Source organism: Opisthocomus hoazin, chromosome 5, assembly GCF_030867145.1.
Source record: "Opisthocomus hoazin isolate bOpiHoa1 chromosome 5, bOpiHoa1.hap1, whole genome shotgun sequence".
NCBI classification, from domain to species: domain Eukaryota; kingdom Metazoa; phylum Chordata; class Aves; order Opisthocomiformes; family Opisthocomidae; genus Opisthocomus; species Opisthocomus hoazin.
Window position 1 is genome coordinate 38,365,274 of NC_134418.1, and position 144,179 is coordinate 38,509,452.

Below are 144,179 nucleotides of genomic sequence, written 5' to 3' on the forward strand. Positions count from 1 at the left end.
CAATTTAACATTAATTTAGATACTCAGGATATACTAGTAATTAGAAATTTAAGTAATTATAAATGGAAAGAGGTAAGGCTTAGGAGAACCTCCTATGCTTGATTTGGAGGGAAAAACAATTAAAATAGTTATTAACTGCTTTAAGGACATGTTAATGAAGGAGGACATATTCCACAAAGTTTTCTTCCTTGGCTACAGTTTGAGTGTTTCAATTGTGCTTCAATTTCAATAATATATTTTGAACAATGTGAAAGAACAGGGTCTTTTTCATAATGTTATTCACAGACCTACATAAAAGTCATGTTCCTCTTGCTCCTGAGGTAGTTTTATTGTCTATGTATCATGGTAGCTGAGTCGTCATTTTTAAGGGAAAACTCATAACCCTTTTGTAACTCTACCTTGACACTTAATTAGACTTGTCTGGTCTGATAAGGTTGCAGCAGTAATTATGTTTGCATATCCTTTTTCACATGAAATATTTAGTTATTAGCCGTAGTCAGCTACTTTGGCCTTATGAGAAGATGGAGCCAGCTACCGATTCTAACAGCTATTTCAAATGTCTAATTACCTAATGCATATCTAAGTCAAACCTATATGTGGACATTGGTAAACATTCTTAGACATTTTGAGAAATGTCTTCTGAAATAATTTAGAAATCTAGTCAATTTGTAGATATCTGCCATTGTGCAAATGTAAGCTTGACTCATTCTAATTACAGTTTGCATTTGTCTGTAACTGGATCTTGCCCAATGCTAAATGACAGATTACACAGAATGGATTTACCATAAATACTGAATACTACACATTTCATCAAGTACTGTGCTTCATACAGCATGGAATTATTTCCACGGATCATAGTATGGAACTGTTGACCACAGTGAGTATCTTTAAATTGTATAATCAATATTGATTAAACATAGCAACAGTGACACTAGCTACTCCATGTCAATTAGCCAATTTTTTTGACATCGTAAATTGCCTATGTGTTTCTGGCTTGTTATTTTCACTTGCTTTTTAATGATGTCACAATTCTAGAAATGCTTTTTCTAGAGCAATGTACTTTTGGTCATATTACTGCAACCACTGTTAGTTAAATCTATGAGATGGTGCTCCCAGTTTGCTGTGGTCAGAAGACTGAAACTAGATTTTAAAATATTTTATATACCTTGTCCACTCTTCATGGTTGAAATGATTACTTAGCACAGTATTGTCAAGGGGCAATTGAATTCTTAACATGTGAGTTGTTGTGTACTGTATTTTACTGTATTTTTGTGCATTCTTAGCACACTGGCTCCCCCTGCACGTCTGGGATTCAGATGCAAAATATTTAGAAGAGTCAATGTACATGATTGCATCCTTCCTGGTTGGCATTGCCAAATACTCAGAAGTCAGTTTATTACTTTTTTGAAAGGAAACTGCCATGGAGCTCACCACAGCATCAGCCATTCCTTGCCTGAGTATACAGATAAATGACTTGATTGCATGCAGAGATGACTTAAGTCAAACAATAGATCTGAATGACTCAAGGAAATCTTAATCAATGTTTCTGACATGCATCTCCATTTTGTATTTCGAGAGAACATAACATCTTTATTGATCTTCAGGTTTGTTTAGTGTTCTTTACGTTAACGTGCAAGTAAAAGAAGTAGCATACAGGGTGTAAACTCTACAGTGTATTCATGTAACATATTTTGTACTGTAGCCCTGTTTCTGGTTGCACTTTTAGCTGTGTTTGCTAACAAACAGAAGAACCAGGATGGGTGTTTCTAGGTCTTCATTCTACTAGTTAGCAACTTTCTGCAGCGAGAGGAAGAAAACCTGTGTTTGGAATGGGATGTGTGGTGTGCCCTGAGCACAGAGTTTTAAGAGAGTTGGCACCCAGCCATCTTGATTTATGTAGTATCAGCTGTTAGACAAATTTATGTGATACAGAGACAAACATTAATCATGGTTTAAGTGGATTGATTTACCTATATGAGGCAGAGAAAGAACATCTTCTTCCATGCAACACAGGTATCTTAGTATTCCAGATGTGCTGTGAAGAACTGACTTTCTCTTTTTAGGAAACTAGTGAAAGATACCTTAAAAGACAAGCGTATCGTCTATAGTACAGATTCAAATCTAAAGCTCCAGTAACTCAGTAAATAAAGGGTTAATATAACCATTGTTTGCTAGCAACTTCTGAGCAGCAGTGCTGTGCAAAGGGGAGAGCCAGAATGCAAACTTACTTTGTCATTAATTTCTTCATATTAGAAGGTTTATTCTTTGAACATGTCTGGCTTATGAGACATAGAATCATTAGAGACGTTTTTAAAATTCAGTGTTCTGAGAAGCTCTAAAACTAAAATAATGAACTAAAAAATGAAATTTCACGATAGAAAGTTAGAGCCTGATAAAACATTATTTTCAAAGTTTTCAAAAATGCTATTATTTGTTTTTCATTTTCTCACATTTATTTGTACCTTCTTACATTATTTTTATAAATAAATTCTGATTGGCCTGTTTCTGCATAGTTCATATGGATTTTAAGATTTTTTTAAAGCTGACCTTTAAGTGATCTGTCTTGTTTTAGTTATGATATTCTTTAAATAAAAATTTTAATACAAATGCTTGTATTTTATTATTATTATTTATTTTTATTATTATTTATTTATTATTATTTATTATTAATACTTATTTTGCAGCCTGCTGTAGGTGACCCTGCTTCGGCAGGAGGGTTGGACTAGATGACCCACAGAGGTCCCTTCCAACCCCTACCATTCTGTGATTCTGTGATTCTGTGATATTTGTTAAAAGTAACCACAAATCTGAGCAGACTTAACTAAGCCAGATTTGGATTTTTTGTTAATACTCATAGAAACAAGATATATGTTAAAAAAACCAAACAAATCACCTAGCAAAAAAACAGATGCTTGAAACTTGTAAGGCTGAAACACAACTGCAATCAAACAGAGACTGTAGGTTCATAATTTCTATAGACAAAACTAGTGGTTGGCTGACAAAGATGAAACATTATATATGACTTTTCTGTAATCTAGGATGGTTTCAGAAAACAGAAACATAAACTTGTTTGTATTGCTCTTTGTTTACTCACTACCTGCTAACTTGAATTCCTCTTCATTTTTAAACTCTATCTTCCAGCAAAGTTTTTCTAAAAAACAAAATCATACTCTTGTTAGTGCTTATGTCAATTGAGACATGAAAAGTATGCAAAGATTTTTTGACTAAAAAGTAAACAAATGATATGCTTTTTTGTCATAATATTCCTCAAATATTTGAGAAACTGAGAAGAACAATTTCACATGGCTTAATTTTGTAGACAACATTCAAAAGAGAGGCTGCAAGTTCTCAGGTCTTTCAAACACTTTTGAAATCCTGGAGTGATTCCTAAACACTTTAGAAAATACACAATATAAATTTAGCAGAAGAGCCAGGGTAAAACAAAGTATGAGCCAAAAACTCCCTTAAAGTTTATAATCTGGAAATTTGGATGGCATCTAAAGATGTTTAAGAGCACATCATTAGAGCAGTGCAAACAGAGGGCTTGAGTGGTGAGTTAGTTGGATCAAATCAAATGACCTTACTGAAGCTTCTTTGGTGCAAAAACACTAAGATCCTCTTTTAACTGTATTACTGTAAGCATGTGCCAGCTTGATGCAAAAGCAAGTAGCACATAAATCTAGGTAAGCTAGTGCTGTTTAGTTCTTCAGTTTCCAAATCCTCTATTAATATTTGTATCCTGCATCCACAGGACTTCTCTGAATAGTACATATTAAATGAGGATTATTTAAGGTTTGAAAACTGCAAGAAATTGCTAAGAGATATTTTACATTGGCAAAAAATGGTCATCAACATTAAAGAATATCTCAAAACTAGTCAATTAACAAGTCAATAGGAAAAATCAGTTTTCTAAAGCAAAAACTTAAAAAGTTCCACCCTCCCTGCCCCAGCTATTTCTTTTCATTTGTTCATCAAAAGAACGGTTGACTATACAATAATTCATACCAAATATATTTTTTCTCAGTAATGAAATGTCTTTTAGTGGAAAATAATTTTTAAAATTTGAAGCAGATCTTGGATTTAGAGATATGTTTTTGAATTATGTTAGTATTACCTGACTTTAAACATTGTTTAGCTGTTGATGCAGGAGCCCAAACTAGGCCTTCAGAGAGCTGGCTATGCATTGAGGTGGTGCATAAGGCTACTGACATGCATAGCAGCTTTGGGGAGCAGGAAGGATCTGGAGGAGAGTAGGCTGACTGTGGCCAGAGCAGCCTTTGTCCTGACATGACGGGTAAAGAAGTTGTGGGTAGGCAGCTCTGGCTGTTGCACCAAAGTGGTCTGGAGGAGGGAAAGTTGTAATGCAGGCATTAAGAGTAGTCATGGCAGCTGGAACATAATCTAAAATAGTCAGAGTAGATCAAAGCGTCCTTGAAAAGTTTACCTGCATTCCATAAAAGGTTTCTTACTTATACATATCACAGAGTTAGAAGGCTGATTATCTGCTTTATTTTTTATTTAGGTTTTAGTTGCCTTCCTACATACAATGTTGAGAAAAAAAGTATATATTAACTGAATACAACTGGTAAATGGGGGACACAGAGACCTCTCGTGTCCTGTTTCTGGTGTGCTCCATCTTCGCTTGTGAAAAAGGATATCCATTAAAAAGGAGAGGTGACAGTTGTATTTGCTGTTACAGATAGCTAGATAGATGCTTAGTAATAAAGAATGATAAACAGCTGCAGCACTGTGTGAAATTACTTCCTGCTCACCCAGACCAGCAGACAATGAAGAGGCATAGATGAAGTCCTCTTCAGCTGCAGATGTCATACAGGTCTGAGGAACAGAGCTGCAGTAGTTTAAAATAACTGCCCCCACTGTGCATTATTTCTAGAACCATACAATTTCTGGGAAGAATAGCACTGACCCAGATTTCTGAATAATGATGTAAGACACTTTAGTTATACAGTTTGCAATTTTAATTACGAAACTGGTTTTCTTATTTGGATTGTATGTTTCATTAAAGTAGGAAATGGTCAGTTAATACAAGTGTCTCAAGAAGCTTGAGCCTAGAGCTAGTTCTTAACAAAGCAGTATCTTTTAATTATAACAGACAAGGGATCTACATTTTTCCCTAAGATTAGCTGTAAACATTAGATTTTGGGAAAGTTTTAAAATGAATTTCGATATTTATTTGGACTCATGTGACGATGCACACACTCATATAAATATGTCATCTGGCCATATGACTATACTGCGGCAAAGGAAGTTCACTCAGGTAGGCAGAGCAGTTTCCTATTTTGCTTTCACAGCAATTTAACTCCACAGGCTAAAATTTAAATAAATGGATGTGAGCCACCTGGGTAGCCAGGTGTAGTATCTACTAAGTGGCAATGAAGCTGCTTGATTTGAAGTAAGAGGAGCAAAAGGCAAAAGAAAAGCAAAGAACAAAATTTGAAGGCACAGTAGAACAGTTTCTAGTTACTCCTGTGTTTTCTTGACGCTTGTTCCTTCAGGATAGCTGAAGCAATTCAGTTTCATTGTTTCCCAAGTATCTCATGAATATTTCAGTTCCAAATGGTTGAATGTTGTTTTTATTAGTCCATTTAGATTGCAGCACAAATATATTTTCCTGCATGTGGCTGAGATTTGGAATTAGGGAATATTTGTGGCATGAGGCAATAAACAAAAAGAAATGCGTAGTGTACTGTTCAATACAGTTGTAACAATTGAGTGCTTTTTACAGTTTGCGCTCTCAGTGCTTCACAGACCTGAGGCTTGACCTAGCATACCTTTTATTTTATATTTTAATATTAGTTTCTTGCCAATAGCACTGCCTACTTCCCTCACCCTGAAAAGTCATCAGACTGTGAGAGAAAGACAATCCTTACACTCCATTTCTTTTTACTTTCCAGTGCAGTTTTCTTGTTTCCTTTGTCAGCTGTCCTCAATGTACCAGTGGACATCCTTGAAAAGAGCAGTTCTGCTGACCCATCAGCAAGAAACATTTGTAAAGCATGTTCCTCATGTATGAGTTTCATTACTTTTTTTATAATTGATAGTGTACGCAACAGTGGGGTAGTTCTCTGTGGACAGATCGGCACACAGATCAGATCCCTATCCCAAAGAGACAACAACTCTTACTGAACTCTATGATAATGCACTTCAGGAGAACTAATTTTGGCCTCTTCAAAGGACCTGCTTAGAGGAATCCCATGGGTTAGGGCTCTAGAAGGTATGGGGGTCCAAGAGAGCTGGTCGCTATTTAAGCATCACTTCCTCCATGCTCAGGATTGGTGCATCCTTATGAGTAAGAAATCAAGCAAAGGAGGCAGGAGACCTGCATGGATGATCAAGGAGTTTGTAGCAAATCTCAAACGGAAGAGAAAGATCTATGGAATGTGGAAAGAGGGACAGGCCACTTGGAAGGAATACAGGAACTTTGTCAAAGCACACAGAGAAGCAACAAGGAAAGCCAAGGCCCACCTGGAATTAAACCTGGCAAGGGATGTCAAAGACAACAAGAAGGGCTTCTTCAAGTACGTCATTAGTGGACAGAAGACTAGGGAAAATGTGGGGCGGCTGCTGAACAAGGTGGATGCCCTGCTGACGGAGCATACAGAGAAGGTGGAGTTATTGAATACCTTCTTCGCCTCAGTCTTCACTGCTAAGGCTTGCCCTCAGGCATCCCAGTCCCTGGATATAAGAGAGGAAACCTGGAGAAAGGAAGACCTTCCCATGGTTGAGCAGGATATGTGAGAGATCATTTAAGCAAACTGGACACCCACAAATCCATGGCCCCCGATGGAATGCACCCACAAGTGCTGAGGGAGATGGCAGGTGTCATTGCTGAGTCACTCTCCATCATCTTCGAAAGGTCCTGAGAACAGAAGTGTCTGAGGACTGGAGCAAAGCCAGTGTCACTCCAGTCTTCAAAAAGGGCAAGAAGGAGGATTCAGGGAGCTACAGGACGGTCAGCCTCACCTCTGTCCCTGGAAAGGTAATGGAGAAATTCATTCTGGATGTCATCTCTAAGCAAGGGAAGGAAGAGAAAGTTATCAGGAATAGTCAACATGGATTCACCAAGGGCAAGTCATGCTTGACCAGTCTGATAGCCTTCTGTGATGGCATGACTGGCTGGGTAGATGAGGGGAGAGCAGTGAATGTTGTCTACCTTGATGTCAGCAATGCTTTTGACACTGTCTCTCATAACATCCTCATAGGGAAGCTCAGGAAGTGCAGGCTAGATGAGTGGTCGGTGAGGTGGATTGAGAACTGGGTGAATGGCAGAGCTCAGTGGGTTGTGCAGAGTCTAGTTGGAGGACTGTAGCTAGTGGTATTCCCTTGGGGTCAGTACTCGGCCCAGTCTTGTTCAACGTATTCATCAATGATGTGGATGAAGGGGCGGAGCGTACCCTCAGCAAGTTTGCTGATGACACCAAACTGGGGGGAGTGGCAGATACACTGGAAGGCTGTGCTGCCATTCATCAAGACCTGGACAGGTTGGAGAGTTGAGCACAGAGGAACCTGATGAAGTTAAACAAGGGCAAGTGCAGGGTCCTTCAGCTGGGGAGGAATAACCCCATGCACCAGTACAGGCTCGGGGCTGACTTGCTGGAGAGCAGCTCTGCGGAGAGGGACCTGGATGTGCTGGTGGATGACAAGTTAACTTTGAGTGTGGTCTGGTTACCAAGAAAGCCAGTGGTATCCTGGGATGCATTAAGAAGAATGTGGCCAGCAGCTCCAAAGAGGTTCTCCTCCTCCTCTACTCTGCCCTAGTGAGGATGCATCTGGAGTACTGCATCCAGTTCTGAGCTCCCCAGTTCAAGAAAGACGAGGAACTACTGGAGAGGGTCCAGTGGAGGGCTACGAAGATGATAAGCGGACTGGAGCATCTCTCCTATGAGGAAAGACTGAGGGAGCTGGGCTTGTTCAGCCTGAAGAAGAGAAGGCTGAGAGGGGATCTTATAAATGTTTACAAATATCTTAAGGGTGGGTGTCAGGAGGATGGGGCCAAACTCTTTTCAGTGGTGACCAACGACAGGACAAGGGGCAATGGGCACAAACTGAAGCATGGGAAGTTGCAGCTGAACATGAGGAAGAACTTCTTCCCTGTGAGGGTGACGGAGCACTGGAACAGGTTTCCCAGGGAGGCTGTGGAATCTCCTCTAGAGATATTCAAAACCCGCCTGGATGCAGTCCTATGCAACTTGCTCTGGGTGATCCTCCTTTGGCAGGGGGGTTGGACTAGAAGATCTCCAGAGGTCCCTCCCAACCCCTATCATTCTGTGATTCTGTGTGATTATGTAGCCTGAATTGCTAACACAACAGTTCAAAAATGAAAAGAGGGAGATCTATTATGTATCTGATACAGAATGGTCAATTTATCCATGCATAGTTTTCTTTTTTCCCCCCCTTTTTTTTTTAATTTTATATATAATTATTATCCTTCCTTATTTGTTTAGTTAGTGAGGTTTTGTTCTTTTGTAACGAAGGCAGATAAAAGTCCTCAGACTTTCCCTCTGGCCAGGTTACCTGAGATGCACGGCAACATGTAGGCAAATATCAGCGTGTGATTTCCAAAGAAGTCTATCTTAAAATATTTTACATTGTTAATGAGAGGCAGGATAGCACAAGGAACAAAATCCCTTATATGATGCAGTCTGCCAGAATTTAGCCTGGAGCAGTTTGTTAGGTACTGGCATCTGGTCTAAATAATGAGGTTATAGAAATGAGGAGAAGATTCCTAAGGATGGGTTTTTAGCAGTGGAGATGTCAGGTAATGACAAGGCCCAGAGGCCAGAAATTGATAGGTACTATTCCAGCATCCAGAGGTATCTGTGTTGCTTCTGGAGTTTCTTCTGGGTCAATAGAGTGTAATTAGGTTGTTGATGGATCACCTAGTTTGCTGTGTTGACCTTGATCCCCTTTGGGGTTTGTATCTGATTCCAAGAAATTAGAACTCCTTTGTCTGGGACTAGGATAAGATATTTTGTGAGTGTCCCATGAGATTTATGCACGGCATTCTTCTGCAGTAAACAATCTTCACGCTTCCTCCTAATCTTTTTTTCAGCACAATATAGTAGCCCTAGGGACCCATCATACTTATCCACCAAGCAGCATCTGTTGGAAAATCAGAACTAAAATTCACAGCATCTCTGTCACCAAGGCAAGAAATCATTCAGGTTTTAATATGTGCGTGCATGAGCTAATTCTTTAGGAAAAGGGCCTTGAGCCATAGATGTAAAAAAGAACATCAATGGAATATTGTTACTGGCAATCAAATCTGATGTCTCTGAAGGGTGTCCAGGCATGTGCATTGGAAAGCACACTATTCTTTCCTCATTTCCTTTACTCTCACAAGCAGCAGTCTGCTGGTTTTCAGATAATTAAGGACTGCATGATGAAGGCAACAGGCATATTATTTGATAGAAAGGCTGAGATGAAGGTGCCAGCTAAATCTGGAAGATTCTGTAATTTGATGTGACTGCTGTCAGGAACACAAACTTGCTGAAATTAGATCTACTGGCTACCACCAGAGTAGGTGGTGAAGTGAAAAATGTACATGCAGAGCATAGGTGGGTTTCCTGAAGTCACTGATTGTAGATTTTCATACATCACTCCAGGGCTAAGAAGTACAATATTAACTTTGTGGGTACCAAAGCTGACAATTTGCATTTGATGAAATTCTAAAGCTTCAATGGCTTTGTCTCTTTTGGATTCTGACTGCCAAAACAAAAACTAAACCTTACACCTTTCAAAAAGCTTGGCTGTTTGCATCCTTTATTGATCTGTCAGAGCTGTAAGCAGAGCATACCTAACTGATAGCTAACCAGAGATCAAAAGAATATGATTTTGAAGGATATTTGTAATCACTTATAATGTTTTATGCACCTAATCATTCCCAGAGATGTAGAGAGAAAATACCTGATGAGGTGGGATGTCTAATAATCACTTGTGAGCAAAAAGACCTACCCCGTTCCCACCCCATTCTCCTCCCCTTCTCTTGTGTACTCACACCCGAAAGTAGTGGAATGAGGCTGGAGGCCTTTTTGACCCAGTCCCCACCTCTTCTTGGCTGGACCACTGTCTTTTTGAGCATGTTCTGAAGGATGATGCAGTTTCTCAAAAGCGAGGGCAGTACCACTGAGCTCATGGGGTGTACCTTTGCCATAACTCTACGTCGGAAATCTGCATTGTAGGGCTACGTCCACTTAAAAATCTTGAGAGGATGATAATTATGTCCACACTATAATTTACTCCTGTCATCGTAGAACAAGAATAATTTCTGATGATAAAAAAACAACTAATGGAAGGAAAAAAGGAAAAAATAAACAACAAAGCAAAAAGCTAATGACCATAGAAAACCTGAAAGAAAAGTTTTCTAAGCATTTTAATGAGGTAAATAGCTATTATCCCTGAAGACCAAGCTTGATAGTCCATTAAACTCTGTATTTTTTTTAATTGTTCTTGTTAGGTATTCCACTGAGGCAGATGAATTCAAACATGGCCACAGGCGTAAGAAGACTTGAAATGCAAGTCCATTAAACCAACAAACAGCTTGCCAGATGGAGCCAATGGAAGCAACCCTTTTCCTGACAACTGTAAATGCTGCACAGTGATTACAATAATGAGACTGAACTGCTGCAGTGGCTGTAGCAGAGTTCTGTGTTTCCATTTGAAGATCATTCCTATGTTTGTTGCAACACATGCCTCTATCACTGTCTGAAGACCTTTATATTGAAAAAAAAAATCAAAAGTGGATAACCTGGGTTATGAAGTTTAAATAGGCCAGTAGTAAATATCACAAACTAAGGTATTTTACGTAATGTCCATATCTTTGCTTCTGCATTTGTGGAGTTTTAATACGTGTAAAATTTGTGACAATGAAATGTGTGTCTTGGTGAAGTATTATTTTATGAAGTATCCAGGCAGAGCTGATGAAATCACAAACCTAAAATTTCATTTAATTTTTTTCATTCATTCATTCTTTAGAAGTAGGCTACAATTTTTCACAGGGGATCTCTTTATCTTTTCTGTTTCATTGTTGGTAGTGAACTCTGAGTAGAGGTAGCTGAAATTTTACGTAAGGAAATTTTCCTCTTGAAAACCTATTTTCATTAAATTTAGCCAAGAAATGTAAGTTCTGTCTAAAAAGTGCACTTATCAGTCGGAAATTTAAGTATCTTCAATGAAAGTGTCATAATATCATGTTGGTTTGAGGAGTATGAAAATAAGGCAACATCTTTTAATGTAAGAACAATACTTTTTTATGTTGCTCAAATATTTGTACATGTTTTTTCTCTAAAGCAGTTGTATTTTAATTGCTCTTACTGCAAGTATAGCTATGAAGTGCTTTTTTGCCTGATTTTTATTTTTGAGGCAAGATTGTTTCAATAGAATTGCATTGCATTCTTGGATACTTTTCACTCAGTGTGATTTCATTAGAACTGATAAATCAATGAAAATGAGTAAACAACTTCTACTGATCCTATTTTGACCTGTTCAACTCTGAAATGTAAAATGTATGGATCACAAATCCCATATCCACTATATAGTGAAAAATCAGTAAAAAATAAAACTAATGGATGACATCCAAAACTGAAAAATATGTAGATAACCTCCTAAACTCAGATGATAAATATTCCTGACAAGTTCAGTATGACTTGTGAAGGTTAGCAAAAAGTATTATGCCTTATTCGAACAGACAAGCAAGAAACCTTGCACTGTCTTGTAAAATGAATAACATAATAAATTACAGAATAGCAAATGAATGGTTAATGACTGAGAAAATTTGACTGACAAATACATGGAGCATGAGTAAGAGAGAAATGAATCTTAAAAGCATTGTATTAAGCTAGGTAAAAGCATAAGGAAAGAGTCACTGGTACACTTCTCTGCAACATATTTGGTCTCAAGAACCTCCTTTGAAATGCAGAAGTTTCTGTTACTGGTCTGTTTTCAGTTTGGCTCCCAGGGAGGTATTGATCAGTCTTTCCAAACACATCATCAACGTTCATGGATAAACCTGTTGGAATAGCAAAAATGTAAGGATGAAACCCCATCTTCGCTGAACAAAATGCCCTCTATTTTCAGTAGTATCCAGAATTTTCCTGTGTGATGTGCAGGTGTGCAAGTAAATTAGCATTTTTATTTCAGAATTTAAAAAATCCAAAGATATGAATACAAGAAGGGTCTTGTATGTGCCATTTTGTAGATTCAGGCAGATGGAGCTCTATTTAAGAGAAAGTTCTTTAAGAGACTGCTTGAGATCTCAGCATTTCCAATAGCGTTTAATTCTATTTCCTTTAAATACGAAGAACACTTTCATCATTCCACGCTTTTAAGTGTTACTCATAGATGTGTACACAGGTTGCCTTTCACTGAAGAAATGAGGCAACCTGTATTCAGCTTCTTAAGTCTACAGTTGGTAGAAAAGGGAAGTAAAAAAGAAACTAAAGAAAAGAATTAAAAGCAAGCAGCTCTTTGGGGGTCCTGATTGCACCAATGAGCCTTAATGGGCTCCCTGATCAGTCTCACCTGGGACCCCCTCGCAAACCTAGCTGAGACCCTACCTGGGTCCCTGTGCTGGTTTTGGCTGGCATAGAATTAGTTTGCTTCATAGTATCTACTGTGGGGATAAGTTTTGGATTTGTGCTGAAAATAGTGTTGATAATATAGGGATGTTTTTGTTACTGCTGAGCAGGTCTTACACAGAGTCAGGGCTTTATCTGCCTCTCACACCGCCCCACCAGCGAGTAGGCGGGGAGTGCACAAAGAGTTGGGAAGGGGGCACAGCCAGGACAGCTGAACCCAACTGATCAAAGGGATACTCCCTACCGTATGATGTCATGCTCCGCAATATAAAGCTGGGGGAAGAAGAAGGAAGGGGGAGATGTTGAGAGTGATGGTGTTTATCTTCCTAAGTAACTGTTATGCATGATGGACCCCTGCTTTCCTGGAGATGGCTGAACACCTGCCTGCTGATGGGAAGTGGTGAATGAATTCCTCATCTTGCTTTGCTTGCATGCGTGGCTTTTGCTTTCCCTATTAAACTGTCTTTATCTCAACCCACAAGTCTTCTCACTTGTACCCTTCTGATTCTCTCCCCCATCCCACTGTGAGGGAGTGAGTGAATGGCTGTCTGGTGCTCACTTGCCAGCTGGGACTACAACACAAGAGCCATGTTGTAACTGTGCCTGTCTCTAGCCCTCTCTACCAGGTGGACTGTGAACTCTGCAGTGTGGGCAGCTGCCTCCAGGTCCAGCTCCTTGCAAGTACATTGTAGCCTGTCTCTGGCCGTGTTTTCTGGATGGACTTTGGACCCAAGGTGTAGCCCTGTCTCTGGCCCTGCTGCCAGCTGCTCCTGACAGGACTCTTTCTGGACCCTGGTCTTGGTTCACTGCCATGTCTGGGGCTGTTGATGGACCCTCTTACCAGCACTATGGTCTGCCTGCCGTGTTCAGACCCTGTGGGATAGAGCGCTTTTGGTGAGGGCACAGCTGGTGCAGGGGTTCCCCCCCAGCTCTTGGATCCGCATCCTTAAGGGAGCAGCTGGCTCTCACTGTGCCCGGGAAGCATTGCTTGTCAGCACAGTCCTCCGTGATGAGTTCACTCTCTCACAGCCAAAACTTTCAGGCCCACCAGCTTTCCCTTTGATCTCCTCCTTTAACTGAACACATCTATCAAGTTTACAAATTTGACACACAGCTATCAGATTTGTAAGCTTGAAAGAAAAAGAAATAGCTCCTTTATGAAACCAAGGATGAAAACCAGAACATTCTGTCATACTGGGCTTATTGTAAATACAATAATAGACCCATTGCAGAACAGAGGAAAACAAAAATATATGCCATTTTCTAAAGTTAATTTTGTACACAAATATTCTTTAAGTTGCAATATTACCAAAGTCATGAAAAGCATGGACTTCAGTGGAGCCATAATTTCCCTCCAAATTATTACATTTCAGATGTCTGTATTAAAGGGACCATGCACTGCTCTGATATCAGTAGGGAAGTTTCTACATGACCTGTTACTGTGCTCCCAGGTAGGTGTCATTTCTTCTATATTTATTAGTTACATTGGTGAGATACCCAGAGATCTTCAAGCTAATCAAGACTTCATGCTATATAGTTATAGTAAATCATAGTTTCCACTCCAGTGAGTTTAGAAACAAACTGTTAAGACAGAGCAGCTGAGGAGACAGAAGATGAAGGTATTTGTAATAATGGAGTGATTTAGTTTTGATAAGCTAGCTTTTCTAGATGAATTATTTTGTTTCTTTTCTACTGGAAGAATTTTCAAGGTGGTGCAGCAGATGAAGAATTTAAAGTTAATTTGGAGGGGAATAATCATATGGTTCTGAGGACTTTATTAAAGGTTCTCCCATGTAGAAGGACCAGACTAGGAGCAAACATAAGGATGCTAACAAGAAAAGACTTCCTGAGGCTGGTAAGATTTATAGAAAATATTGAAAAGTAAAAAGAAAGCTGCTAATTAATTTATGTGAGGGCTGTACAAGTAAAGAAGAATGTGAAGGGTGTTGGATGTAGTGAGATAAAGTGGCATTGCTTTGGTGGCAAAATGAAAATCCACAAAAAAAATGATGAATCATGAAATTATCCAAATAGCAGCATATAAAAAGATTTGGAAAGACTCCAAAAGCATCACTGAAGATTGCATTTGTACAAGGCAAAAATGGTGGCTGGAAGAATACTGTGTGATGATTATATTGAGTCAAGAGAAGTGACAAGTTATTGATAGGTAAACTGTTCGGATGAAAACAGAGGGCTAACTCAAAGATGAAGCTCAGACTGTGAATTTTAAAGACGGGAGACATGACACTGTGTCTGTATAGAAAAATGAGAAAGGAAGGTTTTGGGAAGAGGAAAAAAATGAGCTTGTTCTTGGCTATGTTGCATTGCAATTAATGAATGTCCAAACGAGGTATAAGAAAGACTGGTATTTGAAAGGTAGGAAGCGTGTTTGTGAGGAGGGAGGCCAGAAAGATCCAATTTTAGAAGGTTTGGGCCTGAGGATGACAGAGAATTTAGAGAAATTACCTGAACAAAATAGCTCTCCTTTGGTTAATAACACTGAGACAGCCACAGAACTAGTCTTCTTTTGCTTGAAGAGAAAGGCAGGTAGCATCTGACACCTCTGCCACTGTTGATGAGTAGACCATGCTTTTTCAAAGATGCTAGCGTACAGTCTCTTGTTAGTAGAAATTTTGTGTATGTTGTCAAAATTTGTGTGTGACTCTGCTGTCTCTTGATACCCATTTCATTCAGCATACTGAACATCTCTATTTTACAAGAAGTGTATTTTTTTCTCTGTGGTTCTGCCAAGTTCAATTATTCTGGTGTGCAAAGTTGTATCATGCCAGCACATCACCTTAATGCATATGCACACACAGACACAAACATATAGAAAGAGAGAATGTCATATACATTTTTAAAAACATCGAAACCAACCCCCAAACTAGCTGCAGAACTTTGAAAATCCAGAATATATGACTTCATTGTGGTTTTTACTTCACAGTATTTGTGAAGTTGTTACAGAGACTCACAGGTTACAAAAGCAAAAAAATGCACCGGTTCTGTTATAAAACCAGTGGAAGCCCACTCCTGTTAATTGCTGTGACTCCATTAAACTCAATATAATTATCCTCACTGATTTGTCAGCCAAATAATTTTAAGCAGGTGTCTGACAGAATTGTAGAGAACAATATAAACCACATTTGGTTGATTCAGTTATTTTTGTAAGAACACCATTTGGTAGGACACAAAGAAAAAGGTAAGATCCTAACAGATCCAGGGTCATTACTCAGGAGAGTGCTTAAAAGCTCTCATTTTTTATCACTTTGATATTTTCTAGATTACTGCATTCAAGTTTACTCTGATTTGGTTCTGCGCTATGCATTGTCTAGGCATGTGGGAAGGGAGAAGAAAACACATGCTGCTCTTTAGAATTCTAAATTGCTTAACAAGGATATATTAAATATAATAATTTAACTAAGATTGCTGAGTCTGCAATAGCAACATGTGATGAATGGCAAATCAAAAAGCAGTGTTCTGTCTGAAAGGGAGGGAAGATCCGCTTCAGACAGGCAGTTGTATTGATCAGGTGCAGGAGTCTTAACTGGCAATGACAATGCTAGAGCAATTCACTCTCTGTTCTTTCGTTGTAGGGGTTGCAACTGCCTTTTATCCCTTCGTGTTACATCCTTGCATCTTTAGTGTATATGGGTTGTTTTACATATGTTACTGTCCTTGCCCTAATGGTAGGGTCTCAACACATTATCACAGGAAGTAAAGCACAGGGTCAACTAATGTAGAAGTACCCCAGACTTTTGTAGTTGAGTTCAGGGGTGTGAAAGGGTTACTACCTGTTAATTCAGTACTGCAGTAACGTTAAGGTGGTACTTCCAAATACAAGTTTCCTGGAAAGCTTTGTGGTGGTGTTGAAAATGGGTCAGGCTGATGCTATGTCAGCCCTTGAAGGTTGCTAGCTGAGATGATTCCCTGTTCTATAGGTATTGATTGGTAGTGGTTGATCAATGAAGAGGGAATATTAGTTTATGTGAACATACTCAAGCCAGTGTATCCCACTACCAAATGCTCAGGTTAAAATTCACAGCTGACTTTTGAGCAGCTGTAAGCTGTTGTTCCACTCGTAATTTTTTGACAGTCATCAAATCTTTGATTGATGCTAGGTACTCGGTGCTTTTTTTGCTTGTTTGTTTACTCACTTAAAGGCATAAGGGTATAACTTTGAGGTAGAAATATTCTCAAGGTAAATTTCTCTTAATTAAGAGAAAGAAAACAAGTATTCATATCAAAATAAAAATGAAATTGCTCAGTTGGGATACTTCACTTTGTCGGGTAACTAGGTGTTTAAAACATACTAAATCTAATAATCCAGATATCACAACAAATGCATACTTGCCTCTGTTGCTAGCAGAAGTTTGCTTACATGTGCTTTCCATTGAAGAAAAGTTTAGAGAATTCTACTAATTATCGGTACATAATTAATAATATTTAGTTACAAGTATAACATGATTACAAAAGGGGAATGATTAATCCAAAGATGAAGCCCATAACTATTTAATGACTTTCAGCTTATTCAACAGAAAAAGAAATGAAACAACCCAAAGTCCAGACCTGAGAACATGGCTATTACCAATGATTACTCAGTATCGCTAAAATTTAAAGAGGCATATGCTGTAAATACAAAGCTTATGAGACAGGAAGTACTGACTGAAAACTACTTCGGTCTGTCATTAAAATAAGCAAAATGTACACTATTAAAAACAATGAAGATTGCAAAAGACTTAGGGAAAGTAGTTAATGTTGAATATTTACTGCATAATCAGTAAATTGTACCAGTATGTTAGCAGAGTATATTTCCAGATATAAATTTTGGAAGTGCCTAATTTGGGTTTATGGAAAATGTGATCTTCAGTTAATCAGTTGTTTGTTAAACTGTGATTCACTCCTTCCCTAACTGTCGAGAGCTAGACTTTGCACTGTAAATTAAAACTTTTAATGTAGTTTTTTATCCGCAAACTATTTAGTTCACAGATCAGTTATTATGGTTGTGCTTGGTATCTTGAGAAATGTCTCTATGCTTTCTAAGTTACAGATACAATTCTACTAGACCTACAGTATGTGGTACTTACTTCAGAGAGATCCCTTCATTGACTTAGCAAGCATTAGCAGATCTGTATTCCATAATAGATACAGTGATATAATGTGAAGGATGGGAAAGGAAAGAGAGATTTTTCTGAGTAACATAAAATTTCTGTACAATGTAGAATGTTTCTGTTTGTATTGTGGTGTATGGAACAAATGATGCAGTGACATTACACTTACCTATAGCAGAGGCGAGAGGGAAGGTCCAATAATTGTATTCTTTATGTATTTCTTTACAACTTTATATATATGATCTATATAAAATATATTTTTATTATATGTATCATGACTATATCAATATGAATAAAATACATTATTATAGTATTAATTGTACTATAGTACTATAAAAACAATATTTATATAATGTTATATATATCTCATACAAGAAATATATATTATATATCTATATAGATACATATCAGTCAAGTCTGTCTATACAACAGAGTACATTACAGAATATGATAACACTATTTTGCCCCACAGAATACACACAGGAGTTGCCTATAACTGCATATAAAACAACTGCATTTATAGTTTAGATCTCTGTGGCTCTTAGATGGGTAATGGTTGGATGACCAAGATTCCTACTAGAAATTGTCTGACACTGTTTAACCAATTCAGCATAGAAACCAGAGAGCCATGCACCTGTGTAGATGGTTTCAGTCCTTCTCTGCAGATAAAGCAACATTTACCTAAAACGGACATGCCAGAAGTGCCTAATGATTAAGCCACAGCTGTTCATATTCTACCTTATTTTTTTGGCTAATTGACTAAAGAGTTGTTGATAATTCTTTATACATAGACTTTATACTTTAATAGATAACTATGTTTTACTTCTAAACCTATACCATTAATTGATGACAAACTAGGCCATGATCTAAAGTTTTCAGAACAGGCTTGGGAATGATAGAAATCATGTCATTTGCAGTGAAATGGAGATAATGAAATAAAGCATCTATAAACTTAATTTATCTATGTACACTTTAAAAGACCCATTAGTTACATTCTCTATATTCTGTACATATCGGGTATGAAATTCTGGGCCAACACATTTTCCTTTGTTTTGGATAGCGTATGGGCAGAACTTGCTGTTGTAACCGTATTGATGGGGTACAAGATCATTAACACAGGAAAAACGAAAAGATACCTTAAAGAATTTTTCAAGGACTTCAGTTCATGCACAGAGCATTAATTTTAAGAAAATGTCCGGTGCATACCAATGTAAAAAATAATAATCTATACTTATGCTTTATATCTCTTGCTTACTTTGGAACCAACAAATTAGAAGTGTGTATCCAGGGATGACACAGAAAGAGAAAGCAGTTTCACAAGACCACAGGGAAAGTAAGTCCTTGAATTATTGCTGACTTCTTATTGAGCTTCTACACTTTTCATCTATGAATTATGTTGGATATCCAATTTAATGTGAAGTTTAGACTTTTTAGAAAACAACTGTTTCTGTCTGAATTTGCCTTTGTAAAAGTACTCTGTGCTCTTAGATTGTTCATTTTTAAATCCTGGCCTCATATATAATTGAAAAGGGTCTTCCTCTGGTACATGGTCAGAATAAGAAAGAAAAGGGAAAAAACCTAAAACATACTGTAAAAGTTGTGGGGTTTTTTGTCTGTAAAGTTTGCAATAATCTCTTTCAACTAAAAAGGAAGAACCTTACTGCTCTTTCTCTATTGTGTGCATTCCAACTGAAACCTAAATCAGTCACTAACTGAATTATACAACATGTAATCCTTTTAAATTTAATACTTATGACGTTCTCTTATTTTCTATTTTCACATACTGTAGTCTATGACAACTCCATAAAGCTGTGATTAATCCTCTACATATGGTTTACACAGAGTTTTTGTTTTAGTCTTTATTAAAATTGATATTTATTCTACAGTACAATAAAACAATATGAAGATTTATTTTAAATTAGTGGTGCCTTAGGCCAATTTAATCGACCCAGTAATAACATTTAAATTGACCCAGAAAATCTGATCTACATGCAGCAATGCTGTGTTCTGCAATGGAATTACCATTACATTTTACACAGTAGCAGCAAAGATGATGATATTAGGAAACTGACCATTAAATAGAGCCCTTCTGCAATGGACTGGAAATAGATTTTATTGGTCATAATAAAAATTACATGTATAATGTTTGATAGCTGAATAAGTGAAATGGCCATTAAACTTTTCCAATGCTGTATACTGGCTTCATCAGTACAAAGAACTTCCTTTCATCAATGTCATGGTCATGCATGGCATGGTCTATAAAATTCCTAATTTCTGGAGAGAAACTGTTTCTGTCAGACTCATTTTGTGTTGTTCTCCATGTCTCATATCACTGAAGTAAAAAGAATTAGCCACAGAGCTGATTAGTTGGTAACATTTTTAAAATCTAGAATTTCAGAGTTCTGAGAATCATTTTGCTGTTAGCAGATGTCCTTTACAGGTCATAAAAAAAATTCTTAATTTTTTGGGGGGGAAGAAAATATATATGAATACGTATACATATACTCAATATAAAATGTAAATTATATTAACATACCTATACATCATGCATATATTATATAAAATATGTAAATGTAAAGAGCTGTGATTGCAAAATATTTCATCTTTCTTCCTCTTTTCCTAATTCTGAAAAATACAGTGATCATGAAATTAAAATTCAAAATAACCCTTTTCTTCCTCTCCCTCCTGTTCCTTCCTGCCCTATCATAATGTTTCAAAGAAATTAACTTTTCTAAAGTGAAATAATAGGAAGGCTTTGTTGTTTTTAAAAGTAGACAGTAGATTCACAAAAGATGAAAATTATTATTTTTATTGTACCTTTAAATAGCTTTGCCTATGGTATTTAATTGCTTAGTTTTAAGAAGGAAAGAATTCATAAAGCAGATGATTGAGAAGAAATAAGGGAAACCCTTTTTGCTGAAAAAATGTGACTTATTCTGTATTAATTGATAGTAATGCTTTTATTATTTATCTGCTTTTATTTAGTATGACTGTAATGGTGGCTGAGATAGATATTCTTGAGACTAATCTTATTCCAAAAAACATGTAGTAACATGTTCTTATACATATAATACATTGCAAAAGTGTAATTGATTGGAGGTAGGGATGCTAACGGACAGCGTAGTTCTGAAATGTGAAGCGTGATCAAGATTAATGTAGTGACCAGCACTGTAGGTTAAAAGACATTAGTGACATTGCTGCAGACTAAGCCACATTTTCTACTGAAGGAATAATTAACTACTGTATACTGTATACCAAAGCATCAACTTTGCTACTTGGGATGTGTAGACAAATCCATGTGCCCAGGAGGACCAGTTTTAATTCATCCAGGCTGTATCCATGTATGGAAAGCTTCAGGCAGAAGAAAAAGCACACTCCTGAAAGGATAAGAGGTCTGCTCAAGTGCTGCTCAATTAATACATTACAGTAAGAATTTATTTTTTTATCTCATAAACTTTGTTGTGTTTTCCAGCTCTATACATGCTTAGAACATCAATTTCAGTAGTTTCATTATTCTACTGGAGCTGGTGTGCATGTTATACCTTATCCAAATCTATTTTGCCAGGAAAGAATAACAACTGCAATTTTTCATTTTTACCTGTCCTGATCCGATATTGGGGAAAAATGTCCCGATCCGATATCGGGGAGGTTTTGATGCGATCCCAGGAGACGAGATTAAGATGCAAACGCAGTCAGATGCCGTGCAACCTTGTAAAATTTATTTCGGTGAACCGGGAATCGGAGGTTGGACGGGGACGGCAGCGGGGGGAGGAGACGAGAAAAAAAAAGAAAGGAGTAAAGTCGGAAAAACCCCAGTGGGCGAGGAAAAGAAGTGGGGGGGGATGGATTGGTTACCACCACCATGGATTCGACGATGTCCAACGATGTCCGGGCGGCTCAGTCTCTGTGTAGGCATGGAGGCCCCGGCGAGGGCAGAGCCAAGCAGCGAGGCAGTGAGGAGGAGCGCAAGAGGGAGAGAGAAGCATGTGGTGCCCTTTTATGGGGGCATTTGCGCATGCGCAGAGCGTGTCCGCGTACGTGCAGTTCCTGCCATGCGTGCTGCCTGCTTAGACAAGTCTGTTCTTGCCAGTCCACGTGCTAGTCTGTGCGCAAGCGCTTTCCTGCAGGTCCTTGTGATGTTTTTTCAGAGGCCAGGAAGAGATGACAATGGCAATGTCGAGACAAAGCCAGTTTGTAGCGGTCTTCTACATTACCCCAATACAGTAATTTTTTCCATGTTTCTTCTTGAAACTACTCCAATCCAGGTTCAGGCAAATGAAGACAGCAATACATCACTCAGTTCTTTATTGACAAAGTGTACTCAAAATCTTAACTATTGTTGAGTTCTCACTTGTGCAGAGGACTTCACAGCATTTCATTGCTTTAGGGCTGTTTTAATACTCACAGGACCTTCTCTAGTTCTTTTTTATCTATCAAACTCTTCATAGCTATGAAATTGTTTGTTTTGGATGCTTTTCTGTGAGAAGCAGCACAGAAATCCTGTCTGCTAACCATCTACTGCAACACACTGGAAAAAGTAAAGATAAATTAAGTTTTGAAGCCTGTGTTTCTATGTGGGTAACAAGCAGCTCTTTTCCATGACTTTTTGAAGCTATAGTCACAATGTCAGGCCAATGTCAGTCACAACATTGCTTCTACTTGTCTCTAGAAGTGTACTATTAAACTAGGTTTTTGTGAACCAGTAATATGTGAATACTGGTAGCCCAGAACAGTGTGTGAAGCTGTATCTGAAAGCTGCAGAGTTTAGTTAAGACACAGTCACCCTTCAGCTGGACAAGGAGTGAAAGAAGACAAGAACTTCTGTACCATGCTCTTGGGTAGATCTAGGGTACCACAGAGTGTACTTTAAAGGCTGACTTAAATGCACATCCCTTCCTGTCCAGTGAGTGGTACTGACAAAGCTTTCCTCCAGTTTATCCTCCCTAGAATCCCCACACAGCCATACAGCTCTATATTGCCTTTTATTGAATAATTCTTGTTCATGTGCTGTACTCCATGGTGTATTAGTGGAAACTGCAGTAGCTGGAGGATAAGATGTGGCTTTGTGACGTGTGAGCTCTGGGAAGGCTGTGAATGCCAGTGGTCTGTCCACAGGTTCAAATCTGTCTCTGTACATAGAAAAAAATAATTTCTTTGAACTATCATTCTTCAGATTATGATTGCTACAAGTAACTCCCTTATGTTGACGATTGCTATTCATATGAATATTGAATTTTGTACTTCCAGATATCTTTAAGATGCATTTTCTCCATATGATCTGAAGTGTTCATTCTCCTTTGAAAGTTTTGTCTGTGCACTTTAATTGCTCTCTCACACCAGTTCCTATATTTTGACCCAAAGCAAGGCAGTTTTACTTCATTGACTGGTAGTTATCCAGTGTATGAGAATGAGCAGGCCTTAGCTCTGAGAGCAGGAGACTCTTTCCAATCCTGTCTCTGCCAATCTTTATCCACGATTTCAAGCAAGTTCTGCAACTCCTCAATAGAAGAATTTCTCCATCTGTAAAATCACAGAAACTGGATACCTGATGACCTAATAAGAGTGTTCTGAGAATTTGATAATATTTTTACAGTGCTCTGAAATTGGCTGACTTCAGAATATATTTCCAGATAAGACTATAAATTATTCCCACAAGAAAAAAATGACTCAAAAATAATTTTAATCAGCAGTATTATATACTGGGAACCTCAGAGTACTTGGGAGGTAAAACTACAGTAATATCCCTCAAAAATACACTTGGACCTCTTCAAGTTTTTTCTGGACCTAATTCCACTTCATTTAGAGCAAGTATATTGATTCTAAGAACACCAATCCCATATTTGAATTGCTGAAAATTCACAATGAACTTCTAACAGTAAGTTCAGCTGGGGAACTAGGACCAGAATTGCAGCAGACTCAAGATTTCTGGCTTTCCAGAGGAGTTCAACCGAAAAAAACCCTGTATTTTTGGTAGCAATGTTCATCTTGCCCAGCTTCTGATAAAAACGTTGGCAAAGGTAACTTTGGTTCTTACATCTACATCTTCTACTGTTTTCAAGGACAGACTTTGTCTTTTTTTGAATTTTTTAATTTGAACTCAGCATTTGCCCAGCAAGATGACTTTGAAACCAAACCTGATCGATCAGCATAATGCTCTGTTTAGTGGAGTTCTTGCTTTCTTTGTCACTACAGATGTCAAACAAGTTGCAGATCCTTTGCCAGAATAAATGGTTCCCACTTTGTCCTGTTCTTCCACAACTGGAAATTTCCTTATAAAATTAGAATGCTAACTTTGCTAAGTGCTGGTCGGTTCTTATGAGGCAATATGTCACCACTAACTTTAAGTGTTTATGTTTTTCATTATGGGTTGTTTTGTAATACCAGTCTACTACTGTTAGAAGCGTTTTACTAAATTCAGATGGGTCACTTTGGAGCAACAGACATACTGTCTCCATTGCTTGGTGTCCTCAGATGCTCAGCTTATTCACTCCAGGTTTTCTAAAGAGTGCTTCTGAAACTCTTCAAAAGCCTTAATACACTCACATTCAGAAAATTTTGGGTTTGTTTTCGGTTTTTCTTCTATATTTTTTCCCCACACTGGAAAAAAAAAGTCTCAGCAGTTGTTAAAAGATCCAGAAACTGAAGCAAATGTGTCCTTTCTCCACAGATATTCTTTGTTAAGGTTAGATATAATCTCAAATTAGTTTTAATGAACTCATCTGATAAAATCATGCTTTTTTCATTAAAGTTATGCCATGGTTGTGTATATAGAAGGTGGAACTAAAGGAAAGACAGAACATGACTGATACCATTTCAGTGATATCCGCTTTCAATGTTTCTATCCATTAAGTTTTTTAAGTTATTCTAATTTTGTTCAACTTCAAGGATTTTAATTAGTAGAGCATATTATAATTTCACAGCTTTGTGATTTAGCCTGGCCGGCAACAAAGAACCACGTGGCTGCTCTATTGCCCCTCCCCCCACGGGGGTGGGGAGGAGAATGGGAAGAAAAAGGCAAAACTCATGGCCCAGATAAGGACAGTTCAACAGAACAGCAAAGGAAGTGAACAGTATCAACAATAATACTGATAAGAAGGGAATACACAGAGCAGCTCTCTCACCGCCCGAGCCCAGCGCATTCCCAAGCCGCCATTCATCACCCTCCTGCCAGCTCCCCAACTCAGAAATGAGCATGACGTCCCAAGGTATCAAACACCCTGTTTGTTTGGCCAGTTTGGGTCAGCAGTCCGGGCTGTGTTCCCTCCTGGCTTCTTGTGAAAATTAACCCTACCCCAGCCAAACCCAGGGCACAAAGATATTTTATAATGTTGTTGGTAGATAAAATTGTCTAAAGTAGTCATAAGAGTTTCTGTGACTTGTCATGTAGGACTCCACACAGCCACCTTTTCCTCTGACGTTTTCCCACAATGCAACAGGACCCATTAGTGAACATGGCATACTACTCATTTGCTGGTAGTTTATTCTACAGTGGAGCCTCTTCAGCATTCCTGTCACCACCTCCTCTGGTGATATTCCGAAATATTTGCCTTCTGGCCAGTCTATGATTACCTCCAGAATTCCTGGGCAACTGGGGTTTCCCATTCGGGCGCACTGGGTGATCAGCGCGACCCACTTACTCCACGTAGCATCAGTGAACATCTCTTTGAACACCCAGCCCAGGACTGGCAGTCGTGGTGCTAGGAGGAGCTGTGCTTCAGTGCCAACCACTTCTGAAGCAGTTCAAACTCCTTCATATGCTGCCAGAATCTCTTTTTCAGCGGGACCCAGATCCTTTGTATCCCCTAGTCCAGAACCCCAGGGGTTGACCTCGAGTCTCCCCTGGTGCTTTCTCCCAGAGACTCCAGGTTTGGCCATTCTCCCCGGCTGTGGTGTAGAACACATTTTCAGCATCTTGCCCTGACCGTACTGGCCCAAGGGCTACTGCATGAACGATCTCCAGTTCAATTTGTTCAAATGCCTGTTGTTGCTCTGGGCCCCATCCAAAATATTTCTTCTCCTGGGTCACTTGGTAGAGGGGTCTTACAATTGGACTGTAATTTGGGATGTGCATCCTCCAAACACCCACAACACCTAAGAAGGCCTGTGCTTCCTTTTTGCTGGTTGGTGGAGACATAGCTATTATTTTGTTGATCGCATCCATTGGGATCTGATAACACCCATCCTGCCATTTTATTCCTAGAAACTGGATCTCCTGTGCAGGTCTCTTGACCTAACTTCATGTAATGGTGAATCATAGAATCATAGAATGGTAAGGGTTGGAAAGAACTTTAAAGATCATCTTATTCCAAACCCCCTGCCATGAGCAGGGACTTCTTCCATTAGACTTGGTTGCTCAGAGCTCCATCCAACGTGGCCTTGAGCACTTCCAGGGAGGAGGCATCCACAGCTTCTCTGGGCAACCTGTTCCAGTGTTTCACCACCCTCACAGTGAAGAATTTCTTCCTAAGATCTAATCTAAATCTGCCCTCTTTTAATTTAGAGCCATTCCCCCTTGTCCTATCACTACACACCCGTGTGAAAAGTCCCTCTCCATCCTTCCTGTAGGCCCCCTCCAGGTACTGGAAAGCTGCTATAAGGTCCTTCCCAGAGCCTTCTCTTCCCCGGGCTGAACAGCCCCAACTCCCTCAGCCTGTTCTCATAGGAGAGGTACTCCAGCCCTCTGATTTCATGGCCCTCCTCTGGACCCGCTCCAACACATCCATGTCCTTCTTATGTTGGGGGAGGATCTGAACTATTTTCTCCCCTTACTCAAAAACTTCCTCCGCGGTGTCACCCCATACAATGATGTCATCGATGTACTGCAGATGTTCTGGAGCTTCACCCTTTTCCAGTGTAGTCTGGATTAGTCCATGGCAAATGGTGCGACTCTGTTTCCACCCCTGGGGCAGTTGATTCCAGGTGTACTGGATGCCCTTCCAGGTGAAAGCAAACTGTGGCCTGCACTCTGCTGTCAAAGGGATGGAGAAGAATGCATTAGCGATGTCACTTGTAGCATACCACTTGGCTGCCTTTGACTCCAGCTGATATTGAAGTTCTAGCATGTCTGGCATGGCGGCACTCAGCGGTGGTCTGACTTCATTCAGGCCATGATAGTCTATTGTCAGTCTCCCCTCTGCAGTAGATTTTCTCACTGGCCATATGGGACTACTAATGGTGAGTGAGGTTTGCTGACCACTCCTTGACTCTCCAGTTGACGGATCAGCTTATGGATAGCAATCAGAGAGTGTCAGCTGGTGTGATATTGCTGCTGGTGCACCATTGTGGTCGTGATTGGCACCTGTTGTTCTTCAACTCTCAGCAACCCTACAACGGAAGGATCCTCTGAGAGACCAGGCAAAATGGACAGCTGTTTAATTTCCTCTCTCTCCACAGCAGCTATGCCAAAAGCCCACCGATACCCTTTTGGGTCCTTGAAATACCCTCTCCTAAGATAGTCTGTACCAAGGATGTGTGGAGCCTAGGGGCCTGTCACAATGGGGTGCTTCTGCCACCCCTTCCCAATTAGGCTCACTTCAGCCTCCAATACAGTCAGCTCTTGGGACCCCCCTGTCACACCAGAAAAGCAAATGGACTCTGACCCTTTGAAGTCTGATGGCATTAAAGTACACTGTGCACCAGTGTCCACTGGAGCTTTATACTCTTGTGGATCTGACATGCCAGGCCATCGAATCCACACCGTCCAATAAATGCGGTTGTCCCTTTCCTCCACCTGGCTGGAGGCAGGGCCCCTCTAATCCTGGTCAGAGAATTTGCTGCTCACTTGCTGTAAAAATGACTTAGAGGTCCCTTCAAGAGGATCAGAAGCAAGATCGAACTGTCTGCCTTGTTTGGAGAACTGCCTGCTGGAAACTGGAGCAACGCTTTGCCTGGAAGAATCCCCTTTTGTGAGTGTTTTACCTTGAACTCTCACACTTGTGCTTCTAGGGTTGAGATGTGTTTTCCATCCCACTTCTCATGTCCTCCCCGTAGTCACACAGGTAAAATCACAGCGTGCCCCGTGGTGTGTACCCTCTATATCCCCTCTCTTGAGCAGAGAAACACTCACCCCTAATAGCTGAGACACTGGCCTGTACAGGTAGGGGACAGGATCTATTCTCTTTGATTTGCTGGACCTCCTGGGACAGTTTCTCCAGAGCCGAGATGAGGGAGGAAGAGAGACTTTCCTTGTATTGCCGGAGTTGTCAAGCCACTTCATCCACCGCTTGTGCTTCATCACCTTTCCAGTCTATTATTGCCACTGAGTTAGCATGTCATAGAATCATATCCAGGTGACAATGTACTTGCAGGAGGGCGACTGAAATGTTTCTGCATATCCCGCAGCTCACTCAGGGACAGGGATCAGATGACTATCTCTAACTCCGCCTCCTGTCCTGCTCTCCTGATGTCCTGTGTTCATCGTCGTCCCTTGTGGGGCAAACTGATTTCTTTGGTTATTAGTTTTCAGTGTAGGGGCCACTGATACCGTGTCATGGTTTAAAAGCAGGGCGTCAATAAACTAAGTGACAGATGCTCTTTGTTAACCCCATCCCAGCCAAACCCAGGGCACAAATATAGTTTATAATTTGATTAGCAGATAGAATTATGTAAAGTAGTCATAAGAAACACCGATGTGGTAGGTTTATCCCTTAAGGGTGCTCCCACATCACACAAACATGTATACTTTAGAAGAGTCTTTCCCATTCCTGTTTTTTCTGGACTCACTGCAGTCTGCTAGCTAATTAGAAGCTTCCCTGCAGTTCTTCTACTGCTCATCAAGAAGTTACTCCTCTCCTCACTTCGCATGTTTTTCGTTCAGATCTTTAGTTCCTGTTTGCTTATTATCATTGATGAGCTTGTTGCCTGACTAACAGATAAGTGCGGTTGCAAATCACATCTCTTCCGTAGTTTGTTCTTTTGGAATACCAGCCCCTTAACTTGAAGAGGAATTAAAGAGAGTTTCCTAATTGAAACAAACCATTCCAGCAACACCATTCATCTGCACAAGATCCTGTAGGGAAAGCACCAGAGACTCCAAAGCACAGGGCATGTATATAACACTCTGTTCTGGTTTGGCTGCAGCCGGCAACAAAAGCGCCACACGGCCGCCCCTCCCCCCGCTGGCGTGCGGAGGAGAATGGAAAGAAACAGGCAGAAACTGGTGGGTCGGGATAAGGGCAGTTTAACAGAACAGCAAACAGAGGGAACAGGAACAACAACGATACAGAAAAGGGGAATACACAAAACAAACCCGCAGAACAGAGCCCGCAGAACAGAACACAACTGCTCTCTCTCCCAGACCGCACCACCGCTCTGCCCTCCTGAGCTGCGAGTTACCGCTGCCCAGCTCCCCCCCACCGGAACCCAGCATGATGGCACATGGTATGGAATACCCGGCTCTGTTTGGCCAGGTGGGGTCAGCCCCCACCCCCCGGCTGTGCCCCTTCCTGGATTCCGGTGAAAATTAACCCTGTCCTGGCCAAACCCAGGACACACTCATCTTAGTCACAGATAGTGTTTTCGGAACTTCATGGATCTAAAACTAACATTTACCTGGATTGTGTATTTTTGTGTTGAGCTTATTTAGGGCCTTGACTGATTTGGGACACAGAAGATTAACTTTATCACTACCAGTGAGACCTACAAATCATTTCTTTAGCCAAGCCAAATAATCAGTGAGACAGATACCTTTCTCTTAAACTTGGGAAACTCAGGTCATTGTAATCCTATTCTCTGCTCTGTTGTCGACATCCAAACCCTGCTCTGGAGAAACCTGGCTGTCCTATATTGCATTTTAAAGTTTTAACAGTAACATTGTAGCTGTGCTGGTTTAAGCATAGATAAGTTAGAGCTTGTAGGGAGAACTGATGTCTTTCATTGTGCCAGGTGATACAGCTGAGAAAAAAAAAGTCCTACAGGGATTTTTAATCCCTCGCTGTAACAGCAGAAGAGAGAATACTAAAGAATGACAAAAATAAAATGAGCTTTTCTTATTCTGGGAAGGGGGAGAGGAGGGTGAAAGGTCTTTTATTCCCTGTTGTGGAATGGGATTTTACAGAGGCTAAACAGTTGGCTTTCCTGACCACTAATAATTTTGAATGGATGATTTTGAGCAACTCGCCTATCAGCTATGCCCAGAGAATCCACCTGAAAAGAACCACTTTGCAGAAAATCTAAAGAAGTGTATCCTCATTCAGACAGGTAAAACTCCTCAGTGCATAGGACTGTTGTGTATATTTTTTTTTGGGGGGGGGGGGGGGGGGGGGGCTGGGGGTGGGGGGAAGAAGACCTGAAGAGTGAGAAGGGGGAGATAAAGAGTACTAGGTCTTTTTTGGAAGTGAAGAAATAGAAATTTCATCTCAAGTTCGGGATACCTGGCAAGTTAAGTCTACTTCTCTGATTTATTAATATTCTGAAGTGTGTAGCAGGAGATTTGCAGAAATTTATGTCAGTCTCCTCTCAAATAATCAAACATGCTTTTAGTGGTCAATAATTTCTTTTTCTATGACCTTTTTTTAAATCCTTCCCCTGGTATGTTTTTTTTTTCTCCAAAAGAGTTTCAGGACTTATATTCAAAATTTTCTCTAAAAATACACCTAAAGAAAATGGTGAATCACGTGCTTGGAAACAATACCTGAGATAGGGTAGCAAAGATTCCCATTCTCCCCCTGGCCTGAATATATTACAAAGCCAGTTAGGTACTTAAGAAATGTAGAGTTACACTGAATCTGTTTGACTTTCCAGATCTTTTAGCTGAATTTCTCTGCAATATATAATTATAATTCTTAGATTCTGGGTACTGTGTAGGTTTGGTGTCACAGTATCAAAATTCCTTTTGAAGTACAAAGGGTTATTTGTAAAGCCTCAGTGATGAAGCACGTTATCAAAGCATATGGAGTGACAAAACTAAGAGAAATTTAAATTTTACTTTTCCTACAGAAAGGAAGCAAACTGCCAAGAGAAATAGAAAACAAACATAACTGCCTTCAGTATATTCTGTACAAGAATAATATAAAAGGTCTGATACTTTGATATGTCTTTCTTGTGATCTATGCCTTGATCTCAAATAATAGATCAATCTACTAAAGGTAACAGATGCCCTAAATTTACATATCTGACTGAATATTCATGTGACATGCATTTAAAAGGCATTCAGTTCCAAAAGCTTCTGTACGTTTCTCTGTACGTGCTACCTAGTACTTTGCATTTCTGTGAATGTTTCTGAATTAAGCAGATAACACCTACTTCCAGCTTTCTAATTTGTCATAGTAGGAGCTGTAGGAAAAGCTAAAAAGAAAAAATCCCCAGCTACCCACATGGCCTGAAGCTATTATATAAAGCTTCCAAATCTAAACACTCTGCTAAGATCAATCCTTTAAAAGAACAAAGAATTAGGTAATTCTTTTTTTTATTATTATTTTATAGAATCTTAGCTGTTTCAGTGTCACCCATTCTATAGACTTTTACAAATTTTCTCTGAAGCTATTTAAAACAAGGCCAGAGTATCAAAGGCAAGCTGCCACAGTTCAAACTCAGTAAAGCTAGTATTGCAGAATGAAGATGAAATCAGGGAGTCATGTCTTAGAACACAGGCTACCGATATACACCACTGTTAACAGGAATTTGTAAAAATTTTATATTTTCATAGAGTTTAAGGTCAGAATGGATTATTTCATCTAATCCGACCTCTTTATATCACAGGCCTTTATGGCTCACACTACATGAAGCCCAGAGATCTTAATTAGACTAAAGCACTCTGTTCCTTAGGACACTAAGCCGAGACAGCAGAGCCCACAGAGATTTTGGTGTCATCAAGACATCTGTCTTGGCAGGAAATTGGTTAAGTGAGATATACATAGATGAGTTCAGCAGGAAAGTAAAGCCTGCAGAGGAAAAGCTAAACCTCGGAGTTATGTTTCACTTTGAACACATTTCTTCAGAGAATTTTCTTGCTGACACCAAAACTGGTAGTTTGGTTATACGTGGATTAAGCAAAATCCCCTGATTGATTGTCCAAATAATCTGTCAGTGATCTGCCAGGTTCACATGTCCTCCATCTGACCACTGCCCTCCATGTGTTTGGCATGTGGGTAAGGAACTCCTCACCTTAGGAGACCGGAATTTCTTTTTGCATGATTAAGTATAGCCAAATAGACTGTAAGCATGTGAGAAGGTCAGATCAGGTACAATAATTGAAAAAAACTCACTGCAGTAGTTCATCTTTTTAAATAACCAGCTTCCAGCTTTGGCTAATTTATCATTCTTCAGGCAGAACAGGTCCTCCATTCCACCCAGGTAAAATCTAGCATCTATATGTAAAAGTTTCACTCAAGAAGATGACAGTCTTAAACTGTGATACAGAGAACTGATAACAATTGTTGTCTTCAGTATAGGCATATGAAAGACAGACTGGCAAGTCCAGGGCTGGAAAGGATGAACAGTAGGGCTCATCAGTTCACAAATTCTAAGGCCACAGCCAGCCCACCCTTTGCGGTAGATCTAAAGATTTTTTTTTTTTTTTTAGCAACTCCAAATGATAGCCAGCTCTCAAAAAACTCCTCGCCAGGTTGACTGTGAGAATGGCAAGCCAAAGAAGCCACAAACTGAAGCAAACACGGTTCAGTTCCAGCAGCTGGGGGTTGCAGGTCCCTAGTGGCACAGTGAGCAGGAGGCATCAAGGACTGGAAGGAGAATGATGGGGGTGCTAGGGCTGATTGCTAGCCCTCAAAATATATGAGAATGTTGTGAATTTCCTTGTAGGCTCAATATGTGTTGGTTTCCCTCTTAGCTGAGAAACTGTGTCTTCTTCCTTGTCTAATTTCAAACGCTTGTTTTGTGTTCATAAACAGCTTTATAACCAGACATCTTTATCTGTGTATGTGTGTGCCCTCTGTCATCTATTAGCTTTGTTTTCAGTACATTGAATAATCTGAGGTTCTGTAACTGTTGTATCACAAACCATAAACTCTAGGAATAGCTAGGCGATCTTCCTTCAAACCTTTTCTAATATTTTTGCAACCTGAAAATGTGGAGGAGAAAAATGTACTCTTTAAGATGGTCTTTCTAAGACTGTCTATTAAAGTATTCTTCCTCTGTTTCTTTTTTTTTTTTTTTTTTGGCCTTTATAAGCAGGAACAGAGGCATTTTCCTTTTTTCACCTGTGCTGAACAGCGATTTATGGAAACTTCTGAATACCCTGCCTTCTGTTCACTCTGCAGTTTTTGAAGTATTAGGTGTCATCTGCATTTTTCTGGATTTTCTTAGATTACAGCCATTTCACTAGGTGATTCTGATTGCTAGAGAATGACAAGAAAGACCATATCAAAGGTCTCTCTAGGTCTTTAACCTGTGTCTGGGCCAAAATCAATACCTTATGCTAAGAAATGAGTATAAACAGGCCAATAGCAATATTTTTCTGGAATAATATGCACATTTTCAGCAATTTGGAGCTTAGAGAGCTAAAGATACCATTTCTACATCTGCGTTTCTTGGCTTTTTCTTCCCTGAATTTGCCTAGCAATATTTTTTGACCTATATAAATTCACCACCCACAAAAAACTTGTGTTAAGAACTTGTCTTACTTAACTACAAGTTTTGTTAAGAACCACTTCATTTTTTTTTGTGAATTTTCTGCTTGCTAGTTTCATTTTATACCTCTAATTCTTTACCTGAAAGACATAGTCAGTGGTTGATCTCTCTTCACCTTCCTTTTTCCTCTCTATTTTATACACCTCAGCTACATTTGAGTCATCTGGTTAACTCATTATAACTTTATCTTCTAGTATTTTATTATATACTAGTAGTTCCACTAATTTATAGAGGATATTCATCAGGCTGATCTGTCTGTAATTCTCTAGGGTGATCTCTTTTGTAAGTTGGGTATGTTAGGATGGCGTTGGCAGACCAAGGCTGTCTTCTGAATGTTTTTAATTTTCCAGGATTTGTTAAAAAGTATCATTAGTGGTTTATCAGTCTCCTAAGCTACTTCACTTAAGACTCTTGGCTAAAGATTTTCGAGCTGTTGGTTTGAAAATACTTTCTTTTAGCAGCAACAAGATCCTCCTTTCCTTTTCTTCAGTATCACCATGATGGATATTTCCTTTTTTGCTATTCCAGCTGTAAAAGAAAAGTATCTGCTGGACATACTCCTCTTTCAGAAATTCTACCAACTGCATCAAACAGTTTATCTATACAAGCCTTTTTCTATTTCTGTTGCTACAAAACTGCTTTTCAGGGAAAAGATTCAGAGCAGTTTATGAAAATCAGATGCTTTCAGTACAAAGATCTACAGTTCAGGCATCTGAATTCCCAAGTCACCTTTACAAATGTGGATTAGGAAATAGACTGACTAAAATTTTGTTTCTCAGGAACAGGAAGCACAGGATTTTAATTAGAATAGAAATTGTCTGGTTCTTTTATTCTCATGTAGAATCAGAAACTTCTTTTTTTCCTATATTCTTCAAAATTTTTCTGTAGTGTAAGTGACCTGCTGTTAGGGAACTACTAGCTGAGAATTTATTCTCAAGTACAGATTAAATTACAGCTAAAGAGACGGAGAGAAACAAGTATTTTGTGCTAAAGAAGTGTCGTAGAAATATACTAGTTCTCTTCCGTCTCCTAAAACATACACATACAGACAAGTTTTTGAACACCTGATATAATTGCACTACATTCTACTATAAGAAAAAAACAAAAACCCTTCATCCATCCACAAGATTCCTTAATTGGCTTAGGAGTCCTGAATGAAGTGATTCATCTTGCACAGCTGTTTGTAGCAATGCATGACAAATATGTTTACAATTGACAGAGATAGATGACACTATAATTGACAGTTTACTTTTCTTCTATGTATTTTTTTAAGCTAGAAGATCAATCGGACATCTCCAAAGTTTGGAAGGAAAAAATAGATCTGTTTCTACTTCCAATTATTTTTATTCTGCATGGCATGCTGAAACCTCTCACAGCTAAGACCAGATTGTCCAGTTTTAATATGGTTCACTCTCTTTCATCAAAATGACTTCTATTACATTTTGTCAAAACAAATGACACTGATAAGGTGATTGAAGGCACATATCTCAGCTTATTGCTGGCCTGGAAGAATGAATGTAGAAAAACACCCAAGTAACTTATTTATCTCAAATTAATCATATGAAAAAATAGAGAACTCTTCTGTGGGCAAACAAGTATTGCATTTTCATGGAAATCTTTCAAAAATGGTAGCAGTACTGGTAATTCCAGAAAAAAAACAGGCAGTCACCCCCAGCATTGCAGTTACTGGTCTTCTAGGCAACAGTCTCAAATCACTGGATGGCAGTCTGTCTATGCAGGATAGAAAAGTGCTGAGCTTAATTATGTATAGGGCATGCGATGGTAGGATAGTGGTGTGCAAACACACGTGAACTCAGGAAGTAAGAGGTAAAACCTCCTGCAGCAGCAGCTGCTTGTATTTCCTTCATGTTATCCTAGTGTTCTCTGAAATGTCTTCACTTTACTTGTTCTCCATAATCAGTTAATTACATGTAGTCTGACAGTATACTACTAGTCCCTAATTATCTAATTGTAACGAACATGTATGCCCCTGGTCCAACACCGATCAGTAAAATGAAGCTGAAAAGCAGAGTTAATGATTTCACCTCTCCAGAAAGAGGATGAAGAACATCTGATTTTCTTCTAAGCATGGCCTTTTTATACTTTTGAGGAAGAAAGATACATGTGATGAAGAGTCTGTGTGGTGGAAGTAAATAATTTTGTAGACATAAATAGTGATTGTGTCTCTGCTTCCATGGAATTCCTGTGTTTGTGTGTTTGTGTGTGTATGGATGTGCACATGGGCGTGCACGGGTAGGGAAGAGACATGAGCTGGAGAGGTTAATGGTAGGTGGGGGATGCATTGGGGGTTGTGTATTTAAGTCTGCAGGGTCCTGACAGGAATTGACAAAAGTATAGAAGGGAGAAGGTGATTGATGAGGAAAGCTAACATGAGCAGAGAAGAGACTGAAATAAAGCTGTACAGGAAAAGAGAGAAGTGAATTAGATGGAAAAATGTGGCAAGATCAATACCAGAGTAATATAAATTTGAGGAGGAAACAGAAAGATTTAAAGATACAGTGAAACAAAATGTAACAAAGCAAAAATTCAAGAAAAAGAGGAAAAATTCCCAACACATGCAGAGACCTGAGAGTTAAAAAAATGGCTGCTTGATGAAAGCTTGAGGCAAATATGTTTTCTCTATTTTAAAATGTTAACCAGTAACAAATTAGTTAGACGGAGATAAGAAGTTTCATTTCATAGCTTGCCTATGGCAGCAAAGAGCCCAAGATTTAAATTATGAAGGAACACAGTTTAGCAGAAATTGGTGTTCAGGAAGGGCTATGTTTTGTTGTATTGTGAATGAATGCAATTGTCATGATAGAAAGAAATATTTTTTTCTGTGCTGGAAGATTGCACATCAGTAGACACCTTTGGTACCACTGGTCTTTGATTTCATCTGCGGGATCTCATGTTATATCAAGACATGCCTTTCTGGGATGTGTTATTGTAAAGCAGAAAGCTGGGAGAAGCTGCAGTGGTTATGACTGACTGATGAAGGCCAGACTAGAAAGATGATTTCTTTTTTTTTTTTAATGCTTCTGGTATAATTTGTTATTCTTCACCAAGACTGTCCTGGCCGCTTTCCATCTTTAGATTATAAAGATAAGGACACCCTTGCAGACACAGAACTAACTTTAAGGGTCATAAGGTTTTAACACTTCTGAACCAGTCATGGAGGCCCACTATCTTGTCAATTTGAAGTCATTCTTCCCAGCTACAAATCATTGCATGCATAAGGTGGGACAACATTTCAAATTATTATGGAATGCAACTTTCTTTCAAATCAGTATTTTTCTGTGAGGGGGTGGGAGTTACAGATATGCATCTGTACAAATGTGGAAAAACATAAGGGCTATAAGATATCTTTAAAAAAAGCAACAGAAAAAGCTAAGGGACAGGTACAGGGTCACTATTCCTTGACATTCGGGGAGGGGAATACAACTTTACTTTGATAAACACTCTTCCAGGCTGTCAGCCGTCTGCATATTCAATACCAGCAGAAAGCAAATTCAAATCTGGTATAGTCCAATGCAATTTTATTCTTACTTTCAGAGTTACTCCCTTCAACAGCTGTGCTTTTGATCTAATAGGAAAGAATGCATCAATTAACTGGAACAGATACTGTCCTTTGCTTTAGCCTCACCTGTTTTTTTTATGCTCACTTATTTCCTTAGACTTTTTAACAAGGCAAGTGCACACTCCTTTTCTGTTCCCATTCCCTATTTATTTATTTTCAATGGAAGCAGATGCACATGTGAAACACAGCTTTGGGTAATATGCTTCCATGTGCCAAATTACAGTGATCTCTCCAGTGCTTTGTACAACACTCCATCAGTGCAGAAATGGTTGATTGCTACATGTTGTCTTACCAACCACCAGAGTAACTATTACAGTAATGCATATTGCTACCTTAGTGTTGTTTGGAACGGATTTTATATCCAAGTATTTTTCACCCAGTAGCAAAGTAAGCTGTATAGCTGTAAACTGTAGCCCTGAATCAATACTGTATCTAGCAACAAAGTGCAAAAAAACAGAAGAAAATGCAGGCTATACACTGACAAATGGCAATGAATGTGTTGAACATAAAGAAAAAGAATAAATTAGCACTCCTCTCTTTCTCTGCCTCAGTGTCCCAGAAAACTGTATACAGATGATAGCATTACATACTACCAATTTGTAGCAGCTGCTTCTCTATGTTTTCTGTCAGTAGAGCTAGTCCAATTTTGTGCGCTTTTTTCATTTCTCTTTTTACAGATCCAAAACCCAACAGTACACTCTTTATTAACATTTCCGTGAAATGTCTACACCTTTAAGAAAAATTATAGTAATTCCAAATTTATAATTCATATATAAAAAAAAGCGCAGTATAGTACGGCAATATAAAATTGCCTTTTCTTATTAAGCTATTTAGGTGTCAGTGCAATTGTTATCATAGGACTACAATCATTACAAATCATGGTTGATATGCAAAAGGATGTTATAAATGGGAATATAGTTATGTGATTTTCTTCATTTTCAGACTAGAGATATTAAAACATGCATTAAAATAGTTCCTCAGTTTCAGCTCTTTTTAAAGCAATAATCTTTAGCAGAAATTCTTTGGAGGCTTGGAGATTTAAGTTTGGCTGGCTCAGTGGACACCGGTATGTTCTAAGGTTTACATGTGTGGTTAAAAACCTTCTGTGGTTGAAACCTCACGTTTCAAAAAATTTAGCTGAGAGCTTTGACAAAATCTGGGAAATTTTCACCTTTCCTCTCTTAGGCTCATAAGCAAAATCAGAAAGAGATGAATTTTCATGCCAAAAAGCTGTGTTTCAGATATATGGAAATAATATTAAATCATAGTCTAACTGTTTGCTTTAGCTTTTGTTTGGTATAAGACTGAGACTGATTTCTGTTGGACATCACTAGAGTATTTAATTACTGTATTTTTAAGGATCATGACATTGGTATGCTTTGATGTTTGCTAGCCAAAATAAAACGGTCATTAACAAAAGGCCAGGTTAAGGAAAAGCGCATAGAAATCTTTGCTTATAATGCATGAAAATAAACAACTCAGTTACTATGATTTATCCAGGTTTATGTGCAAGCTGTATAAGCAGATCCTATTTAATCTCTACTCAAATTAATATGGCACAGATTAGTCTGTTTCCTACCAGTGGTCGCAGGTGGCTCTCACAGTACAGAACTTTAAGAATGTACTATTTTTTGCACAATACCATATTTCAAGTGTTACCTGCAAGATTTCATTTATTTAATTCTTCTTAATCTCTTTTCCCTTTGTCTTTCCCCCACTACTGGTGTGTCTAAACTATGTAGGAAAGAAGCTTGGAATTTACAAGTAGAAGACCAGGAGAGTAGAAGTCAAAGATAAAGGAACGATAGGAGCCCTGGCATCCCTTGCTATAGAAGGGAAAGAAAAAATGGAGAAACAAAAAAGGGCTTTTTGAAGCTGTGCTTTTATTTACATTTTGGTTAGACAGTAGCAGAAATATGATTCTTGTCATCATTAACCTTAGTTACTGTAAATTCTACTCCTTGGAGGCTGTCCTTGTTAAAGCAGGAAGTTCATTCAAAGGCTTGAGACATATAATGCTGATTGGACTCAGTACTGACATGTGATTTTTAAGGTGCTTTTAACCACAATGGTAGAAAATCAGGCAACATTTAGAACTCAAACTTCAAGTCTTGGTTTGATTGTACCTTGGCTTATTAAGTGGTCAGATAACAATGATAGTCTAGGACTGCCACTGTCAAATATATCATCAGCAGCAGTGTATTTATGCTGGAACTTGTTCCTGTGATATGAATATAAACCCTCCTTTCCTAAAAGATATGTATGCACATAACTAATCCTCACCAAACTTTTTTTTTTTTTTAAACATATTTTCTGGCTGGTGCTGTATTTATTCCTTTTCTTTCTGTATTCATTTTCATGTTCATATCAATGCTTCTGTTTTCATTTCTTGAGTATTTAGATCATTGAGCTTTATTTTTACTGTTTCTAAATTTGCATTTGTAATCAGGCTCAACTGACCAAATTCTTCCAAAATTCAGGAGAACCTGTGAAAATCTCTTCTTGATTTTACACAGCAAAGTTTTATACCAGAGTGGATTCTGCGTGTTAGTACACGTTTTAAATATATAATGCACGCCACCTGTTAACAAGCCAGTAGTAATATACATCTTCTGCATCATAGTGCTATGTTTCTTTCCCAAACCCACTAAAAATAAGACAACACGAAAAAATCATATTCATTCCATTCCAACAAATGTGCTTCCTAAAATGCAAAGCAATGTTATTAAACTTCACAATCTCCTTCCAAGCCTGACCTCCATGAACATTATCTGGTAGGACTATTCAGCTTTCTCTCTTCCTGATGCCAAAATATAGAGCAAACTAATAATTAAAACTCATTAGTACATTTAATGTCATTGTTGGAAATGGAAACTAACACATGGACAGGAAAATGTTAGTCTTCCTCCGCAATGGATGTGCTAGCTTACCTTTTTGCTTCCTTCACATGTAAGGAATGCAGATTTAGACAGTTAGATAGAATTCCTTTCTCATGTGTTGTTGAAGCTTGAAATAAAAACATTTCTTAATTTGGAATTTTAGCTCAAGTTTATTTTAAATCCATTTTTTCTCTTAATACGGGCAGTCATAATTTTAGTGGAATAAGCACATACATTTTCTAAGGTATTCATCTTCATCATCTACATAATGCTCTGTAAAATATATATTTAAAATAGTTGCTCAATAGCCAAGAAAAATGATCAAATGTCTCCGTGCTTCTCTCTGCATTGAAGAAAACTTTTTGTGTAAGTCGAAATGTCAAAACAAAATTTCAGATGCTACAATGGGGCAGGAGGGAGCAACAGTCAAAATTCTGGATATGTTAAAGCATTGGCAATGAATTTCAGTAACTGTAGAGCTAGAATTGCATTGTGTACTTTAAACAGAGATATAACGTAATTGTGTAATTGCCTTTGGTGTATCCTCTTTACTCAAAACAAGAAGCAGCTTAACATTATGTAATTAATCAACCAAGGAGTTGTGTGTGATATCTTCATTTACTGTTATTGTGTTTTTTCAGTATAAAATAGTATAAATACAGAGAAGGAAATTCAGGAGCTAGTATGTTCAAGGAGGAGTGGGGTGTTTCAGAATGTGCTGTTTGGAATTTAGGTATCCTGTGCTGGGAAGAGTAGAAAGGCTTGCATGAGCATTTTAGATGATTATGAGAGAGTCATTTTCCATACTTTTATTCCTATTAGAGCCCTGATGTTAGATGACTTGCATAAATGCTAGCGAGTCCCTTCACATCATTGTGGAGTACTCTCATTCCATAAAGTGTTTGGGGAACAGAATCTGACAGATACCCCCGAAACATGAGAAGCCTGAAAAATAACCCAGACTTAAACAACAACCACAGAGTGCAGAAATAGTGCCCACCTCAGAGCAGAATTGTGTCAATCCTGCTTTATCTCATTCTTAAAACATTGAATCAGCGCTTAAATGGTTCCTCAAATACTTGGTCTTCAACAGGTTGGTTATGTATGTATTAGATCAATCTTTTTATTAGATGTGTTCTGCATGCTGGAGTCAGGCTTGGGGGAATGTGTATGAGCAGAGATTAGTGTAGGAATGATAAAACAGACATTTACCGTTGCTGCTGCTAGAATTTCCACAGTTTCCCAGTAAGAGACTGCAATTCTGCACAGGATTGTTTCCTCACGCACAGTGCACAGCAGGATCACAATTCTGGTTATAGCGATGGGAAATGGTACAGAAAGAGACTGCCAAAGAGGAAGTCCCCTTCTGCACTGAAGCAGCCTGATGTGTAATATTTCATCTATTTAGAGTCATCCCTGTGGTCAGTACTAATGACATTAGCTCCCAGGAGATCATTATCTCAAGATTGCAACCCATCATGGATTGTTTTCAGTGACCTGAGTGCTGTTGGAAAACATTATTTTTGTAACACCTGCTACATCCCTGTCTCCTGTTGGAAATTTAGCTCCTCTTTTGGCCTGATGCTTTGCTACATTTTCCGCAGTCTGTTCTCCTCTGTTACAAAGCCAGTTTGGTCTCCTGTGTTACAGCTGTACGGGGCTACTGCTCCTATCAGCATAGTCTTTCTCGTCCTTTCTATATCAGTATTATCTGATGTGGTGTCTTCTTTGCTGCTAACATATAAATTACATTGTTGATTCTTTATGTTTTTTTTGCACTCTGAATTGAGTTATAGCTTTTACAAGCATGTGATCTGGCTCGGAGAGAAGACTCTGACAACTTGTCATTCCTGGAATTTGTGACTGTCTTGTCTTGTATTAATTATAAGACCCACTCTTTCAGCGTTCAGAAAGAGTATGAACTACTGTGTTAACATCCTCTACTAATACTTCTTCACTACACCTGTCAATATTTTGCCAGAGTCACTTGCTTTTAGCTACTTCCCCTTTCCACCTAACTTTTTTCATTTCTGCTCTTTCCTCTATGTTTCTTTGTCATTGCTATGGAAACTCCCTATTTACATTTTGTTCTGTTGGGCAAGTTGTTCTATTTATTTTAAAACACAGCTGAGATGAAAATTGCCATTTTTAAAAAAGAATTTTAAACCCAGGATGTTTCTATTTTCTATGTATCCCATATACTTACAACAAAGTCACAGGGCTGTATTTGCTTAAGGTTTGTATTAGGCTTCCTATCCTCCTGGAGGCTTTCCCAATACTTTATCAAAATAATACTCTTTATGTTTTCATAATGGGAAAGATATTTCAAATTTATTAAATTATTAATATTGTGTTAAGATGGGATATGCTTTCTTTCACAGCTTCATTCAAGCTATTCTCAATTTTCTTAATCCATATTTTTCAAGGATTAGTTATTCTTCTCCACTGAGGTGAGTTACTTTTCTTATATTTCATATAAAAATGTGGAAAATGATATTGTTAGATGCTATTCTTTTTGTCCAAAAGTCTATGTAAAGAGGGCCCCATTTTAAAGACTTTCAGGCTTCTGAAATGTAAGAAGAAACAGAATTTTAAAAAGAGAAAACATCTAAAGGCTAATTTTTGTCTGTCTGAATCTTAAAGCAAAAAGCAGCCTTAAGAAAAGCATCTTAGATGAACAGTGCACCTTAAATTGCAAATTGAGAACTCATGTTACAAAGTCTTTTCGTTTTCAGAACTGTATGCAGAAATTACTGTGAAATTTTACATAGGTTTCCCTTTTTCAGGGCTTTTTGAAGTTCCCCTTTAACTGACTGCTTTGCATCCTGATTGAGGTTCAGCACATTTATATCCAAAGGAAATCACATCACGGCTAAAAGTAAATGACATTGCTTCAGAAGACTACTGCTTCTTACAGAAATAATTTTTCCAATCTCCTTTTGATCTTCAGAAAAAAACCCTAATATTATTCTTTAAACCAGAAAACCCTTTAAGCTTTCAGCCATTGCTATAGCCTATAAAAACAGCTCTTTTTAATAAAATAATTACCTTTTCTGTTAATGTATTCATTGAAAACTGTATACACAGAGTCTCAATGTTACCTATAAGTGGTAGCTTGAACAAGGATAGGTTAATTATTGCTTCTGAGTACTTTAAATAAAGTTACTGTTTTTCAGTGATGCTGGAGTGGAGAGGTATGAGCTACTTGACCCAGCTATTGAGAGCAATGATGTATAACTCTATTCTGAATCTGCCTGAGAAACCAGAGATTTGGTTCTCTCAAAAAATAATTTGCTAGCAAGCTACAGTTAATGGTTGGGAAGAAGGGATTTGGGTGGGATAATTTCTCTTGGTTTGTCTTTTTCTTTTTTCCCACAGAGAATATTAGGCTGATTTTCATGGCAAATTGGAGTTCTGGCCTGCGAAGAGGGGTCAGGCAGTATATGTGGTCATGTGGGGTTTTTTTCTCTTGATGATCTAATTGGCAGAATCTATCACACAGTAATCCTCAAAAGGATCTCATTTTCGTCTATAAAATTTTCACAATAGCTATTTACTACTGTGAATTGAATTAAGGGCCAGTGGCTAGAAACTTTATTGTGTCCATAGAATTTTCACCGAGGCAAGTCAATACGAGATGATTTGTTTTCTCATTTCTAAGAAAATGCAAAATCCATCTTTGAGCCCAAGCTTTCCCACAAATGCTTTTAGACAGTAACTTCACCAGACTTTTAAATAAAATGATACAACCTATGAAACCTCCTTCTTGCCAGACAGCAAAGAAGACGATATATCTTTCTTATATTATTCCTTGGAGAAGGCAGTTAGATACTCTGGTGATGAGCATCCATCTAAACACAAAGATAAGTTGTTAGGGCCAGCTGAGGTTGGCATAAGGTATTTTAAGCTGGTTTCTCATTTGAGAAGCTGTATTTCAGTTGGATGATCTGATTCAGTTGAACTGAAGGGGAAAAAAAAATAAAACAAATATTTTCTTTGAAGAATAGGCCCCTGCATCCACCTACCTCTAGAACACAGTGCCCCAAGTTCATTTGTTACCTTCAGTAGTTATCTTTGAAAACTGCCTTTTATACAGAGCTACAGGTATTTGCCCTGAGATGAGTATCTCCCACTTGCACAGTGGGAAGTTTGGGATTCGTCAGAAGAAGTTATCTTTTGTGGACAGGAGTCTGTCTGTCCTTTACTACATACTATACCATCTATGAACAGGAAATGTCTTATTGTTTAAAGTAACTCCTAAAGACTTTTTTTTTCTGATACAGTTATTTTATTTTTTCAATGCAAACATTTTTTAGCAACATCTGTACAGGGTCTTTGGTGAATATGGATTTTTTTGCCAATGGCAATCCTATTTATTGTAGTGCATCTCATCTCTTTGAGTCCATCTTTCATGTTTTTACATGAGTGAAATAAAAGCATGAAAACAACGTTGCATTTTCTTACTTGAGACTTAGCCACTACCGTGTTGCTTCTCCTGCTATTCCCCAGGTGAAATTCCTTCTGATTTTACACAGATAGCAAAATCCCTTGCCACTAAATCTCACTCTATACATTGTCTCCTTATTTGAATACATTCTGTGGTCCTTCTTGAGCATTTAGTGTATACAGTTCATAGTGCATTGATTAAAAAAAAAAACCACTGCAATATTTTATATATCCTGTAAAATTTTATTTTAAATGGGTGGACAAAAAGAGGGTATTTTCCTTGTCATTTTACCACCAGCCTCATTGTTGCTAGCAGTCTAAGAAAGTGTATAATAGATAGAAGTCATAATGATATAAAATGTCATATTTATGAATGCCATTGTGGCTCTTCAGGTTTATTGATCATTGAGAGTTTCCTAGATCTTCATATTGTTGCATTTGGTTGTGCTTTCTGAGAAACTGCAAGTTTGGAAAAACAGTGGTATATTTTAAAATAACAACTAAAAGTAATATTAAGCAACTAAAAATGCACAAGAAACCATACATGAGAATATAATTAAATACAGTGTAGGCTGGAACATCAGTGGCATTGCACTATAAAAGAGAATTCCCTGTAACGCCTTATGGAGTAAAGCAGATAGCCTTCCACCATTGCCTTTGCTCAATGATATTAACATTGAAGGAGGCTGCAAAATAGCTCATTAGCTACAGCCAGATATTTTCTGCTCCAGACCACTGCCAGAAAGTGGCAGGTATTGCCTGGAACAAGAATTATATACACAGATCTCTGACCTGCAAAATGCATATGCTTGTAATATCCTACTCTATACAATGCTCCTCTCCCTGACAGTAGTTTCTGCCTATCCCTTCATGAGCTGATGGAATACTGGGGGGTTAGGGGAAATCTATTTCCTTTTAAGGGTACAATTAATCAAAGATTTTTTTTAACATGCCTATATATTTTATGGCAAAATAATAGAATATATAATAGGCTAAAACAGCACTTTAATATCATTTTCTTTACAACCACCAATACTACTTTACTGGAGTTAAATGCTTGATCTGAAACACTAGCACAGGTAAATTTTGAGTTTAGATCTGAAATTTGGCTTTCCCTTGCTATGGTCTAAATCTTACTTCTCAGAGGCCAGATCTTTAGAAGAATTTGATTTTGAATCTGTTTTCCAGCACTGATTCCCTTGGATTTTTAGAAATAAAATTCTACACAGATCTGTCCTTGAAAAGGAAAAAAATAATTAGTTTTAATATAGAAAATAATCAGATATTTATTAAGAGAATATTTGCTTTACATATTTTAGATAAAATACTGCTGTTCAGAGCAGCCAGTTAGAATGAAAGATATGCTATATGTATCTCCTTGGCATTTTTCAATACCCTTTAAATATCAGTGTCTGACCAAACTCTTTGGCTTTCTTGAAAATACTGAATGACAGGGATTCAGCTGCATGAGTTTAGCCTCTTCAGCTTTGTAACTACCCTTCCAGTAATTGTAGGTTGCTATTAGATTGTCCTTTAGCTGCCCCTTCACCTGACTAAACAAGCCCATCTGCCTCAACCTTAATTGTTTCAGTAGCCGTCTACTGGACACTGTCAGGCTTCTCCACATACCGAAAGGTGGACTCAAAGGGGAGCTGTCTTCCAGACATGGCACCACCACCACTGAGCAGAGGTGATAACAGCTCTTCTTGATCTGTTTTCCACACTCCTACAAATGCAGCCCAGTCTGTCTTACTTGCAATGAGAGTTGGCTCGTGTCCATTCCTGCATCCACTGTAACTGCCAGGTCTTTTTCAGGAAGGTCGGGATTCATTTTTCCAGCGTGTACCAATGTGTTGGGTGAATCTGCAGAACTTTCTGCTGCTGCTTACTGAACCTCAGGAGAATTTTGTTGGCCCAGCACTCAAATTTTTCAAGGTCTTTGTATCAAGACTCTACCACTTGTCATGTTAGCCAGTTCCCCAGTATAATGCCATCTTCAAAGTAGCTGAAGATGCAGCCTGTACCGTCATAGAGCTTGGTGATGAAAGTATTGACAAATGCGGATCCCATGTTTAAGCATTGGTGTATTAGCGGCTGCCAGCACATGCTAAGCGATTTATCCAGTTGTCCAGCCAGTTCACACTCCACTAACAGTCTGCCTGGCCAGCCCAGACATCCATGCTTTACAAATGAGAGTGCTGTGGGAGATGGGTGGAATACCTTCACTGTACACAGTACATAATTTACTATTTTAAAGCAGTATGATTAGGAAAAAAATTTGCAGCTAAGTAAACAAAAATGCTGTAGAAAGAAGCGGAGGCTAAAGAGGGATACAGGGACAGCGGAGACATTATTTGATAACCGCTACCACTGAGAATGTACTAGGTGTTTTTTATGTGTGTCTTGCCCAAGGTAGGAAGGCAATGAGTGTTTTCTTGCTCTGCTATGATATTTCAGTGGGATTTGCCAATATTTTCTGACTGAGTTGGATGGAGAATTTGCAGAGCAGAACTGAGGCTGTGTGGAACCTGACTTGCTTGTTTTCCATGTGTCTTCTCTTAGTCCCCTTTCTATGTCATCGGGATATTTAGTTGTTTTAGTGGTCTAGATAGCCTATAGGACACCACTGTAAGAAACTTGTCAGAGGAACTGGTACAGAACGTATATTAACTACTGAAAAGGCCAGACAGAAAACTCCTTTAAGCCCCTCAAAGATATGAATAGATGATGCAATTGTGTCTGTGTAGTAGTAAAGAGTTTTATGCAATCTAGCCAAATGGGTTTAGTGTATTAACCTCACTACAATAGATCTACCTGAGACAATTTAGCATGTGAAAGAATGTGTCTGCAGCAGAGAACAGTAACAAACTTCTCCAATTGATAATGCAACAGAGAAAAGGTACTATCTTTCTGGCCAGCTGCCAAGAGTTCACCGTCTGATCCATAAGCAGAGGATGATGTAGAAATTCCCTATGCATTAACAAACATCACCCAGTCCAATTTAGAAAGGCTGTCAACAAAAGAGGCTGTCAACAGAAGAGACCCTGACATTTGGCAACCTTTAGGAGGAAGATTTTGCTAGTTCATTCTGAATTCTCTTTCAAATCCATCCTGTTTTTCAAAAATGTAAACTGAAACAAAAAATACCCAAGTCATGGACCCCATGATCTTGTGCCCTTTGATCTTTTTGTAGGCTCCTTGCTTGAGATTTGAATGCTGTGACTCTTTCACGACCTTTTCTGTCACAATCTGCAAGCTGGGCGAGAGCTCAGGTGGTAGGAATAACATCTCCTCCTGCCACGGTGTTCTTCATCACCCCTCTTAGAGGAATATTGTATAAAACTGAAAATAAAAATAGCATCTTTCACACAGCAGCCTTTCATTGTCACCGGTGATGTTGCGAGTGTCCTGTATATCACAGGGTAGAATGCATGGTTGTTGCCTGTTTTATGATAAGAAAAATGGATATGTATATGTATAATTTCAGTTGATGATGGTACAAAAAATGGACAGGATATGAAGAACATAGATTCCTGTTTTTTTTGGCATTTGAATATTTAATTTCACCTGTTTTGTAGAAAAACATATTTCTGTGTCTTATTCAAATTCAACAACTTTCTTCAGAATATTGGCGTAATCTTCAATAATTGATATTGAGACTATATCATCTAATATTTTGATTTGTTACAAAATGTAAGAAATGTCAACTGAGAAATGCTTAACCATATTTTTCTTGAATGATTTGAAATGGAAAATAGACTTTAAACAAAAGGTATATATTTTAAACAGAGTTGCATTTAAAATAGCAAATACCCATTTGATTACTTAAAATTTCATTAGTCCATCTTGTCCAAATTAGTTTTAGAATAATTTCCATTCTATATGTGCATTTATTAATGGAAATGTTAGGGCAACAGTAATTTCATTAAGCATATTTATTTTTTAATAAATCATTAGTCCATTGGAATTTAAAAACTTAATCTTTTACAGAGGATTGCAAATAGTCAGTGCCTGTATTTATATGCTAATGACTCTAAGGGAAGAAAGCAGAATTAACATATAATGCTTAATTAAGAGAAAAAAATTGCAATAATCCTGTAACTTGGAAGTGAAGCACAAACCATTTCTGGTGCATAATAAAGGTTTTAATTATGTACTTGCAATGTAGCGATTCTTAAATAAGGGCTCTGGCACTAGCAATAACATAGAAGAAAAAAGTCCCCATGAAAACTATTGAAATAAACTAATCCTGTTCAGTTATAATTTTTGAAAGCTCATTCCTTATGGTATGTATTGTGCGTTTACATCGAGTAGAAGTTTTTGTAATTAAGTATTATATGTGAGAGTATTTAATTCTGCAAGGTGCCTGCCATTCTACTGCCTTTAAAAAAGACTGTATCAATCCTCTGGAATCAACAAGGTTTTTATTCTGGGTTCTAGGGAGGCAGGATTAGATTTAAGGTGTTCTCCTCTATAATTATATACGTCATTGTTCCTGCTTGCACTATTTCAGTGGTCCAGAACAACACTGGTGCTTCAAGCTGTTACTGTGGTTTCTCTGAGAGCAAATGGTCTTTGCAGGGCATTTACCAAGCAACTGCGCTTTGAGATTAAAAATAAAGGCACTTCAGCCCTTCACTCACCAGTTGTTAACTGGTGGCTGATTCAACACAAAATTATATCTATTCTAATTCAGGTGGAAATTAATCTCAGAAAAACTGAAGAAGTCTACTATTTCTTTGCAGAAATTTTAAGTATGTGATTGCTCTGCTTCCTGCTTTCAGATTTAAAAGACCTAACCAGAACAAGCTTATTCTTCTGAAGTAACAAATCTTCTTTGTGGGACTGCTGATTTTTTCTTTTGACAGAGAAACTCCAGAGCCTCACCTGAGGTTTATTTTCAGTAAGTTTATTTCACAAAAGAGTGTTTTCCCACCTCTGTCGAAAAATTCAGTATATGATACAAAGAAATAAAGAAATGCCATATGGTCTGCACACATCTGTTTCTTTCACTCTTTGAACTATGCTATTCATAAAAAAGCCTGACTACTGAGTTATCCTGAGGAGCACTCTAAATATTGCACAAATACATTGCTGTCAGGATTAAGAAAAAGTTAAAAAAAAATAAACTGCCAGGCTCTGCACATTCAGGACTGATATCTGATACTAGAAAACAATTTAAAGGAAAGCAAAGAAATAGCTGACTCAGTGCGTGTGTCCAACTTTTGCTCCATTAATTCTGTAATTGAACTTGAAGATAATTTCACATGTAGAGATATCTATGGTGAACTGCAGCTTTCTGCTGGTTGTCAGCACTCAATGTTGTGAAACATTTCTTCATGTTTTTCTGCATCCAGTCCACTGCTATTGTATTTGTGTCCGGGTGTTAGTATGCCTTTTGAAAGCAGTCAGCAATCTTAATCAGTGCTTTTACTACAAGTTATGCATAAATTTGCTGTACTTGTTGAGAGTAAAATCTACCCTCAAAGGACACCACCTTCGAAACCCTATTTTAAAAATGCAAGTGGGATACCAGCTGAGGGATATGAAACATACTACTCATATGTCCTATCCGAAAGTAAAACGTTAAAGCTACATCTTACCTGTAAAATGTCCAAGAAAATAACAGGACAACCCAACTTTGTGAAGTTTGTGAATGGTGGGGCTTTTTGTGCAAGTAAATAATGTCATTGGTAGTAAGGCAGCTACAATACACAGTTCTTACTTTATTTGGAAAATACTGCATTTGTCAATGTTTTCTCCAGACTGTCCTCCCATTCTTCCCTTCCCCCACAGTTGTTTCCCATACACTACACTTGTGGAAGATTTTCCTCTGAGGTTACCTACCCCTGGTGCTTCTGATTTGCTGCCTATGTTAACTTCTTTCCCCTGTTTGTCTTATGCACTAATGTGAATTGCAACTTTTGTGTCAGGCGGCCTTCAACTATGTAAGCCTCTAAATGAAAACAATGGAAATTATTTCAATGTTTGTTGTATTCATTTTAATATTTCATATTTCTTCTTTTTTAGTGATTCTTTTACAGGGTCAAATTCAAAGAGTTTCTGAAGGCCTTCAGTTGTCATCAGGTCAAATTAAGTATCTAAATATTGCCTGAACTGCATAATGATTATAAGGTACATTTGAAAATTATTCCACAAATTCTTTCAATATAATTGTCAAGAAGACTCTTTTCTACACTTCAATATTTTAGTAAATGTACTTTAAAGAAACATAAGATTAACTGTATAACTAACTGCAGAGTTTACAAGAAGCAGCTAATAAGAGAGATTAGAGCTGCAGCATTTGAACAGGGAGGTGGGCTGTGAAAACAAGTACTGAAGGATTCTGATAGTTATGTTCATAGAGAGAAAACTTAAAAAGCAACCAAAGGATGGAGAGAACGTTCTTAGTTGCTTGATTCATATGTGGGATATACTAAAAGTGAGTAATTACTCTAGGAAATATTTGAAGTAATCAGTATTTGGACATAAATGTAAATTAAGGTTTGCTTTTGGTAGAAGTCCCATGCAGCTACCTCCCGTTCAGATTCCCCATACAGATAGGAAGTTCCCTGCATTCAGGGCAGTAACACCAGCTTTACAGTGAAGTGCTGATTAAGCTTCAAAATGTAATAATATAGCTGCAATCCTTTAAAGGCTGATTTTTCTATATGAATAATAGCATTTACAGTTATACCAACTGTGATGAAAATTATGAAGCTAATGAATCCTTGGGGTTCAGGACACATACTGAGTACTAATTGAGATCAATAATGAATTTTGCCAAAAGCTATAACATTGAGAATTGAACTACTTTCTGTATAAGGGATTTACGCCTTTTGCTCTAGGAGCCAAACCAAAAGTAGCTGTTAGTGGAGATTAGATGGAGATTGCTTGTTTAGATGGTATGTTTGCCTTAAAAAAAATCACAGAGAGAAGATATTTCTGTATTAAACTAAACAACCAAGACCTTTAAGAAGGTTATACAAGAGAAATTAACATCTTTCTTGTGTCTTTATCAAATAATTAAAAAGTAGAACTAATGGTATGAATCCTAAAAGTACCTAAAGGTTTAACTCTTTAAGATCTCAGTAATTTCTGGACAGGGCTTGATGTCCTCTGCTCCTGACGTTGTTACAAGTTAAGTGATTTCAGTCAGTGATGCAGTCTGACGAAATGTTGATATCTGCAGTTAAAGTAGCCACTCTGTCATCTCTTTAAATGTAGTCCAGTAAAAGCAATTTTTCCCACTTTGTAGTAGGTAGCCAGAGGCTTTGAACTGACCTAACAGCACTGGCTCCCAGGGCTGTTTGGCCTTGCCATGGCCATATCTGGGATTAGCTGGGATAACAGTTGCTGAAGGTGCAAGTGACCATTCATTGCCCCTCCTGCTATCACTGGCTCTGGGGATGGCCTGGCACCCCTTGGTGGTGCCTTCATAAGAAGCAACAGTCCTTTGTGTCCACTGGTTGGGGGAAACTCTCTTGCAACTTGCAGGCTTTAACTGGGCACTGCTAAGAAGGAAGCAAACTGTGACAAGGAAAACACATACAAATAACCCTAAGTGACCCCAACACATACAAGGAAGAACCCCCTACCAGGGACATTAGAATCCTCCCAACAAAGATCTCGGGATGCTTTGTCACCTTCCCTCACTCTTCTCGAGGAAGTCTGAAACTATCAACATTAGGATGTAGAGGAGTACTGGGAAGGGGATACACTAGAAATGTTTTGCATGACAATATAAACTGTATTATCAGTTAGGCTTTCTTAAATTAATTAGATAGTTTTGGATTTTAAAATCAAATTTAAAGCATTAACTGGGCAAATAATAAATTCTTCACTCCACATGCACGCTCTTTTCCCTTTTTCTCATAACAAGATTATGAGTGTAGCAATAATCTACAGTGAGAAAGAGGTCCTTTCTGCAGGCTTATTCTGGAGAGTGATCTCATCCAGCAGATCAGATAAATTCACCATGAAAGTGCCTTTTTAATTGTTATTATTGACCAGAAAAGGAGGCTTATTAAGCCTCCACACTGGTTAATAATTCTTGCTGTTTAAAATATACCTTATTTCTAATTTGCATTTCTTGAGCTTTAACTTTCAGTCAAGGCATATAGTTATATCTTAGCCTGCTATGTGGAAAAGCCCTCTGGTGTAAGATATCCTCGTTCCATGTCTGTACTTATAGATTCCTTAAGGTTGACTTTGATGAGCTAAATAGATTGAACCTCTTAAATCTCTTTCTGTAAGGCAGATTTTCCAGTCTTTATATCATTCTTGCAGTTTGTTACTCTCTCAAATTTTGTAACATTCTCTTAAGTGTGTGGAGAATAGATTTGGATATATTATTTCAGCAAAGATCTCAAATAATACCATCGCTTTTTTCCAGATATCCACCTGTTAAACACTGCTAAAGACCATATTAACTTTTCCAGCTAGACAACCTTCTAAGAAGTCAGTCTGAAATGGATATTTAGAAAGACTTCTACTCTTTTTTCTAGAAAAGTACTAGAGAATAGTACTGTAAGCATAAGCATGACCTATAATATTCATTTCAGAAGTATGACATGAAGGTCAGATAAATTTTAAATGTATGGTGCTTAATGAGTTCTGCAATACAATGGCAGTTCACTGTCTTACTGAAGTAATAATATAAATTACTTCTAAAACCATTTTGTTTTTTTTAAAAAGATATTTACCATAGTGTCTTTAATTGGAAAACCTTAGCAATAGTTCATGCTTTCCAAAAACGGGTGGCACAGATATGACTGGCAGAAGAAAGGTTGTTGCTCAGGCTGTTGTTTGGATGGGACCATTATGTAGTATCTGGTTATTGTTTGCTGTATAAATCTGCACAGCCTATTTCAAGCATAATCAGGACATCTTATGCATAGAATGAAAATCCTACTCATCTCTACAGAATTTATCCTTTACAGAATTTGTAAATGAGCCTTTTAGCCCAGTTTTCTTTTTGGTATAAAATTTTGCATATTCAGGCTCATTTGGGAGAGTTGCAAGTTCAACCTACACAAACTATCGTAGTGCCACACGACTTAGTGGTTTACTTTATACTAGCTAGTTCTGCTACGAGTGGAGAAGAAAATGTCCTTGATCCGCTAGCAAATCACTCCCAGTCTCTCCTTAAGTGGTACTGAAGCAGACATTTATGAGTTCTATGAACATGACAGAGTATGTCTTCTCGTATACATTATGTTCAGTTTTGCCATGTGTCCTGGGTTCGGCCAGGACAGGGGTAATTTTCACCAGAATCCAGGAAGGGGCACAGCCGGCTGGGCTGACCCAACCCCAACCTGTCCAAACAGAGCCGGGTATTCCATACCATGTGCCATCATACTGGGTTCCGGGGGGGTAGCGCGGCGGCAACTTTCTCGTGGTTCAGGAGTTGGTGGTGGCGGTCGTGGAGGGCGGCTCTGTGGGTTGTGCGGTTTGTGTCGGGTTTTCTCCTTATCTGTATCGTTGTTGTTCCTGTTCCCTCTGTTCGCTGTCCTGTTAAACTACCCTTATCCCGACCCACCAGTTTCTGCCTGTTTCTTTCCATTCTCCTCCGCACCCTGGTGGGGGGAGGGGCGGCCGCGTGGTGCTTTTGTTGCTGGCTGCAGCCAAAACCAGAACACCATGGAATAACTCAGAAACGACTACTTGCAAATGTCAAATCTGAGTTGTATTGAGTCTTAACAATGAAGTCTAGTGTGAAAAAAAAGCCTTATTGTTTTTAAAATGCATTTATAGATTTGTCTTACAACACTCGAGGATTTTAATGTGTTTGATGTTTTCTTGTATTTATTAAGAACACCTTAGTGAAAAGTCTCTGATTAAAAGAATGCCTCAATTAGACTGAGTGGATTCCAGCAAACTAGCTTAGGTAAAGGGTGATTTAACTTTAACTTCAGTCTAACTACTGCTAAAGTTGACAGCTGAATTAAGGATGTCTGACTCAGCAGCAGTTCTTTTAAGGTCAGATGGGTCCGGAGTGACTTGGTCCAGGAGGCACAAAACTGAGTAGCTCCAGATCAAACAAGTTATAAGCTCCACTGGGTAAGACGCAGACATGATAGCTCAGGTTCAAGTGACTTATGTACTATTAGAGATTAGGAAGGAAACAGCTCAAATATTTTCTTTGAACCTTTTTTTTATAGAAGAGAAATGGAAAGTGAGCATTTAAAAGTACAAAATATTTTCTGTCCAAAGTATGATCAAATGCTCAGAAGTCATCTGTCTGAAAATTAAAGTTTCTCTAATACTAAACAGTCTTCATCAATTTAAAAATCACAATATTGACTTTGATATGCCATATCTACTGTTCTTAGTAATTATGCCCACAAGCATTCTAAAATTAAGCAAAACCAAAATTAAAGTAACCTGTACAACTCTAGCTTTTTCATATGCCTTATGAAATATGCACATGTTTTTACAAAGCATGCTCATCCCTCAGTTGTGCAGTGTGAAGGAGGGAACTGAGGAGCTCAGTACTACCGACACGTCAGCAGAAGGAACAGAAAGCATTCTTTCTGTTTGGTAACTCCTGGTATTGTCCACATAAGTTAAAATGGTGGGCTATGGCCCTAGTACAGAATTTGTAATGCAGAAGAAGTCCAGCAGTGCCCTGATGAGCATGTGGGAAATCATCTTGAAATACTATGAAGTCTTGCAGAGCATGTGCAAGGTGTGGATGTCCCACTGGTTTAGACAGTGCCTGAGTGTGCATAGACTTCCATGACTACAGAAAAAGATGTATTTTCCTGTTTCTGTAAAGGTTAATTTATTTCTTAATTTCACACTGCTACTGCATAGTGATGGACTGCAAATAAAAAGAAAAAGTGGGGGCTGAATTCTTTGAGTTATATAGTGAACAATAGGCTCCTTGTATTCTAGTATTAGTGAACATATTTTGCAGTAGGAGCTCTGCCTGGGGTTTCACGATGGGTACAGTAGGGCAGCATGCTGTGCAGCCTGCCCTAGTTGTCCGGAAATCCTCTCCCAGGGACTGTTCATGTAGAAGCAACCTTGTCAACAGCAAAGCTGGCCTCAAATAGGTAAGAGTTCTTACTAAAATTTATTAAACATCCCTTACACCTTCTAAAACCATTTGAAAGCCCTGCATTTTTTGCAAGGAATACTTCGTTTCTTGCATAAGCATCATACAACATGAATATTTTGCTGAAGGCATGACAGTATTGACTTTAGAAAATTCAACAACATATATCAATTTTTGAGAGATATTTTGACCAATTTTCCCAGCTCTTTAGAGTAGCTAATGTAGTGATAGATGTCCTAGTTTTTCATTCAAATTTAATTTTTGGACAACTTTTCTGTTGAGCTGTGTAAATATTCATGAAGAGGTTCTTATGTACCTACAGTTGACTTAACTGGGCAATGAATCAGTTGCTACTAAAACATACACAGAAAGGGAACCACAAAAGAAGGATACAGAGGAAAAAAAAAAGGCCAACCTTTTTTTTACAAATACTATTTTGGTGGGGAAGAATTTTGGGCTGAAAGAATCTCTCATGGGAATGGTAATATAACAATTACAGGATGTTAACATTTATGTAGAAGACAGCATATTTAAAAATCAGCCATAGTATTCATGAGTGTGTTTGAAGATTACTGTGCTTTCAGCCTGAAAATGGTCTCTCACATGAGGCCCTTTACTAAGTTCTTTCCTCCACATGTTTCTCCCATCTTGCATATTCTTAGTACTGTTACACGTCTTTATTGTCTGAGCCTAAAATTAGCAAAAGGGTCCAGAGCAAAGAGGCAACAATGCCTTAAAGTCATTAAGGAAAGCTAATGTGAAGTACATCTATTATGTTCACTTGTGCTTCTGTGTTCAGGAAGGTATCCCTATTGTCTTAATCACTCTTTTTTTTCTTGTTTCTTCTATTTTGCCACAGCTTTTTTTTTTTCCTTTTCCCATCTGAACAAGAGCTGTGCATATAACCAAAGATACCATTTTCATTAAGGATTTTAAGGAGTGCCCTAAATTACTGAGTTGTTTGTTGTTGTGGTGGTAAAGTCAGATACAATAACAGGATTAGTTTTTTGGACTTTCAAACTTTGAACAAATGCAAGCCAAACTTAGCTCAAATTACCTTAAACAGGATGTCTTGTGAAGTTCTGATAAAGTGGCTGGGAAAGAAGAGTCAATTTCATTTCTTTGTTTGTGCCAATTGCTAAAATTTAGAGGATCTGAAATTTATCATGTCTTCCAGTTTGACCAAGCTTTGATTTTAAGACCTGAAGCTCTAGAGCCGTGAGATACCTAAAAGGTATAGTTTCATCTCCTATTTAAAGTCCCTTCTTTTCTATACATTGCCAGTCCTTCTCCCCTAAAACCGTATATGTTGTTGCTAACAACTTTTGAGGTTATTGCCTTCCAGCTACATGGTTGAATCTAGCAGGACCCGAATGACAACCAAAGTCCAGATTTTTTTTTTAATGTAAATATTTTTGCTATTAAACATAGCTTTTCATGTACTATATCAGTCTCCCTAGTTAGCGCTCTGCCCCTGTGGATTTGTCAGTCATTGCCAAGCTAAATCTATGCCAGGGTTAGTGGTCATACATCTACTAATTTAGCAATTGCATTAAGAATTCCAGGCATTTTAAGAAAGTGTTTGTCAGAGTTCTTTTCCCTTTCCTAGATAAAAAACTTTGTCACAGCTCAGCAATCACAGAGGCACTGCTCTGCCTGCCTGCTTGATTTGTTTTCTATTTATAAATAGATTTATCCCTGCAAAGAGATTCATTTAGGAGGGAGATCAGCTCTAACCAATAGCAGGAACTGAACAGATTGGAGAAACAAATCTTTGGAGGGAGGCTGAAATAAATCAAATTAAATGTGTAGCTTTCATTTGTTTTTCATTATTCCAAAGTAAGATAGCATTCTGGATATTTTTAAAAAGCAGAAGATAGTGGAATCACAATTCTCCATGCATCCACAGTCAGACTCACTCTGATGAACTTTCAGCATCTTTACTCCCTGACTATTGACTTACTGTTACTCATGCTTTCATAATTTGTTATGCCAAAATATTCACGTGAGCCTAACAGTTCACATAACTGGTATCGTAAGAATGAAAGGATGCTCAGCAAGAATAGTCATGCTTTGGGTCTTATTTTGAGTATTCTCCTTTGATCAGCAGATCTTTTAGAACTTGAGTTTGGGAGGACATATCATCCCATGGGTGAGATTTCAGCCGATGCTGTTTGTAGCAGAAGTACCTGCATCTAATTTCTGATTCTCATCTACCATCTCTCTCTAATATTTTTTTTCGTTCAGAGAAGGAGATAACATATCTATCTGTCTAGCGATACTAGTACATATCTGACCTTTGTGTCTTCTGGTAAACGTTTCGAATTTAAATTACTTGGCTGGTGGAATGTTTCAACCTTTCCTCATGTGGGCTGATCTGTGTGAGGCCCATTCAAAGCAATACATGGTTACAGCCTAGCAGAAGAGCTAATTGTTTTTATATGAACCATCACTTAAACCATCAGGCCCAGTGCCAACTAATTTCCAAAGTTCTGTTCATTATGTAACAGTAATAAATAGCATCCTACTCAATAATGTATAAGGTAAATCTATCAAAACAAAATAGAACTCTTTTTTGTGTGCTTTCTAGAAACAGATAAATCAACCTCTTTTATTCAAATTTTATGGCTACGCTCATGGAAGAACCACAGGAGCTAAGTATATATCAGATAGAACTTAGAACACAAATTCAATTTCTTTACAATAAGGTGTTCATAATCTCTAGTAAAAGAATGTTCTTATATTTTTGACATTTGTGACACTTTTAGCCTCATGTCTATCTCTCCCATAATGCCTCCTGGCACAGAATACAGCAAATGTTTAAATAAAATTGGCTTCATAGTCTCTATGTGTGTGTGTGTGCGTATGAAGCGTGTATTTATATATTTATGTGCATATAAATGGAAAAAAAATAATCAAAATCTTTCTGAAGCTTTAATAGCTTTCTGTGTTAATACACTGAGAAACTCTCCAGGTGAGGATTATGTCCCTTTTTATGTATTGTATCAGTTTGAGTAGAGTATCAGCTTTCAGTAAGAGAAAGAACTATGCAAGTGAAGAAAAAGGTGTGCGTAATAATTTTTCTGAAAAGAATGAGAAAATGGAATTGGCTATACTGGATCATATCATTCATTGTTAAAGTCTGGTGGCTTTCTCTGACAGAGCCAATAGTTGATGACTCAAAAGATGTGAAAATCCTAGCAACATGTACTAATATGTGAATACATATGGCCATACATGTATAAATCCAAGCAAAGGAAGACACCTTTTCCATGATCTCTTTAGTGATGTGTGAAATGCCATAGCATAATTACCCTTCTTTGTAGGCCACAGAAAGCTATAAATCATAGTGTTCTGGGTTTTGTTTTTTTTTAACTGGAAGTTTAGATGCTATGGACTTGTTCAAGCTATCACTGTAACCAGTACTGTCATAACACTTAGATCTACCCATGATGTTAATTTAAAAAGAAAATTTTAAATTATTTTGTCCTCACTAGAGAGGACCAAGCCTGTTCTTTCTCTCCTCCAGACTAAAGCTTAGTGAGAAAGTTCTTCTCAGGTATATCCTGTAATCAGTTAAATGATTTGCCAAAAAAATATGCTTTAGCTGTTTGTCTGAGGCTGGTCATTTGTCCTGTCATTAATCATCAAGAAACTTGACTTCTGGAGTTACTTTAATATATACACCATATATTCAAATACAGATTCGGAATCCTCTGATGGGATCCTGAAATGTTTGAGGAAGGTGATGCAGTGTAGATTATTAAAATTTTTTAAAATAAGGTTAATATAGCTTAAGATTGTGTATAAGGAACTCTCCTGGAAAGTAAATGGGAAGTCATTGCCAGTAATATCTTTGAAATTTTCTGAATTCAGCGCCACTTTAGTAATCAGACATGGGGTTTCCCCAGATATTACAACTAAATCAGAAACAGTTAAGGAAATGTAAGTAGAATTCTAAGAAAAAAATCCTGCAGAATGTAACGCTTAAATGCATTGGGTTTGTTCCAGACTATCTGCCTTTCCCTGTGGCTGATCTTCTTCACAAGTAAAACAAGAGATTATTAAGCATTGGCAAATTTCATCCTTAATTTTTATCTTTTGCCTATAGAGAAATCTCGTGAATCACCTCCTTTCCTAAGAAGCCTACGAAGATTAATTAGTTAGAGAATGAAACTATGATGAATAGTTGACTCCAGTTTTTTAAGGACATCTGAAGATATTAACATGAATCATCATAGCATTCCAAATATTCTTGCAGAAATAACAGCTTGTCTCATAATTTCAGTGAGTTTGCTTATTCATCTAACAAATTCATAGTCTGAAATTTTGGTAAAGTCCAGCTGGGTGTCTCTCTCTCTTTTTTTTTTTTTTAATTGGGTTACAGGTGTTTCTCTGCAACAAAATAAAAATTAAATAATTTGGTAACATACTTGAGGGAAAATAATTCTGATATTGTTTGCAAATTAAAGGTCTCAGTCCAGCAACACTTATTCAGTTCATTTGCTTTAATTCCGTGTGATTAGTTGGGTTTTCTGGCTCAGATGGTTGCTGGATCTTCTTTGACCTGAGACAAGCACAGACAAATATGCATTTGTCAGTAATGTAATTTAAAACACTAATGCTAGCTGTATGTTGAAAATTGAGCACCTAACTTAAGTCTAGCCTTGAGGCCTTAGTAATCTGTAAAATCAAGCTTTACGTGAATAGAAGTTACAGGGCCAGCCTCTGAAACAAAATTAATTATTTTTAGACAACATAACTACAAAATAATAAAGGAATAACTTAAAAGCAAGAGACACCCCACCTTTGTGTCTAATAGACCTTAAATGTTAAACTGGTCAACATTATTCAAGGGTCACATGTGGGATTATTAAACAGCAATCACTTGCTTCCAAACATGCTGCATGCTCCAAGTTTGGCTCGAGGAGGCTGTACTTCGATACAGAATACATTTAATATTTTCCCCACAGAAAGTAAGGAGGGGAAAAAAGTTTACAGAACCTGGAAGGATCTATTACATTTCTATGGTAGCCATTTTTAGCTAAGCGAGGAAGTTTGGAAGTCTTGGGGTTGCCTAAAGGATGTCTGGAGGCAGAAGTGCTGCTATTCCTCATCATGTGGTTCAGCGGCATGCTGCTTACTCAGGGTGGAACACTGAGTCCTAGTGCTTCCTGGCCTCCCTCAGAGCAAGAAAGGTGAGTTTGGTCTCCCAAGTCACAAGAGTGGCTATGCCCAACTTCTAATGTTGTCTGTGTGTCTGTAAAAATATATATATATAGAAATATATATTCCCCTGTAACATGAAGTGTTTCAGAAATTCCAAAATAAGCATTTTTCAGTTTTTTCCCCAACTTTTTTTTCTTTGCAAAAGTAATTTGATTGTAATTTTGCAGGAAGTTTTGCCCCTAAAAACAATAACTTTCAGTGAAGCATCCTTGACTGTTTCCTTTGCCTGTAAACATGAGCGGTTATATGTAAAATACTTTAAATTTATGGCAGCTTTTTGAACTTCAGCTTCAGATACTCCCAAATCACCAGTGACTTATGAAAAATTTAAACTTTAGAGGCATATACAGAAAGCAAGAGGATATGTAACTGAATAAGCATGCTTTTTGTACAGCAAGGTTTTTATTCAGGTCTTTTGTAAGAGAGGCATCAAGTAGTACTTCAAAACTTAGAAGAGAGGAGGAAAGTGGATTGGTAACATAAAAAACTGCCATGCACAACATAATGTTATTGAAAAATTAACCTTCTTTGAAATTTTTGTTTTCTATTGTCTTATTTGGACAAGAATAATTTGTTTTAGTTTTCTAAACAGCAAGGTTTCCTGGTGTTGCACATGCACTGCAGTTATGAAAACTGCTTTTAAAATTTTATTTTTGTATTTAGTAATCAAAATGATACTATATAATGATGTATTATGTTAAATACCACTCTTTGCTAATTTCTTAATCTATTTCTACCTGTATATACAGCTGAATTTATGACTCATATAGTTTTTAGCAAAGTGAAAATTAATGCCTGTTGGATTTAGGTGGCTAGTTTGCCCTGATAAATGAGAGCCCCTTTCTTTGAAAGGGTCAACAGCAGATGGCTACTTAGACACAGGACTGTTTAGCAGTGCTGGCACTGAAGTCAGATAATGCAGGATTAGACAATGCTATCACAATGCAACTATGAAATACTGGTTTTGTAGACAGTGGTAGAATTAAAAGGAATAGATCTTTAGGAAAAATGCATTTGGGTTTTTTTTTTTTTTTACATGTGAGACTATGCTCATTCACCATACCTGGGAGTGTGGCCAACACATTCCATTAACAAAAACTAGTGAAAAGCTGCAGTGCCACATTTCTCATGATATGTGCAAATAAAACAAAAATTTTACTTTGCTTGACGAATTTGAGAGGACAAGGACGATCTAATCCTGTCCGGACATATGAGGTGTACTATTTCATAGAAACTAAATTGATTTTAAAAGTAAGAAAGGCTTTCATTGTAATATTTACTGTTTAAGTTACAGCTGCAACAGAATTTATGTGATTTAAACACTAGATTCCACCTGGGAATTGAAATCTTTAAAGTCAATGTAACTCCGAGTCACAGCTAATCTGACAGCCCCATGGTGGGTTACCCAACACAGTGCTGGCACTGGAACCATACTGAGTGTTTTTGCTAGCCCCATATAGCATAAAATACGTAGAGGTTATCTCACTGACCTCTTTCTCCCGATATATGAGTTTTCTTACGCGTTCTGGTAGGACATGTATAATCTGGCAGTCCAAAAAACAGCATGTCAGACAAGATGGACCACACACCTGATTTAGTGCAGTAATTCCTATGTTCCTACAGTTAGTTGCTATGGGAAATAATAGTTATAATGTAATCCAATACAATTACTGGCAGGAGACAATCCAAGAATTGGAATTTTAGAGTTTTGTTTAAAATAAAAAGCATGAGTTAAAAGCCACATTGATTATTTTAATCCAGTCTCCCCCAGCAATATGGTTAAGCAGTATGACTCCTCTTTGCCTATAGTTTGCCTGGCAGGAGAGGAACAAAGACATTGATCTGCTATAAACTAAATATACTGGAGAATACTTTGAACTAACCATTTGAATAGGAAATGGAAGGATGCTTTAAAATAACATTTGCTGCCATGCTTCATGATATCACCATAGTAACCAAGAGTTCAGGCTGAATGCTGTGCTTTTGTGCTTGTATTTTCACACAGAAAAGAGACATTAGCTAGTGGTCTTCGAATAAGAAAACTGATCATTAATTTTGCACTTTGTAAAGTCCCATTAACCAGAGCATATATGCAAAATTATATGCATCAAACAAAGAAAGCAGCAATTTTAAATTAAAGAAAATCATGATTGAATGCACATAAAAATGGTTTATTCAAATCCATGTTTTCAAAAATAATAATATCACACAGCCTTTAAAAGACTAACTAAAAAAAAAAACTGGCTAGATAGCTCAGAGGCCTTGATTGGGATGTTGAAGCACAAGTCTATTTATGTGCTTTCAAGTACAGCTCAGGTTGGTGGTGAAAGGAAGTTGTTTCAAGATCATGATCTAGTTGCACTGGTAACATGTACTTGTGATCTTCAGGAAGCTGCACATATTTAGGTACTACGACATTTATCTCTAATGGCAATGAATTGGCTGCTTCAGTAGTGGTAGAAATAAACTATGCAACCAAGAGACCTTGAACAAGTCTTCTCAGATGGGCCAATCTGAACACGTGTGTGTGCCATGGTTTCTATTTTACATCTCTGGCCTCACAATAAAGCCTCCTGTTAACTAATCTCAATAATGTTTCATGTTCTAAACCCCATTAAACATGTAAAACACAACCTGCTTACAATTTTAATTCACCTATTCACACTGCTTTAAGTAATTAATTTTGGCACTAAAACTGACAATAAACTTAAATGGTAACAACTCCTGTAAATTAAATTAGGATAGTATTTTTGCCCATGCTGTGCAGGTCCAGAGAACTACACTGTGAGAGAACTAAGGCCTTTGATCATGTTTCACTCATTGTGAAAACAATATTATATAAAAAGCTCCCACAGACTTGCTTCTGCCTTAGATATGGAACTCAATGCCACTGGATATGTGGCACAGCAGTGTTTCTTCAGAAAAAAAGAAAGGGTGAACTCAGTGGATCCATAGGTTGCTCCTCAGTGGAGAAGAAAGTGAACAATATGGAATGGCTGTTCTGACTGAGTCTTAAGCAACAAAAAAGTAAATAACTGTCCCTACTTCAGAGAGAATTCTGTCTTTCCCAAGCAAAGAGAAATTCCATCACAATAATCCAGTTTGTTGATGCATAAAGGTAGAGGGATTAGAAACACTATACCAGTCATAAGACTGTAACGGTCTCTGCGATAATCACTTAACTCCTGGAGCTGATACAGAGCAGCAGCAGCTTAAATACTGACAGAGAAAGGGTCATCCTGTCACAGCTGAAGTACTGAAGTTCTTGATTTGTACATACAAAAGTAGTTTTAAAAGTTTACTCAACATCCCTGTGCCTTTCTTTTTTTTTTAGTATATGGTTTCATTAAATCCATGAGGGATGATTATCACTTGGTCAAAACAAAGCTTTTAATACTGAAATGCATGAAATTGCATTCTTAGCACCTATATTGCTTGATTTGATATCTGACATGACACAGGCTGAAAAATATTAGATAGGATACAGCTAGTATATGTAGCAAAATGTTGCCATTAGTGTAACAGACTGTAGTAACTCTAATAGATTAGCAGAAAAAAATATAATAGCAAATGGGTAATAATAGTCAACAACTTTGAACAACTAACTGCTTTAGGTTAAAATGTTTGGAAATATTACCATTTGTAGTACGGTTGAGTATGAAGTGCAGCCACATATACATCCCTTTAGGACTCTCTAATAGTACAACGATGCACCATGGAATAGTAATGAAAAATTTATGTAATTTCAAAAAAGATATGGATAATATTCATTCATTATTTGTCAAACTTTTCTGGTTATTAAAGAAGTGGGTTAACTGTAAGTGCTTGTTTCAAACCAGATTTCACACTGGAAATAAGAAAAGACATTTGCCTTCCAGGTACTTACCGATTCCATTACATATGATGGATTTTTTGTATTATAGAGATTCTTAGAAGATGAAAAACACTGATTGCTTCTCTTCTTTAATATAGCAATAGTTCATGTCTTGAAACTAGTTTTATTGTCAAAGTGAATAATATTTTAATATGTTTAGAGATGGCCTCATTCTTCTTGATGGAAAAATGAAATGACTTTTGACATTAGGGTGTTTTGTTATCTGTTCCTTGAGTAGCATCAATATCACATAATTTTGATGGTGTGCTTCAGGTGTGATTTCTGGAAACAAAATGCAAGAGGAAAAATGTCCTTAATGCATTCCCTTTTGGGGTCCTACTCTGTAAATAGTGATTGTATGTTAGAGGAAAAGCATTTGGGTTTCCTATAAAGCAAATACTAAACTAAATCAAAGGTCAATATGAGAATACTTTTAAAAACAGCATGTTAATTTATTCTTTAGCACTGAAAAGTTTAGTACATTATCATACAACAATACGTTTGATTTCTAAGCCCCACCCCACTGGACAATAATAGTATCTGAGGGAAATTCCTGAATGGGAATGAGTTTCTGCCCATTTTAAAGGTAAATCACTTATAGTTTGATTTATGTTCCATGTAAGTGGCTGGTAAGTTTGCTGAATATTTTAATTACGGTAAATCAGCTTAATATTTAGTGCTTTATTTAAGCCACAGACATAAATACAACATTTTTTCCAGCAATTTTTCTTCTTTTTTTCTTAGCATTATCACTGGGCTAACCAGTCTGATCACTTTCAGTGTAATTATTACAGTCTTTGCTTTCCCTGTTTTTTCATCATGACATTTAAGATCGAAAAAATGTTTAGAAGACATTCTTAGTCTGGGAGCATTTCACTGATTACAGGATTAACGTCAGTGAATACTTTATGTGTCCTGTGCTCATATACAACACTGCAGAACTGTTCACAGTGCTTTTGTTTTCTGTTTTTTCTTTATTTTATATGCTGTCAAGACTATTCATTGCTTTATTGCTGTTCATAATATACATATACTGGATATAACTGCTTTCACTGTAAAATATAAAATAATCATACTAATAAATTAGTTGTTGGTCCACTTTTACAGACCTGGCATTTTAGGCCCAAAAGGAAAATTACCTTGAACTCCATCTGCTTCTATTCTTTTTGAACTAAGTAAGAAAAAAGAATTTGAGCTCTGCAAAAGTATAAAATACTCGGGGATAAATCTCCACCTATTACTTGCAAAGGGAAATTATCAGGTGGAATTTAAAAGGGGAAAATTAAGAAGCTCACTTTCATAGCATCATAGAATGGTTTGGATTGGAAGGGACATTAGAGATCACCTAGTTCCAAACCCCCTGCCATGGGCAGGGACACCTTCCACTAAACCAGATTGCTCAAAGCCCCATTTAACCTGTACCTGGTTTCAATTTCATGAACACAGAGATTTTAGGAGAGATATTGTGGTGTTAGCTGTTGTGATTTTTTTTGAGAAAATGTCTGTGTATTTCCAGGTTTTCAGATGGAATATTGTTGTTAATGTAAAAGAGTGACTATCTGAACAAAGAAAAAAATATTTGCTCTAAAAAAATATGCTTGAGTATCTACTATAAAGAGCTAGGTAGCATTACTTCTGCCCAATAAAGTAACTGTTCAGCTCTCTGGATTTGCTGGCTGAGTAAGCAACGGATTGTGAGTGGCAGAGTTAGCTCCCGTCTAGGACTTTACATTTCTATCTCTGTCATAAGTGCAAAAGAATACCAGAAGCCAGACAAATCTGTTGCCCTTCTGACTTTTCTTTACTGTGGCATGCTAATGTTTACATCACCTAAACTGCTGGCAGACAAAACGATATAAAACCAGAGCACTGACTTCAAAGGCAGACACTTAGTAAATTATCATGCTGTCAAAAAATAAATCCAGAAATTAGTTGCATAAAATAATACTGAATTAGTACTGAATACCTGGAACCCCAAAAGGGTCTTTAGTGCAAGAGAATGCAATGGCATCACGTCCCTTGTTTACGCATTTACTTTTGAAGCTGACTCTGTTGTGCTGACTCTCTGTGCAGTGTGAAAAAGATCAGTCTTTAATACATCCATGCAAGACACAAAACCAGCTGAAAAGCAGTGTAGCAAGCTAGTAAGAAATGGTGAGGAGAGGGATGTGTCTGCCTCTCTCTGGGATTTAGGCATCTTATACAACGTTTCCTGGAGATTCCTTCCTTTAATTGGGATTTTCAGTACACAGCCTAGTGTTTTCTTTAAAAAGTGATCATGTACCTTCTGAAGTTTGTCAAGAAAAGAAGGCAGGCAGGCAGAGTTCTCTCCTCCCTCCCTCTTTTCCTTTTCACTTTAAAAAGTTTTGGTATCATGTTATGTGAACATAAAAAAATCCTGAATGATCCTGTGAAATACCTAGTTTATATGACTTTAATAGAATTTCATCACTCTTCAGGCGGTGATGTTTTTTTTTTGTTTAAGTCCATTACTGTATCAGCTGATCAACATTTAGATGGATCTATGAAATCTTTGGTTGAAAGAGATTTCATATGCATCATTTTTAACAGCGTATTGTAACTCAGGGTCTTGTCCAGTTCAGTGAAGGAAGGTAATAAATAACCTGAGTTTGTGTAAGCAACAGAATCAGCATGAAACCCATTTTGAAATATATTCAGTCCTACAGCAGAGAAAAACAGCTGAGCTGGTAAAAAGGAGAAAGAAGAAAAAACTTCTGAGGAAACCTGGTTTTTTAATTAAAAAAAGGAATAAGAGGTAGAGAAAAGGGATTGCCCAAGAAGATCAATATGGAGAAGCTGCTTGTCTGTAGTCAGGACACAGTCACCAAACGTACTGACTAAAAAAATTTTTGTATTCAGTTACCCTGATGTAAATCTGAGGTTATCACACTGAATTAGTGTTTTAAAGGAGAAACTACACTGGAAAGGCAGCATCCATGAAGGCATTCCTACCAAGGATTTTTTTGTGGATGTGCTTTATTCATATAATAAGGAAGTGATGCAATCAGAGTAAAAATGCAGAAAATGTGGAACTAGGTAAGACAAAAAAAGACGCCAAGCAACAATACAGAAAAAGACTGCACGTTTGAAACTATGCCATATCCCTCCACCTCTAATCAGTTGGGTTGAAACAATGGCCTCACTGAAATGGTGGTGGGGAATGGGGGTAAGCAAGGTTCATGTTTATTTCTGTATAGCCAGGGCAGATAGGTAACAACACTTATAGTCCTTCCTGGGGAATCCCTGTCTGGCACGCAACTGCTGTCATGTCAGCCTGAACCTGCGGGCTGAAGCTCGGCCATTCCTTTGGTGGCTTTGGGCTGATGGCACCAGAGTATTTAGTTTACCATGATCTTGGTGTGCCATCCACAGCTGTTTGGGTAGAAAAGCCCCTTTTCAGCTACTCTAAAGGCTAATCATCCCAAGATAGAATCTCTTTCCTAGTACAGAGTAAAAAAAATACCATTATAGTGTGCCTGCAATTTAGGAAACAAAGAATTTATCTTGTTATGCTTCTGTGCTCTTCCATGTCTTCCATCAACATAGCTTTTTCAGTGCTATATTTACATTTTGCCTCTGTAGTGGGAAGGGTTAAAAGGCTATGAAAATATTAAGATCATAGTTTACACACAAGGCAATGCATATACAAAGCCTAATTGGAATCTGAATATTTAACAAATATATTACAGGTCTGAACCAGAGCATTTATTTAGATTAGGAAAATATTCACCATAGTTTTGGGAAAAGAAAGACAACAGGTAAAGACAAATGAGCAGCTCTGGAAAAAAAAAAAAGAACGCTTATTAAAAAAAATAAGGAAGTAAGCTATTTCTGCATGGGAATTGCTGAAAAGAAAAATATGTGTGATCATAAAGGAGATAGAATGGCCTCTCAGGCCATTGCAAGCAGAGGAAGAGAAGAAAATAAAAGAAGCTGAATCTAAATTGTTGATGGTTAATCTAAATTGTAACTGGTTAGCAGCAAATTAGATTTTAAGACTGTATTTGACAAACTCTATCTAATTAAAATTCTATGTTTATTTATAGTTTTGTAAAAGCTTTAACAGATTTGCTTTTATAACAGCTTACTATAAAAGAGAACATTCATTAGAATTTGAGAAGCAGTAAAGCTGATGGTAATTTAGTACTTACTGTCATCTTATGTGTATTTTCGCCATGAGCTCAAATCAAAGAAAAGTGTCCTGCTCGATCAAGGCTTTTACAAATAAATAATAAGAAAGAAGCGGCTGTCCCGGAGAACTCAGTCTTATTTGATGATGGCACCATGAGTAGGTGGAGGAACAGTGCGAAAGGAGATCAGCAGACAATGAGAATGAGGTAACAGCAAAATAATCATATTTTAGTATACCGTTTCTGTTTAACATTACCTACCTATTTAGAGACATTTCTATTCCAGTGGCATCAGCGCCTCAGTGACTTTTTAGATCCTTGATATATTGGGTAAAATTCTTACAGCTAAACCCAAAGACACCATTGCCATTGACTTCAGCGGCTTGCTGCATTATGCTTGAAGCCCCTGTTGATTTCTGCCAGCCTAGTTAGCCAGCACTCAGTGATAAACAACAGAATAGTAAATTCCAGTGATTGCCTGTAATGGTAAATATTACTCGAAATATACCAGTGTAGGATTGTTCAATAAGAATTTCTTTCTCAATCTTTTTTTATATCCCTGTCCTGGGTTTGGCCAGGACAGGGTTAATTTTCACCAGACTCCAGGAAGGGACACAGCCGGGCGGGCTGACCCCACCTGGCCAAACAGAGCCGGGTATTCCATACCATGTGCCGTCATGCTGGGTTCCGGTTGGGGGGGGCGGAGCGGGGCAGCAGAAACTCTCTCGCAGCGGTGCACAGCGGCCGCGGCGGTGGTTCGGGAGAGCGGCTCTCTGGGTTGTGCGGTTTGTGTTGTGTTTTCTCCTCATCTGTATCGTTGTTCCTGTTCCCTCTGTTTGCTGTTCTGTTATACTGCCCTTATCCCGACCCACCGGTTTCTGCCTGTTTCTTTGCATTCTCCTCCGCACCCCGTCAAGGGGAGGGGCGGCCGCGTGGCACTTTTGTTGCCGGCCGCAGCCAAACCATAACAATCCCTAGTCTATTCTCCTTTTTCTTTTTTGCTAATATGTTGTTTCTTTCCCCATTCCTTTTTCTCTTTATCTTTCTAAATGTGGATAAACAGAATACTGACTGGATAAAGTTGAACAAAATCGAAAGTTGTTAATATGGTGCCTGTATGTTACTCAATTAATGTATGCGCAGATGATTTAGGGACATTTCCTTAGATGTCAGCTATAGGTAGAGTAGATACTTTCCTACTCACCCAATGGTGCTGTCATTGGGCAACCATTGGTTTGCAGATACCTATATAGGACAGTAAAATCATCTTGGTTTTGGATAGATTTTTTTATGATTCATCTTTTGGTTTGTGAAAGAGTAGAGATTTACAGATATGTGTATATTATCAGCTTACATAGATATATCATGACTGGATTCTGGCAGTCATTTTCTAACATTTTTGCTATTTTCTGAAAACTGGTTAGATTCCCTAAGAACACTGACACTGAGTAACTAACAGAAAGTATTTACAATCTGCCATTGTGGTTGGGTTATTTTTTTCCTCAGGAGGGTGTGTTTATTTATAAATTGCAGTCAGGGATTTGTTGTTGAGAGCAGCATTGTGAACTTTCTCCAATAAAGCTTGAAGCTGTGAGGCAATCAGGTAAATCCATATACAAATCTAGAATCAAATCAACTGTCTTGCATGTGATGACGACTTCTGGCCCACAACACTTTCACTGCAATGCAAAACTAAATAGTTTGAGTTTTTCTTTTCTGGGGGGGTCTTAATTGTATCTTCACAATTTTATATGTTTGTTTTTGGTTTACAATGAAACTTAGACAAGATGTCTGAAAAACTTTGCTCAAGATTCAAGGGGTTTTGTGCTGATTACTATGAGAAGGAAGAATTTCTGATAAAAACAAAACAAAACCCCCTATATTCTTCTCTTACATATTTTTTGTAGGTAGGTAATTTTTTGAAAAATTTCCAATAAAATTAACAAGTTAATTCATATTCCATAAATAGTACTAAATAATTTCAAGGTTATACACATTCATTACACTAGGGCTTCACAAATGTGAATGGGCATGCTACTTACTGTAGATGTCATGGTCTTCATAGTACATGCAGTCTTGGAAATATGCCTAATTTTACTGAAGAGCAGGGAAAAATCAGAAGTGCAATGCCTTATCTTCCCCACAAAGGCAGAGTCACACCTTAGCCAATATCATGCTTTCTAAAAGAACATAATAAAATATCATTACAAAAAATTTCTCATTGGGAAAAAGCAGAGTGTCTGATGAGAACTTTGTCTAAGATGTCTTTGCCTCAACGTAATTTTCTGCACCATAGTTTAAGAAGTGCTGTTCTAGGCAAAAGGCCTCCACAAATTATATTGTTGGTTAGCTGTAGGTATTTAAATGTTTTGTGCTTCTGCAGGATTTGTTTATGATTGTCCAGTTTTACTATATATATCAGAAAAATCTCTGATCCAGAAGATTATAATGTGTATTATTTGCAATACTGTGTACAACTAGAAGGAATATTCCTTCAGATGGCTTTTGAGAGAGAAGTCCTGTTTTAAAGAATGGGAAAATTCAGAGCTGTAACAGATTCTTGAATGCTAGAGATGGGATTATACATTAATTTCCAATCAATTCTTACATTAATACTACATTATTCAAGACATTGCAGCTTCTAGTGTTTTGCCTATTGCAATAGGCATGACTGCTGTTATTTTGTGAGATATTTGCAATGCTTAAAATAACTCCTTTCCCTCCATTTTTAGCAAAAATGTAATTACATTTGCATAGACCAAACTGAATAATTTATGTGCACTATTGTTGTTTATACCTTCAGATACCTATAGACAATCGACATTACATCCTACAAGACTACAGTTTTCTTACTTATCTACATACTTATTTTACTTCTCTAGTAGAGAAAAAAAAATCACACAGTAGTTGCCTAGGTTTTCATTTTGAAACCTTTCAACCCACTGAAATTCTGTAATTAATTGTTTAATATACTAAATATTTCACCTTACTTTTCACTCAGTTCTTGTTCACATTCCTGTTATGTTTGTTTCTTTTCAGAGCTGGAGCTACAGACATGGTTTATTTGGTATTATCTGCATATTCAAGTAACTTTTACTTATTTAACTAGAAGACTTTGTAATGAAATTTGCAGTCATCTTTGGAGTGCTGAATTCTAAAGAAACCAAGCCTAAAGATTTGATTTGTTTTCTAGTTTAAATATTACTTTCAGGATGGGAATAGATACAGTAAATGACAAATGAAAAGACCACCCTCTTGTTTTTTCTTAAAGGTATCACTGTTACTAACTGACATTATTTTTCTTCAGTCACCTATTACCTCTTTCCAGTAAGCTCATTAACTTATTGCCTTCTTGCATTAGAAAACATAGCTGGGATAGCTATTCTGTATAGATTCATAACGTATGATCTACTGTTCTCTAATGGTACTTTTCACATATTAAAAGCATATTTTAAAAGACTGAATCATCTTCTACTCTTCAAGTTTTCAGTGTTACTTCACCACAGCCAGACATACTCTGAAAGATGGAACAAGAGAACATGCAAAACATGCATTAATACATCTGTTCTGTAGAGTTTATAATATTTATTCCAGTCTGAGTGCTTTCTCTCACCACACTCCATGTTATGTTGAGGCCACATCGGCTTTCAGAGTCTGTAGCCAATAGTACAGTTGTCACCATAATATGCAGCAAGTAGAGAAAACAAGTAATCATTTAGTTAATATAAAAAAAAAATGTTGAAAAGAGATCATTGAATGATCCAGGAAGAAAGTAGGTAACATGCACATTTTAAACATCATTTTAAATCTGACAAAAAGGCAGTCTAGTCTCATAGGATGTTGATACAGTTCATTTCCACTGAGAATTCAAGTTTTTATAATCTGTGCATGTTGAAGCTTGTGCACGGAAAACCACTGTATCAAAGAGGCCTACAAACAGGGTATTACAATAATCCAGACTTGATGTTATAAAAAACATGAATCAAGAGCTCAGCACCCTGTGGAGACAGTAAGCTTTAATCTTTACCCACTACTAAATTCCTGAGATGGTATTAGGTGCTTATGACTCTCAAAGTCTTATCATGTGTACTGAGCTGAAAACAGTAACTTTTCTGTTGACATTATTTAAACCATGTAAGATTCTACTTACTCTACTTCAATTAAATGATCTTTAAAGCTCTCTTTTTATATTGATCAGGATTTCTCAGGCTGTCATTCATAACTCACTCATATTTCCAGCACCAAGTTCAATGCAATTACTTTTCTGTCTTTACTTTTCCAGCAATACGATATTTTTATATAGAAATTATAATAGTGCTCAAAGAATGATTGTGTCAAAAGAGGGTAAAAAACCTTTAAAGGAATGTTAATGCTCCTTTTTTGTATTATGATTATAGTAGAAGAAGAGGTCTTCTTTTTAACTCCTTCCATGATGCCGCCTCAAGATCACAGACTCAGAGTAAGAAGTGGAACTTTAGTTAGGTGAATAAGTACGGAGGAAATAGATACAGACCTTAAAAGTATCTGTATTCTTCCCCGAAATTGTCTCATCTGTTGCTTTGGAAATCTTAAATGGCATGATTTTTCATGTTGTATTGCCAAGACTCTCAACAGAAAGAAAAAAAAATGCTAAAACATTTTCTGTTCTCTTAGATATGCTGTATTTATGAGAGAGATGAACAGATTTGTATTGCCTAGTTCCAGACATGAAATTTTAAGATTCCCTGAGCTGGGCCTAAAGCTTAAATTCTCTTTTATTTAAGGGAAAATTTAACACAAAATATAGCAGAGGTAAGATGGAAGAAAACCTGAGAAAATTAAGGTAATAAAGCACAGAGGAAAATGGTCATGGACACGGAAAAATAACGAAAAGGGAATGGAAATAACAAGGAAAACCTAATGAAAATTCTGATGCTCCTAACATTTGTGCAAGAACATCATCCACATATTCTGACCTAGAATTAAAGACTTCCCTATCATTCTGAATATTGATAGCATAGCTTTAGCTTCAGCTAGGTTAAAATTCAAATAAATTTCCCATGATAAACAATTGGCTTATAAGAGTGACAGAAAAGTGAACATATATTCTTGTTGCGCAGTTTTATTACATAAACACTTTTCAAGTTGGTTGGGGCGGTTTTGTTGGTTGGTTGATTTTACTAATCTTAAGAGCAGGAGGCCATTTTCCCATTTCAGGATATTTTTTCAGTTTCAGTTTTGTTTTAAATGCTAAAATAAATTAGGAGGTCTCCATATTATTTATTTTGCAATTATTTTGAAAATGGAATGCTTTGATCAGCGTGATATGTTGCAATTTTTTCACTGAAAACATGTTATACTGTCTTCCAAAAATACTGAAAACTCTATGATCAGCTCTAAAGTTAACTGCAAGGAATACACTTACTAACTTTTTGCTATGCATCGCAAACTGTGTATGCTATAACTTTGGAAACTTATTTTAGATGCTGACCACACAAAGGCAATCAGATCACTCAGAAGTTAAGATGAAAGATATTTTTCTATTCCATTATTTGTTCCTCAAAAACGCACTTTCAGAATAGCTGAAATGAGAATGCAATGCTGAAACAGTATTTTGAAATACTGAGAAATATTTCAACAGTTGCACTAAAAGCCAAGGAAATGAAGGACTACATTCACAAAATCGCCACAGAATGAAAATGGTAATTTATCCTTATTTCCCTCAACATCTCGTAGGTTAGGATATGCTGCTATGAAATAGAAGACTGTGTTTCAGATGTCTTTTCAGTTGCTTTTCCCATCATATTCCACCTACAAGGCAAATATCCTAGGGTCCAGATTATGGTTATTTTTATTTTTGGTATCCAATTCAATTACTATTGAAGTACTTCATACAAAGTTCCATCTATCAGTGCATTTGTGAATTATTTGGTCTAGCATAAAGCACTATGGTGGGTCATCTCACAGAGGAAGGATATGAACCTAAGTGTTTAGTATTTTTTAAAGTTTGTGTTAAAAAGAGAGAGAGAAGACAAAGGCCCTTATTTCTCTTCCTTCTAGAAGCTTCATTTCTGAGATTTTTTTCTTGTTTTTCTATGCTTCTTCATGTTTAACTTGCTTAAAGATCAGGTATTCCATTTTGAGCCATGTGAAATTACACCCACAAATATTCATGGTAGCCTTAATTAACAAATTGCATAAGCTACTGGTAGAGGGAAGGACTTTCAGTACTCTCAATAGCTATTCTGGCATTTCACAATGACCTGAAACCCAAGCTTACTGCTTCTTAAAGGACATAAAGGTGTCACCACCTGTAAAAGTGTGATGAGCAAAGCTACACAAAAAATGTTCCCATATCAGGTACAGGGAAATATCAGCAAATTTTTACTTTACGTGTTGAAGGAAGATATAGATTCCAATCAGCAGTGGCTAAGGAAGATGTTACTGTCCTGTATTGAGTGCACATTACAGTTCAAAATTCCTCTTGTTTAAGTTCTGGAAGTGAAAATAAACTTCTGTGCAGTTGCAGCTGTTACTTTGTTCAAAGAGAAAATAAATTCAGCTAAACTAAACCAAACTGGCTAGAGTTGGCAACAATGGCAAATACTCTTTTGTGACTTCTCCAGCTCCGGGGATGTGGGAAGAGTTTTCTGACACTGGTCCCTGTTTACCTGGCTGTAAATTTTACTCTATGCAGAGTCTGAACTAATAATTCAACCCCTACTCCCCCGCCCAAAAACCATCAGAAACCACAACTTTGAAAATGTCTTGTACTTTGTTTTTCTACTTAACATAGCATTATGCATAACAGACGTGTTTCATAACAATAATGGAAATAACAATGGAAACCAAACAGACCACATATTTCAAGAGTACTTTTGTGCACAAGTAAAGATCATACTGGCTTATGGTATCTGACGTTAAGCCAAGTATGAACTGCAAGAACATCCTTCTTAGATTTAAAAAGATAGGACACATCTGTTTTCTAAGCCCTGATATTTGCAGGCATAAGGAACTGCTTACAGAAAACTGACATTCTTATAGTATCCAGGAAGAAAGCACCATAATATATTAAAAAAAAAAAAAAATCAAAAAAGACAAATTTTGACCAGTCTTATTATAGTTCTCTGATAATTTTCAGAGAGTTTATCTAAATTAAAACAATTTTTTACTGTTCTTGCCTGTTTAAAGCAGAGTCTACAGGAATCCCTAGTTTCACTAAGTGATAGTGGTTTTCATCCTTGTTTTCAACATGGCTGTACATGATGGGAGCCCAGAGTAGCAGCATAATCAGCAAGGGTCTTTCTGTTGACAGTGCTGGGAGGATGCTGGGCCCTGTGAGTGTTGATATAGTCTCACTGTTCTGGTGCTCAGTGATCATCTGTGTGCCTTTCATTCACTCCAGTAAAAGCTGTGGCACTAGAAGACTGCATCTTGCTTTGAAAATATTTGAATGTACTTCCCATGTTACGCACTATCAGAATTCATTTGCAACTAAATATGGAGCTCTGCTACGTTAAATATTGTGTTCCCACGGTTTAATTGTTTTGTAGGAATTGGGCTGTACAAAGATGGTTTCTTAGTTTGTAGCAGAGATGAAGGGCTTTATTATCCATTGTCAGTGATGTGAGTTACTCATGGTCTGTGGTGAAAAAATGGAATCAGTAATATCTGTTTACAGCAAGAAACGATTAGATTAATGCTGTAACAGCTTCTATTTGTTTTCCTTGGTCTCAGATATATGCTGACTAAGAGAACATAACAGCCCCTTGAATATTAAATGCTGGATATTCAAAATGACTGCCGCTACACTGAAATAATCAATTAGATCTGCTGTCACCACTCCCAAATTCGCTTTGCGCAGGGGCCGGCTCCAGTGCCTTCCCTCTAGAGTGCGCAGGTCCTCTGAAACCCACATCCAGGCTTTCACATTGTCTGCTGCAGGCTGGATGCTGGGTGTATTAGAAATCCTAGAGCATACAGAGGCATATTAGGGGAGCTGATGCCTCGGGACCCACTGGAAGATTTACTGAATGCTAAGCACACCTGAGGAAATGTATGCAAAGTTTCCTTTTTGGAAGAGGAGGATTTTACATTAATTTCTACCCCTTGACTCAGATTTTGGAAAATAAATTAGTTTCTGGTGGACAACAATTTCTACATCCTCTCTATAATGAACATCCATATTTTTTTTGTGTGTCCAGAGTATATCCAAACAACAGATATAATATTCAGCAATTATATACTTTTATTTTTTGTCATCTTCCTACTGGGAGCACTGAGGTCAGAATTCAAACAGCATATACTTACTGTTCAATCCTGTGAGACCTACTGTTGCTGTAATACTCGAGTTGCATGGATTTAATCATTCTCCTGGAGAATTTGTCTTTAAAATTAAATATTGCCATTCCTTGCAAAAAAAGTGCTAAATAGATACACATTTATTCCATGTGGTTACTTCCTTTGCGGCATATCTGTCAAAAAAACAAACATATAAGCAATTCACTGAGGTAAGAAGAGCTATCCTTAAATAAGGAAAATGATTGTTAGATTTTTATTTCCAACCAGATCATTATTGTGCATTTATTCTTATCTGCCCTCTGCTATAGGTTTCATTACTCTGCCTGTTAGAAATGACAGCCTGACAGTTCTGTTGTTTCTCTAGGTCAGTTTTATCTCAGTTATTGAATACTCAAACCTCATTAACTTGCTGCCAGGCCTCCAGAACTGCATGGATTTCTGTCTGCAAATATAAGCATTTAGTAACAATTAGTTTTGCATTAATTTTATCGTTCTGATGCTTTTTAGGGGGAAAAAATAAGTGACTGGACATGGGAAAAAGGGGCTTTTAGTCTGGGTACTTCTGTGCATACTTAATATATGTGTAATATTTGTGTTTTTTTTTTTTTCACATATAACACAGATTTCAGTTGTGCTAAAGGAACTAAATACATTTTCAAATCCCCTCCATAATTTTGGCCTACATCTAGTCTAGTCAGTTTTTTTGTTGCTTTACTTTAGGGCAGCTGATTATTAGAGCACTAATCACATCTTCTGTTACTGAAGAGTACCTCACATATCTATCCATAAAAATGATCTAAACTTGACAACAAGTGTTCTGCAGTGGAGTTACACCTTATTCCCGAGTGCACCATGTGCCCAAATCAGTCTGTGTTTATGCTCAAGGGGATCCTCATTCTTTACTCTTCTGCAATTGCTTCTAAAAGTCAACTGAGAGTTAAGTTTTTATTTAGCAATAAAAAACTCTAGCCAAAAAGAAGCTTGCTTATTATTACACACTAATTTCAAGTAAAGAAGAGATAGGTACCTGCACAAAGGCTACTAGCAGTTCACAGGATGTTCAATATATATTCCTGTTTTTTTTACAACTAGAAATGGTACTGATGAAACTATTTAAACACAGAATATTTTACATTTGCTTCTGCTGGCTTAACATTTATAATCGTAATATACTCTGGTGCGATCTGTTACTTAAATGAAAACTCAGTGATCTATATGCAGAAGACTGATCCTCGTGCTTCTTTTGTCCTCTTACTATTTCTGTGAAGGCTGACCTAGCACTCCATTTCAGACCTTAAGGCTGTTTTAAGTCTCACTATTCACTCTAAGCGACTGAAAATGTATCCACGACTGGCAAAGGATGAATCTGGTTGTGCCTTGTTTTCTGTGCTACATCAACCAAAAGAAGTGAAAAATCTCCAGTAAACTGTCTGAGATGAGGCTTCCCAGGTGATTTAGCAGGCGCTTGGTTCAGAGTATTGAGATCACACAGCACAAAATAATCATGTGGGATGACTTCCCTTTCTCCATGCATGTATTTATCTCTCCAGCTGTCTATTGTACAAGATATAAAGCATCAAACCTTGCAGACATCTCCGATTAAAGTGATTTCAAAACAAAGTGAGTTTCAGTTTGGGGGGACTGAGTATAGGCTAAATATTTCTTTAATTGTAGTTGTCAGTCTGAATGTAATATAGTTTGGTGATGTGCAAAATTCCCAGGTGTTTTTTCCATTAGCATCATATTTGATGATGAAAGCAGAGCCATATATGACATTATGATATGCCAGCATTACACAATCTATTTTGGCTCATTTAATACACAGCAAATAAAAAAGAGAGTTGTCCTGGTTAAACCACAACAGAAGTCTTTATACTGGAACTCTTGCCTTTTGACCACTTACTTTTATAAGTATGAACTAGAGGTCTCACCCCTGCGTCACAAAACTACAAGATCACACGTCGTACTACTCAACTTTGGAAGAAACAGCAGGGGCGAGTGGAAGTGTGTGCCCTTGTCTGCAATTTCTTTCCAGCTCAGGATGGACACATCGTGGCAGGGCGGCAAAAGAAAGTGCCACATTTTACTGCTGAACTGTATGTGTGAATGACTATGAACCATGCATCGGCCACCAAGGCTATAAATCCAGCACTTCTCATGTTTCAGAGGGATCCACCACGTATTCACGTTTTGTTTCCAAGGTGATCGATACACAAAGTACCAAAGCTTTCCACTAAATGAATCAAGTTAACATTGGGCCATGCTATGCAAATGGCTCAGGTAAATAACAATAAATCTTTTAGTGACATTCAAAAGATTTCTATCAGAGGCAAGCTTGAAGTCTCAGCCATCAGATTTCTGCGTTGCTTGAGCTCTACAGGTTAAAAAGTTTCAATGGCTTGGTGAAAGTAGCCTGGATGCTGCACTGAAGCAGACATTACGACGCCTAACAATGCTGATTGCCCTGTATACCCGCTGCATGTATGGCAGCATGGACTTGATTTCTGTTTTCCGTTACCTTTGGACCTTGTGGATGAAATGGAATTATTATAGTGAAAAATATTTACCTTTGACTTCATCTTGCTTCCTGCCATTACAGTAAAATTAGCACCAAATACTGTAAACACACAGAGGGGTCAGATCTTTCCAGCTTAATCCAAGTGTGATTATAGTCTAATCATTCTTGGTTACAATAGCGACTTCTTTATTTCCATTAATCATTTGCTCAATAAATAGTACTACTATCATGTAGAAAATATCTTCAGTGTTCTATAACAATTATAAATGTAACTTTACAGGTGATGTAGAAGGGCATTCTTAATCCTATCATGCACACAAAGAAACTGTAGCACAGACTTGTTGAAACAGCAATTTTCAGATATGACTGCCTAATATTAAACGATTTTGGGGTCTGATTTTTCAGATGAGGTGGGTATCTACAGATTTTACCGAATAACAAAATGTCTCCATTTGACTGAAACTATCCAGCGAAACCTCACTTACTGAAATACCTCATTTTTTCAAGAATATGTATATTTTTCAGAGTGTTTTTTATGACATGCAGGCAGAGCTGCCAGCATTCTTATAAAAGCTGATGTCTATAAAAAAGGCGTTAATTAGGTACACAAATATGTGTTGTTCCTAATATGCATTTTGTAAATATGTCCCAAGAAACAGAATAAAAGTTGAAGTGCCTTGATAAATATATATAGTAAAAGGCATAGACATAGCAGAACAGAAAGACATATGGCAATATATATGAAGAACCTTACTTGAAGAAAGAAATAAATAGCATATGTAGTTTTGACACTTGAGTAGGGACAGTTTAGACAAAGATGAAAGATAGGCAAATTAAAACCTAGAAATCACAGAAAATTGGTATAGACCTTCTAAGCAAGATTTGGAAAGAAAAGGAAGCTAAGGAAAGCCTATACAAAGGATAGATCATTAATCATTAGAAATCCCATTAGTTAATATTGACTGGGATGGCAATTATGGAATTGATAAGAAAGGGTACCTCTTCCTGGAGGTAATACAGGGCTCTTTTCTGATACATTTTGTGTACTATCCAGTAAAAGTACAAGCTATATAGTACTTCAAATATTGCTGGGAAATGAGACAAGGATGATAAATAAGATGAAAGTTGAGAGTCATCTAAAGTCTAGTGATCACAATGTCATCAGAACTTCAAACGCCCTTGAGGTTATAAATGTGAAAGGCAATATCTCAAAATCACTGGACTTTAAAATATAAATAAATAAAAATAGAGAGTGAGTGAATGTGGAATGGGTTGGGAAAAAAAGCTGATTAAAATCAATTTCAGTTTCAGGAATTTAGTATGAAAAACTAGCTAGACAGCACAGAAGCAGCCTTGAGAGCTGACCCTCGAGAGACCTTCTTTCATGAGAAACTGCTGGATTTTCATCCTCCTGGATGGTGGAAACCAGAAGTATTTTAGAAATAATGTGTTTGGTCTCTTGGGAAATATACCAGCCATAAAATTCTTTCTCATGAAAACCTTGTCTGTTGCTTCAGAAGACCCTGTTTACTTACACTGATGCTTGAAAATGAGATGTTTCAGTGCAAAGGGGACAGATTGCAATAAAGAATTAAAGAATTATACTTGTAGAAAAAGGAGCAAAAAATGCATTCACTGAAAACATTAATGACTTTTCAGACATTGCTGTTAGAATTGGGTTAATGTTATGGTCACAGAAACAACATTGCAATCATCTTGAGTTACATGAAATAAACAAGTTGAGAAGAATAAATAGTAAGTTAAAGAACTTTCATCAACTATTTGAAAATTGGGCTCTGTTTCACTAATGTGGATGAAGGAATTGAACTCTAAGGCTTCACGTTCTGAGTGAATGAATACTTGGATCACTGAGTGATTGAATAGAAATACCAAGGGTTCATTTTCAGATATTCAAGAAACTCTATGAAAGCAGCTTTATCTTTCTTACAAAGTGTTTGAAGTGAAAATTAACTTTAAAGCAATATGAGTATTTTATATAACACTCACTTTTCCTGTTTATGGTGTATGTTTAGGAAACAATAGATACATAGCATTTTATTAAAATCGGTTTTCCTGACTCCCAACATGGAATGGAGTGAGAGTATGCCGCTGTGTTTAGCTGTGGCTTTATATTCCAAATATTTAGAGCATGTTCTTTACATTTAAGACAACTGTAAGTTTTAGTTAGCTAAATGCTTTCCCAGGCTCAAGATGGTAACAGTAGAATGTGATTGTTTCTTCCATAGACCAAAAGCTTCTTTTTCTTATTTCATAGTGGCTGAACCTGGAACTTTGACCTCTTAATCTACAGTGACAGCTCAGGTGTTTCTTTGCAAATTACATCAACTTCAGATCTTGTATTTGACAGGGCATTCACGCACACATCTCAAGAAGTTTTCTTTTGCAACATACTTTACAGAAACTTGACAAAGCAGTTCTAAATAAAATGTTATTGAGGAAGACCAGTTCAGATATAGGGCTCAGGGAACAAACAGACAATTATATTTCTTTATGATAGACTGAAATTTAAAGATATATCAATTAAAATTAGACACTGTCATAACAGCTGAGATATTCTTATTAGCATTAGGAATGTTTTAGGTTTCACATCTAGTGAACAATACCCTTAAAATCTTTGTCTGGAGCTTGTAACATAAAATCTCAACAGCATCTTGCATTTCTAGAGTGTTTTGGGTAATGAATCACCCAGGATTATTTATTATAAAGCTCAACGGTGGGTTTTTTTCCCTCCAGAAAGATGACTTTCTTTTGCTTTAAATTGTGATTGTAAAGTTTCAATTGAATTGCAAAATACTGCATGATCCATGAAGCAGGCAGTACCTTCCAGCAAATACTGACTTTTATCAACAGCTATAGCAGCAGTAATGTGTATAATACCTCAATGGTGTTCTATGCAAATACTGTATAAGAAATACTGCGTAATAAACAAAAGATGAGTAAAGGAGTTGAATTGTCACAGCAAGAAAAGACAAGCAGCTAGAAAGTATTCAGGTGTAAGTAAGACCACAAACTGGAGTTTTGAAGAGACTGCTGTAAGCAAAGTAAGGAAAGGATTCCTGTAAGAATACAAACTTGAGCATGAGGGGAGTTATTCCTAGAAAAGTCACTGCTTTAAAACCACTTGCCATGCTGTTGCAATTACACTTGAGGGACTTTCCTTAATAAAGAATTTGCAGTCGTCAAGCTGACATTGTTCCTCTAGGTTGAACGAGCTAGACTTGCTCTCTACAAATTAATTTATGAAAACAAGATAAATACATTGGGCCTCTTGTTTGGGTGCAGCAATGCATGGTAATAGCTAGAGGTACACTCAGTTTGTGATGTCTTGGCTAGAGTCATACATCTCCAGCCTTTCTCTTCATTGATCTGTGGTGAGACTGCAGATATAGGAGGAGTAGACACACCACTAGATTAGTGAATCTATTGCTTGGAGTTACAGGCACAGTTCTGAGTCAGATTAAACTGTCTCAGAAACAGAATGAGTAGAGTAAAAGTTCTGTGTATGTGCTTTGATGTGTCACTATCATATTCATGTTCTACTGTTTTACTAAATTAAATTAAAAAATAGATGTGAGCATACGTTCATATAATACTGTTAGGGAACTGTGATACTGTTTCCACTATGGGTTGCAGGTTTTGCTGAATACTGCAAATTTCTGATGCATTTCGCTGCTGCTGTTTGGGTTTGGCTTGATTCTGAGATTCTGTTTTTTCTAGAGGTGGTCTAGAGAGAACTCTGTTTTGGTGGGGAATATGGTCATTTCCAGGCATGAATTTTTTGCCAGGACAAGCCGAAGTACATGGAAATAGGAATGGAAGAAGGAAAAGCTAACAAAAACTAAGGTTTCAGGTTTGGTGTAAGACTTTCACAGGCAATACCATCAGCATTTAGGCTATAGAACCTTGAACCAATTCTGAAGTCAGAGTTCATGAGTCGAGTTTCTCGTAAAAGTAGTGTGCCTGAACAATACAAGTGGCTGAGCTGGAAGTAGTATAGCCACATGAGCTTTGTAGCCAGGATAATGATGTCTTTTTTCCAATCTTACTGCTGAAGAATTTAGTAGAAAAATGCATATAGTTTTCAGTCTGCAAGCCTGCAAAAAAGGATGGACAGAAAGAAGGAAGAAAAACAGTAAATTGAATTATTATATCACAAAAAAATTTTCCATGATTTTGGCTTTGGTTAGTCACATAATAACTCTATAACCATTTTTCACATCAAATTAATTTTGCAAATTAACCTGTGGTACTACAGAATATCCGAATTACAGAAACATGGTTTCCATTACTATTCCATTATTATACCATCCTACTTATGACTTTATGGTAATAAGTGCAGGACATAACTTTCACTGATATTATCACACCCCAAACTGCTCATTCTGCTGCACACTATTTTACAGAAGCAGTTAGGTGCACCTGCATAGAAGTTACAGTGCAAATTTTAATAATATTTCAAAGAAAGAGATACTTAGTGCCTGGAAAAATTATAAATGTCTAGAAATTATTAATTTATGGTATCTAGATGCTATAGTGATATGCCTCTCAAAAATGCTTGTATAATTATAATGATGAACTTTGGTGTAAGATATTATAGTACTATTATTTCCCACTGTATGTCATGGAAAATTAACTATTTACTTTGCATAAACAGATTCTGTTCTTTTTCAGGTATCAGTTCCTCAGTAGGAGCTTCCTCAATGTCTTCAGTTTTCTCTTTCACAGCTTAAGCACAAGTCCATGCTATTTTCTCCAGCCAGGGCATGCCCACTCATGTGAATGCAATACTATGCAACTATACTGGAGCGTGATTTCTGGAAACTAATAAATAACAAGGCATATTAGCCTTGCTAAGTGAGATGAGACAACTATTGCTCTTCCAGTCCCTGAGCTAGCTATCTAGCATTGCGCTAGTACAGCACTGTGCTATGTACACAAATTATGGTTTCTGGGAGGGTAAAAAAGAGTGGGAGTTGATACCTTTTGTTTTAGACCAAGTGACAATGATCATGAACTGAAAAGTCATAGAGCTTCAGCTGCTGCATTATCAGTGAGTGCTGTGCAGATTGATCAAAGCTCTGAGTTTTCTAACAGCTGATTCTAGCAGATTCCAGGTTTTACCTGATTCACCTCAATATTACTCATTCTTTCACACTCTTTAGTAGTCACTGAGGCTTCCTCACCCTGTGTTTTTTTGCTGTGAAATTGTGTGTCCTGGTTTCACAAAATATTGACTGTAACATCTTGAAAAAACAAAATTACTGTCACATAAATACACGTTATGAGTGCTTATGGTAAAGAGGTCATATTGGCTTTTCAAAAAAGGTGCACAGAGGCAGAAAAGACTACTTTTTGAACTGCAGGCAAGGCAGGATTGTTGTTTTAGGAACCTAAATTTGAGAAAGTAGTCCCTGGCACCAGAGGAATGCCAGTCGTCTTTACAGCAGGCAATTAACATGAGTGACTTTGGAATCCTCTCTGGGTTTATGTGATAAAACACCATGAGGTTGATTGGACTGCTTTCCCCCTGCAAAATGTAGCTTCCCTTTGATTCTGAGGAAAGTCCTAACTCTGATTATAAGGTCCTGCACAAATCCTCAAGAGAGGTAAGCAGAGGTCCCTGTACGTTGGGTCTGTCACAATTTTCTTATAAAAACTTTATTATGGATAATTCCCTGGAAGGCAGCTGTAAAGCTCAGCAGGTCCCCTCCTGATATCCTTCACATTTGGATAATTAACTGAGCTGTTTGAACAACAGAAACTTTATAATGTTCAGCAGTGGGAGTCTTGCAGATGATCAGCTTTACCTTCATCAGCACTTGTCATTTTAACACTTGAAGTGTAATGTTTCAAGACGAATATAATCTTCAGCAGGAAAAGAAAAGATTTCAAATGTACAGGAAAATAAAGGCCTCGATAAATTTATTATGCAGACTGTAATACTCCTTGTGCTGCATTGCTCATGTACTCTGTGTTGCTGTCTAAGAAGGATTTAGTCAATCTTGTATCTGTACAGAAAAGGCTTTTCTTCACTGCAAGGGAAGAACAAGTAAGGAATACTCACAGAAATCCATCCTTGACATTCTGAGAAACAGCATGCATGAAATCTTCGTGCTGATCACAGCAGTCTTTTCCAGACAAAACTTATTTTGCTTAGAAACAGTAAAATTCAGTATGCGCTAGCTTCTTATTTTGTGTTCAGTTCATCTGGTAGTTAAAAAAGATCCAAGTACCAAGCCTTTCTATGGTGCTTAAAGGAGCAAAGTTGCCAGTTTCTGCTGAAATTCAGGGTAATGGGACACTGAAATCTAAGATTATTTGATATTTATTTATTATCCAACTGCCATAAAGGCTGTTTGATATTACGAGGGGTTTGTAAGTCATGGTGCATTATTTAATGTCCTGTAAGATGGTTGCAGCAGATAACTATTAATTATAGTGAGATTTTATTGTTTTGATGGCTAGATGTAACTGGAATAAGAAATATCTTTTAAAACATAGCAAAAGCAACATAAGCATAGTGGTAAGAAGTACCCACATTTCTTGAAGCTGTTTAACCTAATTTTAATAACCTACAGTGAAAGTAGAAAAAAAATCTTCAAAGGTTTATTCATTATTCTTAAGTTTCTGGATGCGTGGAGGCCTAAAGAACATAAATATAATCTGACAGATGTAATAAAAAAAAGGGGGGGGGAAGAATAATTTTCTCTATACCGACATCTCTTATTATTTCCTGGTTATGAATCTTTCCATGAATGAATTTGTAAGAATAGGCATTGGTTCCCATGAGATTCATACTGATGAGGCTGAGATGCACTATGCTTAGGTCAGGTTAATGTTTGCCTTCTGAAGAGAATTGTTCAGAATTTGTTTTTTTAGTTTGCCTCCCGCTTGCTCGGATAAGAGCAAGCACGATAAATATTGTGTTATATGAGAATGACTGATAGCACAGAGGCTGTTTGTTGTTACAAGCCATTCTTCTTAGCACAAAATAGACTGCTTTCTATAAGATAAGTAGAATGCCTTTTCAGTTAAAGAGGTGCCAGTTTCTCTAGGTCTTTACTCTTCTGAGATGTGAACCTGTTCTTTAACAATACAAGCAATGTCTAGGCTTGTTGCATAGCATCCCATGATAATATTTCTTTATCCTAATAAAGCAAAAGAATATGGACTACAATAAGTCACTCTGCAACCAGGTTAACTTAAATATTTTATTAAGACAGGGGCCATTAAACTGTAGCTGCATTTAGATAAAACAAAATTCAGTGTTGACCATATCAGGATTTTATCTGACACCTTTTCTCATATTGCTTTACATATTTTTTCATAACACTTAAGAAATATTTCTCTCAAGTGTCACTGATCTGTGTCTTGTAAATGCTTTGTGCTAGAATTGTCCCTGTGATGTACAACTCTACAAACAAAAAATTAATATACTGAAAGACTTTAATCACCTACTAGAGCTCCGATAAGCCAATATTAAAACACATTTATGCATGAACAACTAATAACTAATAATTGAAAGAAATTACATGCAACTCTAGAAACGATTTCTTAATTGTTACTCATTAAAATAAATTATGGTGTATTATCCCAATTACAATGCTGAAAATAGAATTTAACAGCAGTTGTTCTGTCACTTACCTTTCATTTTAGCTTTTTATGGCAGTTCTGTTTTGAAAATAATTTGTCCTGATCAGATGGTGTTATATTTTACCAGCTAGTAGCTACATCTCCTTGCAAGCATATCCTTAGAGAGGCATTGGGTTAAGCATTAAAACTTACACTTATTAGAGCTAATTGAATGTTACTGAAGTGAACATGAAAAGTTGCTGCTGTGGTTCAAACAACATACAAATCTATAGGTTCTTCTAATTGCATAGCTATCTACCACCTTATTTATTATAGCCCATAAAGTATTATTCTAGGGAGTTGATGCTGAAAAAATGATTGAACCTAGACCTAAGCTAAATAGCAAATACTTTGTTGTTACTACAGTGCAGGCTGCACTCATTTAGTGAACGTGGCTTTTGCTATAACACCTGAAGAACTGACTATAAAACTGCATGGAACGTTTTAAATGCTGTGTAGTCACACATATGCTCTGTGTGAATGTTATCTTTGCTATAAGGTCAGCTATCGAGAACCCGAGCACCGCTCCTGAGCATCATCAGCTGGTGTCCTCACCTGGAATTGGGAACACCCAGTACTAAACTGTGTAGGACCCAAAGCAGGAGACCGAGCCGAACCAGGAGCAGTTTGAGCATCTGAAGTTCCCAGAGTTATGGGTCCTCAACAATTTTGGGATTTGACCTGTTTAATGTGAAGGATTAATCATTTGCTTGAATCCACTAATCCACAACGACTCTAATATAAAACAAGTTCTAGGTCTCTCATGATTCAGTTACAATTTACCACCTACGTTTCTTTTGTTGTTAAAACCAATGTCTTTGGTGCCAACACCATAACCACACAGGAAAAATCATATTTCATTTTAACCTGAAGTGCAATTAACCATTTGCAGCCTACTGTAGGTGACCCTGCTTCGGCAGGAGGGTTGGACTAGATGACCCACAGAGGTCCCTTCCAACCCCTACCATTCTGTGATTCTGTGATTCTGTGATTTCAGTTATGTTATCTGTGTTTCAAGAGTATGGTTCTAATATTATTTTCTTTTTCTCATGGTTTCATTCTTGCCTTGTATTGGTTAATTCTATTGTCTCAAGATGGCTCTGTAAAGGATAAATACAGCTTAAGGTATGGAGACATCTTCAGTATTCAATGGAATTGGATAGTGATTTTTCTGAAATGACATCAAACTGAGCTGACAGAAAATATGACTGAAAATCTTCCAAAGTTTATGGAAAAGCTTTTCCTTTAGTAAACTTACTTATGTTTATTAAGTAGCATTTGGCACCTGCGAGAATGGCTGCAAAATCATTATATTTCCAGAACAGCTGCTGGGTGGGTGGAGTTGGGGATGTTGGAAGATTGTCGTCCTCTGCTCCTTTTTGCCATGACCTCTGCTTATTATTGGCATGACTGCATTACTAACTCGGGGCTGCAAAGTGTTGACTTTTAGGGCTAATAACAAATGTTTTCCTCTTTTCACTCCAGCTTGAAATGTTTGTCTCCATCTGTTAAAAGAATGCGTATCCTTCAAGAGTATGTGGCATACAAATAATGAATGCTTGTCAAGGGAGCGAAAAGGAGAAAGGGGACTAATCCAGTGAACATTTAAAATGAAAATGGAAGTCAGAGACATTTGGATTAGGCACAGGAAAAATAAAAGTTACAAAAAAATTTTATTTTCAGTGATACTGTAAACTAGGATATGTCTCTTATTTCTGCTTTCTCTGAAGGAGGCTGTACTACAGAACTGAACACGTAATTTTTGTAAGTTGAACTTTAGAGACTTTATGGAAGAGAATCTCTGTCTTTTTGCTTCACTTATTGTTTCTCTGAGGGGTTGCTACAAAAGGAAGAAAAAAACTTTATATCGGGAACTCTCTGTCATTTATGTTATCTCTTTCCATCTGCAGTACTATTTTACAGACTGAAATAAAAAGCAGATAAAAAGAGCTGGTACCATTAGATGAACTCTCTCAATCTCTGTTTTATTTGTGTTTTCGGGGTGGGGGGGAGAGGTAGGGAATGGGGGGGGGGGGAAGGTCACTGTTGTTTATTTTAAAAGTTATTCAATTTTTGTTTTACTTGTGTTCAATACAGATTACAGAGACTGAGAAGTGAGGAAGCCTTGGAAGAAAAGGAGAAGCCTGGAAAACTACAGGCGAGAAAGAGAAAGAAGAAATGAGGGAAAATGGAGAGGAATACACAAAGAAGCTGAGGTAAACAAAAGTGTCATGAATGCATCTATGCGGTTGTGAATTATTAAAACACTTCCCTTTCTTCGCCAAAAGGATCCCCAAACTTTCTGTTAAATGAATACATCCAACCACCCAAATTTAGGAATTATCATAATGCAAAGTTAAGTTTGATCTCCCGCTGCATCATCCCTGCTGTCTAAGCTGTATGATCTTTAATTACACTATATCTTGGTAATTTTTTCTACAACGTTGTTATGTCATCTGATGCATTGAACAGGATCAAGATCACAGGATGGTTGCTGTTCATCATCCTGAATGATGAAGATACTAAATTATATTCAGCTGTGAGTTTTCATGACTTCCATTACTGTACACCGTCTATATTTATTCATTATTACATTGCTATTCTTGCTCTTAAAGGACGGTCTGAGGCTCAGAGTGGTTGGGATTTGAGCTATGAGGTTTTCACTAATTTTAAACACCTGACCCGAGACACACAGGATCTGAATGTTTAGGAATGCCAGGTCTTGCTAATGACCTTTCAGCCACATCTAGTTTTCTGGACAGTTAAGACGTGCTGTCTTTTCTGTTGGAGAGACAGACAACAGTTGTTTGAGTACAAAATGCACTACAAACAGCCAATATATCCTTCTTCTATACCTGGTCATAGTGCAGCTCCTGACCACATAAACCTTTCCCAGTTATAGATGCTGCCTTGCACTTCACCCTGTGGTACATGCGAAAGGATGACTTTGGCTCCATATTGCCTCAGTAGCTGGTTTTGTCACTTGCCCAAGCAGTCAGATACAAGTTACTGTAAATAAGGCTTTTGCTGTGCAGGAGTCTTCTCTCTTTTTACTCACTTTTGCTGAGACGTTCCCTGCTTCTCCAAGAAGGGAAGTGGCTGATCTGAAATAACTGGCTGCTGAGCTTGGCTCATGAAGTTTTAGCAAGGTCAGTATTTTAACTTGTCTTCCATGTGTTCAGGATACAAATGTTTTTGAATTATCTCTAGCTGATGGTCTTCAGACCTTTAGAAAACCATACCTCAGACCTCTGAAGTGGAGTATCGTAAAGGGAGGAATATGAAGCAGCCCCTGGAGGAAAAGTGTGATTTAAACTAATTCCCTGAACTAGAAGGTAACTATATGACATAGAGAAGGCATTTTATAGACACAAACACACACTATAACTTCTCAGTGTGCCACTTTGTTGCTATTTAGCCAGAATTTAAAGGAAACTTTTATTGATAACTAAGCTCAATGTAGTAGTCCAATACCAAATTCCTCTAGCTTATCACACTCACATGTGCTATTTCTTCATGTGTTCCACTCAGGTTGGAGACAGAATGAAAAGAACTGTTTTTCATTACATTTACAAGTTGTCATTCAATTCCTGGGGAGAATGGAAGTGTAATGCCAGTTTAATGGGCAAGGAGTTGTTTACATTTCCAGTATTGCTAATTGAATGTGCAAATCTAAATTGCATTTTCTGTAAATTCACCTGCTGTCTGTCTGAAACAACCTACAACACAGCTTTGAAATTACACTCATTCCACTTTTCCATATCCCCTTTGCCACTGGAGCTGAAAGAGATTGTAATTTCACACTAATGCCATCAACAGACTTTTCCTCTTTAACAATAGCAAAATTCTGGTTGTTATAATACAGTAAGTTCACATTATCCGCCCTTGTGTAGGTAGGCTCTGCAATCTTCCACAGAACAGGAGAGTAGCTTTCTTCTCCTTTACTGAACGTTCTTTTTCTACAGGTGCTTTGCCACATACTAATCTTACTGTGGCTGTTTAGCAGAGACTGTTTACAAAAGAATCCCCTTTTTTCTTTAAATGTTATGTTACGGGAAAGGTAAGCACACAAAAATAAAAATGTCAAACTCCTTTCTAATCTTACTGCAATGGACCTTTAATGGCTTTTATCATTTCAATACTTGAAAACAAATGTTAATATTAGAATAACCTGAGTTTAACCTCACAACACAGCTACAAGGGGCAAATATATCATTATCTGCATTTGCCAATGGTAGCCTGAAGCATAGATAAATGTTTTTTGTGTCTGACCCAAGGTCATGTAGAAATGCTGTAGCAGAAGTATAATTAAATGCAAGATCTTCTGAGCTCTAGTCTAATACTTATTAGCTATCCTTCCTATGCCATTAATGGTAATGGAAGGCATTTATACTTACGCAGAACACTAGCCTGAAGAAATGTTTTTTTTCCAAGCATGGCAGACTAGAATCTTGTAATTTCTGTGGTGGCTTCTCTTGGCCTTAGCATACAGTTAGCTCAACTTGTCTGGGTTAAACCTCAGCAATAAAAATATCAAAGAGATTGCAAAGTGAAATTCTGCTCTCCGCAGTGCCAGTACAAGTAGCATTGTGGGGTTCCAGCTTGCTGTTTGTTCAGTGTTCTGGGTCATGTGTGTTCTGTTTAAAACTAGAGAGGAATTTCCTTCCTACTGTGTCAAATGCTAGTCTTCCAAGTCTGTTTTAGAAATAAAAAGTCAAGTCAGTTACCAGTGGTCAATGCATCAACAATAACAGAGGTTATGTAAGTGGTACTTAGTGTAGCCCCTGGGCCACGAAAGGTAAAATGACTTCTTGCTCTTCTGCAGAGTAAGAAAGAAGAGAATCAAGAAAACCTTGGTTACTCAGTGTGTCTTAAAGATATGGCAATAGATGAAGTCAAAGAAGGAGGTTTGTCATCCTTTTGCCATTGTTTTCTGTTGCCATTATTATTTGTTGGTCTGTTTTCTGTAGGAGAGCAATTCTTCCAAGGTCTCTGCACTGCCAGAACTGACAGGGCACAGGGGGACACTTCTCCAACTTAATCTGTTTTACAGTATGCAGTTACTTCCATGAGGTCCCACTAAGTAAATGACTAACTACAACTATCAAAGGTCATATAGAAGTTATCAGTGCTTATGCTTTTGACACCTATGTTCTTCATAAAAATACACATTTCATGTACCTAAGACATACATAACTGCTGCAGGGATGCCACAAAAGAAATCAGAACTTCAATTAAAATTTTATAAGAAACTAAAATCAATCTTAGATGGGCAAAACATTTCTTTGAAGCTTCACTAGGTTACTTAAAAAAAAATCTGTGAAGTCTCTGTATATCACAGGAATCTCTTTGTATTGCAAAAGATTGCTACTTACATGGAAATGAGATCTTTTATTCCAACACAGCAAGTGATGCAGTTCCACTTACTGACACTGTTCATGAAAACATGTCTATAAGATCTTTCTGAGATGTGAGGCAGTATGAAGAGATGGTTTTGGTAGTGTTTTTGTAGGTTTTTTATTCTTCTGCTGTTCCAGTAACACATCATTAAATTTAAGTGTGTCACTATGCTGAAATGTCTCTCCCCATGTAATCTGGTAATTGTAACAAAGAGGGGACCAAGCACTTTTATAAGACATATGTTATAAATAAAAGTTGTTATAATCTAGTTGCTAATAAAACTCCACAGGAAGTCAGGTGAATCACACAATATATTTGTCCTTGCTGAATCCAGAGAAGTGACATAATTCTTTTGTATAGTAAAGTCACCCAATAGATGGCAGTATCATCTTTATAATAAAATATTTTTTGAGCCAGTACAGAGACATTTGAGATGAATTTCAGCTTCTGGCTCCCAATTGACAAAAGAAATACGGGAGTTTTTGTTTTAAAAAGTGGCATTATAGGAAAACATGGCAGAGTGAATCATTTTCTAATGGGACTTTTGTTAGTTCCACCTAATAAAATCACAGTTTTGTTCAGGGGAAGTGTTGCTATTATCACTAATCAGAATTAAAAATTACAGCTTGAATTGTTCCCAACAATCATTGATTTCTGACTATAAAAGACGTTGTTTCTGTTTATTGAAAAAAAGCTTAGAAAGACGACATCACAACTCTATTATTAGAGTTAGAAATATATGTGCAGATAATGTACATGTATGTGAACACACATGTGTGTGCACACATGTTTGCAATGTTCAAGCCGTTAATTGAGAAAAATCACCCTTTTCTACAGGAAAAGATGTTTCTAAATTACTTCTAAACTGTTTTTGCATAGCTATTATTCCGTAAAGAAAGATGAACAGATCGGCACATGAATACAAGTTCTCATGTTAGGAAAGATGAGAACACGAACACTTCAAGATCAGAGATAACGCCATTTATGAATAATTTATAACTTTCACAACAATTATTTCCTAATTTAGAGGGAAATTGAAGGTTAGGGGACTTATTTTCAATTTTTATTTGAAGATAATACTTGAAACTTATTGAACATTCTGATCACCAGTTCTGATATATTTAGAGCAAGAATCATAGAATCATAGGTAGGAAAAGACCTCTAAGAACATCAAGTCCAATCATCTACCCAACACCACCATTCCTGCTAAACCATATCCTCAAGTGTCACATCTACATGTTTTTTAAACACCTCCAGGGATGGTGACTCAACCACCTCCCTGGGCAGCCTGTTCCAATGTCTGACCATTCTTTCAGTAAAAAAATTTTTCCTAATATCTAATATAAACCTCCGCTGATGCAATTTGAGGCCATTGCCTCTCGTCCTGTCGCTAGTTACCTGGGAGAAGAGACCCAACACCTGCCTCACTACAACCTCCTTTCAGGTAGCTGTAGAGAGCAACCTAGAAAGATAGCCTATTTGGGAATAAAAACAAAGGCAATTTTATAACCACTATTGGAATAATCTCATTTTTCTCAGATTGAAAATGTCATTAGTTCACTATGTGCTTTGTTTTATCTTATGTAAATGTTCTGAATGCTTCTAATTTCTGATTCAGAAAATAACAGAATGTGATTACCAGAACCACCCCATCACACACACAGATCAGAGTGGTGGTGTTATTTTCTCAGTAATAATCAGACTACACAACACAGACAGCCAGTAAAATAATTCTGCCACATCCATTCTACTAAGTAAAATTATTACACTTCAAATCAATGCAGCTATATGTGCATATCTAGATATGTTTCCTTATGATTCCTAAAATATGTCAGCAGTTTTTAAAGACAGTAAGAAAAATTGAATTCAATTTGAAAATTATTCTACTCTATCAGAAAAGCAAAGCTTTCTGTTCAGCATATCCTCTGACATTTAATGTCCTTTCCCCACTGAAGTACCTTGACTTTCAACAGGGCACTTTGCATTAAGCAGAGAAACCCCTATGCACCCATAATTACAGACATTTGTTAATTATTGTAAGTAGTGCATGATTTTGAAATAATTAAAACCATGAAATCCATTCTGCAATATTACTCTGATTTGAAAAAGGAACTTTCAAAATATGATAATTAAGATGAAAATATCTTAACTTCTATTATTGACAAGTTAAATCACATAAAGCAAGGAAGAGTTGGCTGAAGTCTCTGTTTTCTTTTTAAATATTCTCTAAAGAATTTATGAACTATAGTTCAAATTGATGTTTGATGCTTAATTAGTCATGTATGGAATTACTATGCAGTGATGTAGCAACATGTAAACTAATAGCTAGTACATGGTATATTCTTAAGCTTATAGTGTAAGCATAGGAAATATAGGGGAAATCAGAGGCAAAATCAAACTAAGGTTTGCAAAATTCTATAAATATATGGTAGGGAAATTAATGACTTCATTTCCTATCACCATCTTCTAGGAAATCTACGGTAAAAATACTAACGAGCAATTGAAACTATAGAGCAACAGAAAGACTTTAATGTCAGAGGAGGCTACAGTGCTTTTACTGCAGTGGAGGACATAAGCAGATGCACTGGGGACTACTTGCAAATGTGCTTCCCTAGATGTATTCATTTCGGTATTGAGGGATGAGTCTGTCTCCTTGCACTCTGTATCACTGTGGTTTTATACAGGAGCAGTGGAAGACACAGAATGGGGGTAAATCCTTCAGTGGACGGGAAGGGAAAGAAGAATAGTATTGCAGAGAACACTTTAGCTCCCCAAAAGGTCCCTGACTCAGGACAACACAGAAAGTGGTAAAAAACCATTTGTTTTCAGTTCAAGAACTGTATATTCAGTCATGAGTCTCCCAGGAAATAAAAGACTTGATGTAGCACTCTATTTGTACAAAAAAGTGAGGGTAATTGCTTTGGTTGGCATTGATCCCACCAAATTTTAAGTACCTAATTGAGGATCCTAATTAAGAGTGTAGTTGTCCTAGGTTCTTGTATAATCAACAGAGAGAAGCTTCTAGAGGGCAATCCAAGTCTTGCATTAACTCAATCACTGCAGGAGAAGCAGTCCTTCTCCACTGAGTCTTAATCACCTTTTTACTGACAAATGTTAGTTAGGTTGCTTCACACTAGAGAGGGTAAGGGTAGACCTTTAGTTTTGAAAACCAGACTTTTGAAGTGGTTGGTTTTTAATTTTCATGCCATACCGGAATTTATTCTTTCCTCTGTCTGCCTTTTCTACTGTTCTTTAAATTAAGCTGCTCTTCATGTTTGGGTGAATGTACAGAAATCAAAACATTTGACTTAGAATACGATTTCCAAGGAGAAAAAAAAAAGGAAACAAAATTGCAACATCAGTCCCTTAATGCTTCCAAAGAAGTCCAGTCTTTTCTTGAAGACTTTTAAACAGAAGCATGAAAGATAATGGACACCTACTCTCTGTCTTGAACTAAGCTCTCTTAGGGTATTTCATCCTTAAAGGAATTTGTAGTTCTTATTTTCTAGGAATGTTGTCATTCTGGGTTGTATATGTACACTGAACCCTCTCTCCCATTCACAAACATAACCTTACTGCAGATAATGACCTGTGATGGAGTTATTTGCTATTTTTGAGCAGGTACTTTAATAATTTCTTGTGTTCCCTGCTTCAAATTCCCTGCTGTTATCAAAGCCTGGAGAGTCTCATACCTCAAGACAGGAACTGCAGATGGACTTGACGAGATACTGACATCCATCTCAGCTTGATATTCAGCTGGGGAGCTCAAAAACTGTCTGTTCCCTGCCTTTAGCACCAAGAAAGAACTTGAGGTTTGATGTGAGGTTTTTGAATTGGTTGGACCAGGCTGGGCTTTCACTCTAAGGTCTAGCTGAGGTTGCTGAAAGTGGTACAGGCATTTTCCCCACCCCCCCTCAACAAGAGAAACAGAACATTATTTTTAGATGCCTGAGTGGTTGGCTGCCTGACTCACAAACCAACCCATGTAATCAGCTTCAGAACTTAACAACATTGTTCAAGTGAACAGGGATACAGGCTGCAAGATTAAAGAGAGTCAAATGCACATAACAGCTCACTTCAACTCTGCAATCACACAGGTAATTATTATTTCTCAGGATGCCGTAGTCCAGCAATTATAATATTTAAATATTAATTTTAGAAGTCTTAATTATAGCATCAAGAGTAGTTCTGTTTAAAATAGTCCCAAAAATAACTTAGCAAGAATCTAATAGCAATTTACCTGATTGAGGAATAGGTAGAGATTTAATTAGAAATGGAAAATGCGGTTTACTTCTATTTGCATAGCAAATAAACAAGAATTTGCTCTTTTGGGGGAAGTTTTTACTTGTTTTTCATTATTGAAATAATAGGTTATCAACAAATTCACAAAAAATAAGGTTCAATTGATGAACATAAACATATTATTTGCATTGATTTATGCCTGATCTGTGTCTATTTTATTTATCTGTAAATACCAGGTAAATAGATTACAGTATGTAAACAAAGATTTTTACAGTCATCTATTTTCTGATATAGGGAAATAACATAATGTGCTAATTTGCTTCTCAGTGTAAATCTAATTTTAATCATGTCCTGCACTAGGAAGTAAATACTATGTCATTTTCTCTTTTTGTCTCAAACATTGGTTGTGCAACCAAAGCTCACACACTGGTTCTGTAGCAAGCACATCCAGTGAGATTTCATATCTTCACACACTGCTAAGGAGCTGTCTATGACTCTCAAGAGTAACCTGATTGAAATGTGTTGCTAGTAAATTGAATGATATTACCAACAACACTAATCTGGAAGACCATGCCATCGTAGATACATAGTAAATAAGGTCCATTGATTAGCACCGTAGAATTTAAAGACTGCAGCTGTGATCTGATCTGATAGTGTCAGGATCCATACAGCCTGCTGTGGAGACTTCACATTATAAGCAGACAACAAAACAAGAGCATATACTCCCTATTTTACAAAACGGGAAGCCCAAGTAATATAAAATTTAAATAATTCATTTTACATCCCACAGAAGAACATTTCTTGATCATTTTCTTAACTACACTGTGTCAGTTAATTCAGATCTGTTCCCCCTTTCATGTGCTGTATTGAACTGTCAGTCATCTTCCTTACCTTCTTTATGGAGCACAGAACATGAGCTCTTCCTTTTCTTCTCTTTTTTTTTTCCCTTTTTTTTTTTCTTTTCTTCCCCTGAGTTGTCAGGATTTACCTTTCAGGATGTCATTCAAAACCCAATGACCTCTTCTCTGAGTTACGAAAGCTAATATATGTCTGAGCTGGTGTGAGAATTGTTGCAATACTTCACATTAGTCTTAATTTACCTTTGATGAATACAGGGAAATTGTTTTGTGATGAATGACTTGCGTTTCTTTACCCAGTGCAGATGTTTGCTGTACAGCAGAGAAGATACTCAGAATCTTACACTGTTAGAGTTGGTGTTAGGTGCTCACTCAACAGCTCAAGAAGATGTTTATTTCTTTGCCTATATTGCCCAAAGGGAAACTTTACTTGAAGGAAAATGGTTTTATTGTTCTGAGAGAATTTTCTAAACTTAAAGATTCAATACTGTGGGCGTGGGGGTAGAAAAAAGAAGACCAAGCAGATGAAATACTTTCTAGCTTGGCAATTTTGTTATTTTACTGAGATTGGGATTCAAATATTCGCTTCAGGAAGTAATTGCTAAATGCAAGGTAAAATAAGACTTGAGGAGGGTGAGAGAAGAGTGAGTGGGAGTCATTGGAGAATAGGAAAATGAGGTTCAGTCCCCAAAATTAAGTCAGCTTCTTTGTGCACTAACAATAGACAGCTGGGCCTTCTGCCTTGCTTTTGTTCATCATGACCATAAATTTTATTCTGGGCATGAGTAATTTGGTGGATTTTAGTGATTGTATCTATTCATGAATGAGTAATTTCTGATGAAAATGTTTAACTGGTATATTTCTGCCTGGCTGTAGACACTAGAGGGGGGTTACTTCAGAACTATACAGTATCAGTATACAACCCAGCAGCCTTGGCCATGCTCCTCCCTTTAAAAAACAACGGTCACTTTTTTGGTGCAGTTGAATTAATCAGCGAAGTTTCATTGGAAATGGTGGCAGTAAATTGCATAAGCTGTGTGTTGCCCCAAGCCTTATCTGAATTAATCTTTTCTCTGAGCTGTGTGTCCTGAATCTAGATCACCATACTGGCCTTTTTTGTAAATACTGTAGAAAACGTAGAATATAAATACTGTGTGGAATACAATATTTAAACAAATGCTCAATTGACTCATCTTTAACACAAAACACGCTTCCTAAAAATAGAAGGAACCTGTCATAGTTTTGGAAATGACTTCTCAGGATCCCTGATAAATTATTCCCTCTTTCTGTGAGTAGAATCCAAGTGAATGGTGTTGATTGCCATTCAAAAAGTGCTATTCCTTACAACTTACGCCATTAGTCAGAAAAATCATGACTAAGAAAGCTGAATGTGTTACCAACATTAGTTTGCATAGCTCTCACAGTGGTATCTTGTTTTATACAGGTGTTGAAACAACTCAGCAATGGAAATAGACAGAATAAATATACCATCAAAAACAAAAACTATTCAGTCACCAAAACCCAAATGGCTTTCTCTGACGGTGCCTGAATGTACCATCTGTTTCCATTGCATTATAAATTGATGTAGAAAATTGATATGCAGTGCTATTTCTGGGTAGCTTCTCATTTGCATTTGCTTTTGTTAAAAATGAGCCTAACTGAAAACCATCAAGCTGAAACCCGCCAGACTTTGGAAGGAAGTGTTCAAACCAGCCTGGGGTGTTCCAGCCCAAGCCTGGATCCACAGCTAAATGGTGCAGCTGCCCACATATGCACAGCATGCTAAACCACAACTTTGGATCTAGACATCACACAGCTTGTCAGATGTTCAGGCTCCTGATCCAAATTGTCCACTTTTATTTAGGACAGTAACAATTGAATCATTAGAATGACATAAGGCTTACCACCTAGCTACATTAAATAACTACATCATCAATTAACTCAGGCAGCCAATGTGTAATAGCAGCACTCTGGTTATTTTCAAGCAATACCAAGAATACAAACTCAATCGCCTTTGACTTAATATGTGCAGCACAAGGAAAATCCTAGAACAAAACAGGGTGACTGTTTGCCATGGCCATGATTGTGATTAATCTCCATGTAAGAGAGGTTCCCTCATCTCAAAGGAACATTTCATCCTACGGCTGGAGGAAATTGTGTTACAGCTTTGTAATACAGTATAATAGTCCAAATCACTTGCAGGCAGAAATATAACAGCCAAAGAGCTCCTCGAACCTAAGCTGGTGACATATTGGCTCTGTTGGACTCTATGCTGGGCAAGAAGAGATGTAAATGAAACTCCTTCCTGACATCCACTTCTTTCCCTGCATGATCTGTATTGGAGAGGCTTAAGAGACAAAAGATGCAGGAACCAGCTCCAAAAGCTAGGTGTCTATGGTGGATATGTCCATCCCCATTACCAGATGTATTTGTGAAGCAAGCGTTTATATGATTTCGCTTTACAGCACAAGGAGAGCTGAATGTCTGCTTTATTCCAAAAAGCAACGCTACCTTTCCTGTCTTCTAATAATTCTGAAATAAGATTTTTCTTTGGTTTAGTCCTGTTCTGGAAGGAAGAGAAAGGAAAGTTCAGCAATGATCAGATCTGCTCAAAGAAACCTCTTGCTTTACTATTTGAACATACTGCTGAGTAGGGGTGCTTGAACAAGTGTGAATGCAAACCTTGCTGTGCTGTGTATTTGTATTTCCAGCATTTAGAAAATTTCGTTCAAAAATACAAACATAGACAAGGTTGAGCTCCTCTCCAAGCTGTGGGATGTGAAGTAAAAGATTATCTGCACAATTGCCAAGAGCCATGGCAATCATATCCATGCCTCTGTAGAGCAGTAGGAAAGGTAATTTTGGCAGCAGACCAGCAATATACAGGGGGTGTGGGTTCATGCTGGCTTACCACAGGAAAATTTGGATCCATCATTCCACTTTCTGGGCTTGGGCAGCAGCCTGGGAGGTGCTGAGCATTAGACCCAGCATGTGGCTCCAGAGCAGCAGAAGGAGCAAGGAAAAGTAAAGGTTAATCTGTCTTTCCTATGTTCTCCACCTTGTCTGTGTAGAGCTTAATTACTTGGGTTCTAGGTTGCTGTGTTATAATATTCACATTATATGTGATAATGTGAAAATCCAGATAAATGCATAAGTAACAGATATTTGAAACTCACTGCATTCCATTCAGTATAAGACGTTACTTCTTTGTGATCCTTGTTAAGGAACTGGAACTTTTTCCTTGTAAAAATCTCAGCTGGTATTGCATGTTGATCAAGCCACTGCTTTTCAAAATTTTGACGTCATAGTCATGAAAAAGTTCATATTAATTAGATTATATTCTTTTCTTTATGCTGCCTTGCCTCATTGACAGAATGCCAGAGAAGGAGGAGATCAAAATTAATATATTTATGAAGAAATTGCAGAATTAAGCCTGCTATGCATTTACCCTAAAGAATCTGGAAGTATACAAGACAGTGAATCTGAAAGCAGAGATAGAGTGAGTACAAGGTAAATATAGCGTTTGTTGTAGATATCTAATGTTACTCTACCTTTTAGACAAATTATGTCTAGAGAGTACTTCTTGCATTAAAAGAAAGTATAGTCACTTTGTTTTGATTGTATATAAGGTGTTGGATGATAACATGAATATTGCCATTAGGAAAAAACAAAGGGTACCATGATATAACGAACACAAATAATTATAGATAAATTGGTAGTATAATTTAGCTGCAGGTTTGTGACAATATGAGGGACTTCAGCTGTTTGACTTAAGGCTGTAATCCCAAAAGGTGTTGAAACTCCTGTTAATTTTAGTGTTGCTTATGTGTGGCTGAGTCACTATCAGCTTTTACAGCACAATGGATTTGCTGCAGGTGTACTTTCCAAAACTTGTGCTTTATAATATACTTTTTGGCCAGCAAGGTGTATGACAGCATCAGTATCAGTCTGTTTGAAGTCTATGAGATATACTCCTCTTTGGGAATTGTACAGTCCTGTTTCAATCATATCTGTAAGGACACAGATGTTATCTGCTGCAGAAAAGAACTTGGTAATATTCCTGCCTTCTTGTAAAACTGTGTTTGTAATCACAGGTTGGGGCCTGCCTTGTGTCTTTACTGTGCCTTCCTCTTGCTTAGTTGTATCCCTTGAAGCACTTGCACTGGCATATCTGGAAAATGTGAATATCAGAGAAAGAATTTGTTTCTGCAATGACTCTCTTCTCTGCACTTAATAGTGCTTTCTTTTGTAGGTACATTGGGCTGAGGAAGCATAAACCAACCTTTTCCTTTTTAGGTTATGAACTTTTCACGTGTTTGAATATTCCTCTTCAGTGATATCACCTAGGTTAGCTACTGCCTGAAAACAGATGGATAGCTGGTGATTTCAAAGGATCTAACTCACACTGCTAGTAATTCCTCAGGGGACAACAGAACACAGATCTTGTGAACTTTTAAGTAAATCATGTTTCTTATATTAGTAAATTTTCAAATACCATTGGATCAGAGAGCAGGAAAATTATAAAATGTGAACCTAAATAGTTCTATTTACGATTGCACACACCTGTCTGTGAGCTTTGAAGACTACTTAACTCCAAGCAATAAATACATGTCCAATCTGTATCCATGCTTAGACAAGACATTTTTTAGACTTTTTCCTGTTTTGTACTGTACGTTCCTTTAGAAGAAAACAAGGAGTACAAACCTAGAACACAACTGTACTGTGTTTGATGATCATGGAACAGAACTGCAGGTCTGCCCTGCACTCTGGATGTAGACTCAGGTCAGTAAAACAAAAGGCAGCAGATCACAACTCTTCTGAAAAGAAATGCTCTTTCATTTCTCTCTTATTCTTTTTATTTCAAAATGTTAGTTAGCAGGGCCTGTGAAATCTTGCTTTGTAGGCCATAAAATTGAAACAAACAAACTTGGTACTTCGTCACATCTTGTATGGTCAACTGAATAGTTATTGAGGCTGAAGATATAAGGGATCAGATAAACAAAGAAGTTTTCTTTATAGAGAAGTGAGTACATTCAGACATTTACCTGAAAAATGGCAAAATACCGAATGAAATATTTCTACTGGTAGTATGTGCTTTTTATAAATTGTCCTGGGTTCGGCAAGGACAGGGTTAATTTTCACCGGACTCCAGGAAGGGGCACAGCCGGGGGAGCTGACCCCACCTGTCTAAACAGAGCAGGGTATTCCATAGCATGTGCCGTCATGCTGGGTTCCGGGGCAGGGGAGCTGGGCAGCGGGAACTCACTCGCGGCTCGGGAGCGCGCAGCGGCGGTTCGGTCCAGGAGAGCGGCTCTGTGGGTTGTGCGATTTGTGTTGTGTTTTCCCCTTTTCTGTATCGTTATTGTTCCTGTTCCCTCTGTTTGCTGTTCTGTTAAACTGCCCTTATCCCGACCCACCAGTTTCTGCCTGTTCCTTTCCATTCTCCTCCACACCCCGGCGGGGGGAGGGGTGGCCGCGTGGCGCCTTTGTTGCCGGCCGCAGCAAACCATAACATAAATGTTCCCAATTAGTGATTTATTCAATTAAATCTGTTGCGGACACTGATGAATATAATTTATAACGGACTGAACATCAGAAGACCTTTTTTCCCCTTGGTTCTTTTTAAAGAGCACAGGGAATTGTTAGGCATTTAAGTGTAAAAATACAAGCCTATCTGGTTCATTTGATGAACACCAACCAGTTTTCAGCCCGCTTTTCACAAAGTCCTACAATAACCAACGACTGAATGTTGTTAAGAACTCATTTCACAATAGAGAAACAAAGTAAAACAGAGAGTAAATTAACTGTCCAAGGTCACAAAAAGAATCAGTGACAGAGATGTCAATGAAATCAATGTGTAGCAGCTTCTTTTTAATATAGATGCTATTCTGTCTTTTATAGGTTTAACCTGATAATATCCTGAGGACAAGTAATATTTGGTCAAGAAAAAATTCATCCAAATTTCCTTCTCTAGATTTACTGTTATAAAAATGGTAGCCATGTTAAGGTCTCAGAATCTATAGCTAGTTGGACATTTTTCTCCTCACTAGAAACTCTAAAAATAAAACAACTCTAAATCAGTGCTAAAGCAACATTAAAGTGGTATTAATCCTAGTGAACTATGAAAGTGTATATGTTTGTGGATATCTTATCAATAAAATATATAGACAAAAGAAGCTTGTAATCTTTGTAGCTGTTGATAGAGCAAGAAAGCATTGCCAAAACAGAGACTTTTATTGATCATGTATAAGTTAATATCTTACAGGGGGCTGTGTCAGCCACTTTTTCACCTCCAAGATGTAGATGTGGAAGGGTGGCAGTTTTGCAGCCAACTGATGAGGAGCTGCCAATGTATTCCTCCCTCTTGCATGTGAGCTTCATCAACTTCTGGAGTGCTCAGCAGCTGGGAATAGCTGCTCAGTGTTGAAAATCCAAAATAATCAATTTTCCTCTTCAGCAGGTTTTTTTTTTTATTAAGCCTGCAAAAGAGTTGAATAAGACCAAAAGTAGATCTATTTCAAGCTGAAATAATCTCTACAACATCTTTAACCATTTTTCCATCTCCTGAAGAACTCAATACATACATTCTATCTCTTAAGACCAATGTGACAACTCTCCAGCTAGCTGAGAGTATGCCACCTAGCACTGCAGCTGGCAGCGGCATCCTAGGAAAATATGCCACAAGAATTGACTACTATTTCATTCCCATAGAAGTGATCCTTTGAAAAAGGGGGAGGTGTTTGGGCGTAAACTTGTGAAATCTTGTACTACTGCCACACTTGTTCTACAGAAGAAGTAGTAAAAAAAGATTTCAGTTTTGCAGACAGTCAGAGTTATACCTTTTACAAGCATTAAAAGAACACCATGAGCTTGAAGTCTAGTCATTCTTAGAAACATTAGAAGCATCTTACCTACTAGAGAGTCTTTTCAACCTATTTTTGTGAAATTATAGTTACCCTTTCCTAATTTTTTTTCTTTATACTGTTGTAGGGAAGAATGTGCAAACTACAGAATTAACCTGTTACATGTGGTGAGAGCAAGGAAAATAACTACTCATAGTCTGTCAACAGGAGCAAATAAATTGTCTTTTTAACAAACAAAAAATGGGGAAATTATTTCCTTGCTAATCTCAAAAGGCTATAGGAATGTTAAATATTGCATCTAATAACACGAGGAAAATAATAAGTTGGCTGTGTCTCTTTAAGTTTTTCTAGGATAATCTACCAAAAAAAAATTGTCTTCCAAAAAAACCTATGTAGATGATAGTAGATTTAGTAAATATGTAGATAAATATGAATTGGTCAATGGCCGTAGAAGTGAAAGTATTACCAGTCACCGCTTTTGTGATGTCTTTTCTGTTTAAACTTTGGGGAATAACTGATTAAATACTGAACTGTATCACCTTGTAAGGACACTTAACAAATCTGTTTATCTTCCAAGGACATTAATGTGTATGATGCAAAGAAAGAATTCCTAATCTGAACTGTGGAAAGTGCAGACCAGCAGACATCTGTGTCTTCACTCTTTCCTTAAAAATTACAACTGGAGACATTATTGGAAAGAAAAAAACCTCAGAATAATATTTCTGGGTGCTGAATGCACACAGCATTTAGTGGGGATACTACCGGACACCTTGAACAGTCCAAACAACAATACAACCTTTATTAGAATAATGTTCACTGCCTTTAAGTTAAATTCTTATGGTTTTGAATCCTGAATGACAGCCTTGATTGGTATTTTTACACTCAGTCACTTGTACAATGCTGAATGGCTCAAGTTAATATTTTCTTTTTATATGTCAAATATGATTTATCTTGAATAGTATCATATAGTCCTCCTTTACTTAGAATGATTTATTACGATATTTTTTCAGTGTTTGATTAGGTAACATTTAACACTGAATTCCAAACCTGTCATATTGCCTCTTTTAGGGATGATCCTGCAAATACTTACAACCAGGCATCATTTATTCTGTGTAGCCCAATTAACTGTGCTGGGAAGATACCTGGTAACAAGCTCTGTGAAATGTTCGTCAGACTAGGACTTTAGATTTTAAGCATTTCAGACAAAAAAAAAGTAGCAAAGTGCCATGTAAAATACTATTTGCTCATTATTTAACACTACATAAGTATTCTTTCCACTATATAATACATTATAGATTTCTGAGAGAGAATACACAGTTGGAAACTGACATTTCTAGAATCTAGGAAGGGGCTCAATCATTTAGCTTCATAGTTTTTGCACAGCTTGTATTTTCATAATCTCTGCAGTCTTCAGAGATGAACATTTGCCAATAGTTTAACTCAAATCTCTTCTATGCTTATTTATTGCATTAATGCACTCTTCTATTAGTAAATAGTTCCATTCGTACACTTCATTCACAAAGTATTCATGGGCACTGAACTCTGACCCAGTTATCAAATCAAGTGATCTAGTGTATTAGCACTTTCTATGTCTGTTTCTAGGTATCATTCTGCCCTTTTCCTGCTTAGCAACAATTTGAAAAAGTTGGAATATCTTTTTTTATATGCCTTTGTGTCATTAACATCAAAAGTAGAGAGGTGAAGACCCTTCCTAATTAAATTTTTAATGGCTTCAAAAAGACTTATTAACTGTCTGTTCAATATCTTCAGCCAAATCTCTGCAGTTGTCAAAGGGAGTACATTTTTGTATAAAATCTGGTGATTTATCCTAGCCAAACATCATGCGCAGAGCATCTACACTGTGTATTTTTTGTACTTTGATGTAGTGGTAAAAATAGTTTTCAACCTAGTGTCCACAGCTGGTTCAAAAATAAACAAGGATTTCAAAACAGATTCATAAATACAAGTACGTTTCTAAGAACAAGTGTCAAATTATGAATCATGATGCTCCATAGTGGGCTACTAATCACCAGTCATGAGCCTTCTAGCATCTTCTGGTTAATTGTACAAATGTTCACAAGTTGCAGATGTTTTCATTATTTGAGATGGATCAATTATGCATCTAAAAATTCCTCTTGGACATGTGGTGAGGGGGGGTGAGGTGGAGAATTTGTTATTATTTGCAAGAAGGTTGTCAGCTGATATGAAAATTGAAAGAGTGCAGCAACCACCCACTATCCAAATCCGAGAACAGGTAAACCAAACATTTCACCAAAAATAGCCTGAAAATTATTTTTCTGAACTGTTCGAGGAGCACTTACATGTAGCAAACTTATTAAAGACAATGAGACTTTGCTCATGAACAATTCATAAATCCAATAGAACTAAGCTGATAACAAATATTATAATGCAAAAAGAGAGTGATAGCTCTATTAACTTCCAGTCACTAAAGTACATGCAAAGTTCTGCATATGGCCCTGCTCTTCAAATGTGTCCTCATTTGGCTGCTTCTGCATAGTAAATTGTGACTGAAATTAAATAACCTGGCTTTCAGTTTTTCTCGGTAGCCCTAGGCTTTTCTTCATGTAATTAGTGTTTCTTGGCTTCGTGAAGTATAGGACTACACATAGAGTCATGGCATAGTTTGGGTTGGAAAGGACCTTTAAAGGTCACCTAGTCCAAATCCCCTAGCAATGAGCAGGAACATCTTCAGCTAGATCAGGTTGCTCAGAGCCCTGTCCAGCCTGGCCTTGAATGTTTCCAGGGATGGGGCATCTACCACCTCTTTTGGCAGCCTGTTCCAGTGTTTCATCACCCTCAGTGTAAAAACTTTCTTCCTGATGCCCAGTCTAAATCTAGTCTCTTTTAGTTTAAAACCGCTACCCCTTGTCTTATAACAGTAGGCCCTACTAAAAAGTTTGTCCTCACCTTTCTTGTAGGCCCACTTGAAGTAATGAAAGGCAGCTATAAGGTCTCCCAGGACCCTTCTCTTCTCCAGGCTAAACAACCCAATCCTCTCAGCACGTAGAGCAGTTCCACTGTTATCCACCATGTAAACCACAGGACGTCTGTGCTTCTCTCATGTATTTGTATGGACAGTTACTGTGGTTTTACACGTGAGATTATAAAACCACACTGAAGACGGCTCTGTTAGTATGTAGGAAAAAATTAACATTGGGAATCATTTGTGTGTTATCTACCTTGTCAGTGACGTGCTCCGGATCTTTAAAAGCAGATCAGAACATTTCCTTTCTCCTATATTTTTGATACTGCCAACTCTGATTCTTTTCTTCTGCTGCAAGCTGTGGTTTTGATCGTAAATTTGCTTACCAGTTTTTCTTCCTGCAACCATTTCCGTACAGGATTTTTTCAGTAAAGGGGAAATCATCCTCAGCTATTGAAATGTTGTGAACATTTACTGAGCACCATTTTACTCTGTTGAAATGTACTGTGCTATTTGATGCTCATTTTTAGTTTCATCCATTATTTTTCACTTCTTTTAGCAATCACAGTGATTTATGTTTTCCTTCTGGTTTCCAAATGCTTGTTTAGAGACAGATTTTATTATGAATATGTTTAAGTGCTTAAACTTACGGGAACATATCATATCAGGGCTATTTTGTACACTCCATTTTTCTGGGGAAAGGCAGAATATTTAACCTATCATTACTCTTCAATTACTACAGAATTAATGCACTTCGTGCATTTTGGTGATACTTAGAGACTCTACCATGCATCAGAGCCCAAGATGTTTTGACTTTCATTTTTATGAAATAAGGTTTCTGAGCATCCAATCTTTTAAGTCAATTTTTTTAACCTTTTGTGGGCTACTTTGGAAACTGCACAGCTTCTAAAATCAGGTCCAGTGCAGAGCCAAGCAGCTCCAGAGGGACCACAAGGAGGGGTTACTCTGTAAGAGAGCACTGCAGGGATGCTCAGATGGCTTGAGAGCACCATCAAGGAGAAAAGACTCCCAAAACTAGAGATGTTTTTTCTAAGTGACAGTAAAAGAGAGACGCAGTAGGACTTTTCAAATATGTGGAATGTTGTTTCAAGATCTAAAGCAATGAGTTATATTTCATGTGCACTGGCATACGAAATAAGAGTTAACGACCTGAAATTGTACCAAGGGAGATCAGTTTAGATAGTCAGAAAGCTTGTCTAGTGCAAGGGGTGTTAAGAACTGGAATGGGTTACTCATGGAGGTTGTGGGACTATCCTCACTGGAGGCTTTTTAGCGCAAGTTATATTAAACTTTGTCAGACGTGGTTTTCATAGGTTGTTAATGCCATAGGGTTGTGAGGTGGTCCTATACAAGAAAGAGGCTGAAACAGATCAATTATCAGGGGCAAATACTTCTCAGGTACTGAAGCCAGCAGCGCATATGCCAGTCTCAGTGTATGGAGTGAGTGGGCGTATGGCATTTGTACTGGCCTATTACAAATGAAAGTCAGTCAAACACATATATAACTACAAAGCCAAGTGACGAAAAGGATTTTTTGAATACCCATTTTGTTTCTGCAATTCCTGTAGATATAACTCGGTAAGTACAAAAATGTGTGTACAAAGTGTTCATTTAGCTGTAGCCTCAGTTTGTATAATCTGGACAGAGACAACAGACCAGCATAGTTTATATTCACTCATGATCTGAGTAGATGAAGTAAAAGCTATTAAAGCAAAGATGATGAGGGAAGGTATAGCTATATATATGTATTAGCCAATCCGACAGTTGCTTGTAGTGGTAAAAAAGTGTATGCTTTTATTTTTTCACATTTTGAGAGATTTGTTGAGTTGCAAAGCTTAACAGGTCTCTTCTTCTCAAATTAGTTGTTAATATAGTGAAAATCAAATTTAAAATTCACAAAAGTATTAATGACTAATTGAGGGCTACTGAGAGATGAAAATGTCCTAGATGGTTGCAAACTGTTCCAGTGCCACTGTCTACTACTTTGCTCCAATGCTTTGAAATGAGTCAGTAGTCAGCTTTAATTTGTTCAGTTTAATTAAATTCCACCTGAATAAATATGTGTTGCACAAAGCTGAAGGAGATGCTGAAATTTCCTGGATGATGTATGCAACTGAGATCTAATTTGATAGTATGTAGCCTTAGATTGTAAGCTACTCTCCTCCACAAAAGTGAGCACCATATAAATACTTAAATAATAATTTAGATGAAATTGTAAGGAATATTATATAAAGAAAGCAAAACAAAATTTCACACAGAAGAATATTTTTGAGTATGTCATCATTATTCTTAGAATAACAAAAGTCATCAGTAGATCAGAAGTACATTTCACTTTCAAAACACAGTCCCATTAAGATTAGCAGCCTGTTTACTTAGCCTGATACTGTCCTGTCTATCCATTATACTAATTAAACAACTACTACTGTAATCAGATAGCACAGTATTTTCTGCTAAGATGTCTTGCCTTTGGTAGAATGACATTTATGAATTATGTTTGCGTATATGATCTGTGATGTGACGAATTCAAATAAATGCCGGGTCATTGTTCTTCTCTGTCTCACTCAGTGTAAAATGGACAAAAAATTATACCCCTCTCCCAAACCTCCTGGACCACAGCTAACTCATGAGCTGTGAGATTAATAAACAAACAAACAAACAAAAAACCCACAAGTAAATTAGATGATTTGTTTAGTTTGGCCAGAATTAGGTCAGTACATCCTCAAACCACGTGTAAACCTAGCAGTCTAAAACTCTATTCAGTTCACAATCTTAACTGTGTTCTGGCAGGTAACTCTCTTCTCCGAAGGTGGCAATCAAAATGGGAATAAATTCCTTATAAAATCTTTTCTGAGAGAGTTTGATTTACTTGCCTGAGATGATGCTGACTGACTAGAGTAAAAGAATGGTGTGCCTACATTTTGGATCACAAACAGTGCAAACAGTATAAAAAGCGTGTGTATAGTTCATAATGAATAAGCATATTAACCTTACTGAATCTGCTCAACAGTCCATCCAAAGTAGGGGGCACAGAACGATTCCACAAGACTAAGCCTAACTGACTTATGGAAGCATGTTGCCCTGTATATCACACCTGCTTAGGCAATGAAGAAGCATGGTTCCACATCATTCAGGTAACCAGTGCCCTCAAAGGCAAGGAGCGAAACGTCCTTTCATGAAAGGAAATAGATTATTCAGAAATTCCTCTTCTCTTGTACTTTATTTAACAATAGTAACTCTCCTTCAGGATCTGCATAAAGTTCATTCTTTTGTATGGTTTTTACAATACTTTTTTGTAACTTCTAAATCAGTGTAATTGTCTAAGCCCTTCCTTGCAGGGAAATTCACATGGACACCATTTCCTCTCTACATGCTGCTAAGGTAATATTCCTTGTTACTTCATGTAATTTCACTGACTACTATGTTCAGATCTATAGCTCTCTTTCTTCTGAATCCTTGCTTTGCAAGATCTAATTATTCTAGGACAGTCTTCCAAAGAATTCACTTTGTTGCTGGAAAGTTTGAAAGCATAGTTGACCAAAAGTAGTGGCAGATAACTCAGTAATGATTTAAGAGATTACTCTACTCCCACTGTATATATTTTTCTGAATTCCTGTAGGTAAGAAATTTCTGTACTGATGTAGACATAAATAATCATTTGTTATATTTTCTCATCATGGTGATATTTTCATTATAATGTGAAGTCAAAACTTGCCCATAATTTTACTTAAATTTAAAGGTAGTCACAACTGTTTTCATATTTATAAAATTTTAAAAAATTATCACCTGTTGCTTTTGTTAGTACAAGAGATGTCCTAGACAATCAAAATTTTTCCACTTTCTGACACAGAAGAAGGAGCCTGAGATCTGAAAACTGATTGTGTTCCTATAGCATCCCATATGTATTTACATAAAGATAGTAGTTGTGAATTTCATTTTCCTCTAATTTTCTAGATTATTTTAATTTGTGAGAGGCTTTGGAAATCATGATTGTTATAATCACATAAAATTTCATACAAGTCTTTATTCGCACGTTGCAAATAAAGTCCAAATTACTGAGTCTAAGATTTAGAAGAATTTGGTCTAAAGACAAGCAACAAACAAGAGTCTCAAAATAGACAGCAACTTCTTGTAACAAGCAAAGAGCCTGGCTGAAGAAGGGTTTAGGTTACTCACAGATAAGCACTGCAATATCTTACAGATCCTGCTCTGGCATCCAGTGCCTTTAATATGGTATGAAGATGTGAGAAAGAAAGAGCTCAGAATACCAAATCAGAACAAGCTGAGCAGAGACACACCTACAGCCAGCCGACAGCAGCAGTAAGCGCTCTGATATAGCTCAAAACCCACCCTACTTTAGTCTACCCTTTGGGCTGCTGGAAGGTGACTCCATCCAGGTGGGATCCAAAGCAAAAATCTCCTAAAGCCGGAAACCCTCAGCCGTTTTTTGAAAGAATTTAACATGCATTCACTTTCCATTTCAGTAGAGACCAAAAGAAGTATTAGTTTTGATAATGTTCCCAGAGATTAGCAAACACTCTTGGGAATCCACAGATTTATATTTGAAGGCTCTAATCTGCAGATCATGTCTCCCAGGAAATTTTCCTCACTGTAGGTTTACTCAGTGAGTTCCCCCTCAAGCTCTCTTTAGCTTTCTGAACTTTGCATTTCCTTCCATGTAAATGCCATTCAGCATACGGTGACACTTGTAGGTGCAATAGGAAGCTTAAAAGAAAAGAGTGACTCCTCCTGGAGTGCTCCAGACTGATAGCAACTCAGAGGGGAGGAGTCTACTCTCAGTGTGCATGCAGAGAGGGGGAAATCAATAAAAAAAAGGGCTAGTGGGCAAGCCCGAAATGTGTTCATTTTTCATTTTAAGTTTGGACATATTTGGGGCATTTCTGTTACAAACACAACAACAATGGTATTATAAAACAGAGGCTGTTGTATTATTAAAAAGGTATGAAACTTAGGAAAATAAGTATGTCTGGGGCTAAGCAAAGCCCTCCCTCTTTTCTCCAGTGCAAGACTTTGCAGCCTTTGGGTGTCAAAATCCTAGATTTGAAAAGTTCAGGAAAATTTGTTTATGAAGTTTCCTCAGGCAATATGGACTCTGTCTTTTGCCCTGCTACAGATGGGAAAGACTGGAATGGCAAATGGAGCAGCTAGTGAAGCAAGAAGTGGCTCACTGAAGCAGATGATGGGTATAATACTGGCTAGCCTTGCTATTTAGTTGGATAGGCAATACAGCCCTATGATTTGATAACCACAATTTGCAGGTTGATATTACAAGAGGAGGTCGGAAAGTAGCAAGTGCTCTTAACAGTTGTTTCACCATGGAAACAGCAGAAGGACTTTAAAATATTATTATACTTTGTGTAGAGAATAATTGATTGATTTCATTGCTAGTAACAGAGACCAAATTCAATTCCTAGAATGAAGTAATGAATATTAGGTTTAGACATTATTCAGAGATCAGTGAAAATTAAATTGTATGGGTACTCAGAGAGCTCCATTTTTCAGCATTTCCTCCCCAAAGGGCTGCAGGCTTTTGCATTGGATTAAGGTAGCCACTCAATCTGAGTAATGTTTAGTTGTCTTGCTCAGGCGACTGTATTTCTTCTCACTGAGTTACATATTCTTCCCTATTTTGAGACATGACTGTTTTGCTCTTTATAGAACTACTCACAAAAATGAGAAAGAATATATTACTCTGTTCATCTTCTTATTTATACTTTGTTCCCCACCTTCAGTACAGTTTTTTTTGAGTCATTTCATTCATTCTTTGAGGAGTAGGGAGAAAGGAGTTCACTCCGTGCATCTGCTTTACTAACTGGTGTGGGGTTTGATTTTATTTCATCTGTCATGTCACCAAACTGTGTCCACATGGTGTTCTATCAGCATGAATCTCACAGTAGTTTCCTTTCTGAGATGCACTGGGCATGCTTAGAGAGCCATCTGCTTCACGTTTCTTTTTTCCACCAGGAGGGAAAGGACTTGGAGTGAGCAGCGTTACGCTTGAGAGAATGTCATGGGACACCAAGTATGGACTCAAGACAACCTCTTTCTTGAAGAACCCATTCAGCAAACTAAATTAGTGATGTAGCTGTAGCCACTGAGCTCACAAGCAGCTTAATTTCATTTTCCTGGATTTTTGGTTGGTGGATTATTACAGTGTTTATTCGTGGTTTCTGGAAACTGAAGATTACCATTGTTACTGCCCGTCAAAGCCTGACAAAAGAGTTACACTTGTTTGTAATGAGGTGGTCAAGTTCAGCTGGGTGTATTTGGCACTAATAAAGCCAAAGATGGTAACCAGCTCAGGACAGAATATGTGGAAAGGATAAAGGCAAACATTGAGGTACCTGTAGAAATGACATGGGTGTCAAAACAAAAGATAGGACAGGGGCTTCATCAGAGGCCAGAAGGATGTCTTGAAGTTAGCAGCAGCTAAGGTCTGGCATAAGGACTGGATAAGGACGAAGCATGGGAGTAAGTGTTTCTTGCTGACCAAGCTGTATTTTCTCTCAGCTGTCTACTCTTTTTTTGTTTTCTAATACTTGACATAGCAGACTTCACTTGCGATGTGCAGTAGTTAGTATAATACCATACACCTGTACCATGCTGCTGTTCTGATACTTGGTGTATTTTGGAAGCTTTCGAGAGTCATTTTCTCAGTATGGTACTGTTGTGGTTTTTCCCTCCCTCCTCACAGTATCTCTTAAGGATTGTTGAAATAAATTTAGAATATAAGGATTCAACAGTGAAGTCTATCAAAGTGTAGTTCTCTGCAATTTGTGCCTGGTTACTGCAGCTGTCCGCTGTTCCAGCAGGTGAAAGGCTGAAGAGACATTCTCACAGTAAAAGAAGTTGAGGGTTGCACAACTGGACCTCCTGGCTGTTGGGAAGGAGAGATTTAAGTTTCATTCTCCTAATTTTTTCCCCAGTCATTGCATAAGGCCCTGACTGAGCTGAAAACACACAGAAGAGTTGGTGTTTTGAGACATGTACCTCTTAATTCCCCTGTCGAACCCACCTCGAGACCTCCCAGCATGTTCAGCTAGTACAGCTGTGCATCGTGCTGCCTGCCTGCATCCGACGTACCTCTGAGTGCAGAGAAGTTCGGTCCTCTGCCAGCGCTTTGCTGGATGTCACTGGACAGGGGCACACATAGCTTGAGGAAGGAGTCCGTGGCATGCCCCCTCCACACATCGTGGGTGTGATGTGGGACAGGGTAGGGAGAAGTGGGCAGAGGGGACACACGGTGGGACCAGCCTTGCAGGGCAGCACAGAAGAGTCTCAGGAGTTCAAGGATATTGCAAGAGAATCATTACCAGCTAATTTTAGTAAACATCAGTGTCTTGTATGTTTATGCCAGTATAAATATAAGTCATTAACACTCACTACTGAAGAGAGAAGTATAATAATGTTCCAATGCTCTAATTAAGAAAGTAATTTTCTAGCAATACTTAAAAAACTTCTTTACTTTCCTTTCTTTGTAGTCAGTTAATAATTGTGACATTTTTCTTGGCTTTTAACTGTGTGTCCCTGAAGGCATGTTAAAGACCCCCTGTGACTAAAATAGTGGGAATCATGTTGCTGCAGTGACATTAACAGAGATACTTATTAAAATGTGACCCCTGCTGTTTGTGGTTTCTCAAGACTATACTTCTTCAGCAAATTTTAAAAGAGAAATACATGATACCTGCCAACTAGAAACTATGCTATAGCCCAAATGTTAAGTGAGGATTAGAGAAGTAATTATGGACATTCATAACACCTGGAAACAGAAGCGACAGTAGATTGTTTAACACTGAGTTTAACAGCTCATTGATTTTGTTGCTGATGCAAAGCAGATCTCTCGGCATGCAGTGATCGTACACAAAATGATCGCATGGCCTACTATGCTGTTTTAATGTTTGTAAGGCATTTGCAGTTTATCGGCTGTTCCCAAGACTGGTGGAAATAAGATGCAACTTCCTTTGAGCCTATCCACCTGAAAAGCATTTTAAATAAACACTCAGTGTGACATGTGTCAAAAGAAACCAAAATTGTTACCTGATTGCAACCAGTTTACACTTCCTCCTGAATTAGCAGCTCATGTTTGTCTTGTAACTTACACAACAATTCTGTTTGCATCTGTACTGTTTATTTCCCTTTCGCTTTCAGGCAACTGCAAAAACCAGAAAATGGCCTTTGTGATAATTCCACTGAGACTTAGAACATCAAAGCAATCTCATTATCAGTTTACATCCCCAGTTGGAAATCGGAGATTGTTCAGCACATCCAACAGTAGAGCGGGGGCATGTAATGTGCAGCCCAAGGGCCAGATGAGACCTGCTGAGTCATATAATGTGGGCTCCAGCTGCCCTCTTCCTGTAACTGAAGGATGGGGACAAAACAGCAGAACTGCTGGCTGGTGTTGCTAATGAATTTGAACCACGATAAATTATTTTCCATCTGTATACCAAATATGGTTATATGCACTTATAACAAATGTCTATAGTTTATATGCAAATTGGATGTGGCCCTTGGGCTCTTGGTAAGTAACCTGTATAACCTTCGGATCTGTAGAAGGCAAACCTCTTGCTAACACTGAAATTAGTGCGTGGGACTAGGGACTGCCTTGCAGTGTGAGCCTGGGTTACTCTTTGCTTAAGAGCAGTGGAGGAGGAATAATAGAAACCTCTTTAGTTCATCTTCTACACTAAACTCTTGGGTATGTGAGCAAGAAGGGAAGGAAAGAATATTCTGTGTTTCAGACACTCGCTGTATAAGTTCTCGCTCCCTCAAACCTTCGATCTTAGCAGCCATGTACGTGCAAAGCCCCCACCACATAAGTGAGGTCTTTCTGATGGATCTGCAAGTGACACTGCATTGCTGTATTTTCATGCTGTGGGAAGAATTTTAATTATTTTAATCACTGTTTCTGAGTTACTGGGAAATAAACTTGGAATCTATCATTATTTCATCCAACTGTGCAAATGAAATATATAATTGATATAAAATGTTTTTGTCATACACAGTTTGAACAAAGATCTATGACAGTTTAAAATTCAGAGGGTTCTTCTGTGGCAAAGTTCTATTAATGCAGTCATTAACAAGAAATTACATTACAATGTCTGTGGGGCTTACTTCAGTGAAAGAATTATTTCTTTGTTGGTAATTTCATCTTGATGTTACTCCCCTCTATTCAGCTTTCCCCAAATGACGTTTTTCTAAAAATCAGCACTAATACAGTAGTTAACCTTTCTCAATATTACTTAAGAATATAATGCTGAGATAGTGTCAAAGTATTAAACCTCTAAACTTCCTATTTTACCGACTGTTGCGAAAGTTCAGTACAACTTCAACCATATTCTTTATTTCACAGATCTTACCTTTAAAATGGCAATAAAGACCTTGAAATAATAAATAGCACTCAGTTTTTATTTATTTATATATTTTTAATTTATTTATTCTTGTCAAAAAATGCCACAAAACAAATATATTTTCTCTTTCAATTTGAATGTGACCACCCTTCTGCAAATTCTGGCTTTGCTTTGGGAAAGGAAGGTGTCTGTACTGTGGACCATTGGTGAATTAGGGATGACAGGTACTAGAAGGTGAACTTCTACAGTGTAAAACATGGGGAATATGCATCAACTTTGATGTGTAGCACTACTTCAAAAGGTGAGGTGAAAGTGCATTTTTTCTGTGTGTCCCGGCAGATTTTACTTCCATAAATCTTTTCTTCAGTGTCTTGTAAAAGTGCAATTGTCTTGAAAATGTACACATTTAAAATAATTAATTCATGTCAGGTCTTAGTTTAATTTCCATTTACGAGATTAGAGTGTTTTATTTTCTAGCTGGTGTTGACAATCGTGAGGGATAAAATCCTACAATTTCCTTAACGTGGAAGCTGAAATTCTCATCCAGCCTCTTGATTCCAGGAGCTCATACCAACTATAGGGAGACGCTTAATAATCAAGTCCCAAGAACTGATATAGTTGCCTCTGTTACAAGACTTTCAGTGAGAATTAAAATAGTTCCAGCGTATTATGAACTGTGAATGATTGTAGATCCTGTGTTGTCCTAAATCCCTTTTGAGGTGCTCATAAGAACAGACTTTAATATTATCTGAATTAATCAGCTGGGGTTTTCTTTCTTCTAGGTCAATCCTAGTGTCACAGAAGAATGTAATCTATATAAGAGTAATGATGCTATATGCCACTACATAAGAGGAAGGCTTGCATTTAAATGACCACAGTCTGCTCTGCAATGACCTTTAAAGCATAGGAAACTTCTATTTGAATTACCTATGTTTTGTGGTTTTAGACTGCACGATGCTTTTGATGTACTATGAAAATTGCAAAAAACCCCAAAAACCAAAAAAACCAACAAACTAAACTAGCCATCCAACCAAAAAACAGATTAAAAAACCACCCTTCAGCTTCTAGAGACAGTCTCTGGTAACTATCAGAAATGCTATAAGCCACAGAACACCAGGTGAATCAGGAAATCATACTGTTCCTGAAAGATTACGTACCACCATCTATAATTAAAATGCTGATAGAAAAGTACCATGCCACTGTATTTTTGGTCTGAGTATGCAGTTTGAAGTATGCAGACAAGTTGGACGGCCAGCTTGCTGCCATCAGTACTCCTCACTGTATTTTCCTTCAGATTCTTAAAACTGAAGTATGCTGCGTAGTTCCGAGTAAGATTTTAAGAGAGAGAAAAAAATTGGCAAAACATAAAAGACTTCAACTAGCTGTATATCAACTAGTCAACAGCACAGTACAGAAAAGCAGAGACATTTTATTAACATTTCAAGCAGTTCTTGTTCTACTATTCTAAGAAGAGGATATTCTTTATTTAACCTTTCTTAACATAGAAATGATGTTGAGAAGCAGCAGTAGTACAGTCACCAAATACAAGAGGACATATTTTCATTGTGTTTGCAGTCAAGGATGTCATAGAATGAAGGTAAGTGTTAAGAACTGGCATAGTCTCAAAGCCCCTCAAATTAAAAATAAACGATGCAAATTTCTTATAGATGAACATGCCAGGAAAAGAACATTGAGAAAGTAATGTCTGTCTCTGAACAAAGAGGACTCTTTGAAAGTAAAAATAAAAAGGTATAGCAAAGCAATAAATACAATAGATATATCAAAAGAACTCACAAAAAATGATTACATCAAATAAAAAAACATTAAATATTTTACAGTAGAAGACAGATCAAAGGCTTCCTAAAGATATCAAACATGCGAATCCTATGAAGAAATTAGAATGCTAAGATGCAAAGACAGAATTTAATGAAAATACACATACCACCATTTAAAGTGGAAAATGAAATACAGTATTCTAGGGTCAGACAAAATATTTGGTGCTATAATCCCTTCATCTTTTATTAGCTGAAATTAAAATATAGAATACATAATGCCTGAAAATTCATTATATTATTGAATTTGCCATCACAGTTCTGCAAGAGAAAAAGCCTAACCTACTAATTACTTTAAATTCTTTGAAAGTCAAAATAAAAGTAATGGAGCAAAAGAAATCAGTGATAGGATACTTAAACATCAAAAAAGTCTCTGACTTGGATTCAGCAGAGTTGAACAAAGTGTTTTGCTGGAATAGTTCTACTGATGCCAGTGCTGCAGCTAGCCCAAACAGAACTACCTCAAATATCTATGCTAGAGGAGCACTTCATGACATAATCACATCGGTGAAAAAACTACATTACGAATCATCTGTTCTGTGAAAATATATTGGTTCACTGAGGTGTTTTTTTAAAGTTTTCTTTTGTAAAATTATCATTCTCACTTGCTGCTTCTTACCTCAGAATAGGCCTAATTACTGTTCCTCCAGGAAAAAACATATACAAATACTTTCCCGGAAGGTGTGTTTAAACACATTTGCATTTCTAATTTTGTGTCCACAGCTCCAAAACCAGGAATTAGAAAGCAAAGGGACAGAATTTGAAGCTTATAAATTAAGGTTAATGTGACCTTTTTTCCATCAGGTTATGTGGACTAGGCTTCTGAATCTTTCTCTTTTCCAAGCCCCCAGAATACATCATTTGAAGGTCTTGAAGACACCAGCTAGTTCCTTTGAACATGGGTCATTACAGGATCCTACTTCATGTTTCTCACCAGGGCAATATGAGTGGACTCCGGGTTTCTCTTTCCCTCATGGCGTTCTGCCTCTTTTGCTTCACTGGGTATGTGGTTGCTCATCATGTGATGAAACCCAGCCTTCTGCAAGGATAACTAAACCATCACTGTTATTCATCAAACCACTGGCAGGGAGGGGCAGGCAGGAAGGAGTCCAGTTTTTGCTGTTTTGGAGACACTGAGAGTATGCATGTGTTTTATAGACCAAGCAACTGCTGGAGAGGGACCCGAGAGCCAGTCGTAGGGGCCAACGCAGTCTATAATGGTGTGTCTGATAATAACCAGATTATAGCTCTACAATTCCAACAAAGAAACACAAGCAGTATGAAACTGCAGTGACTATCAATTTGCCCATTATCTCTAATGAAATTAAATAATGCATATGGGACCAAACGTTTGGAATAAATACACATTACAATTCTTAACAGTGTGAAGATTAAGGCAATATGACTTTTCAAAGCCTTGATCCAGGGAAAAACAGCTTACTGCTTGCTTTAAGTAAGATTAGCTAGAAAAGTCCTATAGTACACCTAGAACAAAGATTGAATTGCAACAGGCAAATATTTTAACGTGGAAAGATTTTTATTGGTTTTAATTACACAATGACATTTTTGTTGAATGCCTTAAATCTTTAATTACAGCCCAAAAGCACCGAGTTATTCACTGGGTTACTGTGAAATACAGTTTAATATTTGCATATAAATACTTCATACAGAAACAACAGAAGGTGGTCACTGGAAACAACAGTGATTTTTAGTCATATAGGTGTTTCAGGGCCTGACTTGAACTACCAGGAAGTAATTTGAAAGAATTCAAATGGCTTCCATGACAGTTGGCTCAGGTCTTTAATGAGCATTAGAGTCTGTAATACCCACAGAAATGTTTTCTTGTGACTGAGGATGGCCCAAAACCCAAAATTTGTCACTGAAGGGAAGCTCTGAAGATATGCTGTGGGGTTTTCTTTTTTTTTTTTTAAATGGGGTGGGGAAGGGAACACCTAACATAAACCTTGGTAAAAGTTTCAGATGACAACCGTAGCATCTGCGTGCATGGATGTAGTGTAGAATACAACATGGATGAGATTTTCACAGGAGTTTGTCACTCATCTTTCACAGCACTGTTGATTTACAGCCCAGATCAATTATGTCATGGGCATAAGACAGACAGTACTGTACCACTGGTAACAAGTATCTATTTATGAATAACAACAGCTAAGCTGTAGCAGGCAAGAAAGCAGACATTTATGCTGGATATTTACCCTTTAATCTTTCTGAAAAAATAGAAATAGGGCCTAGAGCTGAAGTGTATGAATCAACTCTCCTAAAATTTTAAAGTCTACGGCCTACTTAATGAGGCATGCAGAAGAGAGAAGGAAGCAGCAGTAATCTCACTGCTTACACGTAGGTGCACAATCTGTGTAAGGTGGTGCATCTTTCCAAACTTCCCATGTACTTAGGTGAAAGAAATCGTTGTTTTCCAGCTAACAAGTGGAACAACCTGCTAACAATCTGCACCTAGCTGTTTTGTTAGCAACCTGCACGTGGTTCCTGATCTACATCATTTTCCGGAGAATGAGATTGCTCTGCTCTGAATGTATCTTGCCTCCCAGAAACAGGGCAATTTGTGATGTGAGTAACCAAAGTAACAACAGAGACCAAAACAAACGTAGAGATCATTCAGAACCCATTCGGATATAGAATCATAGAACAGCTTGGGCTGGAAGGGACCTTAAAGATCACCTAGTTCCAACCCCCCTGCTATGGGCAGGGACACCTTCCACTAGACCAGGTTGCTCAAAGCCCCATCCAACCTGGCCTTGAACACTGCCAGGGAGCGGAGCATCTACAACTTCTCTGGGCAACCTGTTCCAGTGCCCCACCACCCTCACAGTAAAGAATTTCTTCCTTGTATTTAATCTAAACCTGCCCTCTTTCAGTTTAAAGCCATTACCCCTTGTCCTATCACTACAGGCCCTTGTAAAAAGTCACTCCCCAGCTTTCTTGTAGGCCCCCTTTAAGTACTAAAAGGCTGCTAGAAGGTCTCGCCACAGCCTTCTCTTCTCCGGGCTGAACAGCCCCAATGGTCTCAGCCTTTCCTCATAGAAGAGATGTTCCATTCCTCGGGTCATTTTTGTGGCACTGCTATAGATCTGTTCCAACAGGTCCATGTCTTTCCGGTGCTGAGGGCTCCAGAGCTGGACACAGGACTCCGGGTGGGGGCACACTGGAGCAGAGCAGAGGGGTAGAATCACCTCCCTCGACCTGCTGGCCATCCTTCTTTTGATGCAACCCAGGGTACAGTTGGCTTTCTGGGCTGTGAGCGCACACTGCTGGGTCATGTTGAGCCTCCTGTCAACCAGCACCCCTCAGTCCGTCTCTTTAGGGCCACTCTCAATCCATTCTCTGCCCAGCCTGTATTTGTGCTTGGGATTGCCCCGACCCACATGCAGGACCTTGCACTTGGCCTTGTTGAACTTCGTGAGGTTTGCATGGCCCCACTTCTCAAGCCTTTCAAGGTCCCTCTGGATGGCATCCCTTCCCTCCAGCATGTCGACTGCACCACTCAGCTCGGTGTTGTCAGCAAACTTGCTGAGGGTGTACTCAGTCCCACTGTTCATGTCGCTGACAAAGATGTTAAACAGTACTAGTCCCTGTACTGACCCCTGAGGAACTCCACTCATCACTGGTCTCCACTTAGACATTGAGCCATTGACCACAAATCTTTGAGTGTGACCATCCAGCCAGTTCCTCATCCACTGAGTGGTCCATCCATCAGATCCATGTCTCTCCAGTTTAATTACAAGAATGTCATGTGGGACAGTATCAAATGCTTTGCTCAAGCCCAGGTAGATGACATCTGTTGCTCTTCCCTTATCCACCAATGTTGTAGAAGGCCGCCAAATTTGTCAGGCACAATTTGCCCTTAGTGAAGCCATGTTTGTTGTCACCAGTCACCTCTCTATTTACCATATGCTTTAGTATAGTTTCTAGGAGGATCTGCTCCATGATCTTGCCGGGCACAGAGGTGAGACTGACTGGCCTGTAGTTGCACTGTGAACATTTGAAACAGCTCAGTGATCATAACATGTAGCCATTTTCTCCTCCCGTTTCAAAGGAAAATTAGGTGTTGCCTGCAGAGAATTAATGCTGTCCAGGAACTGTAATGGACACTTCTCTCATCCTTCAGATGAAGTGGAAGTAGCCAGGCATCATCATCATGAACGAAATCAGTGAAAAATATGTAAGCATATCCACTCATGTTTTCTGATTTTTGCCACTATGATCTTACTTTGTTCAGGAAAGGAATGGTTGCTGAATATATGAGTAGTGATCAGCAGAATAGCAAAGTTTGTGACAGTGAAATATAAGGATAATTGTGGTTTACCCTAAGAAGAGTAAGACATGATTTTTTTTTTTACAGACAATGCAATCCGATTGTTTTACAGTACACACATCTGAAGGTTTTCTGAGGAACATACTGCAGATGTGTTTCAACAGGAGTGAAGGAAATGTCTAGGTTAGTTATGTTTCTAGAGAACAGACTTACAGGGATGAGAGTCCAGAGCAGCAGGAATTGGAGCAGGAGCCCGGCGCTGAGGCAAGGTACTGCTCAGGTGGCTGAGAGCAGCCCCAGGGAGGATGGTGGTGCTGGGGGTTCTGCTCACCATCTGCATTCAGCAGGGTGGACTCCTCCTCCCAAAGAGTCACCTCCTCAGCTCACCCGAGTATGAGAACCTGGCTTTGTCATCACTTTTCAGTGACATATCCTTTCTGATAAAATCTAGACTTTTCATCTGCAGGAAGGGGAATTTATTCTGTTAATCACAGACTGAATGCAACTGTTTCCACTTCTGTTGGCATAAGCCCAGGTGGTAGGCTCTCTGAGCAGAAAATCTGCCAACTGGGAAGTCATAATAGGAAAAAACAGCTGCTGTTTTTCATGTTGAAATGCTGGTATACCATGGAGCCCAAACTGTGGTCTTAAGTTTTCCTTTCCCAGCAGAAAGCTTAACAGTGTGCAAAAGTACTGCACTGATCACTGCCTGATGACCACAGAGAACATACCTCCAAAAACAACCAGGGCTTATTTAGGACTCAAAGATACATCTCATAAATGGTCCAGATATGCAATTTTAGCCTCTAGGCAATCAGCTGTCAAAAAGGAGGAACTTTATCCTACGCTTCAATGAATTGTAGTATTCTTTATTTAGACCTTGCTTATAGAGTTTTCATGAAAGAACAAAAAAACCCCGTAACACTTGATGGACACGGGATATGCAACATTACAGAGGTAAAAAAGTTGCCTCTGTATCTACAGGGCTTGTTCATAAGGGTTCCTGTTCGACCCTCCCTGCTGGAGTCAGAAAAAAAGTCACATAAAGCTAACATCTTCAGCTAAATTCTAGCCAATAACTCTGTGAAGAAAACCATCTTATCAAGAGCCTTGGAAAAAAATGCGTAATTCTACTTAGCATCCTTCATAGCTTTAAAACAGTGACTCCTGCAGAACAATGACAAGAAAAGCAACTATCTGAGCCTTTAAAAGTCTGCTGCATAAGAGTTTTCAACAAGAATGCATTCTGAACTCTTTGGCTCTACCTTGGTTCAGGACTTTCAGCTTTTTACAAAATCAAGTCATAAGTATAAGGCTTAACACTGCATCTTGTACCTACTTCATTTAAACATAAAGAAAAAAGAACCATCTAGAAATCCTGATAACATTAGCACAGAGACCAAGATGGACGAGTTACCTTGGATTGCTTGTGCCTTATTCTGCCGGAGATATCAAATTCATAAATTAAGTGATGTTTTTTTCCTTCCATGGGGAAAATGCTACCACATTGCTGTGTAACTTGTCTCCAACAAATTTCCAGAACAATATCTAACACTGGCCTGTGAAAGTTTCCTCCACTGAAATTCAGTATGAAGTTCACTACAGTAATGGTATCTAGGGTCTGATTGCTTGTCCATCAAAATTAAATTATAGTCTTCTATTCATCTCACTATGCATGAAATTAAGATAGAATCCAGGAAAGATACCAGAGTTTCAAATGTATTATTCTGCTGAAAAAGTCTTTCTCCCCTGCCACTCCCTCCTGCAACTTCTTTGTACTTAAAATGGGAGTACAGAACATCCTCCAGTATCCAGCTTTTCAGTGACATCCAACAGAAGCTACATTTCTTGTTGTAGTGGTGGATGATGAAGGAAATCATTTTAACATTTTAAGAGACAAGCTTTAATTATGTTCATTTCTTTAATACACCCATCAGTCTTAAATTATTATTTTCTACTGATAAATATTATTATCTGCTTTTAACGTGACCTATTCAATATCATTATCATAAAAACTCCAGTTTTGTTCCACATGCTCTGCTCAAGTTCTTCATGTGACCATTGTGTACAGGAATTTCTGATGTGTTTTTATGAGAGAGAAAGAAAGAGAGAGAGACCAAAATGTTTAGTAACTAGGATGGAAGGAAGCGACTATCCATCTAGATAGTCACTACTGTCTGTAGTACTTAATTCAACAATGTTATACCAAGTCTAAGTAATTTTTTTTCCTGTATAGATGAACTTTACTATTAGTATAAATCCATTGTGCCAGAGGTGAAAAAGTTGTTGATTACATTTACTTTGGTGCATTTTATGAAATTTTCAGGCCCTTCAGGTACTATAAAATAAAGGCTGAGGTTTTTAATTGAAGCACTTGAAGTCACTATGATTTCTGTTTACATTACTATCTCATGAAAAAAACATTTGAGAATTCAATTTTTCATTCTTTTACAGAACAAGAAAAAAAAAGGTTGGAAAAGTTTTAGGACATGAAGACAAAACTATTCCCAGCCTTACTCTTAGGCTCTTACATGCTTTTAAAAACCAAGCAAACAAGGCATTTGTTCCCAGGATCAAATTTTACTGCTTTCAGATGACAGTGTATCTTAGGTAACTTTTGATTTCCTAGAAGAAAGTGGTTTTAGTTGGGAGGTTTTTTTGGTGGGGGGTGGAGAAAATTGGGTTTTTTAGTTGTATCAGAATTTTAAGAGTATGACAGCTTTGAAGATGTCATTTCCCTTTTGTAGAATCTTTCTCTAATATCTGTAAAAATGACAGAAACTTTCAGCAAATTGTTTGGTTTTGCTCCCTGCATTAACATCTCTGAGCATGTTCGTGTGAGTCACAGGTTGATGACCTACATCTACTTTCCACTGAAACAGCTTCCCTATTACAAAATCTATCATCACAACTGGCACTGACACCATTTCTTGAAATGTTATCACTGACATGAAGGAGGAGACAAGGAACCAGTGTCCTCTTTTTGTCCCTGTAAAATAATAGATAATGCCTGAAATACAGGCACAGAGTAGTATTTGAACACTTGCTTTATTGCTCCCTGTGTGACCTTAGCTTTGAGACCTCTTTTAGAAAGTCCACCTGCCTGAGTACATGAGGATAAAATAAAGATAAACTATAGATCACTAAAATTTTCAGTAATGGTGCTGTTCTTCCATTGAGAGAGTTGTGACAACTGTTCAATGCCTTTATTCTCTTTGGGGCAAGTGTTTGATGTCTTCGTGAAGCAGCACTGTGCAGAAATCTACACAGCCTGCCCATCCCCAGCACATCTGCCCTCAGTATTGGAGAATGATTGTTCACTTCATATAAAAATTAAAAGCTGCAGAATTTAAGAACATGCTTGATTTACTTTTGGCTGTGTAAGGAAGATTTCAAGGTCAACTTGTTCAGAGGTGGGATAAGGACCAGTACCTATTTGTGTTCCTTGACGTTTATTTTCAAATGCTTCAAATTTTGCCTAGATTTAACTACCCGAGCTGAACAATTTTGGAAAATTCTGAAAGTGTTCACTGATCAGCATAGAAAAATGTTTACGAGTCTGAATGTAAAATAATTATGAACGATGGGTGTCAAATAAGCTTCAAATAAGTTTGGCAAAGAGGAGCTGCTGTATCAGGGCTGTGCCCTTTGCCATCTATTGAAAATTTGTCCCAGTTTTCCCAGGAAGCTACATACAGAATTCTTTGTTTTCATTTTCTTCCCTGAAGACTTTTACTAGCCTCCATATGCTTCAGGTTTTGCAGTGAAGATGTTGGCTGTTCCTGGCTGAAAGAGGAAGGGAGAGGAAAGCTGTCTGACATAGATGGAAAGGGAAGAAGAAGCAGATCTGCTTAGAAAAGAGAAGTGTGGGAGAGCTGGGGAGCAGAAACCCGAAGTAGAGGATATTGTGGCAAGAATTTGGAAAATGAAGCTTGTGCCCATACAGCTTTTCGGAGTGAGGCACAAATTTTTGTGCCTGATTTCTAAGATGGCCAGGCATTGCATTCAGTTTGTCATTATGCTTCAGCTAATAAATCCTGCTGCAAAATAAATGAGAATTAATTGGGCAGAGTATCTTAGATTAGATAAATCAGGTGTGGGACCTAGGGAATTTAGTTTATCAGGACAATGAGCTAAGATAACAGGGAGTCAGGTTTTAAGAGGTTTTAGAAAAGAAAGTAGGCAAAATTGGAATTAAACACTGTTACATAGTCAGGAATTCTAAATGGAAATATTTCTGACATTTATCAATGTCTCAGTGTTTAAGTTTGCAATATAATTTTTTCTTTTAGCACTGGATGTATGAGTACGTACACATATTTTCCCCTCAGATTCAAATCTGCAGTAGCATAGCCTCTTTCTGTACCTTTTAAAGTGAAAAGAGGATTTATAGAGTATCATATAATTCAGGATGGCAAGTCTATGACAATGGACATAGGACAAGTATATGACAGATGGAAGCACTGTAAAATCTGGCTTTATCATCATTTCACTATGTCACGCTATGGAACTGCTTGGTTTTGTTTTCTCTGCATGGCACAATTTATTTAATTTCCAGGAGTCTTCTGCCTACACATGGTGGTTGCTGTTTGATGAGGCAGAGAGATGCAGAATTTCACTGGAAAGAGACATATATGGCTCCTTATTGAGCAATTTATTTTTGCCCCTAAGTTATAGCACCATTCTGATGAAAAGAATATACCTGTGTTTTATGTATGAAAACTACCATCTTCATAGAAACACACATATATGCATTTGTGTGTGAGGTAATCAAAAAGTATTGTATAAGTTAATTATCCAAAGTATTCTAATTGGCTGTTTCAAGAAAAAGTAAAAATAATTTGTTAAAATTTTTATTAATAATTAATAAAAGGGACTATGTTTCATGATATATAAACCCATATTTAGGTTTGCAAATAGTAGCTCTATTCCTAAAATTTTAAACGTGTTCCTATATCCTTTGAGAAGTCATTTAATATTGATATCCTCCTCAAGTGTCTTTCAAATCTAAATAATGATGAATAGTGTTTTCATTCTTTTCAACATGAATATTCGTAACCTACAAATGGTAATGACAGAAATATCATTTTGCATCTAAAAGCAGATAGCAGCTTTGCCAAAGAGAAGTCCATAGTCGCATTAACTACTGATAATCTGATTTTCACCAATCAAATATTAATAGAATGATGTCTCTGTGTGTACAGCAGGTAGTATGCTTACGACATGAAAAGTAGTGGTCAGTGCTAAGTTAAAGGTAATGTAGTTTTTTATTTTTCAACCTCTGTCTGTTTAGGACCCAGCTACTTGGCAGCTGGATCTTTGCCACAGTCTCTTATATTCTCATCAGAAGGATGGCTTGGGGCTGATATGGTCCAAAATCAGGCCTAAAAAAAGATTTTTGTGTAACTTACTTTTGTTGGAAATATATCCATATTTCTCAATTTTTCTCTCTCCTTGAGGGCATATTTGCCATGAGCTCTGAATTCTGTGTTTTCCACTTCAATTTATTCATTGCATGTTCTTGTTTGGATTATAGCTGGCAACTTCACCTCCTGTACTATGTCTGGGAGCAGGACTACTTGGGAAATTTATATATCCTAGATTCTCTGCTCAGCAGCCACCATGCTGCCATATGTGGCTACCAGAAAAAGCCTCCTGGACCGCTGGGTGTATTGTCATTATCAGTTCTCTGACAATAGTCACCACATGCTGTTTCTTATTCAGGAACTGGAAAAGCCTAATAAATATGAAGGGTGCTGTTACAGTCGTCCCATGCCAGAAAGAAGCCTGGGCATTTTGCCCCAAATTCTCTTTTGTTCTGTGGATCTATACCCAAAATAGCACCTTTGGGTCAAAGTTCAGAGGCTGTGTTTGAGAATGAACCCTGTGAAGTAAAGTGCTGGCTAGTGATTATAATAACATTTATGGAAGTAACTTTACAGTTTCTACATAGCGTTATCACTGACTCCATGACTTAGCACTGCTGTGTCCACGTGAGACAAAGAAATTGTGTACAAAACACCAGCTTTCTTTCCCAGGGTCGTTCAGGGAGTCAGTGCTAAAAAATTGAACATAACTTCTCTGAGGCTAGAATCAATACACTAACTACTGCTCAAGCGGTGCTGGGAGGGTATTACCTTGTCCTGGAGCACCCAGTAGCAGTCAGAGAGACAAAAAGCTTCGGCTCTTGTTCTTGCAATAAGGATAAAATGGTCTCCAAGGTGTTGTTAGAAAGGTCCTCTTGAAAAGTTCAGATTTCATAAGATTTATATGAGATGTATTGGCTTATTCAGAACTTTAATTAAAAATCATAGAAGGTCCTTTAGTTCATTAATTGAAGACGGTTGCCTGCAAATGAGAGATTAATTTATGCTTGTTTTTTAATTGTTGGATGCCACCACAATTGGTGCTGCATAAAGATACATACAGTACATAAAATATGAATTAAAACAAATGAATAATTATAACCACATCAGCCTAAACGCAGGAGGCATTTTAATATCAGTCTTTAGTAATGGTGCATGAATTAAGAAGGATTAATTTTTCTGAGACAGTTCAGAAGTATTTAGTCTTTATTCTGCCCTTATTTAAAATGCCTCATATAATAGTTCTCAGTATTTTACATAATTTAAGGTTTCATAAAACATTTTCTTCTTTCTCTGTGAGGTTCTTCAACATACTGAAACACTCCTAAGATCATAGGTCTACAAATCATAATCTTTCCAAACAGATTGTTTGTTCTTTGGCTTTATAATCTGTAGTATTAGTGCCTGTTATAGATCAGCTTCCTCAGTTAGGGAGGTGCTTTGCCTATGGAAACCGAAATGTACTTAGATATACAGGTGTATATAGAGGTAAAGACATTCCATGATGGTCAGAACATCACAGTTATCAGACTGTTTATCATTAAGGTACATGGCAAAAAGCTTATATTCTGTTCTGTAGAGTATTATTTCATTTATTTGGGTAGCACATGTGCAGCAGAAAGCAGAGTCTGATACACTGACAGTCAGATCAGAAAGACAAGATTCCATGGTTCTGTGTTCTTGGGAAATAGCAAAATTGTATGAACTATAACCACATTTTAGCACACGTAGTATAGACAGAAACTGGTTCATCAGTGAGGCTGTTGACCATCAGCAAAGTATTTCACAATATGTGTAATTTGGAATATTTTTCCAGTGACTGTTCAACTGAAATTAACTATGTAGCTAAAAACAGGAGTATCTAAGGGCTTTTCTGGATTTGGCTCAGATTTTTGCTGGAAGCTTATGTTATCAAAAAGTCAGGCCCTTATTGGCCTGAGTGTATCGTAGTAGGTACTACAGTTGCTGCGATAATGTGCCAGAGTAGATATCAGCAGTTTCTGATTTAAGAAACAGAGCAATGGAAGGACGTGCAGTGAAAATGAAGAAGATTCCTAGGGGAAAAACCAAAATAAAAGTCTTACCAATTGTAAAAGTTTCACAAGGGAGCAGAAGTTTTATTACCATATTAACTCCATTATTAAGCTTTTGATAAACGCTTTACATATTAACACAAGATAGCCTGGATTCAAATTATTCACAGAGCACAGAAACGCCGTCTCAGCTTCCTGAAATGCATCTGACAGTGTATCCTTTGATCCTGCTTTGTAAGATGTCTTCTATTTCAGTTCTGGGTTTCTGGGCCTTTACTCTACAAAGTCTTCCAACTCGAACAGATTATTTCAAACAATTTGGTATCTTTGTGATGTGAACAAACATCTACTGGGATCAGATTCTTTAAAGTATATGTGAATAGTAAATCAGTTAAGATGGAGCTCTTGTATGCCTAGGAATTGTTTCAGTTCCCTTAGCATGTGAGATTTCTCTACATTAGAAAGCAAATCACAATCAAAGAGCCTTACATGAGTTTTAAATTTTGACCTTGGGCAAGTCACTGAGGCCCTCTGTGGCATGGTTTGAAGGCTCAGATTCCTGCATGTGCAAAATGCTAATGTTCTGTGCGTCAAGGTGTATGTTCATCTTTTCTTTTTTTTTTTTTTTTTTATGTGTTGAAACTTACGAATCTTAGAGCTGCCTAATTTTCTTTTCAAAGTATGTAAAACTGTTTTTTCCTTTTTTAATTAGTTTTGGCCACTGCTAAATATGCGTATTTTGCATGTATGTTTCCAATCCTTATCTGGACATTTTATCCCTATCTGCTACTTTAGTAGCAGAAGTTCTTCTTCAGTTTATAGCACAGAGGTCCTGAGTTTTGCCTCTCTACTTAACGAGAACTCTTACTGGGTTTTACTCTTGGCTATAACAGCTTCTGTGACCCCAGAGTTCACAGTCTGCTGCTGTTCTTTGGCTATGAATACTTCCCTTTCTCCTATGGGAAGAACAATACACCTTTTTTTTTTTCCCTGGAAAAGAATGGTATGACCTGAGAGGCTCTGTTTTACAGCAACTTTCTCACTATTAAAACTATAGCTAAGGATTTTGTGCACATTTTTGCACCCCTTGGGGTATTATGATGTGATTAAACTACTGAACTACTGCACACCTGATGGTCCCCCAGGATCTTGCAGTCCAGGGCTCTGTAGGATTTCTTGACTTTAGGAAGTGCTTATGCTGTTCTTCCCTACCTTTCTTCCCATCTTCCCTTCCCCCGCTCCTCCCGCCAATTGTTTCTAATAGCATTTATCCTTTTTCAAAGTGTGACTTCAGGAATGGGAAAAATCTTTCTCTGTTGAACGGGTAAAAGCACAGTTGTCTTCAGCCTTTGTTTAGCGGGCGTCACCAGTCCCAAGGCAGCCTTCTGCCGGACAGCAGCTCAAACATTTGAAGGAGTCAAACTCAAAAAGAAGTAGCCAAAATAAAATAGGAACTCACTTTTCCTGACATCTCTGTCAGTGAGCAGCAGAAGCACGTGGCTCCCTATCTTCACAGGACGTGGAGGACAAGGTAAGTAGTTTGGACATGATAAAACATGAGATCAGCAAAGTTCCTAAGTAGCTCCCAAGGACAGCAATGTGGATGGTGCACGACCTTGTCCCTTTCAGATTTTGCTATAGAGCATTTGCAGGAATAAGCATCCCTTCCCAGAGAAATGATGCTGGTTGCTTAAAGAGCTTAATGGTTATGAATTCCAAGCCTCACAGAGGTGTGTAGTTGTCTCTGAGGATCATGTTTCCTGCATTTAAATAGGAAAAGTAACTGCTGTTTATGTCGGGTTTCTTTTGGCTGAAGTTCTTATCTTTTCCCAAAAAATAAAACGAACAAGTAAGAGGAGGTTATTGAAATTTATAAACTTATGTATAGAGTTAATCAAGAACCTTTATTGAAGATGATGCATCCTTTTCCTTCTTTGCCTGGACAGGCTTCCTAGAATTTCTGGTGTAGCATCTTGACCTTTCCCCCTGTCTTTTAAGCTTTTCAAATATTCTTCTTCATTTTGGGTACAGCTTTTAAAATTTCTGATATATTTGTCTCAGCTGTGTCATTGCACAAAGGAAATAATCCTCAATCTTTCTGCATAGCCTATCCCAGCTAAGAAGATAAGTTGTATCTGGGATCAAGTGTTCAGACTACAACTGTCCAGACAAGCTGATTGGTGACATCATGCCTTCTCTCAGAGGCTTGTTTTATACTGTCCTTGCTTTTCTTATTAGCTGCTTATAATTCCTCTGCCCCTCATCAGTATTTAACTATGCTGACTTTTCAGTTAATTCTTTTAGCTTTTTTCTGACTCCAGGGACATCAACTAATTCAAGCATAAGTAGTTTTTTGTATTTGCTCACTGCCTTTGGAACACAATTTTTATTGATGGAAAAAAGTAATGGACAAAGAATAAATTATAAGACATTGTGCTCTCTTTCATCTGTGCCCTAAATCACTGAATGATACCAGATATATTTGTTTGCTTGTATTCAGAGATCAGTTTTGTTTCTTTATATACTTTCAGTAGGCAATGCATACTAAAGTGTTTTAAAAAGCAGAAAAATACGTGTAATCCCATGAAATAATACAGTTGTGCATGTAGAAATGTTTGCTTAGTTCTTTGTGTTTAGCTGAGGTAAACTTAGGACTTTCTTATGCTTTTCACACTGAATGGAAAATTTATTTTAATTATTCTACCTTAACTTGGATTGTCAGTTTAAATTCACCTGCTGAGTGCTATCAACTGGTGTTGGCATTTGTATTCGTGCTTGAAGATGTCCATATCCATTACTGGATTTCTTTAGCTTAACAAAGCTTGGAATTAAATGCAACCCACAGAGCAAGCATTTATCATTCTGCGATGCATTGAGAGCTAGTGCTGCTAAAGGAAAGTATTGTTTCAGGCATTAACAGTCCAGTGTGATTATGGAACTCTCTCTGTTTCTGGTGGGAACCACTGCAAGAACAACAAGATCATTACCATCTGTGTCCTCAGCAGAGACTTCATATCTGAACGTTTAGCATTTCAAAAATCCTACAGATGTTGACATTGCATTATTCATTTAGTTAGAGACTGCCACAGCTGTGTACTTTCCTGTGTATTCTTTCAAACAATCTGGCAGAAGACTCTAATTTGAGCAGTGCAGAGTACAGACTGCAATTTTGATGGGTATGACTCCGGTGTACATGATTTGTGCCTATCTGGCAAACTTAGAATATCTGAAGAAGCAAAATGGAGTATTGTCACTGCACTCCAGCAATTTCAGTATTCCAATGACAATTTAATGGGTTGAAAATGAACGTGCCTTGTGTACATCTGAACGTTCTTGTGGTACTGAAATTATTTTAGAGAACCCTTTCAAAGCAGTACGTCAACTTGTCAATCAATAGATTGATGGAGTGATAGGGAGTATCAAAGAAAGCGAGTGAAAGAAAAGGAAGGAATAAAATAATAGAAAAAAAGAGGGAAACAGATGGAAGAAATGTAAGAATGTGAAATGCACTGTATATTAAAAAACTGAAAAGAAGGAAGCAAAACAGAACACAGAAAAAACCACAAAAAGGAAGAATAACTAAGTTAAATGATAAGGAGGAAAGGAAAAACTCAAAATGAGAAAATATTCAGTGAGGTATGGAAGAATTTTAAATATCGTCTGAGTTAGATACTTTAAAATGTATCAGATACAAAAACACATTTTCTGAAAGATTTCTAGTGAGTAACTGGTTAAAAATAGTCTGCTTTTGCTATGACTGCACGCCAGGAAGAAAAGGGGATTGGAATCCAAATTGCCAAATGTCCATTGAATAAGATTCTTCCCCAGGAATCAGCACAAATGGGTACAAAGCTCTGTTTGTTTATTTCTACTCATGGAATCTGATATTGGAAGCTATTCAATTGCTTGAAAGTGATTTGTTTTCATAGCTTGTGACTGGGGAGCCAAATCCCAAGAAGTTCTGCAAACTTTATTAAAAATACTCAAAATTCACAACAGTGATACCAAAAGTGAAAGATGACATCATCTCAGTGACGTCTCCCAGAAAGCGGGTTGGTTCTTTCTGGCTTTCTGAATTTTTAAGGAGTCAGCTTACCTTTTTTCTTTTGTCCCCACTCGTTAAATGTTAATCATCGAAAATAACAAATTCACACACAAATATTGGATGATTCCTTTGCATAATCTGTTTGAAGAAAGATCAAAGTAAGAACATCTCATCCTATCATTCTGAGTTTCATTGAGTGATAGCAATTGAAATCAATGTTCAACATGCAATGAAAGAATAAGAATAGTCATCTCTGCTGCTGCCATCTAAAGAAACTGCCTCCATTTGGGAAACATTTACTGCTTTTAAAATGGAAAAGTAGCAGCTTTTGTTTGACTAATGCAGGATGGACAGACTGTAGGAATACGAATTGTGTGGGCAAGCGGTTTGTGAGGAAACGCCCACAGCTTTTTATCTCTGTGTGGCTGCCACAAGTGTTCATTTTATCTCACACACAATGAATAATTGATGTTGGAGAGGCGAGCCATCCTCACAGTTTAAAGCAGTAACTGACTGGTCTTCAAGGGATGTAGTCAACTGGCTCTTCCACACCTCCCGACAAGAAGAATCGGAAGACTGTTTTTTGTCCTCCTAGTGGCATTACCTTATTCTTCCTTTGTGCTCATAGTTCTCTTTTTCTCACGGAAACACTGGTTTTCCAACATGTTCTAGACTTTGACAGGGTGGCTTTTCCAGGGTCAGAAAAAATTAATTTCTCACTGGACAAGACATGTGTTTCTTTTCATCTGCTGCACAGCAGCTGGGGTGTATAGACAGCTTGAGAGGCAAGGTTGGGACTATGCACAGCTTTAAATTTCACTCACCGTAAGTCAATGCCACTGGCTTTCTCAGTCCTCATCTGAAGAGACGAAGACCCCTGAGCTGTTAATGCGACTGAACCCTTACTCTAGAACTCCTCAGAGAAAGCCATCATCCTACATTTGGGTGCAAATTCTGTAGTTTTACTGGACTGGACTCTTTAAATAACACTTTGTGGTCACTACAGAGAAGGACCACACTATGTCACATGTCTTGACTTTTCCTTTGGTATTAGTTTAATAAAATTCCCACCTGTCAGATGCAAACTATTCCACTTGTCAGTGTCTTGTTTATCTAGAGAAAAAATTAACATCTTTTGGGACAAGTGTAATGAAACACCTGTTCAGTGCCCAGTAACAGTCAAGCCAGTAGAGTTCAGTTCACATGAAGACCTGGAAGAAGCACAGTTGGTCAACAGTGGAATAGAACAGTTTTAGAAAATCAGCAGTGTTTTCACCTTGAGCTACCTTTCCTATTTGGATTACCCAGATGGAATACAAAAAGGTGACAACAATTACTTGTAGCATTCTGTATTACTGCAGAAAGACAGATAAAAATATTTAGTTATGTTTAGAGGACTGGATTTGTTGGAGCAAAGAAAAGCATGGCAAGAGTAAATCAAGTACTCATTCGTCTTTGACACAAGAACATAGTTGACTTAAAAGTGGCATTTTAAACATGTAAGAGGAACCACATGTTACACGGCACAGTTAATACGTGAAACTCATTGCCAGAAAATATTAACAGTATTCTTGGGAAAGAGTGGACTTTTATAGCAATAACAAGGTAACTGACAGTAACTTCTGCTATTAGAAGTATGATTTCACATTGATCATATAGGGCATACAGTCTTAGCTATAAGGGTTAGACACAATTTTCCTATGGAATGAGTTATTTCTTAATCAGTTAACGTCAATTTTTTGTTAATATCTCTGTTACAAGAATGCTTGCTGCTTGAAACAAATGGTATGGACAATGCTAGAAGGGAGATTAAAAGTAGCAGCAGTGTAATAAGGAACACAGAGTTGCTTTCTCCTACATAACCTGTCTAATGAACTCCTTACAAAGGAAAAACAGGCTACTTTAAAGGCATTCCTTTCTTTATTCTAAATAAAAAATAAGACATTTAAAATAAATAGCTTATATCTAAAGGTCTTCTTTTGTCAAGTTCTTGTTGCTATTATTCTTCAAAACAAGATGGTGTTTTTTCCATATTTTATAATCTAGTATAACTATGAAGTATTATGATATCAAATGTAAGTATTATGTCTTCATTCAGAAGACATGCTCATTGACTACTATCAACATTGTTAAGCTATGGACTTTCTAATCTACCTTCCAGCACTTTATCTGTTAGCCAGTGTGAAAACGAAAATATGAAATTAGATAACAACATGTAATGTCTTTCCCAGCTATCCTTCTAAAACCAAATTGTTCTTCATTCTTCTGCTTTTTAAAAAATATTTCTACTCTGATTTTTAATGTTTCCCCTTGATCCTTAGCCATCCATGATTCTTTGCTGAAGTCTAATTTTACCAGCATTTTGTGCAGTAACTTTTGCTGAGTTTTATTAACCAGGAGTGTGCTTTGATCTTTTCTTTAAATGTCCATACTTTGCAACATCAAACAGCAAAAATCCTGGAAGCCCTAACAGTAAAAGAAAAAAAAAAGTCTTAAGCAACCATTGAAATTCACAGGGCAAGTGCAGTTTTTACTTGTGATGTTATGAGAAATCAAAAGTTTCAGGGCCTAAAGACAGCTGAGGTAGGGGCTAGGAAGCAATGTCAATTATATCTATTGTGGTAATAGAAGAAAGGGAAAAGGATTGGACACTACCTAAACAAGAAGCCCCCCAACAGTGGTGGTTGCCAAAAAAGAATTCATAAACTTATCTTTTTTCTGATAAGTTTTCAACAAAATGTTACTTTTGGAGGGGGAGGATAAGATGTCTTTCTGTGTAGAATTTTCAGTGTTTGGCATTTCTATTCATATTGGGAAAAATCAGCACATTTCCTAAATATAAAGCATATATCTGTTTTTATGCTCCCAATCACCTTCATGAACCGTGTTGTCCAAGTCTATTTTCTAATAATGTACTGTTGTTAGGAGATCCCAAAACATGCTATAGTCCAAGGAAGAATAAGTACAGAGAAAAATAGCTTAGCTGGCAAATCAGTCTCTAGAGAAAATGACAGAAGGACACACCTGAACTACAAATCCCAAAGGAATCTGTTGTAGAGATTCCATATATAAAAATAGCCTATCAACGCTGAATAAAAAATTTTCAGCCACTATAATTTACTTTCACAGAAAAGCTGTCTTGTGCGAGTAAATCATCTTTCATAATAAAGTCTAGATGTCACCCACATAATGGGTTCCAAAAAAGAACTGATTGTTTTTCAGTGCAGACACTCCCGGATTGTATTGGGTCCTGACATTTTCAAGCATGCTTTAACTCCAAATCTCATTATTTGTACTGTATCCCCATTAAAACTTTGACAGTTGTGATTTTCCTTCACATTTTTAGTTCCCTCAGTCTAAACAATCATAGGTCCTCATAAACTGAGATGACAGAATCCTAAAACCAGCTCTAATTAGAGTAATTTTTCCTTTTACTGATTTAAAAGTCCATACAGTAGTCTATCATCTTATGCAAATTACACCAAGTATGGAAAAAACTTGTTATTAAGAGGCCCCATTACTATTATGTTAAGACAGTCAGAAATTAACAATATTTTCTACCAGATAATAGCACAAAAGCTCCAGTATAAAGTTGAAAATTATATATAAACAAGTGCATGGTTTTTCTTATCATATTCGCTTTAACAGTCGTTCACCCATCCACTACAAAATGAAAAACTATTAATGAAATGAAAACTAAGTTTATTAAAATATTGTTTAATTTAAAATAGCTCCACATCCAAACTGTACAAAGGAAAATCTCTTTTATCCCTTGCTTTGAAGAATCTGGCCTGTGATCTTGAGAGCTTCTAAAGATGATCAAATTGAGCAGAGAACCCCATGAATCCTAACAGACTTTTCTGAGTGATGTCCTTAATGAACACAGTATGAGGTATTTAGACCATCTTGAGGACAACTGCTTCCATCTAACTACTCATATCTTCAAACAGCTATTTAGTCAAGATACACTGTGGGTCAGCTATTGAAGCACTCATCTAGTAACATCCCCTTCTATGAAGAAGATTAAATTTACATATTTTTCCATGTCTGAGACTATTTCTGTCACAAGAAAGGTTTTGGTTTGGTTTATTTATTTTTAAATTATTTTATTTTACTACTTTACTATTTCTTCTTTTTTCTTGTTATTACTATTATTATGATAGTTTTATGGAGGAGAACTGAAGGAAAAGAAAGAAGAAACAAAGCAAAAATTACATGCCATGTGAAAATAATATTTATAGTACTTCTGTCCATATTTCTATTACCTGCTGTAAAATTATTAGTTTCACCTGAGCATTAATTTTTAACAGAATAAAATGGGTGCCCAGTGTAATACACACAAGCTGACAGGCCCTAGGCAATGTGCGTGCTTGCTAGGAAGCATTCTCCCCTTGCACAGAACTTGCATCTTGCTGCCTTTGCAAACAAGAGCGACAGAGCACGGTGAAAACATTAACTACTGCCTTTGCACCCATCAGGTTTTGCTCCAGCTGCCACCAGCACTGACAATCCAGCTGAGTTTATGCAGAGCAGCACTGCCCAAGGAGCCATCTCCTTGCTTGGCTTTTTCTGCAACAGAGCTCTTCTGAAGCCACCCGTGCTGCTCACCTAAACTATTCACCTGGCAGCATGAGCTTGCAGCTGGGGCAGGGGCTTGGCAGGGATCACGTGCTGTATGTTAGGTCTCATTACTGAGTACTCTGTGAAAGGGGTTTGATGTTCGTTTGATATAGCAATTTCACCAATTTATTTATTTCTTTCCCAAGGTGATGCTGCTGGTGGACAGGCAAAGTGGGCCACCCCACTGGGTGATGCCAGCACGGGCAGGGCACAGGGGCAGCTGTGTTAGCCTTAGGAGCTGCTGGGACTGGCAGTGTTGCCTAGTGCAGGGCACCTCGCAGGACCGCTCAATTCAGGCAAGCGAAAGTAACTTTGACTCAACCTACCCCTGCTGTTGAATCATGCCGTTGAAAGCCTGTGTCTTCCTCAACGCTTGCAACAGGTCCGCAGGGACCTTGCCAGGAGGACTCAGCAGGCAACTTCCAGTGGAAGGCGTATTTAGTCCTGCACGCTGATTTTACATAGATTAAGCCCCTGGTAAGGCTGGGGAAAGCCCGGTGGAGTTTGCAGTGACCCGGAGTATGGTTATCTAGTAGGACAACCAGTAGGTCTCTGCAGTTAAGAAATCTTCCATGACTTTTTCTTTAAGGAGTCCTCACAAGCCTGTTAGCTGGGGCTGGTTGTGGCTCGAGGAGCTCACTTTGGCTGCAGGACCAACTTAACTTCAGCACATAATTGCACTCAGCTTTTGAGGAGATACAACCTGTTTAAAGTCTGTTTGTTTCCTGTGATTTGTGCTGTCCACAGGCATATAACTACAAATAACTTCAGTGGTAGTTTCATACTACCATCAGAGCTGAAGCAAGCACATCTCCTACCGTCTGCTTCTTACATCACCATGATTAAGGCAATGGAAGCTACAGCTGGTTCTTCTGAATGCACCACAGTACTGCAGTTTTGTGTATCTGCCCCTGGGGTACCCTCTGGAAGACAGGAACAGCTCTTCTGCTTTCATAAAGCCAAATCCTGCAATTTCTCATCTCAGTATCATCTCATCAGTACAGAGCATGGCCCAGACAGGGGAAACTGCCCTGTATCATGAACTGTGATGGCCTCTTGTGTACCTCTGCAGTGTCTGTCTATGTGTGTATTTCTCCTTCCAAATAAGCAGTTCCGCTCTCCCTCCATTCGAAACTTAACTCACTTGGACTAACACAGCTTCTGAACCTTGAGCTGATATGACTAGCTGAATCAAACAGATATTTCTTCCCCCCTTGAAAGAAATGTGATGGCATGATCACATGACTATGTAGATGGCACTTCCCAATTCTTACTATCTTTATTTTATAATGAAATCAACATTTTGACGTGAATTTTGGTTTCCAGTGAAATGCAATAAAAACATTTCAGAGGTACTAGAGAATCATAAAAAATAGAGACAAGTTCTTTTACAGGAAATGCCCTCAGAAGTTACTTCAAGAGTTTTATTTGTTCAGGTTTTAAATGACATTATTGCTTCAGCAGAGTACTACAATCATTTGAAGATCACTATCATATTAGAGGAAGTTTTGTGCTGAAATGGAGTTTCATATATACAACTGAATTTCCTTTCTTGTGAAGGTACCATGGCACATTATGAGTAATCAAAATTTCACAGAATCACAGAATGGTAGGGGTTGGAAGGGACCTCTGTGGGTCATCTAGTCCAACCCCCCTGCCCAAGCAGGGTCACCTACAGCAGGCGGCACAGGACCGCGTCCAGGCGGGTCTTGAATATCTCCAGAGAAGGAGACTCCACAACCTCCCTGGGCAGCCTGTTCCAGTGCTCCGTCACCCTCAGAGGGAAGAAGTTCTTCCTCATGTTCAGACGGAACTTCCTATGCTTCAGTCTGTGCCCATTGCCCCTTGTCTTGTTGCTGGGCACCACTGAAAAGAGTTTGGCCCCATCCTCCTGACACCCACCCTTCAGATATTTGTAAGCATTTATTAGGTCCCCTCACAGCCTTCTCTTCTTCAGGCTGAACAAGCCCAGCTCCCTCAGCCTCTCCTCATAGGAGAGATGCTCCAGTCCCCTCACCACCCTCGTAGCCCTCTGCTGGACTCTCTCCAGTAGTTCCTCATCTTTCTTGAGCTGGGGAGCCCAAAACTGGACATTTAATTTAATGTATTCAGTAAAATATCCTCTATATCTTTTTCTTTGTGATGTCTTTTTTTTTTCACGACGCCAGCATTTTGTTCTTTTTCACTCCAGAGAAAAATATTCAGCCCCACTTTTAATGAGTGCAGAGAGAGAGTTTTTCATTTATCCAGAACAGAACTATGCAAAACCCCGTGCAGAATCTATGCAAAAATGACATTGTCATTTACTGTGTGAGACATGTCCATTAAACTATGCAAGAAGTACAATAGGTGATATATCCTCCTGCATATCATTTTCTGCGGAAGCACACACATACCTTCAGATGGGTCAAGTTGTTAACAGTCACTGCCACTCGAAGTGTGAAGTAGTAAGTTTGGAAAGACAGGGAGTAAGGATGGTAACCCACAAAATGCTGTTGGTAGAAAGAGATTGTAGAGACACTGTCATTGCATTACCTTGACTGCCAGATTTGGTTCATCCTTTGGCACGCTGAAAACTTAAAGCATCTGCAGACTTTTTCTGTGAAATGTAAAATATGACTACAATCTAAGCTGTGTTATTTGTTTAAAAGTGCTGCTAGCAATCGATAAATAATAAAATGTGGTACTGTACATACCTTCTCAAATAAATTCCTGATTATCATAAGTGAATTCTACTGATGACTCTTGGCAAGCTTATGAGTTATGTATCAGGCACTGTAATAAAAATAAGCCTTCGTGTGCTTCATGCTTTTTTGGGGGTGGAGAGGTCACAGAAAACTTTGTTAGATTTAAGATGGTATCATACTGGAGTTCACTCTAGGATTACTTGTAAAAGAGACTTAAAGTTCTAAGTAGCCATAAAAGTATATTTCAGGGCAGGATATGTTAGTAAGAACTTCAAATGCAGTTGTCACCTGTTGCTACTAAATTTCCTGTTAGAAGCAAGAGATTGTAAACAGCACTCTGGGGCATTTCACTTTAGTTAGTGTATTTCAAGAGTCTAATGCTTATCTAGAAATTTTACTTTCCAAAATAAGTGTTCATCTTTCAATAGATCTCTTAAGTAAATATGCATACAGCCCTATTCTTGACCATTTTATCATATTGCATAGTGACTGCATTGGCTTCAGTGATGTCACTTGAAGAGTTCAGCGATATTCTCCATGAGTGAAGAACATCAGTCTTAATGAACTCTTTATTTGGGAAGTAAGTATTATGTAATGGTTACCAGTGTGTGCTACTGGGAAAACCTTAGAGGGGAATCAATCTGCAGATGCCTATTTACTCCTTTCAGACTTTCTTGATTGAATATGGCAGCTACATTAGGATCAATAAATCCTGTAGTCTGAAGTATTCTTGGAATTCATGCCTCTATGTAGATGGAAAGCAGCTAACTAATACTCACTATGTATAAATTTTCTACATGGAAATCAGCTCAGATTTGTATATGGTGTATTTCTTACTTGAAGCTCAGTGCCTGTGAAATACAGCATTAAACACATTCTAAATAGAAGTGTCTGAATACGTGGCAAAGTTCAGCAATCTATCAGCAACTTCATTTTCAGACGAAATTAAAGGTCAGTGGGAGGTCTTCTCCAGTGCTGGTTACCCTGCTTAAAGGCTGTGAGGCGCTGTTGACTGGGCGCTTGGATAAGTTGGGTTGTGAAGAGCTGCGATGCCAAGATGGTGTCAGCACAGCCCGCAGCCAGTTAATACAGTATGGCCACCAGCTCTGCATGAAGCTAACAGCACCAGCTCCTCCTGGATTTGACAAGGGTTTTTTTGAACTTCTCTTTGCTTGACTGCACTTTTATTATATTTTCTTTAGCTGTTGCAGAAATTATCTAACGATCAAGTGTCTACTATCTGAATTGTTTTAGCTTTCGCTTAGCTTTGTACAGCTGTGTGATATAACGCTTAGTGTAGCAGGCAAGCTTGAGAGGAAGGTGCAGCTTCTGCTCCAGGTCATATGTGAGCTGAGAGGTAGCATGGAGTTAGTGGAGAAAAGTGATGGATACCAGGGGAAAAAAAAAAAAAAAGGCATGACTGCCTTGTACTTACACAATCACTTATGCTTCTGGAATGAAAGCAATGCAGAAGTTTAGCAGGCCATGGTACATGGTCACTTCTTGTGCAAGGCAGTGGCAAATTAACTCTGAGATGGAGCTAATTAACTCTAAGATGGGGCTATCTGACCTTCATCTCTACTACTTCCTTGATTTCCATTCCTCAGTCCCCAGTGCTTGGCTTTTTGCTGTAAGCTCCTTATAACACAGTCCGGGTATTTCATTCAAGTCTCTGTTATGCTAAAAAGGTTCTACTTTAGTGAAGTTTAACCCAGCAAAGGAAGGTCAAAAGATCCTCTGCAGTATACATGACTTTATTTAAGTCCTATCTCTGTTCAAAAAGGAATGATATGGATGTGTTTAAAGTATCCAACTTATTTTAAAGCCTCAGAAATTATATCACATTTATTTTCAGACTAAACAAAATCGTTAGTTACAGAATAGCAGCCACCTTTAAGTATAATTTGAGGTGATTACTATGGACAATCCTGCAAAATATATCTTTTTAAGAGGGATTGTTTCTTCCATTCAGGCTCTTCAGCCAAAGAATTAGCAAGTACTAACCAAAAATCTACGTATTTAATTGCATTCTGTTTCAGCCACAGAAATTCAGTTGGTCTTTACATCTATCCTGTGTCCAGCTGGAATAGGGTTGATTTTCACAAGAAACCAGGAGGGGACACAGCCAGGCCAGCTGACTGAAACTGGCCAAACAAGCGGAGTATTCTATATCATGTGCCGTCACACTGGGTTCTGAGTAGGGGTGCTGGCCGGGAGGAGGTGAATTGCTGCTTGAGAGAGAGTTACACCGTGTATTCCCTTGTTTGTATCAGTATTACTGTTGTTACTGTTCGCATCCTTTGTTGTTCTGTTTAACTGTCCTTACCCTAACGCAAGAGTTCTCCCTTTTTCTTCACATTCTCCTCCTCGTCCCAGCAGGGGGAGGGGTGATAAAGCAGCCACATGGTTCTTTGTTGCCAGACAGGGCTAAACCACGACAACATCCTTTAAAAATGCATACAAAACACTTCTGCCAGACGCAGTTCTAAAACATCTGTAGTGAATTTCATTTTACTTCTATGCAAAGCCACTCAGTTGATCTCCTCCTCAGTTTCCCTCCATTCCACAAAAAAAGTAGAAAACCATAATTAAGCCCAAGACATCTTCACTGATTTTCCATCTCACCTGTTCAAAATCAGCAAAACATACTGT

The 144,179-nt window shown here is 37.7% G+C and overlaps 1 long non-coding RNA gene across 1 annotated transcript; it reads left to right on the plus strand.

Annotated features, from left to right (window-relative positions):
* The first annotated feature begins 42,144 nt into the window (after nucleotides 1-42,144).
* Nucleotides 42,145-116,643, plus strand: LOC142361549 (uncharacterized). The gene is made up of 5 exons (XR_012764164.1): nucleotides 42,145-42,198; nucleotides 89,059-89,177; nucleotides 100,834-100,970; nucleotides 110,624-110,666; nucleotides 113,271-116,643. It is a non-coding gene; the product is annotated as an uncharacterized LOC142361549 (long non-coding RNA).
* Nucleotides 116,644-144,179: the final 27,536 nt, after the last annotated feature.